The following is a 121,315-nucleotide window of genomic DNA, read 5'->3' as shown; positions in this document are numbered from 1 at the left end:
GAGGCTGTTCCACTTATGTACCATACCATTTATGAAAAAATGTATTAATATTTGAAGATGTGAAAGTGGTAGATAATTAAAAGGAATAAGGCAGGAAATTCTGTCGCTTATACTTTTTCTAAGCGAAGGAATAACCAGGAAAGATGGCACTGGCGTTATTCCAGATCCGCGGCTTTGGCCGTAACACACATTGCACAGTTTGTGTACATGGAAGAAACAGCCAGAAACCACAGTGATTAGTTCCTGGCACAGGTCTGAGCCGTTCCGATGAAGAAGCCATAACACATATGTAACCCATTTCTTCGGAGCTCACATTACTCACCGCCCTCCGGTTACCACCTGCAATTTGTGGGGAGATTCCGAACCTCTGCCGGGATCGGAAAGGACTATCAGGGCTGTGCTTGTTGGCTTTACCCACGAGGGGGTATCTTAGCTCATGCAAATACCTAAATCAAGTTTATTTCAGGGGGGAACTCCCGTTATTTTTTGTGTAAACAGTTCTAGTTTCTCATAATGTACTTTTTCACGCAGCTGCGTGGTAACCATTTGTCTTTGTTTTCTTAAAAACAAGACAAGAACCCAGACTTCTTCTCGTACTGCCTCGTACTTAAATATATATAACAGAATGACTCGGTCTTAATCACCCAGTAGGAAATGTAACGAACACAAACATGAACACCTTTAATGATTCTGCAAATTGCTAAAGTTCTTTTGGTGTTAGAAATACAATCAAACATTAAAGGGACTACGAGTGACATATATTTAACATCAATAGATTGCATTCTGCACGATCAGGATATCACGCACCGATGCGTGGCATTAAATATATATATAATATTTATTGCGCAATACATACAGACACTGGATTTTTGGTTAAAGCAAAATATCAAAGAAAGAAAGTTTTTAAAATATCGAGTTCCTTTAACTTAAAGCTACGAAGTCAAGAAGCATAGTGTGCTTGGCAAGGTTAAGTGGGTTATTATTACCCCCGTGGTGTCACATTTAACACACGGGTCTCAATCAGCTTGTAAAAGGTTTCTCAGAGCTTTACATTTCGACAACAAGGTGCAATTTTTTTATTTATTTTTTTAAAGAGTGGAAACACTTTATACGTCGCTCTTTTTCTTCTAGAGCAAGCGGCATGATAAATGTCATATTCTCCCAGATGGGAATTTTATTATTGAGAATTGCCCCAGGACCCATTACAAAAGAGAAAGGTATTGCGGACACTGATTTAGGGGTGAGTGCCGTAAAATATTCGTTTTTTTATGGGTCTTTCACGTGAATAGATTGAGCTGAAACGCAGCGGCCGCCGCGACACTCCTTGCCACCCAATTGCCAATTTACACACCTGGATTTGGACGTTCTGTTAGCGAATCATAAAAGCTGTAATTGCGTTGCCTTGATCTTTGCTGCTGTTTGATAGGTTAACACATTCTTGTGAGTTAATATTGTTCTATACCTTACGGGCCTAAACCGTGACCAACGTTAACCCATTGTTGGCGATGTCCATCTTCCCACCATTACACCTGGTCATCTTAAAGGCTAAAGGACTGTGTCCTTTCACTTAACAAGCCAGACATCAGCGTGAGAAATAAAACACTATTGGGTGAGCCTTTTGGCCACCATCGCCCTTGAAGACTTGAGTGGGTCTCCTCTATGGAACCGTAGAAGATCTGACCCCCTCTTGACTTTGGTCTAGGAAGGAAGGACGGGGCTGCATATACCCTTTGGGGCAACGCAGCCTCAGTAGACTCAGTAGACTGGGGACCTAAAACCACTTGGATCACCAGCACTTTTTTGTTCTTCATAGCAAAGAAATAATAAAGAAATTCCAAAAACATAAAAGCATAAAAGATACAAGCCACGCGGTGTGACAATCGGTTTATTTCTGACAGCGAGTAGTGCATTAATATCACATTCAAATCTCATTAAAATGATTGACATTTAAAAACTCCTTCGTGACAAAGCCCGTACATGTACGGGCTCACAATGCATTGTTTCTAATGGGTTTACGGACAACCCATTGTCCTTAATGGGTTCAACCAGACCTCGGCAATAAGTGGCTAGAAACTGAGTCAACTGGCAATTGTACCGACGGCGATGCATACGGACAATTGATTCACTATCTGAAGCCAAGTCAGCCAAAAGGTTTAGGATACTAGAACATTTACAAATAATCCCCAAAATTCATAACTATGCAGATAAAGAGACCCGACTCTATTACCCAAACTCCGATATAAAAACCCCTTGAATGCTTCAGGTGTGCGCAATCCATTCACACCAAAGGGTTAAAGCAGCTTTGTTTTTCCTGCCATTCCATCTGAAGAGCCCCCTGAGGTCCTGTAAGCTTATGTAACTTTATATCTTCTTCGGTTACTCCAATATAAGGCATCAAAATTGGACCGGACCCCAACTATGTTAAATTTGTCTTAATTTTATCCAAAACGAGATAATCTAGTACGTCACTGTAAACAGCAGCTGGTCTTTTTAAAAGCTCTGTGGGTCTTATGTGCCGAGGGATGCTCTGCATGGACACAGAAAAAAGTTTCACATTACCATACTTCATATTTCCATTGTATGCCCTAAAGATATGACGCGTGCAAAGGGTTAAAGGTCAGCTGACATGACTGTTGGATTACAGCCTTATACATTTCTTCACTAAAGAATTTGCGTTTCCTATGAATTCCTCCGTGACGGCGGCCATCTTTACAAACCAATCCTTCTATAATAAAACGTACGGCGCTGGCTGGATTCACTGCATTCTGAGGGATGTCATTATACACACATCACAAAATAAACTGTAGTAATCGCCCCCTCCTTCATTTACATGCAAACTTCATCTGGGCAAAATCTGCCAAATAGAAAACATGACTGCAAATAAGACTGTTGTATCAGGTGGATTTTAAGAGTGTGTGAATGTATGTGTGTGTGTAGATATATATCTATAGATATATATATACACTTAATTTAAAGCATGTTTCTTCCACACTTGTACAGTGATTGGTATATCTACCAGTCTCTTTCACATGGTTCTCTGAAAGGCAGGCCAAGATGCTCAAAGATCTCCCTCTCTGTTGGGGTAGGTAAGGGACAGCCTGTGCTGACCTTCAGATTACCGCTACGGACCACGTCCTTGTTGAGGGAGTGTTCCGATAGGCTCATTCCCTTTGTTTTGGCCAACGCACGCATTGATCGGTTGAAGTGTGCCGATCCAGTAAAGTACATCAGCGCGCAAGCAAACTCTCCATAGGGGACAACAATAATGTCCAGCCTCCTGTGTCTTTGTCCTGGAAGACGACAAACCCCCATATATTTCTTTTGGTTCCCATTCTCCTCTTGACTCACCAAATCATCTGTTAAAAAACCTAAAAAAAAAATAAATAAAAAAAAAAAAAAGGTGAAATGAAGATAATCAGGAGTTAAGACATCCATGGCCTGAAAACAATTAGATATTATCCCTCCCACTAACACCAATGTCTGGCTAGGGATAATAAGAGTATTACGTTCCATACATTGCTCGCTCATTCATGTAAAAAAATAAGACATTTGTTAACTGCATTATTTTAAGAGGAAATATAGAAAACAAGTATCTGTTAGTAACAATTATAAAGTACAGCTATGTACTAAATCCAAGGTGTTTGTAGATAACGGAGTCTTTGGGCCAATCGGACACATTTTTTTTTAGGCAAACATAGAAAAAACATGTAAAGTCACAAACTTTGGGAACCGCAGAGGTCTCTTCATCATTCCAACTGATGTAGAGCCCCTGAGGTCTTGAGAGCTTTCCTGACTCAGAACGAAAGATGTCACCTCACAACTATATTAATTTTCCTTATGCACAAAAGGTTAATCAGATTTACTTTATCATTAAAACTAAATTACAGATACCGGCGCTGCACAACATCTGGGTGAAAAATACTTTATCCAACCGCACGTTGTCGAGTGAGGACCACGTAACAAAGCCCTACCTTGGGACTTAAGCCCGTCAATGAGTTTGCTAAATATCCCCTTATGGGACTTCCCGTCAGGATGGGTGATTAAAACGTCCACGTCGCCACAACTTTCCTTCCCTCTCCGGTAAGAGCCACAGGCCATCGCCATCAGCCCGTGGTTTATATTCTGCGCCACTTTTCGAACCTGTAAGAAAGAAAGATCATTTTTGGTGAATGTTAATAAAAGCGACTATTCCTCTCACCGAGAAGCGCATAGAACGCTCATAGAACCCAACGTCAAAGAGTCTAATAAGCGCTACAGACTGTAAATTTCTAGAAAAGATACTTTATAATAAGATAGTCCAGATCATTTTTATTTTCTTTCTTCGGACACCCTGACTTTAAGGTAAAAGTTGAATATTTCAGCATAAATCTCGCATCTCAGTGAGATCCTGTACCCACCTAATGTATCGGTCTGCCTTAGGCTGTCAATTCTCGTCTTGTCAGACCCCTTGAATATATGTATTGTATTAAGCGCTGCGTAAATTTTTGGCGCTATATAAATAAAAGATAATAATACTAACCTCAAATTAAATATGAGAAAAGGAAGCACTGAGTTGGTAAGAAAATAAAATGGGATAGAATGGATTGTTTGAATCAAAAATAAGTGTAATGTTAAAGAAAATGTATATTCTACTCATTATTACTTACAATGTAGGCAATAAAAGTAACCATGAAAAGATTAAACCTCACTTCAAGCAGGTTATATGTTTGCCTAAAGACTAAAATGTTAATGATATTGTAACCTCCTAATATCGCCCTTTTTAGACTTTCTTTAGCTATTATAATTAAGGATCATCTTTTATTAGCAGAATAAACCCATTAATTCTGTCTTGTATGTCAGTGACATGCTTAAAGAAGGTCGTGACTCCTTTCTAATGCATATTTTGTCTCTTTTTTAATGAAGATTTTCGGAAGGCCTACAACGCTGCGATGGAGTGAAAAGCCCCTCAGATCTTGATGCGACATACGGCATGGACAGTGGCTAATCCCTTAATCCCCTTTCTTTCTCCTGCGCGGCTCCCAGAGGGGGCCTTGAGACCCCGGGACAAGTAATCCAATCAACAACAACAATAGGCTTTGGCTCCGCCCCCAACAGCAGCCACAACAACCTGGTTGACTTTTGAAAGGACGGGTTAGAAGAAGAGGGGGGGGGTCTTGAAATAGGAAAGTCATTCTCGAAAATCTTTTACGTGACAACCATGTTTAAACAAAAAAGAGAGGAGGTGGTGGAGTGGAGGGGGGGGGGAGAGAATGAGTCGACTTTAATCATACGCATGGGAACAAGTTTCTCAGTGGGGTCCGGCGTGGCGCGCATTCTTTGAGGTCAGACTCTGTGGCTGAGTGACAGCGTCGCAATGACCGATGCTTCCACGGTGATGGGGCATGCAGGTGTGACATAATGCAACTCTTTCCAACCCACCCCAAAGGGTTTCTGTCACTCAACACTCAACGTTCTAGCTCCTGGGCTTTTAAGCTCCTCAAACAGACTGTCTTTGAAATATTGTGTCCCGATGATCATCACAAAGAGCTGGGCTCTCATAGAAACTTGTGGGAGAGAAAAACTTTTTTTTTTTTTCTTTCTTAGCAGAATATATTAATGTTGCGACCGAATAATAGAAGAGAAAGAAATTCGAAAGCAAAAAAAAGGCACAAATACCCTGAAAACAAAAGCGATGGCTAAGCAGAGTTTATCTGCACAGCTTGACCATGTCTACCGGTTCAATTCCCAGCAGCAAAAGATCTCAGATGTAGCCCAACCTTACTTTAATCAACTTTGGGTACGGCAAAGGGGGGGGGGAAACCCCAAAGGAATTTGTTAATAAATAGCAGCCAATTTGTGAAGAACAAAGTAGACAAACTATTATGTTGCCGATGGAATTCAGAGCTTTCTATAAATAAGACTATAACAAATTGCCGTACCTTGGATGGATTGCGCTCCATTCATGGTCAAGTATGCATTGTGTCTACTGAACCCCGAGACTCGCATCTACCAGCGAAGTTAGTAGTTGTGACTTGCAGTAGCGTTAACGTCTTGAGACGCCTTGCTGGTAAAACACATTACAGAAGAAAGTACGCTGGACCAGGATGCAAACCAGCAGTGTCAAGAATATTAAACACAATTGTGTTTATACACCGACACTACGTAATGTGTGTTGTTCGCTGGCCTTCAATGGAAACGCAGATGTTTATATCCTTAGGTTAAATAACCTTCTTGTACTCCTTTTAGATAAACCCTGATCTAGGACACTGCTCTGCTGGATAGCTGTTGTGGTATTGAAGTCCTCTGTCTGGTTTAGTTGTGAAACTCACTAAAATCGGCATGATGTTAGGAAACATTTAAAACCCTAATGGAAAGTAATTAACGGTGCTGCAGACATGGGCTAAATGTCATTGAACTGAAAATGTCAAAAATTAATATATATGTTGCCTTTATAATAAGGGTAGCCTTACAGTTTCTTCAATTTGTCCTGCTTCTTCCCGGGGCATGCGGTCTAAGAAATCTTCATAATGCTTTAGTCCTATAGACTGTTGTGAGGTTAGGTGCGCCTTCGTGCGGACGTCGTCAAGAGTTCGGAAGCCCTGAAAGAGAATTCATAGTTAACTTTGGTGTCATACGGGGCAAGAGGGCTACTAATGGGTTCTGGAACACAGAACGACAGATTAGTTAAGAAAAACAGCACTTTTATCAGGTGGACTGGATCTACAAATATAACAGTTTACATAATTCTGATTTACAATAAAGAAATAAAATCTATAATTTGGAGTGCATTATAAAATCCATCCAAGTTTACAGCTCACAAAACCTGTATAATCATGTTTCATATATTGACGTTAAAAGAAGCCATTTTTACAATGAATTTCTTAACTCAAGAGGCTGAAGTACCCCAAATGTAATATGCAACGAGGGAGGCTAATGCTACCTGTTGATACCAGGACTGTGCAGTCTTCGCCCCGGCTCCCCAGATATTGGAAAACAGCTCCAATATGGCCACGCTGTCACTGATGTGGTCCAGTTTGCGCAAATGCCCGCTGTCTAATATTTCTTCAATTTTTGCAGCCATTTTCTTTCCGATCCCAGGAATGCTGCTGGCTTCCTATCATGTAAAAACATGTAGGTAACTAATCATTTTACACACGTAGTAACTTTTGTGGAACCTGTTCAGTTGTTCCCCCCAGCTTGAATTGTTGTCTTCCACAATAAATTCTGTAAAAGTTTGAGTTAACCTGTAAAGTTACCTGCCGCACCTGTCTCAAACTGAACTACTCCCAGATTTAAAAGGACAGCGAGATCCACCAAGAGCACGGCATTTAATATATAAATTAAATTATCCAGTTGCCGTCCCTTAAATCTGATACTACATGCCATATACCTTCACGTAACACAAGTTTTCAAATGTAACACATGTCGGCGGAAGTTACCTCCATAGACGTGACCGGCTTATGATAACTTTTAAGGGCATTGATGGCTTTGGAATAGCCCAGGGCTCTCCATCTGTCTCCTTGGACCGTGTAAGCTTTAGCCAGGACCTCCAGCTTCTCTGTAATGAACTGGTTGTAATTCTCCTTCTTGCTCTCGGATGAATGAGCACAAACCCACTTTCCAGAAACCGTAGCTGCTTTTTCAGTTGCTTCTGCTTGGCCTGTGCCGGTTTTAGGACGGCTTCCTGAGATTAAGGCATCCAGGTCTCCCTGTGTAACATTCGTGTCTTCTACATCACTCCCTTCTTCACTAGCCTTCAAAAATAAGATCAAGAGTTCATATTGACTTATGGGTAACAAAAGGCATCATTAGAACTATGCAGATAAATTGCTGAAAACGCCATTATTAACATAACTAACAGACGTTAGAAAAGAATTACCAATATATGGGCTACATTAATAACATTAATTATTAATACTAACCTGTTTTAACTTAATTGCTTAAAGGGGAAGCCCACCATTTTTTGTTACTAGAACCAGATAAAGTAAAATGCTTTTTTGCTTTTAAATCCCAAAGTACTCATTTTTCCTCTTTGCTGGTGTTTGGGAAGAGCTTGTGGTCATAAATAAGCCACTTTGTTGAGTTGTACATACCACAAGCTTCTGACAGGCGCTAAGCCTGAATCGCTTGCTGGATGTCCCAGCGCAGGGGATGTTTGCTTCAATGGGAAAGCAGTTTGGCGACTCACCGCACAGTCAGGGCCCGATCCAGCTGGCAGCCATGACTACTATTTAATGGTAAGGATGGCCAAGCCTCTGGGGGACTACGAACAAATCCACAATGTGAAAATTGTTGAGTAACGGTGTACAAATTACTGCCTCGGCTTTCCAAATATGTGAAGTTGGGCTGCTAGCACCGGGCACGCTGTCCAGTGGAACTTGGCCCCCCAAAGCTCTGCTGGGTTCAGAGGAAGGTTTATGGAGATCTGCTGAGCTCAAGAGAAGATTGTATGTTCTTGTATGTTTTCTGTTCCTAACAAACTCTCTAAAATCAACATACAGCAAACAAAATGCCAGATTTCTGATTTCATAACTCTTGGCTCTCCTTATTCCCTAACGAGCAAGAATTATAAGGTAAAAAAATATATATTAAATCAAACTGTATGACAAGTAGATCATTCTATGATACAAGAAGACATCAAAAGCCTTCTGGCCTCTCACTGGCACTTCCATATCCTTTAAGTTTAAGGTTATCCTTTAAGGTTACTTGTGTGCTTCTGCACTTAAATTCAAGAATAAGTACTGATGTATTTTAAGTAGCAGAATGAAACACCATAAGGAACTTTAATGTAGCTTTGTGAAGAAGGCACCAGCCTCAGCCACCAGAATTGCAGCGGGAGCACGGCGGCATGCTATAGCCACAAGGCATTTGTATAGAAACACAGAATTTGATGGCACAATCCTGCCTGATCATTATTCTCAGCGTGAAGACTCAAACCTTCAACCTTCAAGATTCAGGATAACCATATGCCTCTCCCAGTCATGTTTTTATTCCTTTACCGCATTAGCCACTTCTCAGTTTAAGTTGCCAACATGTGACTCTGCTTCGGGTAGTAATACCTACTTTGGTATCAAGTAGACATGTGCAAATGGGCCAAAATGTTTTCTGTCCCCTGCCCATTCACTTCAGCCAACAATTTGTAGGCATCTTTAATTCGTTGCCCAGTACCCACATTCACTTTCACTCGCTGTCTCACACACTGTCACTTTCTCACACTCTCGTTCCCTTCGATCTTCAATCTTCAACCGTTAATCTTCTGTCTTTGTCCGCATCTCCGCGGACATAACCGGCAACCTTCCGCCAAAATGGCGGCACTGCAATTGAGGGGAGAGAATGTCACTGCAAGAACCGCCATATTGCCCTCAGCTGAACTGATTGGAGGATCAGGAGAGGATGTCACCACAGCGGCGACATTTTGGCGGAAGTTGCCAGGTTATGCCCTCGGAGATGCGGACGAAGAAAGAAGATTAAGGACTGAAGATTGAAGACAGAAGAGGGAGAGGAGAAAGTAGAAGATAGAAGACACAGAAGAAAATGTAGAAGTGGTCAGCACAGAAGGTAGGGAAACATTTAGAGCGAAATCCGTACGCACAAGTCTAGTATCAGTTATCTTTGAGGAAAACCACTATTGCAAAATACCGGTACATTTTTACATGGTTGTTCCTTTAATAGTTGCCAACATTAACATCAGCTTGTGATGAATCAATGGTTTGCTGCATAGTACCGTTATTCTTACAATGTGCCGGATTTACTACATTTTATCCTATAACGGGCATCGCCATGTATTTCACTGGCTGCTCAGGACTAAACCCTGGTGCAAACTATCCATGCCACTAGCCTGCTCGATAGGCTGACATGAACCATGCAATGCAAGGGTTTTACCAGAAAAGACATCTTATCGGGTTTTCTTTGCCATTACAAAATCCTATTTTTGTTATATTAGGGAAACATTTACAATGCTGATATCCCAACAGCAACAGTTTTCTGTGCTGAAGTGAAAAAAAAAAAAGTGTAACGTCACCTGCATTTTAGAGACTTTGCCATCATTCACGTTTAAAAGATCAGAAGCAAGCCGTGTCTGAGAGTCGCAAGCTGCGGGCTGTCCACCGCTGGCTCCTGGTGCTTCATCATGTTGCTTCCTGTAATTCTCGTTAGCCATGCGTCTTTCTTCTTTCTTCTCTTGGTCCTTCACATCCAGGTACCTGTTGCACAATTACAGTCATTTTAGTATTTTATCTCCGTTTGCGATTCTCTTGAAGTTTGACTTTTATAACCCCAGGCAAAATACCTGAGAAAAAATGTTAAGCAAAAACAGTAAGAAACTAACTATTAGAAGATAATAGGGTGCGGGTTCCAGGGAATTTCAGTGGGTAAAAAACATTTAAAAGAAAGAAGAACTTGGCTTTCAGGAAATCAGTTTCAAACGCTTCGCACAATGTGACACTTACATCTAAATAGTTTAATAATTGAAGAGTACAACCGAATCAGATTTGACATTTATGGATTTTTAAAAAGCTATTTGCTAAACAAATAATAAAGGTGACCGGTAACAGAACTACAAAGGCTTCGTGCTAATGGAACATAAGGTAGACCCAGCGGGTGACATATGTGTGCCGTGCTTCCTGCAATACATAACCGAATCACGTCGATCGCTGTACAAATCATATCAGGGCTGTCAGGGGCCTTTGAGGGCGGTGATGTACCGTACATACGTAGGAGATGCAATTAAAGGACTTGGAAACCCTTGTGCACCTGTGCCATTACACTGCTGTCAGTCAATACACTGTATAAGGTAATAGCGAGAACATGGCTTATTCTTTTATCTGTACATATATATCATATTAAATGTTTCAAAAAGGAAGTTACTCTAAATTTTAAGAAGATAATTAGTTAGAGTCACGGGGGTACTAAATACAGAAGAGAGTGAAGAAGGTAGGGAGACATTTAGAGTGTGTGAGGAATGAACAAGAATGAGAGAGTGAGACAATGAGTGAGAGAATGTGGGCACCGGGCAACAAATTTTGTTCATCAATTAAAAATTCCTCTGAATTTCCGCCCAAGAGGCTCAATGGGCCAGTTACAAGGGAGATCTCCTGAACTGGCCCATTTACACTATGGAAGACCATGCTGAGAAGGAACAACCTCCATAGGATGCATTAAAAGGTGTAAAGCCTTTAAGACACAGAGGACCGCGATATGACGTCATATCCTAGCACTCTGCGAGAGGGACAGCTGCTGCGGTAAATTCACCGTTGCCGTGAAGCTTATTATAATTTTATCGTGCATATTAAAACATTTCCATTAATTATTATTTATACCTTTTCTAGACAGCCTCTGCATGTTCACACAGATAAGGCTATGACGAACTGCGAGCACAATACATAGACAAGCAGTCTGATTGCCAGCTCTGTTGTACGGAACAGTCACTCTACCTGTCCGGGATGAAGATGCTGTAGCCGGCAGTATTGACAATCTTCTTCTCTTTAATACATAGGCTCAGCCACGTGGATTTCACAAGCTGCATCCCGGAAGGACGTTTTTCCAGCTTTAGCAACCGAAAAGCCCGATCGCAGTCCATTGCTTCATCCACTACGACATGCGTCACCTCTCCGGAAAACCGGACGGCAACTTGACCTCCATTCTGGATAATCTGCTTTTGAAATATTTCTGAGCGGGCCTGGCCAATACCAGCCTGAAGAACGTACGCTCTGACTCCCTCAAAGCATGTTCCTGAAAAATAAAAATACAAAGCTTTGCAACTCAAACTAAATAATAAAGGTCTGTTCTCTAAAAAGAACAAAATACGTTATTTCAGTAAAACATCAAAATGCATCAATGAGGGAAACAAGTATTTAAGGTTATTTATACTAACCGGTTGCTTAAAAGTATACAAATGAGACACGCTGGGAGCATATGAAGCTAAGAAAGCTTTTTTTATTTTTTTAAACTTTACCTTGAATATCCACATGAGTCTTCGGCTTCTTCTTGTCTCCAACGGAATTACCGCCTTCTCTCAGTCTCTTTACTTTGGGGAAGGATTTGACGATGCCTCTCGGTTCCATACACAGAATATCTGAAGAAATAAATGGCAGAAGAGTCATTTAGTCTATTTAGCCAGTGTTCTGAGCTGCAGAATAAGATGGTTTGGGGAAAATCAATCAATAACACACAAATCTGTGTCTGTATCTATGCTACACAGCTCCTTCGCCAGACTACACATTATGAAGGCCCTGCATAATGCATAATTAAATCAGCAACATTTTTTTCAGTCTCCTTACACATTATATAGGGTCAGGTCTTGATGAAGAAACCTGCCCGTGTTAACCCTTCATAATTAATAGCGAAGCGAGAGTTAAAACTCCAACTGGCCCCTTGGTGAATAAACCCCAAAGCGATATCAGGGAGGTTATATGTTCAGCTCTCCAGCAAACAGAATAGAGCCCTGGATACCCTCAGGGGAGAATACTGAAATAATGCTGGCTGAGCATTATAGGGGTTATTTTTCCACAATATTAGCACATCTTCAGCATTTATGTATATTATATGAGGTCTTAAACCTTCAGACATCCCGACCAGATCTGCATATATCGCGAGACAGGTTAGGAAACTAGAATATGATCGAACACACAATGTTTACACTGAAAGGTGAATCGAATGTATGAAATAATGCACACAGCCAATGTCATTACTGGCGGCCATTCCACCTGCACCGATCACCTCCATCCCTTTTAAATCACTTACTTATCAGCTCTCTGCTTCGCAACTTAAAGTAACTCGTTGCTTTAACTAGGTCACTACCGCTTGTCCGCTTCCGGATGACCCGGAAGTTGTTACTGGTCCAGTCTATTTTTTTTCTCTTTTTCTTTTCTAGTAGGCGCCTAATACATACTTGTAATTAGGTAAGACATTGGGCGGTGTGAGGCACCTGTAGGCGGAAGTAGCCCAGGGTTCCCACGGCAACCAGCGTGCGCTGAGGCACTGCTCGGTGGTAGAGTCCGGCAGGTCGCTGGTTGCTATAGTAACAGGGCATCGCGTGCTTGACAGCAGGGAGACTGCAGCAAGATGGCGAAGCAGAACTGGCTGGAGAGTCTGAAGGCGGCGAAGAAAACGGCGTTAGTGCAGGATGGTAAATGCGCTTCTCGGATTAACGTGAAGGAGAGCTCGGTGATTTCAGTCGTTAAAAACGCGGTCGGTTAAATCCTGACCCTTATCAGTTTTAAACGCCTCAGGTCGGGCCGTGACAAGAGCAGCCCAACGTGATGCTGAATATAACATAATAATATAGCATAATGTAATAAACCATATGAAAACTGCCCTGCAGTATGTAGAAATCATTGTCTGACCTTAGCATACTTCCCAAGTGTCCCTTTTTATGAGCAGCAGTCCTTCTTTGGGACCCGTCTATTTGCACCTCTTTTTCTATGAGCCCAGAATGTTTGCTGGGTATGAGGGCATCGCAGGGTTCTACAGCGCTAAAAGCCCCGATAATAAAGGGTTAAAACTCTGTGGTCCCCCGGCGTTGTCTCTTACAAGGACGTGGCAGATCTGGCGGTTAAATGTGCATCGCCCGCCGCCACCGCCGCCGCTTTTCCTCCCCAGCCCTGCACTTTATTCTGCAGAAGGAACATGGAAACGGGACAAATGGGTGATCCGGTTTGGGAGATGAAATGTTCCACTCACAGGCATTTAAATGGTTATTAATTGTGTGAAAGGGGAGCATAACGCCATGTTCCACGGGGCCCACGGTGGCTCATTTACCAAGATCATTGGTTGCCATGGTGATTGCATGGCTTTTACCATTTTACACTCAAATTGCTCTTCGTGCGTGGCCCTTAACATCACCCGTTATGAGAAAAGAAGGTTTCCTTTTAGACTTATGTGGTTCGAGGATAATTTCATTCTGTCCGGGTGCTGCGCAAATGTAGGTTTTGCTAGAATATCTGGGCTTTTAATTTGCTTTACTCCTTTTTATTGTTCTTTACCTTTTATATTTAACTTTTTAAACTTTTTTTTAGGGAAGAGGAAAGTACATTACCTGTTTTCTGATGGCAAAGAAATGGCTGAAGAATATGATGCCAAAACACATGAACTACTAGGTGAGGAATTCAAGCACGTTACATACACGCTACTGTTCAAAAGTTTGGGGTCACTCAGCTGCTTTCATAGAAAACAAGGAAATTTGTAGCTGTAACATAATTTGCAAAAGGGTTTTCTAACCATCAATCAGCCTTTTAAACTTGGATCAGTGAACTCAATTTGCCATTGGAACACAGGAGTGATGGGAGTGTTAAGGGCCATTGGAACACAGGAGTGATGGGAGTGATAAAGGGTCATTGGAACACAGGAGTGATGAGAGTGATAAAGGGCCATTGGAACACAGGAGTGATGGGAGTGATAAAGGGCCATTGGAACACAGGAGTGATGGGCGTGATAAAGGGCCTTGTACGCCTATGAAGATATTTCATTAAAAATCAGCCGCTTCCAGCTGGTCGTTTACGACATTAACCCCATCTGCGCTGGATTTCTAATCCATTTCATGGACAAATGTTTGCATTTCTAATTAACCCCAAGCTTTTGAACAGTACGGTACATACATGCAGACATAGTTTGTACACAGTGAACAGTTTGCCTGTAGGAGAAAGCTGGACAGCCATGTTCCCTAGCCGAACTTTTTCACAGTTATCTTTAAATAATTTTTTTAAATAACACGAAGTGAATTGAAATAAAAGAACATTAAAGGTTGACATCTAACCTCCTACACTTTCACGCCGTGTATTGTTTAGAAATTGAAAGAAGCTGGCAAGAGGAGTTCAGGTGCATGATGGGAAATACGTTCTAATCACATAGGAACACCAAAAAAACTGTTGCGCCCTTAAATGCTGTGTATGTTGATGTCATGTTACAGGTACAGACTGGGTCCCCAAGAAGCATTCTTCGAACATTTAACTTGCTTTTTTTTTTTTGCTTTTTCCACCACTTACATGAAAGTGAAATAAAATTGAATAATATAATTTTTTGTCCGCGCCATTTAAATTATGGCGACTCGCAGTCTGGGTGTTGATTTGTAATAATAAATGTGTTTCTTTCTCTCTTGCAGTTAGGAAATGGAGACAGAAATCTTCCTTAGGAGCGTACGGCCAGTGGGAGTTTGAAGTCGGCGAAGCACCCCTGTCGGGTTCTGCTCTTCAGCAGGACTTCCTAAAAGAGAGCAGTGCTAATGTATGTATCACTAACACGCACGGCCAGATCAGGTGTTACACAGAGAAGACTATATCTTATTCCCTCCAGATGTTATAACATTTTGAGAAAAACCTGGCAGCCATCACTTTGGGATCCTACCAGTGTGAAGCTCTGCGGATTTGGCCTTGGAACAAGCAAGTGATTTCACACGGGGCTCGCCAGCAGAGCGAAGTCCCTGTTGATGTTTGATCTGAGTTGAACAGAATTTTAGCTGCCTCACTGGTAGCTTAACGATGGCTGAGAAACTAAATAAGGCCAGGTTAATAGGGGTCGCCAAATGCCCTGTGCCATGATGTGATCAACATTCTGATCATCTAAATCCGCCATGAGCACGGCCAATGACTCCTGACAGTCTTAGCTCGGGTCCAAAAACCATGTAGCCGTAGTGATGGTTCCTTAGACGTTTTTCACGCCATCAGTGGTCCGAAATGTTCACTAAACATATTACGTAAAATACGTCTGTCAAGAAGAAATAAATGACAAAGCGGCACTTCTAATAATATATATATATATATATATATATATATAAACTACCATTCAAAAGTTTGGGGTCGCTTAGCTGTTTACATGGAAAACAAGGACATTTCTGGCTGTTACATCATTGCAAAAGGGTTTTCTAACCATCAATTAGCCTTTTAAACGTAAACATTGATTCGAGAACGGAACGTGCCGTTGGAACAAAGGAGTGATGGGAGTGATATGAAGATATTCCATTAAAAATCAAGCATTAACCCCATCAGCGCTGTATTTCTGATTCATGTTATTTTAATGGACAAAATTTGCTTTTCTTTCAAAAACAAGGACTTTTTTAAGTGACCCCAAGCTTTTAAGCGGTAGTGTAGGCGTGTGCGCACCATCCAGTTTGCTGGGAAATGATCCATAAAATACATCAAAGTTTATCTCTTTTCTAGGAAATTCACTTATATAGTTAAGGTTTATGCTTTATGTAAAGTATTAATATTCTTGTGTATTACCAAAAGCACTTATCCATGGGTCTAACATTTCACGTGTTTTTTTAAGCCTGTTTTCATAAGGAAAGACACCAAAACAAGTTTCCAGTGGCGAATTCGTAACCTGCCTTACCCTAAAGAAGTATACAATGTTAGTATAGACAAGACAGACCGGTGCTGTGTTATACGGACAACCAACAAAAAGTAAGGAAACCTTATCCTGCGCTCCTATTCTCAGGGCAGCGTCTCTTTGCTTTCTTTTTTTTTCTCTCTCTCTAAACGTGCCTAGGCTATCCCCAAGATCCTCCATTGTAACCAGATTAGAAAATACTTGCATAGTTATGATGTCTTGATACCAGTGGAGTGAATGCGCTTCTAGAATTGCACTGGCTTTTTGCCTTTTTATTATAGAATTTGATTTCTCACTTGTCAGACGTGAATATAAATGTATCCCCTTAATACAAATTCTGTACCAGAAAAGCTGTGTACGACAAGGGAAACAAAATACATTTGTAACAAATCCGTAAAATTAATTATGCACCTTATTACCGCAAGAGTGAAAATCCCAGCACATGCCTCTAGTGTCGTACAATAACGGATGCCGGCCAACAGAGGGCGCTCCAGGAGAAGAGCCAGAGTCTAGAATGAGAACATGTGCTCCGTGTCCCCGTCCAGAAACATGACCCAGTACCCAACGCTCGCCTGTCTCTTTACAAACATGTTTAACAGCCTGGAGACTGGAGTTTTTAGTCAATTTAATTGTCCTTTTAATAGAAATATTCAACTCCCCCAGCAGTTTTTTTTTCCGTTTGTGAATTTGAGCATTTAGAAGTTGGAAGGGGGTTTGGAAAAAGCATGCCAGTACGTTGGGATTTTTGTTATGTGCCCAATAAACACTCTGTTTGTTGGTCCGAAACACTAACTTTTGAATAAACGCTTTGTTTTTTTGTTTCTTTTCAATGTGATCTCTGAACGCCCAAAATGTTAGTTTATTTTGTTGGGATTTTTTAATATATGTTTATTACGCATTTTTTCTTTTAATCATTTTTTTTTGGTACTAGCAGTCATAACAGATTGTAAACAATGATTTTTGCACATTTTTTTAAATTTTAAACGTATTTACTTTGTGGCTATTTGAGACTATAACCACCATGTATGGTATAGAATTTGATGTTTGATTCATCTGTTTCCAGAAATCATATGAGCAGAAATCTCTGTAGACTTTAGGATTTTTTTTTTTATTATTCAATAGTAACCGTGCTTCCATCAAACAGCAGTTTGCTTTTTACACCTTCTAATCAAGTGTCTTTGGAATATATATATTGTGCCTAAAGATCAATGTTGCCAAATAACCTCTGCTAGGATTATTTATTAATTTAGTACCATTTCATATAGGACTCACGATTTGCGAGAGGTACATTTTAGAAGCCTGGTCAGTAAATGGTTAATAGAGAACAAGGCTAACGCCAGATGATCGTATGTGATTCTGTAAACAAGTCCGGGCATTTCTTTGTATTAATGATCCGCACAAACAATGTGTGAAATAAATGATTTAATAAGAAGCACTTAGTCGTGGGGGGGGGGGGGATTACCGGTTCTGTCCCTCCCTGTCCTAACCAAACTCCTGTTCTTTGGATGCCCTTTTTATCTATCATTGAGGAGTTAACACTTCCCTAACATGTCTTTGTGTTCATCTAATCTCTGCTATTTAACCTTTGACATCTCCCTTATTATCCGTCTGCCACCTTTATGAAATACTAAAAGTAGCGACATCACAGGAGACTTTAATCTCTGTCAGTAAGACATTCCTCCAGTATCCCCGCTCCACACTCACCTTGTTTTATGAGCTACTAATACTATTCTTAGCAGCTAGATACATGTCTCTATTTGTAACGTTTCACGAGTCCCCTTTCAGCATTTTTACTACATGAATGGGGACCAGCTAACATTTTTTCTTCTCCCAAATTTAATAGATATGGAAAGCAACTTAAACAAGGAATTAGCCTGCTTCTCTTTAAGGTTAATTTATTCTAAATGTACATCAACCTGCGGACGTATGTAAAATGTACGAGAGATGTGCGCATATATATTTCTTTATTGTATACTAGTGGATAAGAGACTGGCTAGATCTCCTAAACCTAATAACTGTGTACCCCCAATTATTGTATATCACGGAAATATAACAAATATAACAGAACCACATCTGTTGGTTATTCAAGGCGGTAATGGCACCAGTTCCTTGTATGGCGCCTTCTGAATAAACTCATGAATACACAGGGTTTGATTGTTCCCCGTGCTGTCTTCACAGATATTATAAAAAGTTCTCCATTCCTGACTTGGACAGATGTCAGCTCGACCTGAATGACAGCGCGTTAAGCTTTGCACACGCAAATAACACATTAATTGTTACTGTAAGTACCCTGCGTGATTTACAGGGGTGAAAGACACTTATGATGTAATATCGCTTTTTTGGGACCTCAACTAGATTGATGCAGGCGTATAGCTGGTGAACAAAAAAAACCTTACTACTTATATATAGCTAGGGATAAGGCGTGTTGTTCGCTGGTTAAATAACTGGTAACTTCTGTCTTACCTGTAGTATCAAAAACCCAAGGAAATCCTGTCCATTGAAGAAGGACTCGCCAAGGAGCTCAAATCTATGAAGACAAACGCAGATGGAGATGTGGAGTGCAAAACCCAGTGATTCCAGGAGCCGTCGTTATTAATTATATTCCTAATTTTGTTACAAAATAAATACAATATTTGTTAGGTCAGTGTTTTGTGTTTTAATTTAAAAGCACCTGGAAAAACAAAATGAGGATTGATGTCTTTAAAACCGCCCTGGTTTAAATCCTGTCAGCGACTTACTAAGAGGTACTTAATCAATAACCGTTTCACTGAAACTCTGCATACATTATGTATATAATTTAGAATGATGTGATGCAAAAATTAGACTGTATAATGGCAGATATTTTAGTTTGTAGAGGTTGCATTGCAGTTTAAGTGTAGAACTGACTGTAGATCGTGTGAAAAATAAAAACATGATGGGACATTCAAAATGTTAACCCCTAAACCCATTGAAAACAATGCATTTTGAGCCCGTACATGTACTCTACTCCATTTCATGGGCAGAAATGTATCTTGGCTGGATGTTGCACAAGGCCATACCAGGTGGGGCAGATTAAACTCACAATGGAGGCTGTGCCGGTTAGGTACAGTGCTTCATAGCATATAAAAGCGGATTACAAGAGAGATGGAGATCTTCCCAACCAGCACATGGAGGGGAGCCCGATCTCTGCCCCCAGTTAAATGGCAGGAGAGGTCCCAGTCATGTGGCCAAAATACACCACTGGTTTAGGCTGAAGGAGTCATGTGCCACCTGCCCTGCCAAGCTGTGTGTTATAGTCACACTAACTTGCCTGGCCTTGGGCACATATAAAAATAAAATCTAAGTGATGCAAGCCTTCCTAACAGGAGAATGTAGCCAAGGCTGTCCATTCAAAATGCAGATACGGGAACTAAATCTTGCTTGCATCTCATACTTTAGTGGGGAAAAAAATCGAGTAACTCCTAACATGTTTGGGCAATCTATGAATACATAGGAAAGAATGCATTATATGGGACATACCAAGCTAGGTCATATAATAAGATACGGAGCATCCCAAAACATGCGTGGTACAAGTGTACGCTTACTATAAGCAGTACCTTTTTACCTATGCCTACCCTATACACACTTCTTTCTGTGTCAACGGCACATAATATATTTATTTGTTTTTTAGGCGTCCAATAAATAAACAGCAGCGGACTCCATATCTTAGTAATGCATCTACATCCACCCGTAATAAGATCTCAGTCTAGAAACAATCTTGACGGCAAATCCGTCTGATAGATGATATGGAAGGTGTCCAACGTAGGTAAACAGAAACAAAGTCAAGCTCACAAAGGGTTAGCGTAAATTGCTGTTTTGTTTCATACAATTGGAGTACACGCGCTTAAATGGAAAGCCATTTCCCCAAAAAAGAAAACTTTGGAATGAGTAATTTACGCTATTTGGATTTTTTTCCTTCTTTAAATGTTTATATTGCCCCAAAGCTGAAAAGCCAAGAAGCTAAACACTGACAATTCATTTCAAGGGTCACATTACGCTCTCGTATGAGATAAAGAAAGGCATAACACATCTTAAACCCAGGCGAACTGTCTTCGTTCAAAGGTGATCTGATTATCTTTTGTTTCAGGTGACGGCTTGTTCCTTTACTTCTGACAAAAGCATCCAAGTTGACGTGATAGATTGTGTGATTCGTGCCGTTTTTTGGCCCCGTCCCTGGTATCCTGCTTTTTAGATCTTTGGATCTTAATGTTTAAAATATGCCCACATTACGCAGCAGACTAAAATCCACTACAGAGGAAAAGAAATAACTTCTAGGATCGCAATATTATAAGCCGACCCATACTGCATGCTGGTGGGTTATTACTATTTAAAAAAAAAAGTTTCAATAACAAAATGTATTATGGCTGACGAAGTTTATCCAGTTTAGTGCAGAAATCCATTATTGCAAGTCCTATAAACGTGTCCGTTTCACTCACGGTTTGCATTAAAATGTGATTTAACCTCAATTAGAAAAGCAAATCTTGTCCGTTAAAATAAAGTAAATGACTATTGTAGCTGGAAACGGCTGATAATACCTGGAATCTCTTAATAGGCGTACAGAGGCCTTTATCACTCCCATCACTCCTGTGTTCCAATAGCCCTTTATCACTCCCATCACTCCTGTGTGCCAACGGCCCTTTATCACTCCCATCACTCCTGTGTGCCAACGGCCCTTTATCACTCCCATTGCTCCTGTGTGCCGATGGCCCTTTATCACTCCCATTGCTCCTGTGTGCCGATGGCCCTTTATCACTCCCATTGCTCCTGTGTGCCAATGGCGCTGATCCAAGTTTACATTTAAAAAGGCTTATTGATGGTTAGAAAACCCTTTTGCAATTATGTTACAGCTAGAAATTTCCTTGTTTCCCATGAAAACAGCTGAGTGACCCAAAACTTTTGAAAGGTAGTGTGTGTAATGAGGCAGTGCGTTTTTTTCCGTCAAATAAAATTTCGTTTTAATGTCTTGGAAAAATCATTTCTAATAGTGTTTAATGCCCAAACCCTTCCCAGCAATAATTTTTAGATTTTTTTTTAAGTTACTAAAATACTAAACAGTGATTTGACTCCAACGCATGCATCAATAGAAAATCGGAACTCTTCTTAAACGTTTCTGTGTCGTTTTTATGAGATTTAAAACTTCAGAGGAAAACTTTAAAAGTAAAGACCTGCTAAGGATTAATTGCTTAACTTAGCTAAAAATTGCATTTCATGTTTTTTTTTTTCCAAGAGAAAAGTCTCCTTTAAGTAGTTTTGATGGATAATAAAGATGCGAAATACAAGTTCCAACACCCGTTCTTTATTGAGCGATCATTAAAAAAAAGAGAAAAAAACAAAACAGGTGATCCAGAGACACAAAAAATATATAAAATTTCCAAAACATCTACAGCGTTCCTTATATATAACTTTAATCAGAGAATCACAGCAGGGATATCAACAATAAAACCTTAAATAATATAATTAAAATCCCATAGTAAAAGTTCAAAATGTAGACAAAACGATCACATGATACATAAATATATAAAAATAGTTTCTGTGAACAGCCTAGTATATAATTATGTGAGGGACCCACGTGACATTTTCTCTAGAACTTCTGGCGAACATGTACACGGAAGTAACCCATTACGTACTACGAGGTACGGATTGAGGATTGAGTGGGAATATGGAACATGTAATAAGATAAATCACAAGTAATCAATAAACTATTAAATACAATGTTATTTGTTGGCTGCTGCTTCTGTAAATATGCCAGCCAGTCCCATCAGACTAGGATGCATAGGCCTGTGATGTCATGTATTTAGTGAATGTGTGTGAATGAAGTCATCACCATGACTCAGTTCCACAGTGGCACAAGCAGACAGGAGCCCAGCAAACGATCTCTCCGGGAGATTAAAGCATATTAATCATATATTCATTATTTGAGCTGTAAAGACAGGAATATTAGAAAATAATCATCTATGAGGGATATGTTCCTTTAAAAAGCTTCACAAAGTATTATGAAGGACGAGGCCAACCCCACTGAGCTTCTCCTGTATGTTAGTTAGCGAATAAATCCAATTTATGTATGCTGCATGTATGTTTACACCTATATTTCATTCATAGCGGAAAGAAAATCTATGTACGCGAATGGCGTTAAGTGAGACCCTAATAATTCCTTTACTTATACTGGTGAAAAGTTTAAGCTGATGAACTATTTTTCAGAGGTGTAAGGAGATATGCATTATCTCTCTGATGGCTCCTTATCACTTGAGTGTAGAGAAGTGAGCACGCAGGTTCCTCTGTGATCAATCATTCCATGTTTTCTGCGTATGAATTTGAGGTAATGCAGTGTAGACGCGACTCACTTTACTTCCGCTCATTAAAATCCCAAACCGTCCAAACCGCTAAAGGGAAGAAAGCTTTTAAAGCAGCTGAGCTCTGATTTACACGTCTCTCCTTCAGCTGATCCCGGCCGTGGTGGGCACTGGGCCCGGGGCCATACTGGCTGTAAGGACGAGCGAGGCTTTTATTCTACTTAGGGAAACAGCGTGTGAAGTAAAGTGGAAATAAAGTCTCGAGCCCATTGCTAAAAGTGGAGGCTTACACGTCACAGGTCTGAGACGGAGTGAGCTCCAAACACTTGATACAGACTATAGTCCTTTCAATATAACTCCACAGACAGACTATGATGCTGTTTTTGGACAGGTTTGGACCTCGCAGGTACCCTGAAAATCAGAGACAGCTAAATACTTCCCAATGTAAGATCTATAAGCCTTGGAAGTGGACAGCGTGGCTTCAAACAAGGAGTAATCTACAGAGACTCAAGCATTAGCACATCATTAATAATTGTATAGTTAATTGAATTCCTTTATGTTAAAAGTGGGTGTTATTTTTTTCCCGAAATGTATTAAATATTAATACAACAGTAATTCAGGCTCTATTGGGTAATTTTAAAGTGTAACAGGTTCTGGGGTTGGCTGGTGGCGGGTATGCTATGGATCGGCAGGGGTATGCTATGGATCGGCAGGGGTATGCTATGGATCGGCAGGGGTAAGCAGAGAGAAAATAAACTTATTTTGCTTTCAATATTTTTACAAAAGGTCGATAAAAAATAGAAAAAAAATATGCCCAAAATCATTTACATACATGCCTAGAGAAGTGGAGAGAATTTTTAATAAAAATATTTCCCCCTCATGTATACAGGAAAAATAGTCTCATGATGTAAAGAGTGGCTGTGATCTCCAGTGATAAAACTTCTTTATGTTAAGAGATTTGAAACATATTTCAGAAAAATAAATCCATAGATTTCTGAGAAAAATAACACTGAGCTCTATAAGGACTTTTTTTTTTTTTTTTTTAGATTTTCAGGAAAATTATCAGAAATGTGTGAAGCATTAACAGTTTTTATTTATTCTTACAAAACCTCGGCAGGAATTTTGCAGAAGTACTTCATCGACAAAGAATGTCTTGCATTCAACATATTGGGTGTACGATGGATATTAGTTTAACTTTATGCTTCTGGGCCCATCAGTCTCAAAAAGGTGTAGGAAGCCTCAAGATGTTGTTGTCCTCCAGTTCCCATGATCCTTACGCCAAGGAAGGATCATAGGAACTGTAGTTTACTAAGAGCTGGAGAGACACAGAATCTCGGCGTGGAAATGAAGCCAAGTGGTTTCCAGCGTTTGTTGTTCACTAGAAGGTACAGAATTGACATTTTACAGAATTGACTCCAACGATGACTTATGTATCAAAGTTACAATAAAGAGATTTGTTGATAAAATGGCAGAATATGAGCGTTACAAACCAGCTGCATCAGTATGGTTCTATCACCCACCCCTCTGTGTATACGACAAGGTTTATGAGACAATTTCCAGGACCCTCATAAACTATCACCTGCTATGAGACGGCTGGCGGCTTTGCGGTTACAATAAAAAGTTTGAGAAGTTGTACAAAAGGTTGCCGTGGTAGACTTTGACCGAGATGCCTTCTACGCTGTAGTGAAGTCAAGAGCGTGCAGCGCTGAAGCCAGGGCGGCATACAGGTGAGTGGTGCTGAACCGGAGACAGTACACCGGGCTGCTTGTCGGGGAGGACAGCGAAAACGACTAAAACAAATGAAAAAAAATTATTCAATATATTTAAATCCATTCAAAGAAAAACAATTCTCCAGCCCCTTTGCTTCGATTGAGTTTGTTATATGGAATGCAATGGGAGGCTCAATAATTTGAATAAACTCTATTATTTACTTTACTATTTACTTACATAAATAAACACATACTGTATGTCCCTACAGAATTTAAAGGAATGGAATCGTTTTTGATTGGCTTCTTCGGGGGGAGTTGGTATCGGCTGTAGCTGTAGCAGAATGACGGTGTTTAAGGGAAGTTTTCTGGGCACGGGGTCCTAGAATTTCTCGCAGATTTTTTAATGTTTTAATGTTTACCCTATGGGATGTGTGAGTGTGTATACACGTGTGTTTATGTATGAAGAGATATCATTCCATGGCTGTAAGATAAGGTTAGAATTAATCAATGCCTCATTCTGAAGATCTAAGATATCTCCACATGGATCAAGGAGCATCAGTGAAAATGAGTGATAAGCAGATTCTCCTGTTCTCATGAGTGGATATCCTGAAATCATTACTAGTTCTGTTATAATAGCAAGCAATATGTTTTAAATGATGGTGCTCCATACATTCGAGGTGGAATCAGGAGGGTTAGCACCTCCTGGCCCCTTGTGTACACATTTACACACTCACTGTAACGTCAAAAATAAAGACAAGGCAAACCCTGCCCTTGGCACACACCTTGGTCTTATAGCCTTACCTTGTCCAGAATATACAGAAATGGCTAATCTGTTGAGGCCACAGGACAAATAGTTTGACCATAGATCAGTTAGTGCCTCAATCATTGATACAACCACATGTCTGATGGAGACGTTTGCAGAAAACAAGTGATGCTGTGTAGTCCTTGGAACCAAATAAAGCTTCACTAGTAACTACATTTAAGAGAAGACTCGTTATTTCTTTAATCAGACCAATCACTGGCATTTTCATAGGTTGCCGGAATGGAGCCCAACGGAGCAAAGTCATTCTTTAGCACAAACATTCAGAAACGTTTACCTACCTGTAAACACCGACTCATACGCTTATCCCATAATCTCACGACCCCGTAGTAGGAAGATCCACTGGCAATCATATGGTTTCCATCACTTTGGAGGCAGTACAGGGCACTGTCATGAGGCTCTTCCCATTCCTTCACGCAGCTTCTAGAAAACAACAATGTTGAGCTGACATTATTTAGTTTCTTAAAGAATATTCTTCCAACAACGCGAGACATTTGCCTTTCATGTACAGTACTGTGCAAGTTTTTCGGCAAGTTTGAAAAAATGCTGTAAAGTAAGAACGCTTTCAAAAACAGACAAAAGCCAGTGAACAAAAGAAAAATCGAAAGCAAATCGATATTCAGCGCGACCAACCTATGCCTTCAAAACAGCTCTTCTAGATATTAAAGAACTTGGCAGGTAGGTTGTTTTTAAACACCTTGGAGAAATAACCACAGTTCATATAAGGGTTACAGGGATCTCAGTTGCTTCTCTCTCTTCAGGTAATCCCAGGCAGACTCGATGATGTTGAGATTGGGGTTCTGTGGGGGTCGTACCATCACTGCGGGACACCTTGTTGCTCTTTCAGCTGAAGATAGTTCTTAATGATTTTGAATGTATGTTTGGGGTCATTGTCATGCTGCAGGATACATTTGGGGCCAATCAGATGCCTCCCTGATGGAGAAGTATCTGGCTGTACTTTCCAGTATTGAGGAGACCATTCATTCTGACCAAATCCTCTACTTGAAGAAATAGAGCCTCAAGCTTGTAAAGAACCTCCACCGTGCGTTACTGCTGCCTGCAAACACTCATCCTTGTACCGCTTTCCAGCCCTTCGCTGAATCAACTGCCTTCTATAACCAAATATTATGAATTTTGACTCATCAGTCCTAGGGAATTGGGGGCAGAAAATGGCAGCAGGGCCACTACCTGTCTACCTTGAGAAACCTGCTGACGCAGTATAACTACCTTGTGTCTTGTTGCTGTGATTGGTCATGGTGTAACTATTGACCTTGTTGGTGAGTTTGGCTGTTCCTCACCCAGTTTTATTCCTCCTACACAGCTGTTTCAGTTAATGATTGCATTTTAACCTATATATTAAATAGATGATCATTTGCACCTGTAGAATTGTTTAATCATACACTTATATATGCCTTTATTTGTACCTAGATGAATGGATGCTATTTTAAAGGTAAATATTGATTTGAATTAGACTTTTTCTATTCACTCACTTTGCATTTTGTAAAATGATAAAAAAATAAACTAATAACATACCTGTTTTTCAAAGCATTCTTACTTTACTGCATAAAGGCTAAAATTGGTTAATGTGGCTTTGGCTGGGGATGCAGTCCTCTAGAAGCAGAACGCTGGAAGGACAGGATGGCATGGACAGTTTCTTCTGGGAGAGCGACTCTTAAGATAGAGGTCAGAAATAACAGGAATAAAAAGGCCCTTGGAGATTCGGTTCTAGATAATGTCACGGTCAATAGCAGCTGGAAATATTTGCAACCCAACAAGTCTCAGGCTGATCCTGGAGGTATTATAGATTACAAGGGACTATTCTCCATTGTGTTGACCATCAGGGTTATAGCGTAGATCCCAGAGAGCTCAGTTTTACTTGTGTTACACATTCATATCCTCTATCCTTTAGGTCAAGAACATTAGAGTAACAGGAAATCCCTAAATACCCCCTTGTGTGCAGATCAATAATATTTTAAGCACTGCTCAATAAACAGTTCCATAGATGTGTCTCTGTTTTACCAGCAGCTAGACTGCTCCTTAATGGTAAGGTCATTAACCATTTGTCTACAGAAACAGCTGTATCATTACAAGCACTAATGGGAAAACAATTATGGCTTATAAGAAGGCACATGGTTGTTTCACAACAAGAAACACCCTTAGTAATTCTAGACTCTGTGGCTACTATCATGCAAATATAGACTAGACTTGTGCAAATGGACCAAAAATATTTCAGACTCATTTTTTGTTTGTTTGTTTTTTGTCTATTTGCTTTCGGACAATGAATTTAGTTACCTACCCTTTCGGTCTGGGCAAATTCAGAGGATTTTTTACATTCAGGAAAATTGTCTCTCACCCTTAACAAAAGCTCTCTCATTCACTTTCTTACACTCTCATTCACTTTCTATCACACTCTTCCACAGTTTCATTCACGTTCTCGCTCAATGTCCTCCTACCATCTCCACCAACTGCTTCAGTTTCACTATCTCCTTTTCCATGAAAGAGATTGAAAAAGCAACAAAATGCAAACAATAATTCAGAGCCCTCTGCTTTGTTTTTGTTCAGGGCCCCTCCTTGTTTTTGGTCAATGCCGACTAACATTACTGTATATAACCATACCTGGGAACTTCTGAGCTCCGGCTACCCGGAGCCTTCCGTTGCGGGACAGGGCCAGGACTGCCCACTGTCAGCGGGTGGTCCCGTGACGTAGGCTGGCGCTCCCACCGACGTCATTTGGGTCTTGAACCGGAGAAGCGGTGCATCACCCGGAGATATCCGGGCAAACCCGTTGAGTTCCCAGGTATGTATACAACAGTGTATTTTATACTCAATGAGAAATATTGTTCCACAGGACTTACCCATTACATTTAATAAATATCCAATATACTCTATTGAATGTGCAAAAATGATTTATTTTCTTAATAGTTCTATGCTTGAACTCAACGGAGATGACGCATAGCGGTTATAGGTCATAATGGGGATATACACGTTACTTAGGATCATCTGTAACAAATATAATTCCTTTGTGTCTCCAAACTACTTTAAGACAGTGACCTAAAAAGAGAAAGCAACCTACAAACTAGGTCTCACAGCCTCAGAGATATTTAGACTTAAGGAAACACTTAAAAGATTTTGTATCAGGCTCTATAGTCCAATTAATGCGCGATATACATTTGCTAGCAATTCAGTGTGCTTTCATAAAAAGTAGTACTCATATCTCTTGGGTCTTTAAAACATTATCTACAGAATTTTACATAAACGCTGTCCATGACAAAATATTGCTGCCAAATCCGCACTGCTGTTGAAAGTCAGCAAATCGCAAGACACCAATGATTTAACCATTTGTGACATTGGTGCAGACACATGAGAGAGCCACGTGTCACATCCATATAGCGTCTCCTAACTTTCCTTCTGGTGATAACGTGCCCATGAGTGAAAACATAGAATAAGAGCTGAAGAAGGTGGAACTCCAAGCAAACATCCAGCCATGTGAGATGGGGTACTCTACAAATGTGATTCATCGATCAGCTACCAGTCTGCCCTAGGTGGAGGCACCAATAAACTTAATCTGAGACGGGGAGAACCCATAGAACCAGTTAAAAGAATGAGAATACGTACAATAAGGCTGTCTATAGTAAAAAGTGCAAACAGAAACCATTATGCAGCCGCCTACAACGTAAGGCCATCTATGAACTCTAAAGCATAAGATGATTTTCCACCTTACTGAAGACCAGCTTGACAACTCATACTATGAGGGTTTTTTAAATTAAAGTAAAGAAGAAAGACAATTGGCCACACAAAGCACAGCTATTGGGTAAAATGCTCCATAATAAACTCAATATCTCTACCTGATTTAAGAACTGTAAAAAACACTAAGTGTTTTCAATATGTTGTTGTAGTAAGACAAACATTTCTAGTAGAACCCAAACAAAAGAAGGGGAATTGATACAGGGTTCAAGCATGTTGTGTTTTCTTGTAATAATCTTATTGTAGTAACCGTGTTTTACCTTCAAGCCTCTAGAGTTTACATCGTCTGCAAAAGTTTATTGTTAAGCTAAAGAAAGTTTTCTGCTCATAAAAGAAGAATTTGAGGTCTGTCAAACGGAGCTCTAACATACCTTGTTTCCCCCAGACACAACGATTTTTAGTATGTTTCAGGTATGGACCACCCAAACTACAAATGTGAATGAGGTGAGATTCAACCGTGAGCTGCTTATAAAGGGAGAACATACATAGAATCACCAGCAGAATGAGTAAGGGTCTAGTAATTCATGGGGCAAGTGGAAAATAGAGGAGACAGGAGACATTTATGCCTTCTCTACACGTTGAGATGATGCCATGTTATCTACGAAGAGCCTTATTTCAGTTTTTGGAGTTCACGTAGTTTGACAATGACAACGCAATGGCATCTATAACATAATTATCTCAGACTTTTACTTTTCTGGGATTAATATTAAATGCCTTGTCCTGATTTATCTAAAAACTGGGTGATTAGAACACCAAATGCATCTCCACTAAAGAAGGTTTTCATCATACCCTATAAATAATTTTTATTTATATAAGTTGTAACATTTGAGCAAATTTTGCTGCACCCACTGGAAGAGCTGTTACATCACATGCAAACGTGTACATTAATAAATTATAATAAGGCCTGACATCTTGTCATCTCAATAAGTGAAATGCAAGACGACTGTTTAGTATTTTAAAGAGAAGCCTCAAGACCAAGATCGATATCATGGAGGCCCCAACCTGTCCTTCCACCATTAATGTAGGACACTGTCAGTAAACGCCGTCTTCCCAGTGACCTTATCTGTAGTCACACTGACTGTATGCCAAATTGAAATGCATCTAAATCAATAAATCTGAGCGACAAGAAGAATGGTAATCCTCATGATGGGATGAGGGCAGCGCTCCAAAACCTGACTGCATTCGTATACGGTAAAGACACAGTATTCGGATTCTTGTTTAACCCCTTCCCGGCTGACGGCATACCAGCTACCTCACAAAAAGATTATCCTACAGGACCCAGGATGTACCTGATACGTTATCTGTTAAAATCGCTCCCATGTCACCACAACTGCTGACCACTCCATGGCAAGAGAGGTCAGTCTACAGGAGATTTCCTGCGATTCCATGCCTATGATCACTTCTGCAGCCAATCACATGCATGGATGAGAAAACAAAAACAATGCTTGTAAGCAACTGTTCTTTGCCTCCTTCCTTCTCAATGCAATTGTAAGCTGGAGAGAGACAGAGAACGGTTCCTACCACTGAATGGCTGCTTAAGCCGTCAATCAGTAATAGGAATACACCCATTCAATGGAAGTACTGTACTGCTACCGCCATGCGGATACACTCATTACTTGCTTTCCACGGGAAGTCGCCACTGCAGTCGTTCAAATAGATCGGTAACAATTCTTAGTGAAAGAAGAAAACATTTGCTGCATTTCATACAAGGAAACGTTATATATGAATATTACAATAATACATAATGTTTGACGCATACCTTTATTTTGATCTAACCATTATAGGAAGGTGCAGCATCCACAATAGCTCAGTGGTACACTTTTACAGATTCCCAGGACTATCGTTTGGGTTGATGCCTATAAAGCATTTGATATTAGAAACGTGGTTCTCAGGAGCCAGGAAGGGGCATGAAGATGGGGTCTACGTGCAGAATGGTCAAGACGTGGTCTGAGATCACAGCGGTTTAACCGAAAGCAGCACTGTTGGACACGGTTGAATAACACACAACGTTTGCGAGAAAGATTTTTTTTTTCCATGCTCAATTAAACTTCAAAGTTATAGAGTTCTCAGCTGAACTGAAACAGTCACGTTATTATCAGTCTATACATATACTGAAACAAGCTGGCTAAATTCTGTAGATTCTAAAACTTCAAACGGAACACAAAGACAGGCTTAAAAAAGGAACCAATGTTTCCAGTCAATCATATCTTCTCCAGCTATAAGTGTCAAGTAGGCTTAGGCACCAACAAAGCAGATCCAATGTGGAGCACTGCCAGTCCCCATAATTAAAAGGTATTTTAAAATAATTTTGTAATTGCATCTTGGGAGTGATTCCTCATTCCTCTAATGCTTTCCATTCCCATTACTGGTAATTTCTCGCCCCCTTTATAACAGAACTGTAGAGCATATGCTTTTTTCCCCTTAGTTTAATGGCGGGTCTCTACTTTCAGAAATTCCTATGAATCAGAGCAACCTGATGAGTGAAGACATGGGTATTTTTATTTATTTATTTATTTTTAGACTTTTCCAAAAGACACAATGTTATAATTGCCAATTAATAAAAAAAAAAAAAAAAAAAAAAAAAAGAATAATTGAGATATAATGCAAATATTACATGTAAATATCCATCTGGTTGCTCTGATAATTGTTTCACATTTAGAAGTTTGCTGGTACCAGAGGTTAAAACACTTGTCAAAGATATAGTAAATGTATTGTGCGTGTCTATATACAGATATATATATATATATATACAGATATATATATATACAGATATATATATATATATATATATATCATACATACATACATACACACACGCGCACACACACACATATATATATATATATATAATCATAACACACATTTGATCGATCCATATTTGCAGGATTTATTTTCCCGTTGGATTTCTATGGGGTTTCTAACTTAAATGTCACTAAAGTAGAATAGCTGGTACCTTGTACTTGTTCTGATGTCCCAATATCTTATGTAAGTATCGTATCCACAGGATAGCAAGGTATAAGGGGTTTCATAGCAGACATCAAGGACCCCTGCACCCCGTCGGAAATCTGTCCCAAGGCAGGTCATCAGCTGTCCGCTAAAACAAAGGGGCACAAAAGATGAATTAGCACAAACATTCATTCACTGAACTATAGACATAACAAATTTCTAAAGCCAATATGTCCAAAATTGAAAAACATGTCAAAGTACAGAAAGCCACATATTATGGCATTTCCACAAATAAAACACGCGACTGGAAAAAAACCCTGGGTGGGCGATCCCTCTGCAGGCGAACTCTATATGTATATGACTTCAGTCATACCCGTCAAGCTGCCTTGGTAAGAATGAATGTAAAATTTAAAAAAAACGTGACCTTTAAAGGAAACAATTTTTTTACTAAAATGTATGCTGTTTTAGCGCATATATAAAAACCATATATATGCGCAGGCTAATTCTAACACCTGTTTTCTGATTAATACACATTTCAGGAATTTTTGATTTTGAGTCAGATTAATTATAAAAATTGCTGGTTTTGAATTGTGTTTTTGTTAATTGTGCAGAAAAAAAAAGAATTAAAACTAAATGATTACTCATAACATATCTTTTAAACGATTGTATTATTAAAACGCTATGCATTATAACTAATAACATTTCCCGAACTCCTTCCTAATACTCCATTGCGTATGCCTGTAAATTGTACATGAAAGCCATAAGTAAGAATGTCTTCACTGCATTCTTTAATTTGACACGGATGATGTTTTACATGCATTTGCCATGCCTTCCATAATTACATCATCTGGCACGACATTGTTTCAAATTAGTTCCCTCACTTGTCATATTTTGAAAATTAATGCACAGGTTGACAGATTTCTAGACACAAAAAAAAACTATTTGAGCCAAAGCGGTTTTCATATGGCTGGAATTCTGTACTGTGGTCTGGGGGTAGACAGGTTTACAAATTACAAATCTAATCCAGCCAGAATGCAAAACCGCATAGCACTGGTGAAAATGGTCAGTACCAGTTAATTGCATTCATTTATTTATTGTTGGTACAGACCGGTGGAAACATTTACTCCAAAACGTATGTGCTTAAGTGATCAAGCTATATGTAGTAATACAAAATGAAGCCAAGAGTTTAGCCCCCGTTGAAATGAAAGGGCATATAGGTCAGGACGGCTGGTTTAGAGGCGCTGGGAAAAAAAACGTGCTTTTACCAGAACTCATTCTCTGGCGCCTGTAAATTGGCACAGGTTACCCACTTGGGGGATAGTGAAGAGAACCCTTTGCAAGTATGTGAACTAAACTGAGGAACAATCATTAGCATTGAGCTGAGACACTACTCTGTCTTCTTCTTGTAGGACAGTTGAAATTGTAGCTCAAAAGAATGTATTTTTTTTTTATTTAATATTCTTTATTATTACTAAACGACAATGACAATGAGTGTGACCATCAAAACATTCCACGCATTTTTTTTTACATAACCCACAATGTCATGTTGGCACGTTAAATGTTAAAGCTCATGACAGTACAATTAGAAAAAACAGAACAGGAATGGTGTGTTTGGAAGGGTTGCCACTTTTCTCTAAAAAGAACACGGCAGCACCAGTAAGGATTGCAAAGTTGCATCTGAACAAACCACAAGACTTTGGAACAATGTCTTCTGGACAGTGAAGACCAAATTGGAGAGGTTTGGCCATAATACACAGGTTTGGGGAAAACCAAACAGAGCCTATCAGCACAAACACCTCATACCAACTGTCAAGCAAGGCAGCGGAGGGGTGATGATTTGGGGTTGTTTTGCAGCCACAGGACCTGGGACCCTGAACTCCTCTGTATACAAAAGTATTCTAGAGTCAAACGTGAGGCTGTCCGACAGCTAAAGCTTGGTCGAAATTGGGTTATGTAACAGGACAATAATCCCAAGCACACAAAGCAAATCTACAGCAGAATGGCTGAAAAAGAAAAGGATCAATGTGTTCCAATTTATGTGAGAGATGGAAAGTCATACAGAAAACAATTACTTCCAAGTTATTGCTGCTAAAGGTGGTTCTACAAGCTATTTACTTGTAAGGTATACTTAGTTTTGCATACCTGGCTTCTCCATTTTGGTATTTTTACCAAATTTTACCAAATTTTTACTAAATAACATGGTGTAATGTGTCATGTGATGTAGTTCATCTGAGGTTGTGTTTACTCAATTTGTAGATGTGCTAAGGAACAGATGATTGTTATTATGTCCTTATATGTAAAACCATTGAATTCACAGAGGCTGTACTTCCTTTTTTCACACGACTGTGTGTGTGTATGTATGCGTGTGTATATATATATATATATATATATATATATATATATATACACGCATATATATATATATACACATACACACACACATACATACACACACACACACACACACACACAGAAGCATACAGATCAAATATGACTAGGTGTGACTAGGCTAAGATAGTGGGTTGCAGAAATAGGTTCACAGACACATTTAGACCCAACCTTGAGTTATACTTTTTTGGTTTCAATAAGAGTTACTTCATTGGATTCACATAAAAATCCGCCAATAAATAAATAAAAAAATCCTAGAGTTTAGTTAACGAGCCTTTGATATCCATATCAATTACAGCTTAACAAAGACCAAGGCTGTCTTCTTAAAATGTAATATTACTTAAAGAAAATCAAAGGCGTAATAACAAAAGCATAGTTTCTACAAAGTGTAGCTGAATGCTTTTTTACAATATGAATTGTAAGTAGAATTATTTATGTGTGAGTTCCTAACAATGTGCTGGAATGTATCTCACGACTAAATCACATCTTTCCATTAACGTTACCTTATCGTATCCAAAGAAAACCAAAGTATAATCCCTGGGAACAGCATCTAAGTGACCTCTATTACTCCAAAGCACAGCTACTTAATGGGAAACGAAACTAAATAACTAATATAGCAATCTTCTCTATAATTTAACGGCTCCCCTTGTATGCAACACAATGGAGTGAAAGCACCTGCTCTTTAAATAAGTTACAACCAGTATACTTAAAACTCAAAGAATGGAATCTGACATCACATTGGTTTATAGAACTCCATTATTTTGTTACTTTCTGCTCCCTGATCCAATGTCACAGATCTGAGACACTATTGCAAAATGCCTTAACTCCATCTGTAATCTGGGCTAAAACCTTGTTGGGGATAAAGACCACACAAAAGAAGAAATAGAGTCCTGGGAGATGTTAAAATAAGTAAACACCTTTGTGTCAGAGAAATAGCTGATAAAGCAGATTAGTGTCTGGAGCGCTGGTGTTCCCAGATCAGAAGGCGAATGCCTGTACGATCTTTGTAGCCAGCACGCTTCTGTGATCACAGAAGCTGGCTGCATGCTGGGGTCGGCCCGTTTCCCCCAGTAGCTCACCAAAGAGCAGATTATGTAGAATAACAATTTCATTGTCGCTGTGTAATTCCCTCCGTGACCATGACTGTGGGCTGCTACATCAACCTTTAATGCCAAGGCCGTAGCAACCATTTACACAGGCTAGACGGCCCTAGCGACAGGCCCCCATCGGAGCATCATGGACAAGCTTTATCATCAAGTGCATGAACTAATCCTCCAAAACCCGGCCCGGGGTGCTGGTTATTGGAAACCGCAAATGCAGGGCTCTAAGAGTCCAAGACATACGATCACTGGCCTTCCTGGAGAGCGCAATTAAAAAGTGGAACAGCACCTTTAATACATATTCTGCTTTAATGACCTGTCCGATGCAGCACTGATTCTCCAGTCATGTACAGAGGTTTCGTGATCACAATGTTTGACTATTATATGCTATAATTTACAGGGAACATGCACACGCGGTCAGGTTTAGAACGTTTTCTTGAAATTGCTGCACATATTAATATTTTCGGAAAATGAAGAAGGAAAAAAAAACGAACAGTTGACGAACAGTTGACAGTATTAGGGTCCTCATGAGATTCATCTGCAAGCAATCGGAGAAGTTCTTTAGAACGCTGATTTGATGTTCACATAGATAGGAAAGGTGTAGCAGTAAGAACAAAGCCTACCCCCTTATCTCTCATTCTTCCTGCCTCTCATACAGCCGCAGATGAAACGGGATAGCAGATTAAAAGCCAAATTTGTCATGTGTTTAAACTTCAAAGGAAAGCCCTTACCATCATCCCATGCTTCAGACATCTCCCAAAAGGTAACCAACTACCACAAAGAGAACAATTACCAAACCCAGCCTCCAGTTACACTACAATAACATAGCTGTCATTCCTCGCAGCGACAGAACACGCAAAAAAAGTTTGTTTTTTTTTTTTGTTTTTTTTTTTTTAACCCTCACAAATTGCATCTATAATTTTGTAGACTTGCTCTACAACAGACATGGGCACACCATGCATCTGCATCTCCGTTTTATTATTATTTTATTATAATATATATGTTTGGACATGCTGGAATTTTGGGGTCCTCCTTGAAATAGCTAAGATACAATCACGGCAAAATCTATGGGACACTTACTAAAAGCCGATTGCGTCTCTAATAACTAGAAGAGATAATTGTATATTCATTTTGATCTGTGATAAATCAGATCCTAAAACATACAAGGCGTCCAGAACTGTTTACATAGCAATGGACCAAAATAAAAAGAATCTGCTTACAAATTACATCCAAGAAATGGGCCTCTAAAGTCTTCAAAGCTTAAGCGGCAATATACCTTTTTTGTGCCAAATCTCAGATGTCGGTGTTAATTGGCACAGAGCCTTCTGGTGGTATCTGGTTGTGCTACCCAAAAAGTATCCCAATTTTAGGTTTTTTTTTGCTTCTTTTGCAGATTTCATGATTTATATGGAGCTTCACACTTGTAAAGTCTAACAACCTTTTACACGTCACATATTGTCACAAAAATTGAAAGTATCTTTATTTGCGACAATACTCGGTTACCTTTCTGAGCAAGTCTTTAGAAACCAAACGACTGGTCGCTGGATGTACCCGATATAAATCACACCTGGAAAATGGAAACTAACACAAAACCCTGACACTGCAAGCCCCATTTAAAGGTTTGGGGTCACTTAGCTGTTTTCATGAAAAAGAAGCAAAGAGTGGAAGCTGTTATAGCTGCAAAGGAGGGAACAACTACATATTAATGCCCATGATTTTGGAACAAGATGTCCACACTACTGTTCGCTTTTAAATGGAAAACAATGACATTTCTAGCGGTAACATAATTGCAAAGGTGATTTCTAACGATCAATTCGTCTTTTAAACTTAAACTTGGATCAGCGAACACAACGTGCCATTGGAACACAGGAGTGATGGCAGTGATAAAGGGCCATTGGAACACAGGAATGATGGGAGTGAGAAAGGGCCATTGGAAAACAGGAGTGATGGGAGTGATAATGAGCCTCTGTACGCCTATGAAAATATTCCATTAAAAGCCATCCTTTTCCAGATTCAGTAGTTTTTTGAAACATTAACAATATGATTTTCTTTTAAAAAAATAAAAAATGGACATTTTGTGACCACATTATATATATATATATATATATATATATATATGTATATATGTATAGATAATATATAAAATATACATACAGATAGACTTTCTACTACTATAGCACTTAAAACATAAATAGAAATACTTCTATACTTTCAAATGATGGGTTTAGAACTCTATGACCCCCATGGATTTTCTTGAAATAAAGGATAAAATCAGAAAAAGGCTATTTTGTAGCCATAGAAGTCTCAGCTTTTTTTTCCCCCTCTAAAATTTCAATCCTCGACGGAATGTTTCTACTGAGCGGCTTTGAAAGGGTCACGTCACATTGTTCTTCTTGTAGCGAAGGAGGCAGAAGCCCACTGTACACCCGTTCCCACAAAAAGGGGTCTTCCTAATCTGATCAGCTAATAGTTCATTTACCCCTCCTGAATGGCGCCCTCTTTCACACAACAAATGGTCATCTTAAGAAGAGGGCATGTCTTGAGAGGCTCTCGGCTTCTAATAACACTCTAGCCACTTTCAAGTGGTATATTCATTACCCGAATAATGGAACAATCTTCTTGCTCCCGTTTTGTTATTCTACCACTGTATTCATTGGGTGAACATCTGCTTGGTTTTTCTAGATTACCAAATCTGCTTTTTTTGGGATCTGAGCGTCTCTGAACATTTTTTCCCACTTTCATTTTTCCACTCCGAGTATCCACTAATGAGCTTTTAATAAGCGGTTGCCAAGAACGCTAAAAAGCTCTTGTCTGTTTTAATCTGGAGACGTTTTGTTTGTTTGTTTGTTTTATATTATGGCAGATGAAAGGGACACGGGGGGGGGGTGAGGGGGGTGAGTAGTGCTTGGCACTTGCCGGCGGCAGCCTTGCCAGCCGGCAGTCTGAAGGTGGTATGCATACACAGTGCCAGCATTATCCATTCAAAAGGGCCTCCCGGCTTCAAAGTATCCTGCCGGCTTGACATTTCAGAGATGCGATCGTTATACGTATTAACAGCAAACAATAAACAAAAATGGATTCCCTGCTAAAACACGCTAAGATAATATTACAGGTTTTTCCTGGAGAGTCATTAAATACGGATTACTTGGAGTAGTTTGCCTTAGACCTGACATGAAAAAATCGTGCAGATTCCACTTAAAATATCACAAAGAAGTGTAAAAATCCAATTTCATTCAAAATGCAACCAGTTATCTCCAGGTTCCGTTTTGTCAGAAGGAAAAAGAGCACTTGTGTTCCTAATAAATATACATATATATATAATGTCCATATATATTGCTCTAAAAGCCATCAACTACCGGTATATATATATATATATATATATATATACATATATATATACATATATATACACACATATACACACACACACACACAACATGATGAGAAAGGAGTGCAATTATATATATATATATTTTTTTTGGTCTGCCATTTCACTTATTGGTGTAAAAATACCTATTATACTTTCTATTACACATAGGAACTTATACACAGGTCACATGTCAAGGGATTCCATTTGAGATCATGAATAAAAAGGCGATTCCTGCAGTCTTATCACCATAGTAACCAATGGAATACTCTAATCAGCAGGAACTTTCCACAAGTTGCTATAGTGATAAGATCACGTTCTCAAACTTTTCAAACTTTATAAACAAAAAATATGCCATCAGATACGAGTTATTTGCACAGTTTAGTCTGTTATATCAGCTCCTGTTCATCCTGAACCCCCTACTTGGCCATTGCTCTTATCTCACGTTAAGAACGGCCTTCAAAGCATATCCAATGCATGCGTGAATCCCCTCTCTCTGTTAGCGTCTACCACTTCTGCTCGAAAGCCATTCTCTGTAAGCAGTATCCCTCATTACATGCCAATGAACCGCTGCCCCGGTCTTTATTGGAATCACCAGATAAACGCGCCATACCCTCACCTGCTTCTGTAACTCAAATTGTTTTGTTATATACTACTTGTTAAGTCCTGTTAAGCCACTGTACAGCGCTACGGAATATGATGGCGCTATATAATAGTGCCTCCTTCGCCCGGTACGCTATTTGATTCTGTGACAGTGAGAGCTTTGGTTAACCCTTGTAAATTCATAATAACTGGCCCTGATTTCAATACACTTTAAATATTTTATCTTAATTTTTTAGGCTTTTTTTTTTTACGCTTATAATCTCCTGTGTAATACTCTCGCCGTATTAATCACCACCTCCTCGCTGGGAGGCTCTTCCACTTATCTACTCCGAGTTATAGGATAGACATGGAAATTAGCTGAACTAGTGTTTTTTTACATAAGAATGTTTGCTTGTGTGCCTAGACTTTATTACGCTCCCTATACGTCTGTAGCCCTGACAAGAATAGATACTTTAGTTATGGAGAAACCGAACGATTTTTAAGATAAATGTGAGACTCTTTGGGTTTTTGTTTTATTGGCTATGGCATTGTCCACTTCAAAGCGAGTCGGGGGCTCGCCTTTTACAGAGGGTGGGATTCCTCTTCTTTATGGTCTGCCCACCCACCTCACACAGCTTGGGGACACATGCTTGAGGAAATCTGTACTTAAAAGAAAGCTTGGGGTGTCTATGTACGGAGACGGAAAAGGGGGGGGGGCTCTGTCAAAATGGGAACGTCACTGGCTTCCCAAGAAATAGAACTGCCTCATTTTATCCGTTCTATTACAACCCCGAGGACTAAATTGATGAAGAAACAAAAATAACTACTAATACAGTCAGCCACCAATTTCCTTTTTAGGGAGTTTTTTTTTTTTAACCATTCACATGCTGAAGTGCTATAGACACTGCGTTTACGGACATTATGGATCAAATATGTCTAATAATTAAAATTCACGGTTTAAGGCTGTTTAAGGGGTTAGAGGTGCTTCTGCTAACAGGTCCCATGAGAGGCTGAAGACACAGCGATGGCATGATCTGTATGTTGCTTTAATGCAGAGGAATCCGCCGACCAGTTCTTTAGATGGTTCCCAAACAAAAGGAAGGGTATTTATTTAATGAGAGGGGAAGGGGACATCTTTTTAGGATTAATAACCTCTATAGAGAGGGTGGATGAATCAGGAATTATTTTTATTTAAAAAAAAAAAAGTATCACCTATAATATCGCAGGTGCTTTTATTTTAAAGATTCCACCGTAAATTTAGGTGCATTTTTTTTCCCCCCAAAAGCAAAATAAATTTATTACGTGTATTTTGCTGTAATTAAAGCGATAATCTGAGCCGGTGAAAATTCAGTTTGTTCAAAGAACAGAAGAATTAAAAATCTGACTGTTCCAAATGCCTACATCTAAGACTGCGGCGAGATGCCAATACTGGCAATGGCAACAGGCTTCAGACGCAAGAAGCTTGTAGCAGAATTTTGTAATTTTCTTTTTTTAATTTTGTTAAAAGAAAAAAGAAAGAAAAAAAAAAAGACATCCAACAAGCATGCCAAGGGTATGAGAGGGCATCCAGGAAAAATAAAACAGTTTAACAGTAAAACATACTAAAACAATTATCTCTACAATTCAAGTCTACAAAAGAAGCATTAACTATCAGAATGTGTCAGAACATTAACTTTTTATATAATACCACACTTTGTATATATTTTATTTGTGTTAATTCTCTAATAAACCAACGCTCAGTTTATTGGGGGACTTATATTGCCTATATGATGGCACTTGTATATATATAGAAATTAAAAACAGTCATATTTAACAAAAATAATAATAATATATATATATATATATATATATATTATTATTATTATTTTTGTTAAATATAACTGTTTTTAATTTCTAAGCCTCATAGAGCCCGACAGGCCTCACCATACCCCAACCAAATAATTATCATTGATCTTCGATTGATAAGTAGCATCAATGCAATAAAGCGCTACTTATATTCTATACAGTTCTGTTTAACATGATTTAATTAAAGTACTTTTTAAAATATATAAATATATATATATAATGTATAAAAGTATAGTCATGTAAAAAATGACCGAAAAACAAATGAAACCTTTATTATTCAAGCCTAAACATAATCAGTTTCAAAAACATATGTTTTTCGTCACCATTGAAAATGACTCACTCAGTTTTTTCCTTTCTAATATATTTCATTAGATTTTGTTCTGTATATCCAGCGCCGGCAGATCCCGTAGCGCTATTACAATGCTGGTACAGAAGGATAAGAGGGCCCTGTTAATGTATTGGTTTGTATGGTGAATACAGGGATAAACGTGATACATCTTCTACTGTGTCGTAAGCATTTGAGGAACAGAATACTGTTATATACGGTAGTTTATTCGGGAGCCTTCTCATTTTCGTTCGCGGATCTAATGTTTGATGGGACTACAGCACATATCTGTGAACCCGCCCCCTGTTGCATTGTAAGGTTTGATAGAGTTATGGAAGTTTCAGCCATGTGAACGTATAGGGCGTATGATTAAGTCTTGAAACACAAAACCCAAGAAGATATTATTTGCAGGTTTCAGACGTTCACAAAACATACACATTAATTCCAAGCCAATAAAAAAAAACAAAGCCATGGCGCACCAAGAAGAAGGCTAGCCTTCGTTGGAGAGCCATATCGTAAAGTTCTTGTGTTATACCTGAGCCATCAATTTTGGATAAAGGCAGCTTGTGCAAGGAGATTAAGGAGATGACTGATACATTCACAGACAGTACAGACACACAAACAATAAGCATAGGTGCCGAATGAAGACATTGTCTTATGTAGGTACCTATGCAGTAAAAGATGGCCCCCAAAATTGGTCACAAAGAACGAGTGTCCCCTTAAGGACCGAGTAATGAAATGATGTAATGAGGTTCTGCACACACCAAGCGCGATCCCTTTTCGCGGTTACGTAAGGTTTTCTGAGGCATGCATAGCTCTTCATTGTCTCTGCCAAGGAAAGATAATCCTGAGGTCGATAAAATCAGATCCTTTACAGTAGGTCAGCAGCATCTCCCAACCCCCTGTCTTACAAAACACATCAGCAGACCCATCAAAAAGCTTCACTACAGAACCCTGTCTTAGCATCTCTCCTTAATTAGCCAGCAGGGGACCACTATTGTGCTGGATTAAGACTGTCAGAGCGTTCCCCCGAGCTGTATGTTTTTCTTCTTTTACCTCTTCAGCATTAACCTTTAGTCTCCGTAGACACAAAACAATTAAACATTTTAGAACTGGAAAGTGAATATGCAGGGTTTAACAACTAGAGAAGATGCTATTATTCTTGGCCATATGATAATGAACAGCAGGAGTCCCTATAGGGTTAGGTGCAGCAGCTCAGAAGCACAATATCCGTATGTTTTGTTTCTCCGAGCCAGGCCATTCTTGGGCTAAAATAATCAAAAACTAGATTTCAGCATCCAAAATGCTTCTGTAAGCAGCAGCGGGGCTCAAAAAGGACCATACCCAGATCTAATCGTTGTGGCATCGCAAGGTGCATCCCCAATTTGTCTAGAACAGGTGGAACCGACATTAACAATAATGCATAATTGTGCAGAGCGTTACAAAAACACCCTTTATGTGACGCTCGTACATTTTGAGTAACGAGGCTGAGCACAACTTAAGCCTGAACTGTTTTTCCAGGGATTTTTAAACTAGAAATAGATAAAAAAAAAAAAAAAAAGATAGAAATGTATTTTTCCAAGCCTAATCGAGAGGCTAATTACAGGTTCAAACGCTTGCATGTGTCCAAGTAATTGAACAAACACAAACATGGTTTTTATGGGACTTGCTGGCTCTCATAATGAGACGTTCCTTTCTTTCTCTGAATTGGCCCACACACATTTAAATGGGCCAATAAAAAAGATACAATTTCTTTACCATCCCCGCTAAGAGACCCTGCCACGTTTTGTTACCCAGGTTCCCGTAAGGTTAAGTTCAGTGTATAAACGGACACGCTGGGCTATGGGAAACAGCCAGTTTTCTCAAATAAAGCCAGGATGGTGCAAAAGGGACCCCACTGGGCCTTTTATTTAGGAAAACAAACAGAGATGGCAGTGAGCCCCACTGCTCATGGACCAATTTAATGACAAACCAATGCTCTCTCTCGCCCTCGGGGGGGGGGGCGTAACAATTGCTTCAAATTTTGGGAAAGAAGACAAAAAAAAAAACAAACGGTCAATCTGCTTTTCTTGTGTCCCTACTCCTATTCTTAGCACACGTGTGTTCTTGTACAAACGTTTAGATTGCAGTTTGTATAACATGCTGACCCCCAAATTCAGACATTTAACCCCCCCATTTATGCATTAAGAATGCAAAGAATTTGCCTCTCTTTGTATTTAAGCGATTCCCTCAAACTGTGAAAGAGTGGAGGTGGCTGTCGGTGTGGAGCCCCGACTTTGGTACTCTTGGGTGGGAATGGACTTTGAGTTATAAAAGGGGGGAAAAAAGCATCTGCTAAGGCCTCCTGAGTCGGCAAACACAACATTTAATTTAACAAAAAAATCAAAAGAAACCATCTTTTTGTTCCCTTTTTTTGTCATACAAGAAAAGTACTCGAGACTTATCTTGATTCCTTATGAACGAGACACTTCTGCACATTCTGAGAATGTTATTAAAATGACTCTCAATGCCCCGTAACGTTCCGACTGCCTCTGCTTAGGGATGCTCTGCCAAAGGTTTCCATGGTTTTCGATGAATGATTAGAAGCAGGAGGCACATTCTGAACCAGAAGGTCCATTCCGGCTTTCCTTCCAACATGTCAGATTCTACCTCGCTTTGTCCAGAAGTCAATGTTGTCATTTAATAGAGAAACAGGAATGAGCTTCATCTTTAGGACTGTGGGTATGCAGCATAAGGCTGAATTCTATAAATTATAAATTCTATAAATAGTGTGATCTTTCGAGACCACGTCTCTTCTTAAAGCATGATAGCATGCCTGAAAAAGTGACCCGGATAGACTCAAAAGCTTACAATCCATTATAACTTCAGCTACCTAAAAAACGTATCATCTTTACCCAATTTATTAGCGCTAAGTGGTTATTTTATTTCTACAGGAAAACAATGTGATTAATATTATAACATTTTAGGGGGGGGCACATAAATCGTTCCTTTAAAGGGACAGTTTAACATTTAATACAGACTAAGTAAAGGAACTTTATTAGGAATAAAATACACTTTTAGAAGTGCTGTGCCTCCTCCGTGCTCTGCTACTTATGCCACTTTTAAATAAAATATAATAAAATAAATAAAAAATGTAGGCGCCGTAGCTGGCTGCCTCGCATGACTTTGTTTCTGAAACCTGGGCATCCACAGCGCTTTCGTATCACAGATTTAATTCTGGAGAGATTTTTCAGCTCGGATAGGCTTTTATGAAACCTAATCTCTTTTTTGTTTGTTTTTTAAGATAACCAGGAAACCCAACAAACAAAATAAAAAAAAAACGTTCAGACTTACAGAAACAGACAATATTTCAGACAGACTTCTAAGGAGAAGCATTTTTCTTGTCTCTGTTTACTTAGCGGATGAACAGAAGTGCAACAGATATTGAACGATAAACCCTGAATGGTTCGGTACGGTGTTAGCCGCTGACCCCTGCCAGCTAAAACCATTCTCTTAAAGCGCCTCTCAGATCTGCAACGACGGCTAAAATCTTAAGTATAGAATTACGCTGTTGTGCGTAACTTTAAAGGGAACGCTCCTTAGGAAAACTCCACTTATATGGATAAATCCTTCGGTAAATACCAAGAGTAAGTTTGGGGAGGGAAAAAAAAAAGCCTGTCATGATCCGGCGGTCTGGTGAAGAGGCACTTCAACTAACTATACAAAGACGATGAGCCGATCATTTCAGTCGCAGCCATTCCTTGAAGTCAATGCCCCAGAAGCGGGACTTATTCTCTGTGCAAACAGACGGCTAGGAGCTACTGAAGTGTCATAATCTTCTGCCGTACAAATAGATGAATATGTAATAAGACTTCGCAAATAAATCTGGAAATATGTCCAGACTTTTTGATCTGAATTTTAAAATATATAATTATATAAGAAACCTGGATAGCTTTAAAATATGACGCAGAAATGAATCTAATCGTTAGAGTTGTTTCCAACTTAAATAAAATCTATAACAAGAAAACAGAATGTTTGGTACAAACAATAGAAAAGCAAAAATGTATGAAATATCTCTACCGGGGTCAAATAACCCAGACATATCAGACTCGCATGACCCCAGTTACCCTCTAGGGGGCAGTATGGTGCTCGGTCTTGCTCAGCATATAGCTAGATGGACAGCTGGGACGTATAAATGTGGGGACACGCGTGCGACCTCATAACTTCCAAAGTTTTGGAAAGCATCTCTCCATCAGGTAAGAAAAGAGATGAATGGATGAATGGATGGATGAAGAATGAGGAATTAATAAGGAGAAAAAAAATATCCAATTAAAAATATCCACATTTAGGTTGAAGAAAATATACAAGTCCATTCAACCTGCTGTTGATCCAGAAGTTGGCAAAAACCCCACATTGAAGAAATTTCTGATTTTTCACGGGATCATCAAGCTATAACTAATCTTTGCCAAAAGATAAATATAAAATAGGGCCCATATTTAAAAAGGCATCAATTAACATTTGAAAAATGTTCAATTTTGGTACAACCAGCTCGCGTGCTCCTGACTTTTTTGTAATCATATTATGTAAATGTTTAACGCGCTGTCCGTTGGTATGGCAGCTGATGTGTATAGATTTCTGTATACGGGCAACGATAGTTTCTTTTTATTTTATTTGCTTTTGCCTTTATCTTGAAATTTGCCCCGGTGGTATTTATATTAACAAAATGTGAACATTGATTCACCAAATCATATAACCACGTGGGAAGATCACCTATATAAACAACCAAAATTCCACAAGAAGACACAAAAAGCTCTTAGTTCTACATTTCTGGGATTTTTAATCATCCAATAGTAAAACAAATCTGTACGGTGTCTGAATGTAGACACCAATTAAGTTAATATTGGTTTTAAAAAGATAATTTCATATAAACAAATAGTGACACTAATTTTAGGCCATCTAGGCATATAGCAAATATCTTACTTTTCTTAACAAAGAGAGAGGATAATGTATTCAGTCTAATTAGAGGATTTATGTAATTGTTAAACAAGCGGGCTACTGGCCTACGGTGAAAGGTTTAGTCGGTTGCGTGCCAATTATCAGCGTGATTTTTATGCTTCCACAAATGCAAAAAATAAAGATAGAAAAATCTACAAAATACATTCAAATAACACGATACGCCTAACTATGTTGGAATTTGTCATTTCTAATAATAAAAAAAAATAATGGAAATGATCTTTTTAAACGCAGATATGGATACTTCTTACATCATCTTTTACTATTGTGATTTTTTTTTCCGCTTCTTTCCTTTGTTAGAGCCATTAAGGGATTATTGCACTGTCGCACCCTTAAAGGATCATTAAAAGATTAAAAAAAAAAAAAAAGGTAGGTGCGAGCATCGCATGTGAGAAACGGAGCAAAAACGAACAGCTATCTCAAAATCCCCCAAAAATGTAAGGCTAAGCGCTCTATTAACCCTTTGGTGGCCAAAGGCTAGACCTCGTCAGGCATGTAAGGTAGCTGGGTAAAAAAGGAATTTTCGGAAAGAAGGAAAAAAAATAAAAATAAAAAAAAACACATTTTGCTTTCTGAAAAAGAATGATAGGAGTACGTTAATAATTCCAAACAAACTTTAGCCTGAAATACCAATTTGTCATCCAATATTTAAATCTTGTGGTTGTCAAGATTGTCAAGGTCAGTGTGAAGAGCAAATCCAATCAAATTATGGTGTATAACTAATAAATATTGAACCACAATAATATCACAAACCACAGGGCGGGTGCTGGAGCTGAATGTAGGTAAGGAAATCAGGTGCAATAAGATGAGTCCGAACACATCTCCAGCGCGCAAAATAGTTGGGGGGGCAAATGCATTTGGGGGGGATTCTGCTGAATACCCCCATGTATTTCCAAGGGGGACACCAGGGAATTTTAAATGGCTCTCTCGGCTACCATATGCATTAAAGTGCACGTGACGGCACAGGCGGATGGAAAGCCGCCATAGGCAGAGATTGGATCGGCCAAATGGCTTCGGCTTTTTGATTTGCCCTTCAATCAGGCTCTGGCATTATTGAAAGATCAGACTAAATCCTGCCTGTTCAATACCTTAATCCTATTTTCTACAGCTTTATTAAGTACTTCAGCCTCTCTGGGAAAAGCAGTTAAGGATGGCAAGTTCAGGTAGTCAGCATTCATTCATTACCGCCGCCTGAACAATGCGGATCGCTTCCGACAGCCTTCTCTTCTCTAAGCCAAAGAACACGTTTTATGTTTACAGACAAATAGTTTGCTTCATATATGCCTAATAACAACATATATTCTAACAAAGCGCTCGGTGCTTCAATCGGTTTTTGCTGCACTTTAACCCTGTGGTTATGTCTTGTGAAAATCTCCTGTATCGAAGGGGCTGTTCCACTTGGACAGAATGTAACTCGATTACAGAAGGGTTCAATTCAGCAGCATAACTAAACTACGATGACTTATTTTTGTTAGCTTTTCAGCCCTCGGTGAATGTTCACCTATGCTTTAATCAGCGCTTGACAGATCTCAAGATCTCCTTAATACGTTAATAAATTCACTGTTTTATATTTAAATCTTTAGGTGAAAACCTTCCGTAATTCTTTTAAAAGGTCTCTTTCTGGCGTGGTAAGCACCTGTTATTTTTTTCTCTGAATGTTTAATCACACAGAAACGTATACTTTTATGGAGCCATTGCAGTTTTTATGGCAACAATCAGTAATTTTCCATCTCATGACAATTTAGCCTTCGCTGATAAATTAGGAATGTGGCAACAATTTGCACGGTTAAAAAACATTACCGGAAAGGGTTTGGGCGCTAACAATTATGTAACGTAATGAGGTATTTAAAGCTAGTCACGGTGGAACGGAAAACTTTCGAAATAACTTTGTACTTTCATTGAGGAGGTAAAACAAGCTTTTTCTTTGCATCTGTAATAAGAAGAGATCTTGTTAAGATGCCCTGCATCGATCTAGCTACAGGAGCAATCACCCACAGGATCATTGTCTGTAGAAGACAATTCCGGCCACCAAGAGAAAGTATTTGGAAACTTCTAATGCAGAAGCTGCTTTCGTTAAAAAATTAATTTGGAATCTAAAAAAAAGCCAAAGAAATGTTAAATAGTTATTAGTGATTTATCTAATTTTGCTAAAAAAAAAAAAAAAAGAAAAAACTGCAGACCTGAAGGCCACCACTGTTGTCAGTCATGTGATATTTTGGGTATCTTTCCCCTGCTCAAACACCGCACTGAGCTGATGCTTTATGTCAATGCTAATGAAGTCCCTTCCTCCATGGAATATTATGAGATAAAGGGTCAGACTGGGGATTAAGACTGAGTCATTCTACTGGTCACCACAGGAAGTCTGACAACAAGCCAATATGTTTGTCTAATAGATTGTGCTATCTATGCAATAACATAACTAACACACATATAAATGCGAAAACTAGAACGGTTAAAAAAAAATAGTGCAATACTGTGAAATTTATTTTTAACGCTGTAATAACATTTGGAGTTCCTCTTTAAGTATTAGATATAAAAATGTAATATGCAGCACAAGAATAAATGTATTTCTCTAATGTAAAACAGGATGAATGCTGGGGCTTGAATCTTTAAAGTATGAACTCCAATACATTGTAGATATAAAATGTTCCATCGTCAAATTCAAGTCCACATAAAATATTATATTGCATGTCTGGTTCCCCCATACATTGGTTTCAATTCTTATCAGAAGGAAAACCATGCATGTACTAGCAGACTATACGGCAGCGCAATAAATTCCTGCTAACGGTTGCTGAGTACGTCCAGCGCTATGCTAATTTAGTATGATCTATGTGAGCTGTGTGGCGCTAATGCAAGAAATAAGGAAGCCATCGTTTGTTACTGTTTTTGGTTAAGAGCTCCCTGTGATCTCGCAGAACACCCACTCACCTCGAAACATACAGTACATTGTGATTCACATGCGCAGCGCGGTGCATTGAAATGCAGTTAGTCATAGGTCAGGGGGTAGGATTACCTAAGGGAAGCTACTACTGGCATACGATGTAGATTAGGTTGCAGTCAATAGTATTACCATATGGTACTTCTAGGGAGATTAAAAAGGGAAACGCTGAAATATACCTTTTCAGTTAGTATCTCCTTGATGCACATGAAAAACAACTTGTGAATTCGAGTGGAATGTTTAAAAAGCTCATTTTTTTAGAGTTCCAAAACATTAAAAGTTATTTAGCTACCGATGTAATTACAAATTTAAAACGAATATACGAGCCTTTGGACAAACCATCGATTACACTAAAAAAATTGCAGGAATATTGAGAAACGTATTTCATGTTCTTAATGTTTTATGCAGACACAAGGAATTTTATATTTCTCACGCATGTTACACTCATTCCGAACGCAACCGAAACACTCAAAAGTTCAAATCTCTGATCGGGTCTCTGTATGAAATAAAACGGCTAGACGACTTTAATGTCTGGAATTACCACTCAATTTATCTAGAAACCATATACTCGTTATGGAAAAACAAGCACCCGTGACCCACCTGCTTGACATTGTCAAGAGCTGATCTATACTCGATCTTTGTGCAAATGTCTGTAGAAATCCATAGTAAAAACACCTGGCCGCCTTTACTTTCTAGAAGTCGTATTGTTATGCGATGCGCTACTTGTTATACCCCGTTTACCCACTGTACAGCGCTATATAAATCAATATATCATATCATCACAGACTTATACCTTCATTTATTATAGGAGCCGGTGATCTCGGCTTTCTATTGGACCGTTAAAGATAAGCCCAGCTGGAAGAACTCCTTAAGGAGTCAGTTGCTTAGTATTTTTTTTAGTATGTTAATTTTATCTTAAATGTTATTTAAAAAAAAAATAAAATTATATTTAAAAAAAAAGTTCAGCATTTTTAATATTTTACATACCCATATATAAAACAGATGTTCAATGAGACAAGAAAATATTACCTCTGAAGGTCCCAGATCCTGAGTGGTGACGTATGGCCACAGCAAGCTGTCCCAGTAACAAAAGAGCTGCAAAAAAATAAAGAAACAGGGAAATAATGATTCATTCGTCTGCTACAGATGCTGAGAGACATCAGTTCAGCAAAGCGATGTAAGGAATATTCTCCGTTTCCACCGTCTCTTATCCCCCCAGCACCGAGCAAGTCAACTATCCAGCGCTGCAAAGCTAAGTTTCAGCACAGCAACCTTTCAAGAGACCACGATGACCTTTGTTCCTTTACTGTATCTTCTCAAAAATATTATTTATTAGACGATATCCAACCATCTATTTCCACCATTTGTAAATGAAATGTTACATAATAAATAATAAATAATAATAATAAATATTAATAAAAATAATAAAAAAAAGTATTATTTGGCAGTAGATAACTATTCGGTCTGTCTCGTTTGACTTCTTTTCCCACATTTTTAGGAAAGACTCAGCCCTTAATATCGCCTTAGATAATAATGTGATAAGTTTTGTTTTTTTGTTGTTTTTTTACCTGTCAAATAGGTAGACTGGTATTGTTCTCGTAACCTGATTTGGAACATGTTATTATTGTGATCTGGGCAGGCGAGGCGGGGTAATTAGAGCCACTTGGAAATTGAAATTAAGAAAAAAAAATGCAAAAAATTTGAGAATATTGCTTTATGGGAAACGCCACATAGTTTTCTGTTCATATTTTTTGTCCGCACATCACTCTGCTTCTAACAAAAAATACACATTTTCAACATCATGTGAAACAGATCAGAACAGTTCAAGTTAGATTTGCCTTATTTATTTTCACAAGCTGGGAAAACCAGCAGTCATATTAAAAAAAAAACAAAAAAAAACTAATTTGTCAATGAGTGCTGAAACGACAGTGTAATACATTATTTTTTTGTCTTTAAGATAATCCATTGATAACTTCCAGAGCCAATTACTGCGCCGAGTAACCTAGCGGCCTCTCTGAAATTATTCTAGCAGTCAATTTGCTTCTTAAAGCATCAAAAAAAAAGTGTAAACAAAAGAAGAGAGGAGCATATTTTCGGGAAGGTATGCGGTAACACTCTTAGATTCTTACCACGGGTCTAAATTAGCTTCAAGGTAAGTCAATAGCGAAGAGAGAGGGGAGGAAACCGGCTTTAATCCCTGCCACTGTGGCATATCTGACCTCCCTGTAGGCCTGCGGTAGGGATTAATAACGCTACCCCACTGGTCCTTCACCCCTACGCTACCCTCCCCAAATCGTCTTACTTGATCCAGTGTGTTCTCTGCGAGAAGACTAAACCAAAATGAGTTTCCCTCCCTATATTGTCTAAACATTTTTCTCCAGGTGCATACAGAGCCGAGTGGTTTAGTGAAGGCGTTCTGTCCCACCAAGATACCTGTGGTTTTCCCACCACCTTGATCTTTACGCTCCGCTGCTCCTCTTCTTCTGAACAAGAGAGCTGCTTCTTTATTCTTTTTGTAAGATTGGCCTTACATCAGTTTGTGTGACAGAAAGAAAAGAACCTAGCACTCGATTTCACATGGTTTATTCAGACATTCGGAGGGTAAAATAAAATACTGTTTTTCTTATTGAATGCTTTCAGTTGCCAGTTATAAACACCGCTGTGAAAGTATCTGGGATACGTTGGTTTTCAAGTTATCCGACGCATCCGGAATAAAACGCGGAACGTAAAATTTAAAATCCTGAAAGCAGAACACCAAGGATAATGCCGCAATGTTCAAGATATATACCTGCTGTAAAGTAACACCGATGGTGATTTTGAAAAGGTTTGGTAAAATTATTACCTCGATGATAAAACGATTCTTCACGTTTTACATCGGAAACCCTTTCTATACATAACCACCATGATCGCTTAATGGGTTAACTCACTTTTCACCAAATTAAAAGTAATGTGTTTTCATTTGTATGAACCAAGGCCTTCTTAACTCTTTAAACTCTTCCTTGGAAGAAATAATGTATATGTGCTCGACCGCTGCTTTAAAATGAGTTGTCGCGTATGATATAAAACCATAATTCACCTCCAACATCCCGTTTGCCTCTATGAAAGGCATAGATGGGGCATTAAGTGCAAATGTTCCATCATCCCGCTCAATCTTAAAAAAAGGGCCTCCTGGACAAAGCCAACGTACTTTGGTGAAAACTTTAGTCTGGGGCAAGACACATTGATATGGTACCCAACAACAGAACATACGGAACACACACTACATCTACTCGGTCAAGACACATCAGCCATCGTCTTCAAACATACATATCCACCAATCTCATAACTGCATAGAGTTTGAGTGCCAGATTATACAACTACCTGGAACCACACACAACCTTGAAAGCAGCTTCCAGCGTGATATAACCGATATAAAGTCATGCTGGTGTACTACTTGTATTGGTTTATTACACAGCTAGTTGATATATCACTTCTAGAGATGGACTAATGCGGCATTGAGAAGACTGGCCAATAGACACAAAGACATGGCGTGGATGGCCATTAAGGGATGCCTCCTCTTAAGGACTTTCCTGCATGCTGAGAGGTTGTGCAGATTCAGAAGACATTGACCATCATGGCGGAGGAGACTTCGTTACATCTGTTCTGGGAGCGTCCCTTTGCATAGACTTTGGTGAGATCACTGGTCAATTAATTAATGGACAGAAAGTTTTTGTCCTTCAACTCAGCTTTGTATTGGCTCTTCGGACGGTGCTATAGAAGACGTTTGGTGCCTAATGTGTTATAAAAGTCCGAGACTGTTGTAAGCTGATCCTCAGCATGCTAAGAGACTTCTCCATTTCGAAAGTTTCAAAGAGGATTAATACCCAGTCCTCACTCTCATGATCCCCCAGCCCTTGGACTTCTGTCATATTCCCTTCCCACCCACACCCCCGATCCTCCGGTGTTCTTCTTGCCGCAAGGTCACTATACGCGCGCCCCCTGGAACCGTTGTGTTTTTTTGTGTTGTTATTGTTGCTTCTTAGTACTTTGCATCCCTGTCTTTTTTCAGGTGTACTGTTTTTCATTACTTGAATAAAATAAAATTACACTTCCAGAGCTGGGTGAAAAGGAAGAAATTTTCTTGCATGAATTGCTATGAAAATCTCACAACTTGGCTCCCTTCTACCATAACTCTTCGTGTAGACTAAGATGCCTTCAAAAGGGGAGATGTCACATGACTAGCATCCAGACATAAGGGCTGCAAATACTGAAATATTGTTTCATATGATGGAGGAAAAGTGATCTGGCCTATACACCAACTAGCCATGATGTAAACACAGAAGCCCTTAGGCCTGTTCTTCCTGGTGTCGTCTTAGACTCAGGAGCCTTATGCCTATTCCATTAATGTTTAAGTGGCCTTACTGTATTAACTTCAACTGCTTTTGCTGGTAGGCTGTTCCACTTATTTACTAACTTAAAATCTCCTTACATTACATGTTTTAAAGTACCTGTAAGTGTTCATCACCTACACTAATAATAACGCAGGGCCTAGGACACACTGTACAGGAAGGAAGGAAGGAGAAGACACCCGAGGACTAACAAGGTTAAAACATTCCATTCCTTCATTTCGACGTTTTGTTTCATTTATGTTTCAAGGAAAGGTTTTATATGTGCAATTGGTGAAAGAGGATGAAAAGAAGGGGAAAAAAAACGACAGTGTGCAACATATGCCACAAGACAAAAGAAAATAGCGGGTGTGGGGTGAAAATGTTAGCCAAGACGGGAGAATGACATGACCCCAATGCTGCTAAAACACATATAGGTTTGTGTGTCCATCGATTCAGCAGTGACACGCTTTGGCAAGGAAGGCCACTAGAGCTGTCAACTCCTTCATCTCTGTGCCCATCAAGTGCTTTCAGCTCTTCCCGACCCGCACTGGCATTTTAATTACTGTTGGGTAAACTAATTTGTCCAAATGAAGGCAACTAATAGAATATGCAAGCTCTCTGACCTCTGACAGTGACACAAGATACAAAGGAGGCTAAGGAAAGCTTTTTATCTGAGCCTTATTACTCTCTATTACTACAATTAGTCATACTCCAATGCTCCTAATAGGGGGGGATTGCAATTAAATCAATTTTTGATGGGCTGAAAGTGGGTTAGAGAACCAACTAGCCTGTGAATCAGTGATATTATAGCAGCAAAGGTCATGGCCCTTGTCAGCACCTGGATTCCTCCATTTTTTTCTTTACCCTACAATCCGTTATGTCAAGTCATTAGAATGTGGTACATTCCAAAAGCAAGTGCTACGGTTTTGTTGGCCCAATCAGACGTTACTAACAAGATACAGCGTAGCATGCGTACAATGCCAAGATTCCAACAGTCCAACCACATACACGACCGCCCCTAAGAGTCCTTACCAGAGAGGTGAACACTTCAGACAAAAGGGTAAAAACGGTCACATCTCACATAAAAATTAAATAAAATAATAAAGCAATCATAAACATAAAAAATAAAAGGCAAAACGGAGTCAAATGGCTGGGTAGATACTAAATTCTTATTATCCACCAATATTTATAAACAAAATATAATCTTTATAATGGACTAGTCATAAATTATTAGAAAAAATATAAATCTGTAATTTATGCACAAAAAATAAACATTTGAACTTATTAGCCGCTAATATTATTGGGCTGGGGGGGCTTTTGGTGGAGAGGAGCATCCTGGGAAATACTTGGCACAAGAGTAAAGCATGTGGAAGTAAAGCATGTGGAATTGTCAGATAAATGAGAAAAAAAAAATCCAAGTCTGAACTTTCATATAACTGCGCATTTTTATTTTTTTTGTAATCACGGCATCATTTTTCTGGGATAAAGCAATATCTCCCGGCAGCTCCATGCAGGGGCAAATAACCTGGTTGGCTCCGAGCGTGTGCAGTAGTCTTATTTATAGGTAAAAACAAGGAGTCTAAAGCCCAAGTAGCACAAGGGAAAGCCTCATCAACCCAATTACTGTTGTGAGCTACAAGTGGAGTATATTAGCTGCTACTATTGTATCAATCACTGTGATGAATTCTTTTTTACCATCGTTTTATTGAGAACAACTGTTTGTTAAGACATTCATGAACACTTGTGGTTTAGAGATAAAGGTAAAAAAGTAATTGCACTCTCTATGTTACACAAATATGTGCCTGTGTGTATATGAATAAGTTTTACATGAGCGATCCCAAACTGGGATTGGTTCGGACGAACTAGGAACAAAGTTTCTAATCCTGCATTTAGTTATAAAAGTGTTATATCCAGCGGAGTAGGTAAAAAAGCCCGTATTAGAGCATAGTACGCAAGAATATGACTTAAGATCTTAGAGAATCCTAACTATTTATACAATTTCTCATAGACGTATTCCTAAAGTATTTATGCAAGCTTAAAAGTTGAGATACATTTAAATATAATATATATATAAATCAGGACAAGTGGTAAACAGGACATAACCCGGAGCGCGTAATGGGCGTTTATGACAATTATTCTCAATTTCCCCAACAGGAAGCGGTTTAATATGATAACACGCATATAATAGGGTTTTCCTGAAAAGATACCGTGAGATTAGCTATCTAGTGAATGCGGAATGCCGGTCCACAGGCTGCCATGACTGGATGCTGCCTTATCTCACTGGCTCGGAAATCTTAAGAGCCAGCGCGTGTCAGTGATATCCATTTATAAGATGTGACAGTTGGTAATGCATAAGAGAAATCAATGAGATCACCGCTCATTTTCTATACTTAGTGTGTTCCGAAGCTGGAATCTGAAGGCCTTCCAAAGTGCCGAGTGCTGGAAAGAGGTGAGGAGCGCCGCTGGCAATTGAGATCTACAAGACGTCTATATTCTATTATATCTGCAATGCAGTTATATGAAATCTAAAGACGTCTTAAGATGTTAGGGGATCCGCGGATGGACAGCTTCAACAGAGATGAGGATGCGTATGCTAAGAGAGGTAGCACAGTAACTGTTACCAGAGTATTTAAAAGTACAAACAAAAGGACATTTCAAATTAAAAAAAGTCAATATTAGTAGCACGCTGCGTCACAGTTTTTGGAAAACTTTTTTTTTCCAGTAAGCATACACGAGAAAGAAGCTTTGCCTAAAGCCTCGAATGTCTTTTTACCATAATAAGGCAGTCGATGTGTGATAGTCACACAGACAGCGAGATGCTGGCACTCCCCAATCTTCTGAACACTACGCAGACTATGGGCTGATTATACGCCAAGGGACCGTAGGGTGGGGTTTCTATTCATAAGGGGATAATTTAACACTGTTAATTACGAGGCTGTAACTAGGAGGAGACTCGTTATATTAGTGATAGGTTTCAGGCCCGCTAGTCGTATTGTTTGGGAATATAGTTGGCGTGCTATAGTTTTAATGCCTTGAGCCATACAACACACTGTAGATGTATCAGATGTAGAGGCAGAATGGACACTAGGGACTAAAGCTGTACTGGAGGGGCACCTAATGGACGTAGGCAGCAGAAGATGTGTTGGGCTTCCCCCAGAATCTTGGCTTGAAGCGGGTAAAGAGGCCAATGCACGAGGAGGGATTCTGTAGAAGGGGGACCACCTGAAATTTTGAATGGGACCACTCAGCATCATATGCATTACAATGTCTTCAAATCTATGTCTCCAGTGACTTTTTAGATTTTTATATATCTTTGTTATCTTAAATACAATGGATAATCTCATTGAGAACCAGGAATTAACACCAAATGAAACTAAGCATAACACCCACTGCTTATTTTCTTAAATACTATGAAAAATAAGTTATCCCATTTGATGATCTAAAAGCTATATTTTCCTTTTCCGTATCATCTTCTACAATAATAGATCTATTTGAAAAATTTAAATAAGGGCAACAGGAAAATAAATGGCACTGATCTGTAATTTACCAAGTCCGGTGACTTAAGCTAAGAAGATATTTGGATGAAGCACCAAGTCTGGGAAAGACGAGCTGGATGAACATCGAGGGCGGCAAACAAGCCTGAAATTCTGTGCGTCTTTGATTAAAAACAAGTAATTAAATACGTTTTTATTTGAGATGAGGTGTTCAAGTTGGGATATTCAAAAACTGTGCCCTATATGCGACCTTCAATGATTGCGGCTCTGATAAAGACCCCGACTTGAACAGAACCCCCTAATCGCTGGGACATGAACTGTCGGCAAGGATTCAAAAAAAGATTAAAGCTTCGTAAAACAAAATTAAAAGCGGCTTCGTAATCTAGAATCTCCCAAAATTGAAAATAAGAGAGGAGGAACAAAATTCCTTGTTCTATGAATCTTTAAAAAAAGAACAATCCATTAGCTGGTAGTGAACAATATTTTAATTGAAATTTAACTTTTTCTTTAATTTCACCTTATTTAACATGCCTATAGTTGCTGGCTACATTGTGTGCCTATTTTCGGAGCGCAAATTCTGTTTACATGCTACATTACCCACACTGCCATCTATTCAGAACCCCGTCTAATTAGTTTATAGGAGTTTAGCACGGCTTTCACCTGGAGACGTACGTAATTATCCTCTTTATTCTAAGCTTGTACCTGTAGATTTGCATGAGGGGGTTTCTACCTACGGGTGGGCTTTGTTTTTCTCAATACAATACCAAACACAAAATGTTTCCCCAGCAGGTGAAAAGAAGAAAAATAGAAGAAGATTTGATGGAAAGTGGTAATTTTGAGACAATGCAGTTAATGGAGGTTCTTTCATAGGCAAGTCGTGAATACCAAAAAAAAAACCTTGTAAGAAGGATTGAAACTTGTAAGCACTTGGTGAAGTGGACCATTGCTCAGCATGAAAAAACAAATGAGTTAGTGAGTTTGTCAAAAGGTTAGAATGAGATGAAAGTAAGGGAGGACTGAACAAAGTGTGTGCTGAACAACATGTCATTATACACACCAGGTGAGCGTCTCCTTAATAACCGACGGGCAATCTCTTTCGTCCGAGAGACAGCGCTGACAAAACCTCTTGATGAGGACATCGCTTTCTTAACGTTCAGCCACATAATACAGACGAGTCCTCTCGCAAAAGTAAGGGGTTTTTTTTTCTGCCCTGTTTGGATAAGGTTTCCCAAACTACAAAGGATGCCTATAAAACTTTAATTAAAGAGGGAAAAAAAAATGCAAAACTATACATCTGCCTATCACAGTATTATATGCTCCATTCCTTTTCAATACAAAGAAAATACCTTTTTTTTTGTGAATTTTTCTGTGTGAAATATAATATGCCATTTATTTAATGCTACTCACACAGAAGAAACAGATTTGACCGATTCTTTTCATTCCAAAGTCATTAATACTGTTGAAGATCACAGATGCTTTCAGAGCTACATGAGTAAAAGCCAGGAACCAGAGCGTATCATTAACCCTTTCATTCAAAAGATGTCTATAGGGTTTAGATGGTAAAGTTTATGTATAAATCACAGATACATTGAGTATACTCGGCACTAACTTGGCTCATCTGCGAATACATTATTTGCGGAGCCGCTTCGATTTTCCTCGCATTGAGCGTCCGCTGACGTTTATGGTGGCTCATAAGCTCCGCTTAGGATACTCTCTGCTACCAAGTTTGAGGTGAAATCCTAAATACGGAACACCCGTCAAAAGTATCTTCCTTTGACCCCACCGCTGTCTCAGGTGCTAAGGGACGTTGTCCAGTAAAGTTGGTGGGTTAATGTAACATTTAAACTTAATATACCATCTAACATGAATTTGAAATGAGGACCTGAGAATCATCATACTTGGAACCAGTTAAAGCCAATCCAGTTGGATGGGTCTGCTGTCCTTATCGTAAGAAGATCTGTCTTTTTTTATGATTTTTATTTACATTCCAATCCAATCTGATTTCTCTAATGTGCCCGTAAAACACATTCACCAATACACATAGTACATAGTAGTAGTTGTACACCGAGCTCCAGTACCGGTAGGGGATGATGTATTAATAAACATCCCATATCTTATATCGTCAGTTTCATAATTTCACTAGAAATCAATGCTGAACTTAAATTACTTTTCCCAGCTCAGCAAATGAAATAAACCTTTGTAGTGTTGTTTAAGGCTTAAAACCCAATATATACGTGTTAGAGTTTCACTATATATGTATATAAGTCCAGCCATCTTTACTTTCTGTTCTAAGGATCTGCATGATTACCACCCTTCTCCAAATCCATTGATAAGTTGGAACATCTTTTTGATGAGTCTCTACATTTTAAATTTCCAAGCACTAAAACAGTTCCTAAAAAAGTGTTATATATATATAAACACATTCATACACAGTATACACATACATATAAACACACACAATTCCCTATACCTACCATATGATTGAGACTATTTCACTTGAATCTTATAACAGGACTACAGCCACAGATCAGCTAAATTCTAAGCCACTAATAAACTATCCTTAGCAAACCATCTGCCGCACTTTCTCCGCTCTGGTATCCTTAGGCGGATAACCAAGACAGGTTGCTGCAAGCACTTCTCCAAACTGCCCCATTTATCAACTCCTCCTCAACCTCTTAACCTCTCAGCCGTTTGCTGGACACCCTGGAGAACATTTTTGATCCTGGCTATCACCTATATGTCAGCCACACTTAAGCTTAACAGACCCTGGTAAAATATAGATCACTGAGCACCAAATTTCTGTCCTAACAAATGGTAACCTTTTTTTTTTTTAAGCACCTATTATCTCCTCCTGCCAATATAGATCAGTTTTGTTACTGATCTCTCTCTCTCCATTCTATAAACATATATCACAAATCCTATCATTTCATTTTGACCTTCTTTAACCCCCATATTAGACGGGTTACATGCTTCTGGATTACTTTGTTTGCCCCTTAACTAGTAAAACATGCTAAAATCTATCCAAAATACCATGGAAAGAAAGGTTATGCATTCAGTTCTCAACTGGAGACAGCTGTGTTCTATAAACCCTCCACTGGTTTCAGACTCGGTAGTAAATGGCCTATAAGGGCCGGCTCTTCTATAAAGTGCATGGCTGCCTTACTTCCCCACGATCTATTTTGATCTCTCATTAGACCTTTGATCTTTCAGTGCACCTCATGACCTCCCCTACACTCAACTCAAGGGTGCCTCATCTTCTCACCTTTCACCACTGTAGACCTCGCTCATCTCGCCATACCTTGGGGCGCTCTCCCTCCTCTGCTTACAGCCAGCACACAAAGAGAAGTTTATTCTTAAAATTCTCACTTCATACGCACTCGACCCCAGTGACCTCCACTTTTCTATAACTGCGCATCCACTAGCTTAATGCTTGTAAACTGGACATGGCTGGGCATGCACTATTTCAAGATTAAGAAAAATGGGCATATTAGCCCAAAAGGAAGCAGAGTCTTAAATTGAGGTTGTTGGGCCAACATAGAAAAGATGTAACATTACATAAACTTTCAGGACCTCAATGTAGACTAAAGACTCTTGATATGGTTTAGGCATTCAGAAGTAATACAAGTGATGCCATTACCATCCCCTATTAACACCAACATCCCCTATTTGGGGAAAAAGGGTATCAATGATGGTTATAATACTGATTATTGTGCATACAGGTCTGTGCTGTTAACGGTCAGGGCAACTTCAGCAGGTAAAGAAAACCTCTGCGGGAATAATCAATCGACTTCAGAAGATATATACGTTTTTATTTTCTATCACAGGTAGTGAGTGTTAACATGCCCTGGCCGGGGTCAAACTGGATAAAACACGTGTAATAAAACTCTTTTCAATGCGTACACTGAATGGTTGGCTGATTTCGCAAATCTCTGGCTTTGCTTATGTAAATCGTTACCAATAACAATCACCCTCTGGGACATAAGCTTCTTTCAAAACTAAAACTCACATTTTATACGGCCGCAGAAACATCTGCAAACAGAAGGATAAAGCGCAGGCTGACAGAGGGGAATACTCTAGGGCTACACAACCTTCCCAAAAATAAGAAAAAGATTATTTCAATAATTTGATCAGATCTGTCCAACTGGAGGTCCATGATCCAGATGTGGCCTACAGGAGCTATTCTATGGCCCAATGCCAACGCATAGCTTCATTATATTACATCACTGTTTTAATAGGGTCTGTCCCCCTGCACATGCATACAAAGGAAGATGTCTAGTTCTGCCCCTGCACAGTTGTGTGCTTACAACATAATACTTACCATCAAAAACACGATAGCCTCCTTGTGGCTGGTTGATCATCTTGTATCTGATTGTTTATTTTTAACGAGCCTGGCAATGGGAATAGCTACATGTGTGCCCAGAATGTCACTAGCACAATGATATTCTCAATAGGTGTGCTATGGGATCTTAAAGTCAATCAATTACTTTTTCTGTCCCAAGAGGCAGGTAAAGCCAAGTGGCCCCTTGCCCCCCCCAGGCAATTAACATACACACTAGCAGATATATTCACATACACACTCATGCTAAAACACATACTTACATATACACAATCATGGTAACACATACTCCATCTAACACAAACCCTGTAACACACATAGCCTTTAATACACATGCATACAGTCATGGTAACACATAGATTGTAAGCTCATTTGAGCAGGACCCTCCTCACCTGATGTTTCTGTATGTGGCCTTGTTATGCTGTATACTACTTTATACAGCTGCGGAATCTGATGGTGCTGTATAAAACAATACAACGCATACACAAACACACACTCTAATATACATGCACACTCTCTCCCTCAGACCAGCCCTATATAAGAAATTTGGATTCCTAAATCTTTTCATATAGGACCTTCTTAACTACATGCTCTACGCATTTTTCTCATCGCTCCCCTATGGTTAGTCACTGACTGTTGTTGGTTGGTCGATGCAGCCATTATAAGGATGAGGTGAGAAGGACAGGACATTTATTAGATACGCCATGTTTTGATACCATTTGCCACAGATCTCAGCTTCACTGGAGCATAATAGTACTGAACTTAATATATCCAAAATCTTTACAATGAGAAAAAATATACAGTTTTAATAAATTCAGTTATGTGAAAAACCCGTGAAGTCAACAGTTTTTCCTAACATCTAGCCTCTCTCTTCCTTCTTTATTCTGCAGTAGCTATATAAATGTTAAAAATAATTTTAAGCTTAACCCACTTATATGATCGTTTCAGGCGTCAAGTCACCTTTACAGACTGGTTTCTTCCATGACGTCAGAGCGAAAATTGTATTAATTTTATCTAATGTATTTTTAGATCTTACTATGTGAAATACCATATCAATTTTCATGGCTAAAAACAAATCACAACGCCCAGACTTAAACATGTGTTACAAAATATGTTACGAGATAAAGACAAGACATTTGTTTAGAAAAAGATACAAATATAGCATTCTTGGCTATGTATTTCCATTAAACAGCGTGCCAAGCATTATTTTTAGCATCTAGTCCGCTTGCATACTTTTAAGCAGCTCGTACAATCTATATTAATGAATATTAAAAAGCTAGTTCACAAACCATTAAAAAAAAGCATTAAAAAGCAGCGGCCTTCATCTAATCTTCAGGTGGTGGTGGCTGGGGGTAAGTGTTCAGTTTGTATTTTGCATTTGGCGAGGGGTGCCGAGGATTTACCCATCATTTTTTTTTTTTTTAGCTCCAAATACGTGGTCGTCTCACTACTCTCTGTATTCAAACCCCTTCAAACATTGTAAAAGGCACTACTGCGGAATATTTAATTATTAATATAGTTTCTTACGTAATTTTGCTGTTATTTATTCAAATGAATCTGCCACGTTTCCTATGGTTACTGATGGTTTTTTCTATGTTTGTTATGTTACATACTACTTGTTATGTCCTGTCTACCCATTGTACAGCGCTACGGAATTTGATGGCGCTATATAAAACAATAAATAATAATAATAATGTATTACACAGGAAATTAAAAAAATATTACTAATAAAAAAAACAGTTTATATGTTTTTAAATTTAAATATTTGCCCTGTCCCTAGCGTTTCTGCTTACAGCGTAAGGTGTTATTAGCATGTATGTAACCTCCCTTGCCTAATATGTAATGTATCTTTACCGTACGCTTTTTCATATTGCATGTTTTATGTTTTGTTTGTAGGATTGACGACGTTTAGATGGGGGTAGTATACTGCCGTGGCATGCTTTGCTAAACTTGTCATGTAAACTGACCATGATAATAACCCCTTTTGGCAATTACCACGTGATATTTGTTTACTACCCCCTGCTATCAAACTCTACAGAGGCAGACCTGCTAGGTGAGCCGTTAGCAAGTCCTTGCTAGGTCTTCTTCATTTTCAGTAGCCAAATGGCCTTCTGTGGGGACATGGTGTTAAACCAAATGTATGCTACTGTGCATTTTTAACGGACCAGACTAACATAACAAAATGTTTCTATGAAAATCTGCCTTGTTTGGGAGAAAGTCATACGGGGTCTGTGCATCAGACACCAAGCAGAGTCAGCTTTGCTCTCTGGGGGCAGCAAATGCAAAGTCTACCTATATCAGTGTCTACCTTCAAGACTTGTGATAATGAATGACCTCCTCGTTCTCCAGTGATGAAAACGGAGAACGAAAAACTGTTAAAACAACTTCTTGGGCAAGATTGCTCGGAAACACTTATACGTGCAATGGCATTGCATACGAAGAAATGTGAACTTTAGATACACGGTGACTTGGTGGGCGAGTAATATTTAAAATTATTGCATGACATCCAGTCTCTATGGTCACCATTTGATCAACATGAGTTTTAGAGTCCACCTAGGAACAAGACCACTCTTTAACTTGGGCGAGTAAAAGCCCAACCGCTCTGCTAGGTTTTAATATGCTACTAATTGCTTCCTCTGATCATCAAACATCCCACTTTTTTTATTTGATGGTGGCAAGCAGCTGTTTTTACCCCCCTAATAAATCTCTAGGTTCATCAGTCACTGGGATAGACCACTTTATTGAAAGGAAATAAGTTTCTTCTTCATTAGTAACCTGGTTCTACCAACCGTGGCAGCATTTAAATCTTACTGTAAAGTCCTAAAAGATCTACATCAGAACAGAAGGACAAGGCTTTTTTTCCCCCGAGGTCACCAACTTTTCCCAACCACAAATGGTAAAAAAAAATTTAAATAAAAAAAATATATTGCTACCAGGATGTTTTATTTACACAGCTGTGAGATTCAGGTTTTTAACGTCAAAATGTTAAAAACTATCGCGCGATCAGTGCTAGGATCATAGAAAAAAATGCTATTGTAAGATCCAGACAATTTTATTGATACAACTGTTTTAAGCCAACTTTCATGACAATGCATTATTGAAAAATGACAGTTCACTCAAGTGGATTTTCCTTGAAGAGCTAGTAAACGCCAAAAAGCCAAAGTGATTTATTATTTTCCATTGTTTTTCTTAGAAAAAAAGATATACCTACTGAAATCCACCTAATTTCTGTGGCTACCCAAACCTGCTGGGACGGACGTGGAAGGAGCAGTGTTCTCTCGCTGTTCCTGCGGTAAGGAACACTTGCTTTGGTTCATGACCATGTAACATTTATGAACACCTTAATATTCCTTCCAGCCTGACCTATGTTAGGTCCATAAAGCACATTAAGGTTTGTGAAGGAGGAGGAAACGGTTCCTTATTCCTGAATATCTTGACTTTGCAAACTCACATTCAAGGCAACTATTTAAAGTGGTGACCAATAGAAAACAAATTAGTTTCACATCCTTTACACTTCAAGGTCCTAAAAAGTCTAGCAATCCACTAACTACGGCTTTAAAAATATTTCAATTTTCTCCGATTAATTCCTCTTGATGTGATGATAGGGTAAATAAAAAAAAATCATTATTTTTATTAAATTATAGAGAAGTGAATCCTGTGCGTTTAGTATATTTACCATTATTATTATTTTAATTTTCTTGTAAGTAAATTTTCATAAATTCTTGTATATTAGTCCATTCAGAAACTGATACAGACGATCATCATCATAGTGTTGACTATTTGTTTTTGTATCATATGCCACAATAGTGAAGTGAGTTAATTTTAAGAATTTTAATTTGGAGACTACATTTCTGCAACAGATTACTATATTGCAGTAGAAGTTTTTTTTTTTTTTGAGAAAGTTGCTTTTAGAATATTAAACTTGCAATTCTGCCTCTTTTTTGTGTGTTCGTGGATAAATCTGATTTACATTTGCATGCAGAAACAAAAAAAGTGCCTAATAAAACATTAGCTAATTTTTAAATATTAGCTTCGGTTTATATAATAAAAAAATTAAAAACCAGTAAAAATCATGTCTGATTAAAATAGTGTGTAATAGTTTAATTTATATAAATTTGCTTATTATTACATCCTGTGCAACGTGAACTCAACCAAACGCAACAGTGCCTCATTATAAAGAAATTTCAAAAAGCATTTGTGCTCTAATTAGTAAGAAATGCTAATTTGAGACAGTTGAGCACCCCCCATAGATGTATCTAATTTGTTTCAAAGCTTTTATCTCTCCTCGTCACATTATCATCTAGAGGTTATGATCTTTGTGTCCAATACGTTGTGCCTTGACACGACACCCCTATGAGAAAGCTACATGCCCTTCCAACCTTCCTAACCCTGTCCTTAATCAAAAAAGAAAACAGAAAGAAAAATCTTTTTTGTGGCCTAACAAATATAGGTCAAATGGGCAAACAAATCCCAAATGATCCAGCCGTGTGCCCCGTTTCGGAATTGTTCTGCTAATTCTCCCAAAGCAGTAACTCTAAATTGAAGAGTCCACTGCGACAGATCAACGATGCGTTCCCTTTGCCCTTTTTTATGAGAAATATAAAACATTTACAAAATTAAATACAAGTAAATTGGTCTTAAGGGCGGGATTCCTTTATTTGAAATTGTTTAAATCGGGGGTTATAAACTATTCACACTATTTAGGTGCATTTTGCATAAATAAACAAATCATTAACAATTACCTTTATTTTTGTTCCTCCCCATTTTTTTTTTTTTTAAAGTTTATATTTTTGCCTGGGAAAAAAAATGTTGGTGATCTGCTGCTATGATTTATTAATTTTTAACATTTCAATCACAATTCATGTAGTAAAAAATACATTTAAAAAAATTAATACAATTGTACTGTATTTTTCCAGTTTTTTTTGCTAGGCTAAAACCAGATTCTAGAATAACACGTGTTAAAAAAAAAAAAAAAAAAAAAAAAAAAAAAGGAATTGCATGAACCCAGTAGTAGGTAAAATCGACTCCCTTACATTAAAGCAACATTAATAACTATTTGGAACAGGTACTCTTATTTCGGAGCGTTATATGCATTCATGTAAAAAAAAAAGTGTTCCCAAAGATTTATGATGATGGATCCTCCCAAGTATGATTCTATTTAGTTTTGGATTCCAGACACTCTTGAAACACATGCATGCAGCTACCACACACATGGAATTAATCTACTTACGTACTCAGAAGCAATAGGAACATCTTTTTACAGTGAAATATTTTACATTTCCAAAAAAAAAAAAAAAAAAAAAAAGGGTTATTTCAAGACAGCGAATAATAAAAATAAAAAAAGTCCTGTCTTCAAGATGTCATTGTAGTAGTAATCGGGAAAAAATAAACATGCGTGTTTTAGAGCAGAACATTTTATATAAATGTTGACACTAAAAAAGGAAAGCTAACTACAATAAAATTGACAAATTAAGTGAATGTAGAGGAATGTAGTGCATGAATATTTTTTATATTATTTTTAATGTTCTATATTCCTAGTGGCATGAAACCCCTGAAGACGCTGTGGATTTGGGTAAAGAACAATCAAAGTACATTATATTAAGAAACATATAATCTACTGAATATTTGGGAGCGTGAAACAAACTTTGTTAAAAAAAACTATTTGATAGGATCTCCGCCTGCCCAGTCAATACAAATAATAGCTTATGGAAGCAAGCATACGACTATTATTTTGTGGAAGAAAAGGGGCACCCCTGATGTTTGCTGGACATATATAAACAGAAGAAACCAGAAAGTGTCCCTCTATAATGCAGTCTAGTGCTGGTTCCTGGAGCTGACCCGGTCTAATTGCATGGGCGATGCCAATTTTTTTTATTATTATTCTATTTTTCGTAAGATGCGTGCCGCAGGTACTCCAGATGTTCCTATGTACAATCATGGTGACCCTATGAGAAAGCCCCAAGCGACATATCAGATTTATATTTTCCTTAAATGAAAATCTATATGTATTGTATGTAAAGCACGGATCATGACTGATCCAAACAATTATAGCAACTACACGGCTGTTAAAAGCCACCTGTTTCTCCAACGCTGCCTGGCGTCTGATTTGTGGGAATAAGAGGACTCTGAGCTGCATTTTTTTTTCTTTTAATAATTTGCCTCAAAAACAAAACTGGAGTAAAAAAAAAATAAGTAAAATGCATAAATAGAAAATGAGATGGGGAGAGAGAGAATATGGAGAGAGCAAGAGATGCATTTCAAAGTCTCTACAGCAATTTGAAGAGTAAAAGAAAAGCCGGCCTGATGTGAAATCATACGAAGGTCAAAGGTGAGCCTCTCGCTCTTGTGAGAAAGTGGTGAATCAGGACGTTTTATCAAACGATCATTTTCTTTTGAAACTGGGAGGCAGCAACTGGGACAATTCTGCAGATGTGCTTGATGGGTTTTAGACAAAAATGGTTCTCTCTTTAAGGCTCTCATCGGGGGTGGGGGGGGCATTGCTTCTCCCTCCACTGCCTCCCAGACCCTCCCCTCCCTTCTTCAGTGGTCAGCCGAGACCCCCACCCACTGATAGCTTTTGTATTCCTGGCCTTTGGACATACTGACAGAGCCCTTTATGAGACCCTAATCAAGACCCCCGTGTTACAGGTACCTAGTAGAGATACCAGACCTTTTCAAATTAAAAACAACAAGCGAAAGCTGTTTTCCATTGTCCTTGTGCAGCACTAAGTGAGATGAAAGAGAGAGGCCGCACTCTCCCAAACGACAGCCTGCCAATCACGCCAACTTAGCCGAGGTCGCAATGTGTAAATTCTTTTGACCTACACCTAATCAAAGATGCACTATTCTTCACAGAACACATTAATAGGTATTTGTTCCCAAATACACAAGGGCGCTCAGCCTGGGAATAGGAACTTCTCATCTCCCCTGATTTACAGTAAAGATGCAGTTACTTTGAGTTCGGCTTAACCGTTTTCTCACTAATGGGACAAGAAAATAAGCAATCTCGATACCTGCCAAGCGCATGGTAGGAAGTTAGACAAACTTGGGCAAGTTTTTTTGTTTTGTTCTATAAATAAATGTGCATGGAGGGGAAAACAAAAACCTTACAATCCTATACAGATGAACATACGCCAAGTTACCTAAAACTGAGCGTCAGCATCATGACTGGTCAATAATAGATATTATCATTATTATTATATCATAGAACAGACAAATATCAAACAAATAATTCCTTCTGCTTTCTGGGACCTTTCTGCGACAAACTCTTTAAAGTACAAAGAATGCCACATTATATATAAATTATCATTTTTATAGGTCATAAATAACCTTTAGACAATAAAACATTAAAATGCAAAATTTAAATGTTTAAAATTTAAATATTTCAAATATATCTATTTGGTGGAAGAAATTATACTTTATACAGTAATATTCTCTAAGCAATATATAAAACAACTGGAATCTCAATTTGTTTTTTGGGATAAATTGTTCAAATCATTTAAAAAAAAATATGTATAATAAAAGTAAAAATTGCGTTGATTGCTCATGGAAAAGGTACAGATATGGCCCCTTCCAAATTTCTCTACAACATTAAAAAAACAAATACGTGACCTAGGATGCATTTGATTTAAGATAATAATTTAGCATGGAAAGCACCAGTAAGCTTTAAAAAGCAGGTCTGGGTATTGTCAAGATGTTAACACCCCATAACATCTCCTCTGACGAACATTCCCCAAAATTTCATCTCCAATGGATCCTCCTTCCATTAGAAGACAACGCAATCAAACGTCCATTTGTACTTATTAAACGCCCCATATATTATACTTTGGATGCCATTAACCACAGCAGAACGTTCATCCACTACGGCCAATTTTACCCCATAGATTAAGCGCTTTTCAGCATTCAAAAAAAAACAAACTAAAATAAAGACAAAACAAAATAGTGATCTGACACTTTTTTTTTTTCTAATAAACTGGTTTTCTTCTTGCATCCCCATGTTCAACGATAAGATCATTACAATGACTTCCAACAGATTATATTAACCCATTAACCCATGTGCTGGAAGGTTGTAACAGGCACCGCAGCTCTGAAAGGGTTACGTTGCTCTAAACAATTAGCACCTGATGGTATGGAAGAGACTTCTGTGATGGATTCTCCCACCCGGCTCTTATCCTGTTTCTATTCACATTACACCTAAAAGCTTGCGCTACCCAAATAAATCAGCTCCCAGGGCTAACATAAAGCAGCACTCCGTTTCCGCACCCACTTGTTCCTCGGCAGATAACGCTGTATTAATTGCACTCTGCAATGCGTCTTACAAAGTAACCCGCGCAAGGCAAGAAGGCAGACCGAACCCTTAAAGCGTGTATCGTGTGTATACATCCCGGACGTTAGAATGTAGCTACGGGGTCAAATGTGTCTTTTCTATAAGCAGATACGTGAAATATCATACAAAAAAAAAAAAAACATACCTTATGGTATAAACCCTTATTGGGTACATTTTCTTGGATGCACTAGAAAAATTACAATATTTATTCCCAATAACGATGTATTTGCTGCAGGGTCTGCAGATCAACCAACTGGATATTATCTTCAATTTGTTTTTCCCATTATAGTTCATTCCAGTAACACAGCCTCAGTATTTAGTACAATATATAAGTATTGGAAACCTATCAACTCATCCCCATCCAAGCCGTCCTCTCCTACAGCTTCATTTCCCCCTCAACCACCGACTAGATTGTAAGCTCACCGGATCAGGGCTTTCTTCTCCTTTTGTACCTGTTTGTTATTGTGTGTGATTTTAAATTATTCCACTGATGGTGACAGCGCTACGGAATCTGCTGCCGCTATATAAATAAATGTAACGTAGCCTGATGTTTATTAAAAGACATATATATTTGCGGAACGATTTATGGCCCCTCTTGGACTTTTTCTTTGCTCTGCTTCATCGCCCCCCGTGGAAAGGAAAAGATAGCTAGAAAGACATTTTCACATTAACTACACACTTCCACCCCGGGATGCAATTGCTAAATTATCTGTTGGCAGGGCACTGATCAAAGCTGGAATAACAGAGGCATAATGCACAGCGCAGCCAAAGTAAACACACACAATTCATCAACGTTTGTTTAAAGGTACGAAAAACCTACTCATCTCGAACATGGAAGATAGCACAGACCGTGCTGGGTGGGGGGGCGGAAAGGCAGGAGAAGAAAAAAAAAAAAAAGAAAAAAAAAAAAGGGTATTTTGTTGAAAGGGTCCGCTTGAATCCACCTTGTCTGATACCCAGCATACCATAAGGAATCGTTTGCTCGTGACCAGACACTGCCTCGTTATGAAATGCAATAGGATGTGTAGTTACCAACAGTCCCAATACGGGACTGGGCTGGAGTTGCATGGGCCCCGACATGTTGTAGACAAGACGTGCTATGACATCAGCATGACGCTTACAACCTTTGGATGAGTAATTATTTTAAAACAATGAGAAAGTGATCCCAACCCACAAAGTGTAACATTACCCTTTAAATGCAGTCTCGTTTACACCTGTACGGTATTCTCTACCTTTTATTTATTTTTTTAAATACTAAGTTGACTGAAAACATGTGTTTTTAGGCTTTTTTAAAGCAGCAATGATCGGTGTTAATAGTTACAAAGAAAAAACCTTTGAGACCTAGTCCCTGGGATGACAATATCGTACGTTCTGCTGTATCCAGCAATCTAGACAAGCGACATTGTTCGCAACCCATACATCCAGATTGCGTTATTAAACCACCGTTGTCTGGGAATCTTCCCGAGATCCGATGCTATGGATCGTGGCGTTTTTCAGCCTTCTTAACTACGCAAACGATGCGCTGAGAATTATATGTATGTTTTCCGTGCTGAATAAATGTTGCTGCTGCTTTGACAAATTTATACCAAATGTTTGTATTGTTGGAATGTTATAATCTTACATGAAACATCTCAATTTGCTTCCCGTATGAAAGAAGACAGATGGGATTAGCTGCACGATACCCTTCGTTGAACTAAAATACGTTCTACATCAGCAAAATGTTTAAGCCAAGGACCGTTAAGAAGTTTACTTAATCAATACGTAAATTATTGCCCTTGCAGGCATATTTCTAAAGAGCAACATATGTTCTGCTCTATTACCAATACGGAGCATGAAGAAACAACATTATCCGTGAAGCTTCTTGAGCCAAATGGAACACATATGGGTTTCGTCAAGAACGTTACGTCTGCGTTAGAATACTGAAGCGTCCGCCATCAGCATCTTGTACATAAGAAGGGACTGCAAGGTTTCCAAAGCCTTTCATCCATGCCAAAGGAGACGAGAATATTGTTTTAGGAAGCGTATCTTCTTCTGATCTGCCTCTACCCTCCTCGGCATACAGGTCTCTCCCCCCATTTGCTTTCTTGTTCTATAAGACTGTGATTTGTTGTGAAGTGACAGGTTTATAGGTTAGCTGACACCTTTACTCCCAGGAATTTTAATTAACTTCTCTCATCATTAATATGTTAAAAAGCAGTTTCCATTATCCGAGGTCACTAGTGTGTTGAGGGGAGCTGCTATATCAGCCATCAAATTGAAGAATTAATGACGTGGATAATCGTCTGTAATTCAAAAAAAAATAAAAAAATGCGATGCATGGGGCAGAGGCTGGATAGGTAATTGGGGGTGATGGGAGGTCTCTGATGGTCTCACGTAAAATGGGTGACTGACTCGAACCCGGCCTTTATGGGCTAGCTGCTCGCTCAGATCATGTCCATCATTCAGGGCAAAAAGAAAACACTCTGAGTAAATATTGTGACAGTCAGAGTGTGCGAGTCTGCTGTGTGCCGGCTTTAAAAATGGAGCCGAGGGAAAGCAGACACTGTCCTGACAAGAGACGAGCTCAAAAGGTCATCACTTAAGCATGCCCAGCTTTTCAGCAACAGTTAAAGCTCCGGACTCCCACCTGTTGAAAACGGAGGTCTGAGGATACGGTGATAGAGAAAGAAAAAATGTCTTATCACCGACATGAGCTTTAACAGAGACGTCCAGCGTAAGGAACGATGTCCCGATACGTACCGCTCAACAGATCCAACAGAATACATACTTCATACCTTTTCTACACGGCAGGTTACAGTTCCAAACACGCTACCTTCCGCCTAATTCCGTAACAATTTGTAACATCAAAAAGAACCCTAATTTCCTTAAATTCTTCTCATGGATTTAAACCCAACGGAAAATGCGATTTAAGGGAACGCGCGGCATGTTTTGAATTGGAAGAGTAATTGTCAAAATTGGTTTTAAGTGTAAGGTGGGGGGTGGACAAGCATTATTTCTCCAGAAATATTGGTTTTACTTCTTAAAATGTTTAAAAAATTAAAGACTTATTTTAGATTTATTTTTTTTTACAACGCTCCATATTGGTCATGAAAGAAGCCATCATTTGCAAGTTTGTTTTGACAGCATCGCATTTACAATGGGGCACACCAATGATCAAAGGGAATCCTATAGTATTATAGCTTGTACCAGTCATTGCATGATTCCTCTGTCTGCTAAACCTGAGCTTTCAAAGAACGTTCCCCGTCCACAAAATATATTACTTCATTGCTACAGAGTTGCTGTGCAGGGAATAAGAATCAAAAGGTTTCAGAGAAGGATGGTGAGTAAGGTCTAAGCAAAATGTTTTGGGTTTTTTTTTTGTTTCTTCCGCCACAAACTCATCAATTTCATTAGCCTGCGGGAGAAATAAATTCTACGTAAATGTTAATAGAGCTCCATGCAGTTAAATAATAGATTATGCCCCCTTTGATCAGGATGAGACATGTAACATAGGATTTCAGGGACTACGAGGATCCAATGTCTAACGTCTGAATCACAGCTGTCAGCTAACCTTGCCCTGTCAAACAAAGAAAAAAATAATTGCTAGCTTAGGCATTGGCCTAAATCAACCTATTTAGACCTAGAACGGCAAATACATATTTGCAAACCATAGTTATAGGACAAATTATTGATTCCGCATGCCTGTGGAAATATAAATGTGATTGATAATTGATTTAGTAAGCTAAATTCATTCTGTAAATCCAAAAGAAGACAGAGGTGTCTCGGTGTTTTAAGGATGTTACGCATGCGTTTTTAGTAGCCTGACCACGGCGTTATAGGTCACCGCAACGAGACTAAGAACTTGAAGTTGTGCTTTTATTTGTCCGCATCTATCACGCTACGATTTAGGCATGTTTGAACACAGAGTTGAAAGCAATACCAACTGCTTCTGGTTTTAAAAAGCATTCTTTAACATCTCCAACGCTGAGCAATTTGGCCTCCGTCACATATTCCTCTTACCTTAAGAGGGGGCTTATGGCAATTGACCAAACTCTGTCATCTGTCTGAATGGTATGTAGGCACTGACCAACTCTGCTGGATGAAAGGGACCACACCTGAACAGAACGAGAAAAGACAGACGTATTTAAATGTCAATTGCAATTACAATACACTTATCCTGAGATGGTTCGACCAAACGTATTCACATTCTTTTTTTGAACAGAGGTGTTCTAGACTTTCTGTATGACCTCCAGACTTTCTGAAAATTAAATTCTGCTTGTATTTTATCTCAATACGTTCTAGGCTTCTATATGATATTAGGTCCTCCTCATTAAAACGACTGGCAACACTACCTGAGTCTGTACTCCATGACAAGCAGAGCCATTCTCACCTTTAATTCCAGTATGTGTAACTTGTATATGATGTCATCAGATGACTTAACCCCCCAACTGGCCCATTAACAGCCATAGTGAATTGGGGAGCCTGAACCCAATAGGGTAATTTGCAGTAGTGAAACAGCCCAGGCTTCCAACTTCCCTGACCTGCAACCCTAGGCAAGCATACACCACTGGCTGTCGGATAATTATACCGTATAGCCAAACAAATGCCAATACTACACTTTTTAGAATTTAAAGGAATAAGGGTCCATTTATTGATTTTACTATTTATAAAATAAAACATTAACTACACTGGAAACACACTGAATGAAGGAATTACAAACATCCATTATAGTGTAAAGACCCACCGGTGTTTTTATCACTAAGCTTGGTCTTTACCCAAATCTGCAGAGTTTGTTATTTTACACGTATTCGCTTAGCACAAAGGGAATTGTGTGCTATTCATGTCAACAGGAATTTAGCATCGCACCAAAAGTAACCGAATGAAGACAAGCTTAACCCTCCTAAGCTTTCATATCTCCCACAGGTTAAAAATATTGCTGGGAGAAGCCTATCTCATGCCTATCAGCGAGGAATGTACATTAACAGCTTCTCCGGGCTTAACTGTAATCGACACTCTACAGCCCTCAATGGTATCCACACTTCCCGCATTTAGCGTTGCCATTAGCGTGTGCCTCCCCTACGCCAACGAAGAATCACTTGAAATACATAATAGCATGTCGGGAACACAAAGACAGGTTTGGGTTTATCCAAAGACAATGATTTACTGTAAAGCTAAATGCATTGGGCGAAAAAATGAAAACGCAAAATGTACTAATTCGACACATTGTTAATTGAAGATGGCAGCACATTGCCGTACTTCCAAAATGTGCCATTAGTATGAGGAAACTGCTCATCGCTTACTGCATTGGGTTTACATAGTCCTAGTTATGTATCGTTCTCCTAAAAATCAATTAAATGAGACTACATGAGACCTTCAAGTTCTCGTTGGATTATAACTCACACCAACTTCAGGCTGTCTGTGGCAAAGAACTATTAGCCAGAAGAAAGTCCATTTGCACCGGAGAGTCCAACGTGTACTCACTTAAAAACTGCTCATGCGAGTGGTTTTATAACTGAGCTCAAATTGTTTTAAGAGCAAGCTGGTGTCTATCTATGTGAATGCGGTGTATGCTAATGCTTTAGAAATAGATCAATCAGAATCACACCATGAGTAATAAACGCAAGGTAGAAACTGAAACCATAAAACGTACAATGAAACCGATGGCTGGACAAATAGGTTTCACTGTTTGATCTTTTCTTTGGGCTAAGAAACAACAAATATCCCTAAAGTGCTCTAAAGTGCTGTATCAGCAATCTTTCAAGAGACGTGATACAAGGTAGATGCTCGTATACAGGGTATAGAATAGTGTCAGGAGCCGGGTTTACAACAAGGACTTAAACCAAACTTTGATGATTTTATAAGTCACTGTGAAGACACAAAAACCCAGAATTAGCTTTTTCTTTCACAATATTGTTGTTTTTTTGTTATATATGTTTTTTGCCTATCGTGTGGGTTTGGTAAGTGGCAGATAGACCGTTGGTAGAGGTGGGCCAGAGTTGGACTATACATCTATCTTACATGTCCCAGGACATTTGGGAAGTATGGCATGTTGTGACCAAATAATGTATAAAAATATAATATATATAACTGTATGGGAAGAAACCGAAAACACATTTAACAAAAATATTCCAAAACCACCTAATACAAACATTTTCCTCATCAACTACCCAGGTTTCCCACTCGATCCACATTCCAGATAGAAATCTTTGTGACGGAAAACTATTATGTTACTTTAGTTGAGACTATCTATAGTGTTTGAAAATGACATTCCATAAAAAAATTCATTTTCATCTCTCGGAAAGTATATCTCTTAATTGTTTTGTGATAAAACATAACAACTTTTACAAGAGTCTCGGTGACAGGAAACATGGAGAAACGGGAAAGAACATTTCCCCGTGGCATGTGTCCAAGCGTTCTGCTCACCACACGTACCTGATTAGCTAATCAACCAACAACGTGAGAAACATACTTAGTCGCATAACTTAATGTCATTCGTGGCATATTTGGAGAGAAACACTCATCAGAGTGGCGGGTAGAAGGTTTCTTTTCCGTTCTGAGTGCTACGCTTACCCGAGCAGTGCGGTCCCTGGAGCCGCTGACTATAATGCCTCCATGGCAATCCACGCAGTTCACGTCCTGCTCATGAGCTGTGAATTGGATACTGAAAGAACTGTGGACCTTATGGAGGGAAATTTTTCCATCCCTGCAAATAAATAAGCATTACAGTTAATACACTTACTGCTAACATACTGTAAAAAGTTTTTTTTAAGCTCAGTTAGCCTTTTAAACCTTAATCAGAGAACACAGGAGTGATGGGATGGGATTGATAAAGGGCCACTGGAACACAAAAGTGATGGGATGGAAGGGATAAAGGGCCATTGGAACCCAGGAGTGATGGGAGTGATAAAGGGCCATTGGAACCCAGGAGTGATAAAGGGCCATTGGAACCCAGGAGTGATGGGAGTGATAAAGGGCCATTGGCCATCAAAAAAAAAACCAGTCCTTTCCAGCTATAACATTAACACCGTCTGCGTTGGATTTTTGATCCATTTCATGTTATTTTAATGGATTTGCTTTTCTTTCAAAAACAAGGACATTTCTTAGTGACCCCAAACAGTTGAACGGTATAAATACTGAGTCCCCCAGACCTTTTTAAGGTTACCAAGTATTCTATAGGTTGAGAATAAAAATGCTCATGTTGGACCATACCTGCCCCGGCAAGCATGAGTTTTCAAGTCACCTTAAAGCAGTGCAACCGAGCTTGCCCACGGAATGAGACAAAGCATTTATCTCCTTTATGAAGGGGATTATCTACTAACTCTCCTGTGCTCATTCTGACATTTTAGTGTGAATCTTCAAAAAGGCATGACCTCAGCCCAGGTTTAGGCTTTGGATACATTGTACCTTTGAAGAACTACATTGTCTTAAGTCTACGTGTCGGGGCAGAAGCTCTAACCTTCCATGACGAATGAAATCTCCATGAAATAGATCAAAAACACCTGAAATGGTATGACAGAGGAATGACAAACAATAGCATCTTACTAACTAAATGTTTACAAGGGGAATTTCACCAGTAAGTGCAACGCCATTGGCCTTTCAACAACTAACATGGATGAGTCAAGCTTTTCTCTTTTAAGACATTTTACTGTCTGCAGGTTAATAAAAAAAAAAGGTAATTTAAAAGATTTTTAAGATTTTTTTTTGTGTTTCTCTGCCTGGAAAGAAAGTTTCTACAATATAGTTCACCAAGAGGGATCCAACTCACTATTCATCATAAGCCACTGAGTATCTTTTTAAAGAATAACTTAAAAAAGCTGGTGAGGGTCAGTGGATATAGAAGGTCATTTAACAGGAGATCGGAACGATCAGTTGGCATTGATAACAGATATTTTTAAAACTACAAAAGGCTTTCTTATATATGATTCCTCTTCCCAGAGACAAGACAATTACATTAATTTGGAGCCTACAAATAAAAACATGTTATCTAATCATTTCAATCAATATTTTGTACAGGACTGGTCAACTTACTGAGAGTCTGCAAGAGTATAGACTTTGTATCCTTTTCATAAAGTAAGCGAGTCGAGCCACTGAACAGTTGGCCAACTGAATATGGGTCTTCATGTAACCAACATTGACAAAATGGCATCCAAACAGAAAAAATAGCGAGTAACTACCACGATGGACAAGTTCTATCGTTCTGATGTATATGTTTGTTCATGAGAACATCAACTGTACAGGTCTGGGGTCCAGATTCATACTTTTGACAGCATGCAGGAGTCCATTACCAGATGTTCTGGACCCAAGTCCATGGATGCCACCAGCGCTATAAACCACCATCTCTCACATGCACTCAGAAATATAATCTGGAACTTAGGATAGCCAACAGATGGGTAAATAATTGCACTGATGAAAGATAAGCGTGTGTTTGCTAAAAGTGTTCAAAAGTGTCTATACATACATACACCCCAGTAAGGTATAACACCCAGCCTATTTCGGCTTTTAGCACCGTAAACCACTGAAAAAGAGGCTTTCATGTACACCTGAGTTTTATAAACAAAACCATAACTTTGGGGATTCGGCTAAGAGCAGAACAATAGGGAGATATATGCTTTCTTAAAACTATATATACAGACAAAGCGACATTTGGAATGCGATCCAGAAATAAAAATAGCGGGTAATGTATAAAAATAAAAAAGTGACCCCTTGAAAGTGATCTCTTCATCATAGCATCCAATGAAATCTCTCTGTTCGTTTGACATCCCGTTGGCTGAGATGGTAATAGGACCACTTTTTAAACTTTTCACCAAATTTCACTTTTTATAAGTAACTCCTTTAGATTTGGTGGCAGGTAGTCGCCATTAGTTTTATCTTATATTCAGCATAGCCTTACATTAAATGATATGCATTTAATACATACAATACCCGAGTGTCACTTTTAAATAAACCTGATTTAGAATCCACTCTATACATTGGGACAATCCACCCAGCTCCTTGGCTTTCACGAGATGCCTTCAGCTTTTAAGTGCATTATGTGTTGTGCTCGCCAGTGCTGGTTCACATTTATGGGGGAAAACGTTCTGATTAATTTCAACAGGGGCCAACTTTCAACTTTAATGCCAGTGATAGTCTGCTGCAAGCATCAAAATCTGGAGGAGAACGCAGGCAGCAGAGGGGGCTGTAACATTTTAACAAGGTCCAAATGACGTATATAACATATGCATCCTCCTTTGGAGGGACTGCATGGTACAGTAAACTGTTTACAGACGTCGGGCTTACCCTCCTCCGCTAATGATGTGAGAATTGTTAATTACAAATCGGCATACATCCTCCTGGTGGCCCAAAAACACGGCAAAAGGTCTTCGGTGCAAACCGTTATTATGGGGGCGCAGTTGATAAGCTCGGATTTCTTCCGCCTGAGAGAGGTACAACAAATCACCCGTGACTTGTATCCATGGCATTAAACTGTAGGATTTAAAAGAGACAGCCAATAAGAGGAATGACAAAAAATAAACAACAACAACAAAAATTACATTAAAGTCGTAACGGAAACATAGCAGGAAAATACAGGTTCCAATAAAAGCCGGAATTAGATGAGCGTGCTTGGGAGATTTGAATGGCATGGAGCGTTTGATCCATATAAAAGGTGCGTCCCTTTTTTCTATAAATTTCACATTTAGTACTTGGAATTGGTTAATTATGTCAGTGTGTAAGATTTTTATTATTTCTTTCTATTTAATACGTTGGAAAATGTGACTATTACAAAGCTATACAGTCAGCTATGACATCATCAAAGTCTTCTGCGATTGTTCAGAAACAGCAAACATTTAACATACTCAATACTCTACCGCATCATATAAAAAGGGTGTCTTTTATTCACTAACAGTTAATGTGGAACATTTTATGAAACTACAATGATTAAACAAACTATACACTCCGCATATGAAGCCATGACATCAGCAAGATCCCATAAAAGCTTGCAGACTTTTTCACACACCCTTATCTATGACAACACATCTAATCCAACCAAAGGCTACTTAATCCAACCAAGGGCTAGTTTGCCACGCAACGCTGATGTGTGTGTATGTGTTTGCATACAACTGTAAGTGGACATGTCCATGATAATAGGAAGAGTATGCATGATAGCGTTACCGTGAGATTACACGTGCATATAAACGTCTTATAAAAACAATACTAAGTAGTCACGGTGCTACATGGTTTTGTGGTATAAATGCTACACTTTAGTGTTTGAAACAGATGTTTCAATGAATAAATGTAAAACGTTTCTATTCAATTAAATAACCCCAACCCCACCTCGATGTCCAACCACTGATGATAAATTGCAGAAGAAGTGATGGAAGGACCTTCCCAGGTAAGTATAACCGTGAAACAACAAAGACCTAGAAGCTGTTCGCTCCACTTTATCCCACACTAAATAACCCTGTGCCGATGCAACAGGAGACATTAGACTTCTCTTAGTAATTTTCACTTCATAGTCTTGGTTGTCCCCCCGGGTATTTGTACTGTCTTCTGATATTAAGTGACAGCAAATCCATTTACTGGCAAACTCTGTCATCACAAACGGATGATTACGATCTATCAGCGGCAGAAGATGTTTTATGGGACAGGAGTTCCTGCTCACGCATCTATCTTGGAGAGCTTGTTCATAGAGCTGCAGGTACAAAGAGAACAGAGTCTCTTAACTTTTCCTCGCTCTTATTAATTGCATCACAAAGCTAAAGTCACTGCATGGTTGAATTAAATGGCACCTGGAGATATTTCTTTCCCTAGGCGACATCATTCTCAAATGAACAAGATTATAATAAATCAAAATATCAGAATATCATTAATATCATAATGAATTATAATGAACAAGTTAGATCCTTCCCACAAGAAACGATTTGGACCGCAGGTTAAATATCTCCAAAAGCAACACCTATATGTCTTCAGACTTACAGCCATCAGTGCATGTGGGTGACAAAAGGCCTTATACCCCACTGCTAATCGGCACTGACAAAGGAGCGGAGATAAATATATGTGATATAGCTTTTCCACTAGACATTAAGCCATACATCTACCATTAATTGGTCTCCCTTCATTGGGTTAAGAACGTCTGAAGAAAGTCCCACTATGACTGTCGCGACACATATATATATACAGCCCTTGCAGTGAATTCAGTCTTAGATGAGTTCCTCAGGCACAAAATTAGTGGCTGTAAATCCCCACAGATAAACCGATAAATAAGGCACTTGCTTGCGTTTCCATTTGAGAAGTATATCTTGCCGGCAGCGTCCATTTTTCCAGTTTTGGGAAACTCGCACTCTTTCCTTTACTGAAATTCCAGGAACCCTGCAATTATAATAATAATAATGAAGTTATTTCGCATACATGGAGGAACATATAATAAATTGCAAGTGCAGACTATATAACCTGGTTCAACATATCACATATAATACTGAAGCGCTCATCATTTTCAAGAAAAAGGTTATGTCATAATATGTAAAATAGGTTATAGAACGACGCTTCCTAATGCTTCTTCACCGACTGCATGTTGAGTAAATCTACAAAAGGTTCAAAGGTTTGGGGTCACTTAGCTGTTTTTATGGAAACCAAGGACATTTTTAGTTGTAACATAATTTTCAAAAGGGTTTTCTAACGATCAATTAGCCTTTTAAACTTAAACTTGGATCAGCAAACAGAACGTGCCATTGGAACACAGGAGTGATGGGAGTGATAAAGGGCCATTGGAACACAGGAGTGATGGGAGTGATAAAGGGCCATTGGAACACAGGAGTGATGGGAGTGATAAAGGGCCATTGGAACACAGGAGTGATGGGAGTGATAAAGGGCCATTGGAACACAGGAGTGATGGGAGTGATAAAAGGCCATTGGAACACAGGAGTGATGGGAGTGGTAAAGCCTAACAAAAAAAAGACGGGAGAAAACATTGAAGCTGCGCAGGTTGTGGTGACTACACATAAGAGACGGTAACATGGTCTGCTGCATAAGTATTCAACATTGTGGACCAACACAAAAGGGCCAAGCGCCGCAAGATAATTCCGGAATTGTGTAATTTTAGGCCCCCTGCACGGCCCTGAGGACAGCCTTGCACATAACTTTATACTTTAACTGGAAAGCACATCTAAAAATCAAAGGATTAATAGTTCTTCATTATCAGAAGCACAAAAGCCAACCAACCATCTAAAAAAAAAACGTGTTTATGTTTGTTTCCAAAAGTTCTAAAAGGGAACGCAAAATATTGTCATTGAGCCCGAGATAAGATCCCAATGGGTAACAAAGGCTGCCAAAAAGGTGGAAACGCGGGGCTAGCAATCCGGCGGTTATTGTTATAAATGGCCATGTAACAAAACGATGGGCCCGTGTACGGATACAGCACACCTAGCTATTAATACATGGAGGAATTTCTAACCTGGCCCCGGGGCCTGCCCAAATCTCCATTTTCCCAGCCCTTTTTTCAATGCCTAAGGCTCATTTTTCTCCCCATTCTCTCTTCTCCATCTTCCGGCACTTAGAGACCATTATAATTTGACTGCATTCCTGGGCATCTGACCTGTTTTAAACAAAACAAAAAAGCGAGCCTTTCGATCATTTAAATCTTTGCCGGCAGTTGGCCTATGATCAGCAAAGCTAGACCGGAGAATAATTTAGAGGTCTTACAACTCCTCTGCTGAAAAGGGATTCCAGAAATAAAAGAGAAGGAAGGGGGGGAGAAAAAAAAACTAATAACTGTGCTAGTTCCCAGCAGCAAACAAAACAAAAATAATTAAAAAACAACAAACGGCTAAAAGAAAACCTAGAAGGTTTATTCAAAACGTATACATTTGGTAAAAACTCATCATCACCGCCTATATGCATGGAGTGGCGGGACTCGAAAATGATTTCCAGAAACAAAATGAGTCAGACGCTGTCTTATGGGACCGTATATATATGTGTAACTACATCAAAAAGCAACAACCACAGGCTGAGAAACAACGGGGAGGACCTACGGGAGTTTTCCAGCAGGAGAAGTGGAAAGCTACATGAAGAATTACGCCATACAACCGGCGCAGGCCACCAAAGCTTTTCTCCGTGGTAAAATGCAGACATGGTGGAGTGTGCTGACCTGAAACGGTTACAAGAGGCTTAGATGTAGTGTAAGGACATTTTATTTTACTGAGATGGTAGTAGATAAAAGGAACAGCCTCCTAGCAGAAGTGGCCCAAGCCGATAGGGAAGAGTTTAACTAAGCCTAAATTCAACACCGAGTCTCCACAGCAGGAACAAATAAGGCAGACTGGACGGGCCAAATGGTTCTTATCCGTCTTCAAATGCTATGTTTCTATAAAATAGGTTTTTATTGTTCTATAGTTAACGCTCGGTCAGTACGTCTCGGCTTTGGCAGGTAAGCACTGAAGTTTGCTGAACTTTACGCTGTACGTGGGACTCGTGTAAGCTCATCACACCCTGTATTTTAGACATCACGCTCATAGAGAGCACTTGAGCTTAACTCAACAAATGCATCTCAACGATTCTTGAGTAGCTCGACATCCCCTGTGGTTTCTACTGGGCTCTTCAACTAGGCTTGTAAGATCTTAATAAAGTGTCTATTCCCTAATCTTTAATTTCGTACATACTAAGCTCAGAGTAACTTATAAAATACTCGCTGGTGGGTTTCCTCGCCATCTACTGACCAGCTCCCAGCTTCCAAGACTTCCCTCAAATTGGGTATCTCTCAATTAGAATAGGCAATAAGCATAGGATCTCAGCATGGAAAACACATTTAAGCTTTTAAGGACAAAATAGCCAACTATTTGCCACATGGGCTGAGATACCATTTTGAACTTAGTAGAGAATACGTGAACTACCATCCCAAGGCTATTCTTAGTTCAGCTCGACCCTTAGTGAATAGACCCCCAACTTTACTTTCATACAGCAAGTCTCTGCAGCCTTTCCATGGCACACAGCGGGGTCCCAGGTGCAGGCAGTCCCACCGAATTCCACCCAGGTCACTGGTGAATACCCAGTGTGATAATTATCAGGTTACAACCCAGTAATTATCACATCTGGGGTGACCTCTGACAATTAAGACTTAGTGCATAATCCCTAATGTGATCCAAATCTCCCACAGAGTACGGTGGGTGTTTTAACTGCCGATGGAATGTGCTTCTATGTGTCGTTCAAAAACTTGGCTATACTATTATCTTAAATTGCAGAAACTGTTATACTTTAGAAATGGCAACATTAGAATCTGCTGGCGCTATACAAATATTACACAAGCGGATGAATTTTACATGACAAATGTTTTAATATTTCTTTCTCGTGATGAATAAAAAAAAAGTCAATACACATATGACTTTAAACACTAAAAATTAGGACCGCGGTAAGCTATGTAGATTTGATTTATTTCAAAGTTGAATTTGAATCCGGTGGCTTTTTTTTTTTTTTTGAGATTCTCCGGATGTGGTGTGTGAGTGTATGACAATGCTCCTCATCACTGAAGATTCAGAAATACAATGCTCTGTATGCAAGTTATTATATAAAAAATGCTACATGTTAACACACAACGTGCCATTGGAACACAGGAGTGATGGGAGTGATAAAGGGCCATTGGAACACAGGAGTGATGGGAGTGATAAAGGGCCATTGGAACACAGGAGTGATGGGAGTGATAAAGGGCCATTGGAACACAGGAGTGATGGGAGTGATAAAGGGCCATTGGAACACAGGAGTGATGGGAATGTTAAAGGGCCATTGGAACACAGGAGTGATGGGAGTGATAAAGGGCCGTTGGAACACAGGAGTGATGGGAGTGATAAAGGGCCGTTGGAACACAGGAGTGATGGGAGTGATAAAGGCCTCTGTACGTCTATGAAGATATTCCATTAAAAAAAAAAAAAAAAAAAAAAAAAAAAAAAATCAGCCGTTTCCAGCTATAACAGTCATTTATAACATTAACAAAACTGTGAACCGTAGGGTATATTTCTATAATTTAAAGAAATTCTATCTTGGAAATAAATCTATTACAATCATATTGCAAATACAGAATACACCAGGTATTGGGGGTATCAGTTTCTCTAAGTTTTTTCTATGTTTAGCAAGTTATAGTCTTTTGACACATCAGTCATAGCATAAAGGACCACATCACTTATATAAACGGCTATCGATGGCTTATGAGGTAACCTAAATAGCCTCAATCATGAAAAACCGACCCTCTTGAAACTTTTGAAATGTTGGTGAATATACATGAAATATACAATTATCTAGATTAGAATGCTTGATACGGATGAGATCATTTTTTGAGATCATGCTAGAATTTTAATGTATCACCAAAGTAATTAGAGAGTACCGTGCCAGGTATTATTCGCAAAAGTGACACTTTCTGTGGACCTTCCACTCGTCATTACCTACTCATTAAAGTCTTGGTAGACGGTTGCTATTAATTCTCAGACGACCTTGGGCTGTACAACAACCGGTACGTGAAAATATAGCTTGTGAATATGATATGAAATGCCCTTTCCATTTGCCAGCTTGTCCCTGCTCTTGTCCAAGGTTCTGAAAGCGAAGGCACCGATTCCATGTGCCCTGTCAAGTAACTTCTCAACTGGGAGATGGATAGCAAACCACACATTATAATCACGGACTATTGTAGCAACCCCATACTGTTTAAGGCACTTAACACCTTCCATATATAAGGAACTAAACCTATACAAGTTCAGGCTGGATGAGAACTTTTTCACCCCCCCACACACTTTAGGGATGTTAGGTTAGGGCGATTAATTACTCCCCTGGGGAGAGCGATGGCCCCAAACCGTGATCTCAATGTTTAGGCTAGTTTTCCTAACACTCTCGTATTTGAAGAATTGTTGGTTAGTGCACCCATTGCAGAGCTTATGGTGTCCGCTCATAGAAATTGCAGAAACTATACAACAGGGGTTGACAAATTTGGTTTACCTCTAGGAGCCATCTACAAGAAATTAAGAGTCAACTGACTTGGCACTATACATTTAAACACATACACACACGCTGACTCTAGCACTATACATATACACATGGTCTCTGACATAACAGTATAAACACACACTCGCAGACTGATCGCCACATATACACACTGACTGACACTACAGTATACATTCATACACTATCCACCCACACCTTGTAGAGACATGCCAAGCCACTGCCTATCGTACGGGGGCACGATGAAGAGGGTGTAATGAGGCACCCAGCAGGGTCGTATAACGTACATTACGTGACCCCGCGGCCTCATGGCACCTCCTTCACCGCACCACCACAGGAAAGCGGGTTCTCAATGGTAGGCCTGGTCAGTTTTTACTCCAAAACCCTGGGCACCAGGTTTGTCGAGCCCTGGTATACAAATCACAACAAAAGACTCTCATATTCACACAATAACCAAACGCATCTGATATACAAAGTATCACAAGTCACTAATGATATTCTTTAAGTCCGCACCAGTTCTCCCAGATTGCTTTCCTTATATTAATGCTGTAAAAAAACAGTTCAGTGGGGGGGACACAGAGAAACATTTTCTTCAAATGAAGGATTTCCTCTCTAACTTGGCCACTATACCAGAAGAAATGCAATATCCCTCGCGAGCTCGGTTTACAGCTGCATGAAAGAGGTATACCGAAGGCGGCTGCTCCACAACCGTCATCACAGTTACTGTGTCTATCCCACGCAAAACTGCTTTAGCGCTTTATATTATATATATATATATTCTAGATTGTAAGCTCTGTCGAGCAGGGCCCTCATAACCTATGTTTCCGTAAGCCTAAATTGTTATGCCCTGTTTACCCGCTAGAGTATACTGCACTGGGTATGACAGATAGATAATACACCAGCTGTCACAACGGCAAATTTGCATTGACGGCCCATTTTGGCTGACATTACATTTTACATTTTACCTTTTTGTAAGTGCTATAAAAGTACAATTTTCACAACAATATCTGGCACAATAATCTATTAGCGATATTAATGATCTTATTACATGACAATAAGAGAAATTCTAAATCCCGTGCGGAATGAAGTACCTTGATTCGTGGAATGCGACGCCGATTGTCTAGAGACTTTTGTCAACACGTGAGAACGATACAAAAATAAAATTTAAGCACTCAGTGGGAAGGAGAACAGACACAGCAAGTTCCAAGCCGGTGACGTGCTGGCAAAATTTCATTAGTGATCCCATTGGAGAAAGGGGGTGTTAAGAGTAAACGGCGAGGTTTGCTCCAAATACACACGTGATAAGTAGATTAGCTAGGATATTCAAATTAGCACGGAGTGCGTTTACTTGCGTATACACAGCATTAGGAACAGGGAAAGGAATTTTCTAAGAAGCAATTGGGAGTAGGGTGTGTGTTCCAACCATGGGGCCAAAATCTTAATTAAAGCGTTATGCACACTCGCTTCTTTAGAACTATATAGTTAAGGTGCCATTACCACGTGATTACCTATGTCGCGTCCTCTGAAAGGATTAAAGGAAAGGAATAGGACGTCACATTAAGCAGTCAAGGAAAAAGAAAGTCTAAAAAATTATATATGTTAACACTTTTCTTTTGTTTTGTTTTTTTAAACGGTCAGTCATCTTAAATGACAGGTTACCAATTCCAACTGGAAAACTGGCTGAAACAGTAAAATAGCCATCAAAGTATTAGGGATGATTTAACGATTCTTCAAGAAATGGCAAATTACTGAGCGCTATAATTATCTCCATTTTGGGGTCACCAGACCTGAAAAGCAGTCTAGTTGTATTATCATTGTGTGGAGAATAAGCAACGTGTGTCTAATCAGTAAGGGGCTGTGCGGTCAACTCTTTGGAATTTAAAAGAATTAGAAACATCATTCTTAGTACCGGCGAATGTCCAAACCTTTCTCCCGATATTATTATTAATCATGTACAGTTTTGCCTAATTAATGTTTTTTTTTTTCTTGGGAACACTTAACCGTCATGTGACACACAAGTAGCTAATGATTGGCTACTTTAACAGGCATCTGAATAATAAAAGTTAGGGTTCCTTATTTATTTTAACATGGGAATCCTTAAATCCTTGTAAGGCGGAGGGGTTGATGAGCATGGTTAAGGTTTTTTTTTTGTGTGTTAAAAATAAAAAATATGGACATGTCTTTGCAGAGCTTTTGCAAGAGCCTCTCGTGAGAGTGATAGCTTTTCAATTAACCTTTGCACTGTCCACAAGTGCATTACAAATACAATGAAGTGCGCTACACTAAACTATTAATCTGGGCTTCAGCAAATTAGTCTCTGGGGGAGAGGATTATCAAACAAGGTTCATAGCAGGTAACACATGCCCAGGGGGTCAATGACGCTGCGCCTTTTGGAAGAAGCCAAACCTACGTGGTTACAATCTAATTTTAAGACGACTCGTCCATTAGCACTGTTGAGATGATTATATAATTACTTAATTGATTTTACGCTAGAACAAATGTATGTCACTAATGTCCATCAAGATATACACGGCGTAACTTTAAAAACCGTCCGTGTATCGGTTTCAATCTACAAAAAAAGTATATTGTGCACATGGCTTCACATCCAGCATAGGTTCCCATTCGTGATAGCCCTATAAACGTGATCAACCATCCGTGTATTTCATTTACTTTCCCAACGACAATGCCCGCTTCTTCCATAATCTGCAAGCTTCCGTAAAATGCAAATAGACCCAGACCGGCAGAGGCAAATAGGGATAAGTTATATGGCTGCCCACCATCCGCTGCCTTGACTATGAATGAGTCAAATAGTAAAAGTGTTAAGAGTTACTTTGGCAAGGAACTCAACATTTTGTGAAAATGAAGCATGAGTCAGATTTGGCACTTACTAAACCTTTACTACGGCTTATCCCATACCTTATGATAATATAGTCATCATTATGGTCTATTTATAAAACTTGGAAGAGTCAGCAAACCCAACCTCGTTTGAGTAAATATTATTCCGTAAGTTATCTTTTTTTTTTTTTCTACATTTTGTGGATTTCAAGCTAAAACTTTGCGATTGCATCAACATCCGTGTCTTAACTGTCACATGTATGTAGGTATAGAACAACCATATGTAGGTAGAATGTTCAGGCTCGTGCAGATTCAAACCTGTGTGATGGTCAAAGCTGTGCCTCAAGCGTCAAGTGTATGAGGGAGTCACATGGGCTGGGAAACAAAAAAATCGTGTTCATGGGTATCTTAGACATGTCCAAATTTTTCCCCTTAACCCCCCCCCCTTACTGCATTTGCCCCTTCCCATATTCTGCCCCAGCTATTTTTTGGACAGGGCATAAGGTCGGCCGAACACATCTCATATCTCCATGCATACTTACCACCAGCTCTGGTACTGGCAAAGGCATGTGCAGATACTGCGTACATTGATTTCACGTCTCTGATTGGCTGATTTTTTTTAAATTTTATTTATTACGCATTTTCCCCCTCCCATTTTTGAAGAGCGCATATTAAAATACTCACAGAGCACTTTAATATGCTTTCTTTTTCAGTGAGGCTTCCAGGGACAGTTAATTGTCCCTAAAAAGACCAGACGCATTACAAATTGTTTCACGAGTAATTGACTTCAGGGGGCAAGCAAAAGTGCCACTTACAGGGCAATTATTCTTCCTCTGTTTAAACATGTTTAATTATATTCATTATATCAGAAGAAACATTAAATCAGTAAAAGTTTTTTTGTTTTTAATTCAGTGCTTGACAAACCCAGAGAACCAGGAAGCCGCAGCTCCTAAAAACTGTATTTCCAGCACATTTCACTTTATTGGATATTATTCTTTCCTGTCAATTTTGCTGAACCAACACAACCACATTAGGAGGCGTGTGATGCGCTGTACCAAAATCTGATAAATTTTTTCCAACAAATGTTATACATTTTTGCCATTAAAAGATCCCCTTTGGTAGACAAGATTTCAATGACTATTGCATAATCGTTATGTTTTCCTATTAAACTGCCTGCTTACTGGCTAATGTCTGGAAACACTTGCCAAGGAGTCTTGGCACAAACATGCAAGAGACCTCTTCATCATGAATTGTCTTCCAACAAGAAATATGAAGAAGAAGAAAAAAAAAAAAAGATGTCAGTGCTTTACTAAGCAGACTTCGTCATTAATCATAAAAATTGGCAAGTAACGTTACTTGTGAAGTGCAGCTGTGAGAATACAGCAGATCAGAAATAAATAAAAACTAGAACACGAAACAGGGGCAAATTAAAAACACTGGCGATATTAACAGCTCCCACCAAGCAAATGCGTGTCCCTAAATCACAACTTTTACATTACATTAATCATTCTCTGCGTGTACAGACAGAAGAGAACATTTATTTATGATCTGCAGCCACTGGCTGAAGACAAAAGTGCTTTTTGCCAATGGGCTGCTTAATCCTTGTATCTAATTCTGCAGCAAAATCAAAGTATTGATCGGGTTTCCCGTAAGCAGACGGCAGAAAGTCCTGCAAGTTAATACATTATTCCATCATCCCGGGCAATGCGGTACAGGAGGGGTAAGTCCCTTTAAAGGGACCCTACAGCCATCGTGTGCACTTTCATGAATGGGATAGCTGCATGGTCCCATTACATTTTTGTGGTGTACCCTCTGCAAATGCATTAGCCCCCTCCCTGGATGCCCAGGTATTTTCTGTGCAAGAGACATATCCCTCCAAGAGATATATTTACAGTCAGTTATCGCCAATGCTGGCTCTGCAAATTCTGGGGGTGAAAGTGCTCTCATTGATTTAAACAAAAGCGCTTTCCTGCCACTGATTAGGTGTTTCAAACAGGCAATCTGTGGCAAGAATGGTCAGAGGAGGGGCAACTGCAGGGTTTCAACTTCTAACTTTAAAGAAAGACAAAGATATTAAGTCTTGAATGTTTGTGACCGCATCTTACCCCAAGAATATACTGTATCACTAAAAGGTATCGTTTAAGGGAGAAGTACAGCATTCTCCTTTTTTCTTGAAGAAGAGGCCTCAGTACTCTTAAAAGCGTACAATGTAGTGCAATTCAGCCAGCCAATAAGGGTATAATTTTAACCAAATTTGCTTATTTGAAACACGAAGCCGACAGCTCTTGGAAGGTAGCTGGTAATACGGCCGCCTATTCATCTTTCACCATTTCCAATGAATGTTTAAATGTGATTTCCCTGCGTTTCATTAGTTAAAATCTCATGCATTGCCAAAGCCCGGACGTACTGCGGTTATCGAGGCTCAAAGCTTGAGTTCTTCAAATGTCTTTTTCCCAATAAGATTAATGACATGCTAAGTTTCCAAAGGCAGTATTTAGGGCTCTTCGAAAAAATATGACATTATCAGTCAATTCATTATACTAAATAGGTGTCTATATTACGTTTCGGATAAGCACCTGTTATGGGGGGACTAGGTTGTGGATACATATCAGGTTATAGTATTTCCAGCATAAATCCACGTGTGTGTATAGCAATCACAACCTGTCATATTTGCCCTTTATTCCAGAATAAACAAACCCAATTTGGATAGTCTGCCCTCATAGCTAAAATCTTCCATTCCTTAAGTTTTGTTGCACTTCTCTGAAGTCTTTCCAGTTCCATAATGTATTTATTATGAACGTCTGCCCAAAATTTTTACTCCATTCCAAGGTGAAATCGGACCAAACTGTAGACGCTAAATCATAACTCGGACTCTTGTGCTCCGCCACCCGTTCGCAGGCGATACATTATGCCTAGTCCTTGCAGCTAGCATGTTGGCGCACGGTTGCCAATTCTACGGTGTAGAAGTACTTACAAACCCTCGTCTGCAGAGATTTCATCCCTCAACACATTACTGTTTGAGTTACCATTTACAATCCACCGTTTAAAGTTCCGGTCACTAACGTTGTCATTCTGCAAAGCAGGGTATTATCTGAACGCATGATCACATGTAACTTAACGGCGACACACAGCTGGTCATTGTTTATGAGCGGCATTTCTAGGAGCGAAGATCCAAATGTGCAACAGCCTCAAAGGAGGATGATGAGTGTTCTTGATCATTGCTCACTAAAAACTCACCTATTTAGAGAAGCCTAACCTCCTAATTCCCTTAACCTGCATCCAGAAGCCACCTATCTCCTCCGTCATCATCTCCATGCCAGACTTCTCAACATCGACCTCCCTATAATCAAACCAACCTCACCGAAAGCCTTACCGCTTAAAAAGAGTGATGTCATCAAAAAGGACAAAGTCAGAAATGATTTGTTACCTTGTCACTTTGGTTTAATCCACCCAGATGTAACAACTTCTGCAATAAATCTAATTTTCCGCTAATCACTTAATAAAAAACAATGCCGTGGAATATAATGTAGTTTAAACCACTACAAATAACCAGTTTTGCACCAAAACACAAAATTCAATGATTTTCCCTAACAGCTTTATGGAAGTTACGACACTATGCAGGGAAAGTAACACCTTAACAGCACAAATGGATAACTAATGTCAAAAGTAATATAAAAACGTGGCACTAAATCCAAATATGTCACATTTAAAATGAGAAAAATAACTATTATCATCCAGTAAAATTTAACTTTTATTGGTAACGTCTTAAAATGAGGAACTATCCAATTTGTTGCGATGGCTGCAGTAACGTATCCTAAAGTAGCAGCGTACAGAGCAGGATTCACTTGCTGATATTCTAGCTTTTCGTCTGCGTGTCAGCTGTCTGTGTGTTTGGGATGGGAAACGGGATTTAACGAAGCGTTTTGTGTGACAAATCTCACCCTACAGCAGGATAGATTCCACAGACGTTTGTGCAGAAAAAGCTATCTATTCCGGTTCATAGTCGTACAGAGGCCTTTCTCACTCCCATCACTCCTGTGTTCCAATGGCCCTTTATCACTCCCATCACTCCTGTGTTCCAATGGCCCTTTATCACTCCCATCACTCCTGTGTTCCGACAGCACACTGTGTTCGCCAAGTTTAAAAGGCGAGTTGATCATTAGAAACCCCTTTTGCAATTATGCTACAGCTAGAAATTCCTTGTTTGCTATAAAAACAGCTAAGTGACCCCAAACTTTTTAAAGGTTTTGTGTATACGTACAAATTTATATGAAAGCTGCAGAAAAGGTTAATGGAGTAAATACATGTGGGAGATACTGTAGCGGTGTGCAATGCTGATATGGGGGAAATTTGCAGGGGGGAGGGCAAAAACATTTAAAAGCACCACACAGCTATGATATACATGATGGCTGGAATGTTCCCTTTAGAGGAAAAGGGGTGATAGTAAATTCTATTCAAACATAAGTAATTTTCTTCCAGAAAATAAAAGGTGACCACAACTTGGGATGTATTTACTAAAACATACTGTCCCTAATTATTCCTCCCCGCATGAGCGATTTTTTGGGAAGGGTCCCTGTCAAATGGGACTATAGGGCAACCCACAGAAATACATGTCCCTGTTTTTTTGTTTTTTACTTAAAATATAAGTCGCCATAACACATTTCTGATATTTCCCGTCAAATAGACAGAAGCCAGTGCGTCACATACTGTGTAGCTCCTTAGCAGTGTGGCTGGAGTTGGGCCTGCGCTAGTTACGTTAGAGAATAGGGGTGTTACATTACTTTCGTGACGTCAACAAGCCAGCGAACAGCAACCATGCGTCTTAGCAACAACGCAATTTACGTGGGGCTAGCGGTAGTACTAGGCCGCAGCACTGTGTCTAGCCCCCAGCGAGCGGGGAGGGGAGACGGAGAAGGACTTACGCGTCTGCACCCTGCTGCAAGAAGCCGGAGTTAAGGCACTTTTTGGCTATCCTCCTCCACACGGCATCCCTGTTGGTGAAACAGTAGAGCTTCCTGCACACCTGCCCGAGCCGCCCCAGAGCCTGGCCGTCCAGGTAGGAGAAGATGAGCAGGAGGATTTCCTCGGGCAGGTACAGCAAGTGGGGCCACATGTCCGGGCCCTGCAGGCCTCGCCCTGGTCGGGCCGGTCGCTCGGGGTCTGGGGGTTGTTTGGCCTCTGCCTGCTCTCCTCTCCCATGTTGGTAGCCGGATCAGAAGTAGTTAGGAAGGGAAGCCATGGCAGTGAGGGGGGGGTGTGCGTGTGAGGAAGTCACGTGGGGCTGGCAGGAAACCAGCTGTCAATACACTTCCGAGCCATGCCGTGTATGGAGGCCACAGCAGGCTGTCATACCTCCCAAGTGTCCACTTTTACAGAAGGGACAGTCCCTCTTTTTGCCATTTAATGCCATTGCCCATCTTTCCTCCAATGAAGTCCCTCTTTTCTGTTATCTGAAAATGTTGGTTTGTCATAAGCCCTGGTGTGTGTGGAAACAGCAAAAATTGTGTTTACATTTAATTCTGTTAATAAAATACATTATTCTTCTCGTTAGTGAATACATAAATAGCCGCCGATGTGCTCAGTACGTGATGGTGCCTTGTGTGGGGGCCCCTCGGGTCCATCAGCGCACCTTATTTTTATCCCTCGCTTAGCCTGTGGCTGGTGGGAGGAAGCAGCGCTGTGTACGGCACTGAAGTGATCTGGTCTCGGCTGTGGCCCTAACGCTTTTAGAGCACCGGTTTTCCTTTTTCTACACAGAGTACTTCTGGCTTTAAAATATATATATATATAGCGATCATAAAGTCTGTCAGTAACACATCTAATTGCACCCGCTAAAATTGGGGTCCCACTTTGGCCATTGAACATTTTGGGAGGTATGGGCTCTTCGATTAACTCAAAAGCTGACAATAGGCAGCGATGACCGTACCTGGGAACTTACAGGCTCCGGCTACCCTGGGCCCTCCGTTTGTGGGATGTGTGTAGGCTGCTCAGGGGAAGAGGAGTAGGCTGTGCCGCGACGCAGTTACCGCAGCTCAGAGTTACCTCTTGGAGACCCAGAGAAGCGGTGCTTAACCCAGAATCTCTGGACAAATGCTGGAGAATTCCCAGGTATGGTAATGAGTAGTATAAAATACATACGTTAGGGACCGATCAAGCCTTTGGGAGCTCTGATCAACCAGATTTAGGGAATGCATCTCTAACCAGCAGTGTACTTAAAGGTACAGACAGCCACAAAAGTAAACCATTTGTTTTAGTTTTAAAGCAGTAGAAGCTACCCGGCCCTTTAGAGTTCTGAGAATCGATATTTACACTGGAGTCCTCTTAATGGGCTTACGTGCCCCTTGCGTTTATGGGCTTTTGCCGAGTTGAGGACTGAGCCCAGCCACAAGTGGAAGTCAACTGAAGAATGAGTACCGCAGACGTGTGAGCTGACAGATGCCAAAGCTCGCTCCTGCCTTTATAAGTTCGTTCATCCATTCCTAGAAGAAGTTTCAAGGCAGCCGCTAGGTTTGATAGCTGTTGGGGTCTCGCAGAGACTCTTATTAAGCAAAGTTATGGCTGCCCCCTTAAATAAACTTGTGACTTCAGCAGATATGTGTGTTTGTTTTAATAAATCTACACAATGGGCGATTTACATTGATATGATCCTTATCCGTTTATTTTGCAAGTATTATTTATTATATCATTAATATAACCCTTCTGCCTCATGTTTCAGGGTTTTTTCATACTTTCAGCAGAGGGGATGCTCAACATCAACTGTTATTGGGTTTTAACTAATCTTAAGAGAACTGTATATTTTTTTGGAGGTCCTTCCAATATTTTATATTAAAGGGCAGACATTTAAATCATTTACTACCGCGGTGTACATTCTTCAATTTATTTCCGTTATATCGGTTACCCACCGCCCTCCGTAAGATTGTGAACATGTATGGTGAACATGTATGGACAAGGTGTAAAGTTTTAGCAGCTCTCCTTGGAATAAAGTCATTTATATGGAGGCTAAGAATCATTATGATGTAATCATGTGGAATGATGTCTATAAGTTATTCTCCATTAGAGGTTTTTATATGATGCCTGAAGCAGAAGACATTGTGAATAAAGGCAGCACCTATATTCTTTTGAGCTATACATTTACTTAAATCTCTGTATAGATCGCCTCTTTCTCTACTCTCGCTTCAAGTACTGTTAGTCTGTGACTGGCCTCACATGTTTTGTCTTATTTCATGTTTCATTTATGTTACATATTAAGTGTTACATTATGGGTGCAAGGATTTTTGGTACCCCTTCAACCATTAGGATATCTTTAATGTAAAAAAGTTATACGGTATAAACTTTTTTGCATCAAGTTTTGATACATAATGAATGCTTTACTATATTTCAAGTCATACAAGGACCCGGAATCTGTCTGACGTTTTAACCAGCCTACTGCCCTTCAGCAGGGACTCATGGGAGAGCCACATGATACTTATAATTAGATGTCACAATGTTCAAGTTGTGATGACCCAGGGATTCCCAAAATACTATGCAGCAGCTACTAGAAAGTGACCGTTTCCGTTTCCATCCGTTCCAAGAATGTAGAACAAATTAATGAATATTTGCAACCAGAGGTATTTATTCACTAAAGAGTTTGCAGGAGAATTGTGGTTTTAACTCTCTCACTTCACTATACGTTATAAAGGAAGCTCACTGGGGTTGGCCCTTCATAATGAACAGTGAAGTCAATGAGTTGAAACACAACTCTCCATTTAGTGAATAAACCTAACCTTATAGTCTTCCAACAACTTCCTATAGAACCACAAGTTACCATCCTCATTGTGAGACATCTCCATAAACAGTTAATCTGTAACATCCACATATAATCCTCTAGCAATAACAGTAGAGAATCTAATTAGACTCTACACATGTTTAATCCTACGGTAATTATAGGTTAAATTATTTTCGGTACTTTTTAGTTTTTGTAAGGCGTCAGTCGACGGACTGCGATCAGCCTGGAGACCTCATCCTACTGTACGTTGGGTTGAGAGTATCATGTCATGTAAACTGATATTATCTAATCCTACAGCTGGAGCCGAATCGAAAATAAAACCTGAAGTTACTTAAATAACTTATGAAGTAATACGCCGTATCAGTGTTACTGCACAGATTCCTCCATCCAGCACAGGAACTAGCATTGCGTTACTATTAATGTGAGAGAAGTCTGCATCACATAGACTACACAATACTTATGCCTATAAGGGCATGTACAAAAACAATTCAATTTTAAGGAATCCAAAATGTGCAACGTTTCCAATGAACTTTAAGAATTCTAGGCTGAGAGATGCACATAAGGATGCAAGATATGCCGCCGTTACATGGACTCCCTGATTATTATACACCTGCTCTTTAATAGAAAGCCTTTAGCGTAGGACAGGGTAGGAACCAAAAGGTGGCATACCCTGTGTCCTCACCTGCATACCTCTAGCTAGAAGTCTTGAAGTGTGCTGGAAACCAGTGGTGCGCTAAGGTAAGTGCTACATGTGCCCAGCGAGGTCACCTAATGCACGTTACATGACCTCATGGATGTAGGGTGTCATCGACACGTAAACTCTCATAGGAAGTACAAGCAACAGGGAAGACAGGGCTCTGTCCAAGGTAAGAGGGATGGGGAGGTGAGCTGTGTGAGCTGCACAAGTTATTGGAGGAGAGTAAGCGTGAGCGTACGTTTATAGTGTTACATTACATGTTATAGTGTGTAAGCATTACTTTGCGTTACTCTATGGAGTGTGCATTTATTTGTGTATGGTGTTAGCGTATATGTAAGTATAGGGTGTTAGAGTGTGTGAGTGTTAGAGTATGTGTGTTAGTGTGTGGGATAGTATTGGGTTTCAGCATGTGTGTGTCATTGAACTACCTAGCATTGTCTCTATTTGAGATTTATGTTATGCCCTGTAAAAAGAGAAGGGAAATACTTTATGACAAACATGAAACATATTCCTTGTGTGCTAATCATACAAAAATACCAATAAAATAAAATGATCATTGTTCTGTTGTATTGACTTGAACAAGCCAGGGCTACCCTGTTGCGTTTCACAGAATCATTTGAGGATATCTCTTGTAATTTAGCACTCTATAATATGGCAGGGATATCACACAAGGACATGTATTTCATGACAAAGGAATGCAGACAATAAAACATGCATATTCCAGTGTTTAGAATATTCCTTACGGGATCTTATACTAGTCTTAAATTTTTGTTTGTGTTCAGGGACTGTCTCATCAAAAATTTAGGCTGCAAAATATACGGATTGTTTCTGGACCCTGAACAATTCACGTGTAAATCTAACCCGATGTCACCATACCGTACGGTTAGACACCATCTTAGAACAATCTTGGCACCTTTTAAAGGTCATGAAAGTCATATATAGGTTTATTTGTGTTTTTTTTATACATATAGCTGTAATTAATATAAAACTTAAGGGATCTCCATGATTAGGTCCACTCATCATTTTTATTATTATATCCATACCAAGGCCTTCTTAGGTGCCATTTTAAATCACCATCAGCCAACATATAGATTACATAGATGTGTGACTCTTAATTTTTTTTTTTTATTGCCTCATGAATTGCTACAGTGTCCGAAATGATGAAATTCTTAGTGCTGAAGGGATCAGAAAATATATATGTATATTTTTTAATTGCCTCATCTTCCTTTTTTTTCTGCTTCCAGACCGAGACCTGGTCAGGTGTACTTGACTGGATAAACTTTTTATGTGATGGTCCCAAATGAAGCATTTTCCCCATCTTGTAACTTGTCATATCTTTGCTGTCGAAGTTCCTCTGGTGGCTGTAATTGTCGAGTGCCTTCACTTGCCGTTTCTCTAGCCCCAATGTTTGTGCGTGTCATACAATCCAGTTAAGAAGTTCATCAGATAAATCAAGTTCAATGAATGGACAAATGCCCCTAGTTGTCCAACTGGAGTTTTGTAAGTCAGTGTGCCATGATGGAAAAGCACCATTGGACCATCCAACACATCTACTTAATTACTCTATCAGATAAACACACGAGGTATAGCCTCTCGACGGGATTCTCAATAACAACGGCCACCCACCACAATATACACCACAAACACACAGTTTTATGAAGCGTCCATAAAAAATGATATTCAGCAAGCATGAGCGCAAAACCTTGTTCTTAATTATAATTTTATGTGCTTTTAGTGCACACTTTATGCAGCCCCTGTAAATCACAGTATTGTGTTTACAAGATCTAAATAAGAAGGGGGCAAACAGTCGCTTGGCTCCACTTTCTTTACTTGGATAAGCGCCTTGCTCTCTCCAGTTTAAATTAGTCTTCAAAAAAACCTGTAATACTCTCCATATTTTTATTGCAAGTCTTCATAGCACATAATTAAAGATAATGCCAAGAATTTAACTACTAGAACGGTATAGCGGCTTTGCTGCCCCCACAAGTTTATCTTAAAGAACCTTCATACCACCGCGAGACAGATTGCATGTTGCATGCTTCACATTCCGTTTTGTATACTTTTACATCTGGGGGGCTTTCAAATGAAGTAATGTGTCTATCCTTGTAGATTATTTTCAGGTGTCTGTTTAAAAGATCATTTTGAAGAAGTAAGTGTTCTCACAGCTGTCGCCATGGGTTGGCTGTGAAACTACGAACGCTTTTCTTTGAAAATGCTTAGAATCGGCAAAATTGTAGTTATGCCCCCAAAGTTTTTTTTTTTTCGTAAAACACAATCCCACGTGAAGAAAGAAACACAAAAGGTTAATCAACCACCTTTTCTGCAGCTCCTAGAGCGCTGCTTGTAAATTATTATTTAATAGTGAAAGGGCTGCGATGAATAAGGGTTTTTAATAGGTTGTTTTTATTAATCTTACAATTGCAGGAATGCACAGCCAGCACTAATACTACACATTCTTGGACACTTGAGAACTTTTAGTTTTGATCTTCGTTCCAGTTCATTTTTTTTTTTTTTTCCCTTTCAGTCTCTGAAATTTTATAGAATCTGTTCCATGTTGACATTATTTAGACAGTTGCAACATGTGGAACGTTCACATTTTAGTCTGAAAGTAGACCCAGAAATAAATTAAAAAGTGTTTGCCCAGTCTTTCCCATTCTGCGCTACCGGGCTGCGTTTTATTTTTAAGTTCATGCGTAGTTCATTAAACATCTCGTTTATATTCAGCGTACACGAAATGCAAGCCAGCACTGCGCAGGCTGGCATGGAAACAGTTAAAAAAAAGTTATAAAGAATTCATAGTTCAGGGCAGGATTGAGCCGCTGGTGTCGTATGGTGAACCACCATTTATTTAGTAAAGATTTGTGGTTTCAACTCCCTCATTCATTAATTGTCGTCATAAAGGACCAATAGTGGCAAGTTTTTAAAGTTTTTCTTATATAATGCTTAAGCTAAAGGGTAAATACATTTCACTGATTTAACTATACATTATAAAGGGCCTGCAGCAGAAGCTCACCAGGGTGGCCCTTCGTAATGAACAGTGAGATCGTTAAGCTGCAATACAATTCTGCTGCATACTCTCCTTTTTAGCGAATGAACGCCTATGTGATTTATTTTTCTGCAAAGTAACTTAAATCTGTTTTGTGCGTATGATTTAGAATTCCAATAAATCACTCCAAAGATTTTAATCAGAATCACCAAGAGGGACATTTTGTACAAACATTTGTATATTGTTATTATTACAGTGGTTGCCACTCGACTAACAAGTCATAGGAAATGCACACTGGGGATGCCAAACATCACTTAGCATCAGTAAAACGCACTGGATGGCATGCAGAATGGATCTCACTTTACAGTTCACTTTTTTAATTGTGTTTTTTTTTTTTCTTTTAAACCTAAAATTTTTTAAGGTTGTTTTATTGCTTTGTAAATATTTGTGCCTGTGTTTAACTTCTAAAAGAACACTTCCTTGGTGTGGCAATGTGCATTATTTGTCTGTATCCAGATTATTATTATTATTATTGTTTTATATAGCGCCATCATATTCCATAGCGTTGTACAGAGGGTAGACAGGACATTACAAGTAGTACACAGCATAACAATTTGACTTACAGAGACAACAGGCGGGGAGGGCCCGGCTCAAGCGAGCTTACAGTCTAGAGGATAAAAAGTGATCTCCAATGATGATAATGATCATATCCATATTTTCATAGTTCAGTTATATATTTATCACAGTTGGTGAAAAGGAAACGCATTTCTGAGATGCCATCATTGTGAATTACACAATAAAACTAAACCTAACTCTCATAATGTTGCAGTTTATTGAATTAATACATCTTCAGTGAGTTTATGGGGTCCTATATAACAGCTGAACCTTCTATAGGGAGAGGACTCATTACAACCCCAGTGGGTGACCTGTTATACTCAAACTGAGAAGCTTGCATTACATGTCTTTACACTCGGTGACTGCATCCACTTTCATTGGCCTTTCCATCAAACTTTGAAGCCTTCTTGGAATTTTATTGTGGACTAGAAATACGTTCTCTTACCTGTCCCTGATCATTGCACAACATCTGTAGACCATGTAAACATTGCTCTATTACTTATAACTCATTGTATTGTATATAATGTATTTGGAAGTGTGAGCTCTTTACCCAGTTGGGTTTTAGCCTGGCACATGCAGCTTCAATGTCCAATCCTCAATACAACCAACACTTACACGTCGTGAACTGTAGCTTGACTTGGCCCAAAATATCGATAAAAGTGGCATTTTGTGTACGTACGACACACAAACTATTTACATCTCTTAACATTTACATAAAGTGATTTTAAATTTAAATCTTTGTTTAGCGTTTCATAATGTAAAAGGAAAAGCGATTATTTCAGCACCATGGTCAGCATCCTTGGGTCATGGTCAGATGGCAGCTGAAGGTCAGTATTTAGCTTTGATCGTTGAATTTTTTTTATATACTATAGGCTATACCTTATTCATCTGTTGTAGCTCAGTATTGTTTGTGTGCGGATTATATTTTTAAACGGATAAATCCTAAGTATCCTAAGCATTATGAAAAACTAAACATATTTTGCATTAATTGTTATATAAAAGAATATATATATTTTTTTATTTTTTTTTGCGAAGTGTGAAAGAAGGAAGCCACTGACTGTAGAAGTCCGTGACCCACATCATCAAGCTGGGCTTGACTGCTGAACACTGGCATTGTGCACATCTTCTAGGTCCCATATACTAAAGCGGAGAAGACATTTTTGCCAGCTCAATCTCCTCTACTTCTGATGAGCGAGAAGAATAGGGCTATTTGATTTGAGTCAATGCCAGCTCTGCTAGAGTGTATCTGTACCTTTGCAAATATTGTATAGTTGTAGCTATTAAAATCCCCGCAAGTCTTGTGTAAATGAAGACTACATGTCTTAAGTCAATAAATGCACATGTAAAAGAAACTCTAAGAGTAGTAGTAGTAATGTGTCTACAAGAAAACTACTACAAGTACGGATTTGACCTTTTCGGAGCACATATTTGTGATGTAGAGCAGCGTTAAAAATAACTTTCCTTTCTGTAATGTTATAAATCAGGTGTAGAATCGAGCACGGTATGCTGTTAGTGTATCCCTTTCATATGGCGGTCCCAGGACACCAACTACCTAGCGTTATTCAGACCACCCGTGTTCTAAAGGCTGACATGTTTTTGGTCATAGGAAATCATATATGGACCTACAAGAGTTGGTCAGTGTTGGTTAATAATATTTACATTTATCCTAAGTTACATGAACACGATTATCAGACTCATAAATCAGTTTAGTAATATCTGTGCTGGTATTTTGAAAACCCAAGGTTCTCAGGAATGCGCATGGAATTCACCGCCGCGTTTAGCCTCGGTAGCTATTTTCTGGCTATTTATTTTGTATTTGGCATATATCACATACGGTAAAGATTATTAATAAGTAGGTCCTGAGATGTTAAATATTAACTCTTAACCAGTCACTCAAATAGATTTCATGTGTGTGTGAAGTCACAGCGGAGCTATGAATTATGTAGGACCAACCCTCATGAGCTCCTTCTACAAATATCTCCAATATAATTACAGGGACTGTAGCTGAAAAGCCTTAGGCTATAGGTATATAATATATATTCAAATATATATTTAAATATATGAAGGTTGCAAAAAGTCTTTTTTAAGTAGACTGTATAGGAAAACAAAGCTTCGATCCCCAGCACCTAAATGATCTATATGATCCAAAGGAAGATAAAATCCCCACTTATGCCGGTGAATTTAGTACTCAAAACATGTACCATTAGTGCAGCCATGTTTGCACTCATTTCTAAAAATATAGCTTTTTTATTTGTTCACCTCTACCACTTCTGCTGTGAGGTTGTTCCACTTATCCGCCTCTCCCTCTCAGTAAAGTAAAACGTCCTTACGTTACATCACTAGCAGCTTTATTCTGTAACATATATCACTGTGCATGCGCTTTGACTATGCACAGAGTGACTGGTAAGACTCGTATCATCTGACTTGATTGCACTCTTACCACCGCCCAGGAATTAATATTGCATGCAGAGTGTTGCAAAAAGAAAATATTTGCTAAATAAATCCATTGATTAGTCATACCTGAAATTCCATGGCAGAAATATGCTTACGAGGAAGTGAAAGCCAAACATAACTGTATTTATTTTGTCTTGTGCCCTAAATTCCTCCATAAAATATGTCTTGTTTACATAAATACTGTCTAAGGTGGTAATCTGCAAATCTCCTTTCTTTCTTTCCATCGACAACACCCTAAAAATAATGTATATCAGTGCAGCGTATAAATAATTTGCGGATATACCCGGCTGCGTGTGCACCCACGGCTTCCGGCAGGATCATTGAAGTGTTAAGCCTACTCGGTTAAGGAGCAGAACATGGGAATACTTTTCAAGAATTGTTAGCATCCCGTCAGAAGAAGATATTTCAAAATATCTGCCATGAAAAAGTCATAGTTTGTTGAATGAGACTTTTACCTGATACCACAAGGTCGATAACATAGGTGCTCCTTACCTCACCATCCAATCACCCCTACAGACTATTATTCAGGGCATGAAGGTTTTGAAACATTATGTCTTTGGTCACCTTAAATGTTCCTGTGTCCCATAAGCCATGGACCCAAAACCTCATGAGTATAGCCAACACATGCCAACAAATGAATCGGCAGATCAATAGCATGAGCTACGTCCACCATTCCTTTTAAATCATAGAGCGTAATGATGGAGCTCGAATGATTGTGTGACTTCTAATCTAATGTACTGGCTTGGTGGAGACATTTAGAAGTTTAAAAAGAAATACATATTGACTTGTAATCTAGAATTTGAAGTTGGGTGCATGTTGTCTATTGTACACCCAAGGCGAATGCCTAGGGGCTTCAAAGTTATGGTGGCTCTCAATGGGATAATCTGCCTGGGAGGGTGTGAGCCTTCAGTTTTAGAAGCCCAGCTCTTGCTAGGAGAAAAGCCACACAACTGAGAGGTAAGATTTGTTTTGTGTGTGTTAGTATGTGTGTGTGTGTGTGTGTGTGTGGCGGGCCTTAGAGGGTCTTAGTCCGGCGCTGTGGTAAGCATTCTGGGATGGGAAGCATGTTGACAGGCTGAGGGACATTTTAGAAACATTGACAGCTTTCTTCTAGTGCAGGTGAAAGTTGTTGTTTTTAGGAATTATGGAGTCTGTATATAGCCGATACGCTGGAATATAGTATTAAAATACCTTAAATGCTCATAAAGCATTCAAATTCCTTTAAGCCCAAAATGCAGATTATTTTTATTATGTTTATAACGATAAATGATGGGCCCATTCTACAGTACAAATAATATGCAAAGTTATTCTAGATATGCTACATGAAGAACTTTAAAACTCACGTGTAGGATGGGCTGAGATTAGGCTTTATAATCCGTGCCATGTTTATGGGGGTTAATGGTCTAGGACTGACCCAAGGCAGCACCCAGAACCTACCACACAGCGTAGAATCCCCTCCGTTCGGTCTTCTTCATCTAAGTTGCGGGGATAAGACATGCTTCCGGTGAAGCGGCCTGGGCTAGCACCAGCCTGATGGTAGTTTTCCATCAATCTCACTAATAATTAACCCTTTATGTTTAATGTAAAAATATTGAACGTAAACTCCAAGGTACCCCAAACCACTTATTTTGTGGACGTGTAAATCACGCCCTTTGCAGGTGCCTACCGTAGAGTGACGATTATTAACTTGCTTTTACGGCATTTGCAGAAGTAGCGAAAAGGAACATATTTTTACAAGAATAACAGCTAATGTTAAAAGTCAACGCAGGTCAGTTAAGCTACTGAATGGCACTTTAAATGGAAAGGCACATACAGCGTCCCTGCTTGCACATAGCTTTGCCGTCCTCAAATAAAGCTGCACAGTAAACGCATTAATACGTAGCGAGCAGAAACCAATGATGTTTGTAACATCTGCCATGTAATACGCGGATTACCGACACATTCTGCTGTTTTCACATCTCCTCTGATGGAAATGTATTATTAGAATGGATATGCTTAGCTCCGACTATTAATGATTATAATAATCTGTCTTTTTTCCTAAATAAACTTTTACCTACCCTAAGCCCTTGAAATGGTTTATTTTTTTTAAAAAAAGGAGAAAATGATTATTGTTTGAAACACTAAATTAAAGGAATACGTCTGAAATGAAAGACTCTGAGATGATAAAGTCCTTCCTTCTCTTTTCTCAAGATTTACGCTCTTGTCAATTGACTTCTTTAAGTCCTCTTTTCTTCGTAAATCTTCATAGGCAATGTCATTCCTCTCGGGATCCCTTTTATGTCTACAAATGGTGCATGGATTCTGAACCGAACAGTCTGTCTTGATCTTTGGCCTTTGGTGAATCGTTTAATAAGCCCTTGGTGTTTACCCAGTGTCCAGTTTTGGATGGTATACAGAGCGAAAGCCCCTTTGCCATGTGTCAGTACCTGTCTGAGAACACATTTCCGTAATGTGAAAACAAGGTCTCAAACTATTTTAAGAAGCTGGAAAACTTTACTTCGAGTCTATTCCATGATCACAGCCATTTCATTGTTAACAAAAAAAAAAACGTCTACGAATCCATCATAAAATCCCGTTGACGTGAGCAAACAAAAAAACGGGGTCCAAAAAATATGATCTATAGCGAAAACTTAAAAAAAAAAAAAATTATAGAAAAATATTTTTTTTTTCTGTTAAAAATGGCTTAATTTATTTAACATCTGTTCATACGTTTAGAGAAATGTTAGCTTTAACTTTCAAGTGTATGATCCAACGGGAATTATTCTTACAAACGCAAAATGTGACGTGAAAAAAAAATTCACTTTTAAAAAAATTTAAAACATTTATACCGTTAGGCAGAACATGGAGTGGAACATCAAAGTTATCGCTCACGACAAAATGAAACTGTTTGCTTTTTTTCTAAGGAAAGCCTTCAACTTGCATTGATTTGCTCTTTTTTTTTTCACCCCAGTCCCTTCCTTTTTAGGCCCTGGGAAAAACTTAAGAAAAAGACTTTGCCTTCCAAAGAACTGTTTCAACGTATTGTATTTTACAGCTAGACCTGAACGGACTCGAAGCAATTCAACTTGTCTCTCTCTTTTACCTAATGTTATTTTCTTTGACTCTGCTAAGTCTTGTCTTTTTAGAAGAAACCCTGAGATCTGTTATTTGTATTCATGTAAATCTAGACATACTACCGACAATGTATTAATTACCGCAAGTAACGCAATCTACACTTTTTTTCTTTTTTTTTTAAAGTTATATAAAACCCCCCGTCCCTACCACCGGCTCGTACAAAGAATTTTGCCCGTTGAAATAAAAATCGTGCAAAATATATTAGAAAAAAAAAAAAAGACGGATTTTGATATGCACTAAAAATCCAAAAAATAACTTACTATAGACGCAACTTTTCATTGAGATCCGGTTTGGTGGCGCATTAAGTAGAACATTCTATTTGAACTCAAAATATCCTGTGGGGAGATGCATCATGAGTACAAGAAAGAGATAATTAAAGGCTTAGCTGTTTAAATGTCTCTATTCAAACAGAAGTCAGAATTTTGAGCTACATTACACCTGTTTTTAATTTGTACTCATTTCGAAGCTTTGACTAAAGGGAAAAAAATCTGACAGCGTCGGATGTCGAACAGCAAGACAGCGAGAGATATCAATCTTTTTTAACTACAGTTTAGTCTGACGGCAGGTGCGTAAAGATGCGAAACATGAAGTCATAATTGATGTTTGCTGTGGAGTGGGAGGCGAAAAGGAAGAATCTAAAAAAAAAATATGCTTTTAATGTCTTCTGAACTTGTGGCCAAGGTTAAATTCAGGCAAAGACACCTGATTGTATTGCGTTAAACCGCTTGCCCACGTGTGCTATGTGTTACAGCAACAGAACGCTGTATATGTTATAAAGCAGCGTTGCCCATGCAGGCAGACATGGTGTTACAATGGAAGAAGGACCATGATTAATACTAGAACATAATCCACATAGACCTTATTTGTCACAAAGTTCTACTCCCACTAGAAGGTGAAAATTTCTTTTGGAGACCATAAGTATATCTTACATACAGAGATAATCTGAAAGCTCAAAAGCAAGTTACTTCAATGATTTTTAATAATAAGCCAACATGGTTTCCACATGGTTGTCATTCAATACAGAGGAGCAGTGAGGCCATCAGTAAGTGAGAAACTATGGGTTCATCTGGGTCTTGGGTTTTTGGGGAGTCTTCTACAAGAGATGGTGTTTATAAGAATCTAGAATCAATCAAAAGTTCCGCGCAGGCAACAAAGGATCACAAGCTATGGCACAATGCACCAGCGAAACATTTATGACAACGCATAGGACAGAACAATACGCTGTAGGTGCAGAGAAAGAGAAAATGAATAAGGTTCCAGTAAGAAACATGGTCGAGGTTGGCCTCCAACAAGGCAGATCTCGATACTATGACAGAAAGTAATACAACAGCCCATCTGGATCTATGTAATGCTGAGTACTCAAGGACAAGCCAAGGTCATGGTAATAAAAAGTTTTAAAAGTGATACCTTTTGTTTGTTGCAAAGTAAAATCGTAATATCAGCATTATTTTATACTTTGTATTGAAGCCAAAATCAATCCTGATTGCACGGTTTCTAGAGGAAAATCGTGTGGTATTTAATATAAATAGGTTGAAGGCAACAGTTCATAGTCAGATGTTAACCCTTTGAGGCACACTCCCCCTTTTGGCACTGAAATGGCCAAATTCTTTCCTTTATTTGTATATATTCTAGACATTCCATTTGAATATGTCCAGTACATTTCGGAATCCTAGTGGCATTCACAGACTAATAAATGCGAACAGATACAATATTTTCCCAGGTCAGGCTGAACATAAAATAATTCACAATCACCCATGTAGATAAAAATCTGTTTTTATTCATTGCAGATTAATCTAATTTCGTGCGTTTTACATTTATTTGGAACGAGGTTATCAGAGACTCGTACAGTACAAAAAAATAAAATAAGAAGAGGAACATATGTACTGACTTCTATATCCCACAGGAAGAACGGTGCTATCTAAGATGAATTACCAGATGTTCTGTGCAGTAGTACCAAAAACTTGGCCTATTAAGCAGGTTTTTCTTTCTCGAACACTTGTTTGTTCCCAGCTGCCCTCTGATGTTTTTGTGTATAACAGACCTCCTCTGATCTCTTTGGGAAGCATATCCATGTTATTCTTCCAAATCATCATTGTATGACATGTTTTATATCACTTTGACAAAAGAGCTATTTGATCAGGGGGTATGGTGTGTGATTGTAAGAATTTCAGCAAGTCTGAGGCTACTATTGTCCCCAAAAGCGACTCTCTGACCCCAGCTTATTCACAGGGAGAAATCCTTGGAGTGCTCTCCATTCATGAAGGAACAGTTGCCCACATGCTCACTCCAGGGACCTTTTCCATTCAGATGTATGTCACAGATATTGGTGATAGATTATCCTTTAATGCTCTCTCTACTTTCTTTGTGACAGCTGCTTTTTTTTTTTAATTAATTCAATAATAAGCATTCTTTGTTTTGTTTTTGTACAATATGAATATATTTTTTTATATATTTTTTTTTTTTACTTCTGGTTCATAAATAGCCTTTTTGTTGTTCACACCAGAAAGTTATGTTATATGACTATTAAAAATAATTAAACTCATTGTGAAAGTATTTCTAATACATACCTGAGTTGGCTGCTGATAGCACTCAACCCAAAATAGAATAGTTTTATCTCATGTTAAATACAAATATGCCAAGAAAAGCATTCTAGATAAAATGTCTTGATTGCCTAATCTCTGAGCACTTAAAGAACGTGATTTTCGAAATACCTGAAGACAAAAATATGTATGGCTCTCCCGCCGCGAATGCTATTATGTCTAATACAAATATATGATTTTATAATGAATTAGTATAACAATACATTGCTCACAAGTGCAAATTCTGCATTATTTACGGTTCTCCTTTTGGCGAAATCTACACTGCCTATGGAATCCCCTAAAGACACGCGGTTTAAGAGAGAATGAGCAAAAAGGGTACTACACGAATTGCCCATTTCTTGGAAAAATGAAGACTTTTTTTTTTATTACCGGTATATTTTTATCAGAACAAACAAACGGCTGTAACATTTTAAATAGAAGTGAAAATAGAACCCAGATAGTGCTGGGAGCTAATACTTTAGCTATTCATTAGTTGTATTTTTTTTTATGTCTTCATCTGATATTTCCAACCTCAACTATGCGCCCAAGCGGTATTTGGTCAAGAAGGCGTAAAAGTTGGAACGTGAACGACTACTGTTGGGGAACGTATTCACTCGCGTAGGAAAATACTGCAGGTGCACAAAATTATTAGTTCGGGTTGTAGATCACAAAAACATGTTATTAATTTTCCTTTTTTTTCCTTCCTCTTTGATGTTTTCATTTGTACCTATGTTTTTTTTTTCTTGCTATTTCCTCTTATATTTATTTGTGTGATTACGCAAAAGCCCGAGGAATCCTGAGCACTTATTTCAGCACAGGTGGAATTTAAGACTGTGTATAGCAAGTTCGATAAATTCTTTTTCTTACAAGGAAGCAACCGTTAAAAATCAAAATTGGCACGGTTATCTTTAAAGACAAGGATGTGGTGTTCTTGGTTGTCGAAATCATTTTTGTTCTCGGTGTGAGGCTGTAGAACGTGGAACTTATTGAAAAGTTTGGGAGTTGTAAATTGTTATTGTGGATCCAATGCTTTATGCAAACTCCCAGCAGCTTGAATACTTGAGAAGCAATGCAGTTGGTCCCTGTACTTGGATGTCCTCCAGCGTTACCTGCCAAGGAAACCAAAGGAAAAGAGCAGTTCCTGTCTACATGACTTGTGACTCCTGTGTGCTCCCAAGTCTTGGTTGGCCAACTTAAAGTGGGCCTGTCGCCTAAAAATAACTTTACATTAATCAACAGAATGTTAACATAAAAATATAAAACCTTCAAGCATATTTTTTGTTGCACGTGAAATAACTGGATACTTCTTTTCTTCAAGGATATTTTGGAGTCTGTGTGCCTTGGAGCTTACTATTCTACTGGCAGAGGTACTGCATTTTCTAATTAATCTCTCTTCTGCTTTTTCCACCTAAATCGTGCCTTTATTATTAACAGAGGAAGATTTAAAGATACATACACATCAGGAGAGTAAGAGGTGGGGGGGGAGTCCTGAGCACAGACTTAGGAAGAATTCAGAAATAAGGAAATATCTAGATCCCCCCCCTACATACCTTGGTCATTATGAACTAGATTCATGGCTTCAAGGTTCATAGGCCATGATCAGTGATAATGGGGACTGGGCTAAGCCTCGTTTACTGGCCCCAGCCCCCCTCCCAACCAGGGGTAATTTCTGCAATGTGATGTAACCCTACTTTACGATGAGCCTTCTTTCTTTATTCACTTTTTCACAGTATCAGCTCAGTTAACCAGGCCTCCCGGAGCACTTCTGTAAAAGGGAGAAACCTCCAGGTACACCCTCTCCCCTGATTGGAGGAATGGGGCAGAGGCTGACCCCGTGGCTCAAAGAAGTACATTGAGAGGCCACTATGATTTGTGGAGAAAGAGAGGAGTAGAAACACTTCTCTTTCCCTGCAGATCCGTCGGCATTATTCTGGCCTCTTGGAGTACTTCTGCAAAGGGGTGGAGCCACGGCATGGAATTGGTTGGTGGAGAAGGTAGGGAGACATGGAGGGAGTGTGAGAGAACGAGTGAGGGCGAGTGACAACGGATTTCATTTCCGAAAGGAAGAGCCCCCAATATTTTAATGGTCCAAAAACTAATGGACCAAAAAAAACGGTCTGTTTGCACGAGTCTAGTCAACACCCTAATACTTAAATTGTGAATCGCTGCTGAATATGTTGCCGCTAAATAATAATTTTACTAAATTATCTCATGTTAGACCCTATTGACCTAATTTGTCTAATTCATTTACCAGTAACATCACAAATCACTTCCCATTTAATCATACAAACTTTCTTTTACAATAAAATCTCAAAATAATCTTTCAAGTTAAAATTATTTTTTTGTTTCATTCAATGCTAAATGACCCAATCTTTTTTTTTTTTTTTTCCTTTCTAGGAGTATATTTTCCCCCTAGGATGGAAAACAAAAGAATATATGCATTAAATAAAAAGATACGTTACAACCTACATTATTTCATACATTCCAAAGCAATATAAACATTGCTTTATAAATTAACAACCTTTTTTGGCAAATTCCCACATGTCTAGCCTCAACAATAAAATTCTTTTCTTTGTGCCCGCATATGGCTTTACCCAGAATCCTTTGGGTGTGCAATTTTATAGCGTAGTAACCTTTTATTTGTAATTACCTCTGTTCTGAGTTGGTTAGTAGTTCTTTTTTTTTATTTTTTTAATAAATACCGTGTTGTCATATACTTTTTTATTTTTTTATTTTTTTTTTTATTTTTTTTTTAAAGATTTCATGGCCTGTGGATAAGTTTAAAGGTCTAGAACTTTCAACTATTTGAGAAATGCAGAAAACCGCCGAACTGTATTGCTACATGGCAGAGCCGGGACATGCGGTGCCCACAGTGAATTCTCTAACCATTTCTTTGCTTTCCTGCCTTGACTCTTATCCAAGAGTTTCGTTCAGATCTTGTTCCATTTGAAATTAACACCTCAAACAAGTGCAGCCGTAGGAGTAATTCAAGGAGTCCTGAAATGTCTCGGTGCACTTTTTGAAAAAAGAGAAGAGTCTCTTAAGAAAACTCGTAGGCACTTAAACACGCTGTAAGTCGATAGTTTGTTTCAGAGTTATTATTTTATGTAGTCATAAAAAACAATGGCTGCTAGGTAAGCTATGGCAGTCTGTAAAATGTGGGGAGGGTTTTTATTTTTTTATTTTTTTTTGTCCTTTTAAGTGGTTTATGTCTAGTGTCAACCCATTCATCTATTCGCCAATAACCGTCGTTTCGGGAAGTTTATTTATCTTGGCAAGGCTTGGCAAATTTTCTCACTCACGTGAATATATCATAAACTAAGTGATTATGTAATTAGAAGAGATGTTTCTTTTGAATTAGCCGAGCTGGAAAAAATTGCTATCCTTTTTTTTTTTTTTTTAATGGTTCTTAGATGTTAAAGGGAAAATGATTACTATTACAACAATATTTGTTGAATTCTAAACTATACAAGGCGTCAAAGGTGCCATGACATAGCAGGTAAGCATTATTATATTTTGGATAAGATATTTTAGTGAACCCTCACATTGCTATTAAGCGCAAAGGGGGGGGGGGTGCAACCTCTAGGTCCCATGCTCTAGGTCTAGGTCCGTTTCTTCCTGATGATTTTCCTGATGAGTCCTTGCCAGTACTTAAAATACAGAATACCAGAGCCGTCTTACTCCCAAATAAAGTAACAATTAAATTTAGAATTGACAATGCTACCTGCCTACATCTGATTATTTGTGATCCTTTTGTGATTTCAAGAAAGATTTCTGTAAGAATTCCTGCCATTTCTATGGAATTTAAAGGCGAACTTAACAGATTTCTTTTTTTTTTTTTTTTAAACTACCTATAGCATATGGAAAACAATGTGTACCTTTTTCATTTGTATTGGAAAAGGTTGCTCAGTGTTGAATGCAGTTAAGTTATTTTGATTTATTATTATTATTATTATTATTATTATTCCATTATAGTATTATTATTATATAGATTCACTCATGATATAGCTTCCCCATAAAGTTTCTCTACTTGGCTTCTGTGGAGTTAATCTTTGCTTCTCTGGGTATGACTGAATTCCCATCAAAACATCTCGGGCTGAAGCCAAAATGTTATGAAGACGCAGGAAAAGGAAGGGAGGTGCTGACTCAGACGACTTTATCCTCCCTGTACTTTTTACTAGAGCCAATGTGTGGTTTATCAGCCACTGGTAGGAAACCTCCTGTTAGTGTCAGAAGAGAACAGCGTTCTGCCATCATCCAGACAGAAACACGGAATCTTGATAATTCTATGCTTTCGCTAAGGTAAGTACGGGAGGGATGGACAGTGCAGTCTGATAACCTGGCCGTCTGTAGAAGAGTGCCTACAGCTGGTTCTCATTACATATGGATCCATCTGTTGAGATTTGAAAAAGGCTCTTTTCATCTAATGGACATAGTGCCTGATAGTATGTTTTTTTCTGCAGAGCTCTCATCTTTAGGCCCATCCAGAGAGGACTCAGCCTCATGATTATCATCTTTCTCCTGACCCATGAAGAGAGCCACAAGAGTTTACTCTACAAACGTTCTCATATAGTTACTCTAATGAGGCCATCAACGTAGCACCCACTCCTATGAAAGATGATGCTCCGGTTGATGAGAAGGTATTTTGTCTTTCCAGTATTTCCCAGTGGAATGGATTTGTACCAAAGGAGGTATTATTATAAGCAATCTTCCATCTTTCCAAAGTTGAGATCCATTGGTGGAGATAAAACTATAACGCTTGAGTGCACCCTGCCCTGAAAAAGAGATTATATGTGTGAGTTATATCTTCACTAGCATTTGAAGCCATGTATCTATTGTACATATTGTAATGTTTCAATCATATCTTCTTTCTTCCCTCAGTGCTATATATGTTGAGATTCTTTAATCTATCCTCAACTCCTGACGTATCTTACTACTTTAGTTATGTCCCGGTAGAGAATGCATTTTGCTTTATGGTTGCCACTTTTTCTCACAATGTTCTAGGCACTCTTTAAGAGGTTGTGCCATGGGAGGCATGTTCAGGGTGTAACTATGGTTTTAACGCCAATAGGTATAATATTTGGTGTAATAGAGAGAAAGGAGATGACAAAAAAGAGAGAATGGAGAGGAACGAATTGTTACAAGAGAAAAAATAGAGAAAACAGAATCAGGTGACCAGAGAAGAAATAGGGGAAAGAGAAAGCAATGTCCTTTTGTCTTCAATAAAACATTTTTGTTGTAAAACACTGCTTAAGTAATTCTTTTCTCTTGGGTCCATCCTAAGATCTCCAGGGCATTGTAAGCTCACCTAAATATGCTCCCTTTTTGAAAATCCAAAACCATAATATTTTTTATGTATATAGCAACTCAGCCTTTGTTCGTAATTTAAAGCATACTGATTGTCTGCCACTGGAGCTCAAATACTGCTTTCTTGATGGGTCCTCTGCCAATATCTTCAGAGACGATTCTTTTGAGGAGTTTAGGATCTCTTCCTGATGGAACTTTTGATTTTTCTGACCATATCAGGCAGATTAAAGTTTCCTATAATGATAACCTCTGTCATGATCTTCTTAGATACTTCCTCAACTAGCAGATGCTCCGACTCCTTGGTGCATCTGGAGGGTACATAGTGTATACGAGCAATAATTTACATCTAAATTCTAAAGTTACCAAACTGTAGGAGTACATAAGTACTCCTGTGTGCAACCCCTTTACAGTTACACCCTTTACTAAAAATGTCCATTAACAGACAAGCCTCATTGCAAGATAAATCCTCTTGTAAGCAATAGTTCTAAGAAGACCTGACTTGATCCCAACCCTCATGACCTTCTTCCAAAATAAAGGTCAAATGCTTGTTTTTACAGGAGCTTCATGAAGAGAGACTTACTAGAGTTTTTGAAAATGTTTGATATTTAGATTAGCAGTTGGCATGCTTCACATCCAACCAGTTGCAATGTACATATAAACCCTTCTCCTGGTCTCTGGCTCACTACGGGGAAACTCCAGTTCTTGGGAGCCCCACTCCCTGCCCACTTCCCCATTAAAAATAATGTGTGTCCTGTGACATCAGCGGTACCCACATCCCCCAAGGGGGGCTCTGGGAAGCTGGAGCCAGAAAGTTCCAGGGTATGGTTATGTACATTGGTGTGTTGATGATGGGCTTGAAATGTACTTAACGTTTATCATTACATGTTGGATTATCTCTCAACCCGGTGAGTTTTTCCTTCAACGGAACTGAGCTTAGCCTTAGAAAAAAGGCCACTCAAACTGCTTGAACAATTGATGCCAACAAGTATAAAAAGTCAAAGAGCACAGAAATAAAACAAATACAAAGTTTGTTGAGCAATCTTTTGGTGTCATAGTTATGGGGGCAATATTTCTTTAACAGCTGACACCTACTGGTGGGAGGTGAGTATTGCTCCAAATCTGTACAGCGCCATCTTGTTTTGAGGTCTTTTCCTTTTCCCTGAGGTGCGTAATGCAAGACAATGTTACTTCATACCAGCTCATCCATTTTGGGGTTGATATCTTCTTTAAAGTACATCTCCTTGCTTCCCTCTTTCTACTGCAATGTCATTAATCCAAACAAAAGGTTAGCCTATAATTATATTGTTGATGAGAAACATTTTAAATTGGCTAATTTTAGTGTAAGAGGCATTTAACTTGTAAGCAATGACTAAATCGTCTTGGGGCAACCTACTATATTGCTTCACAACTAACTTCCATCTTTGAAGCAGAGGGTCCATATGGAAAAAGTATTTAGTGTCTGATCTGTTACTACAACTGAAGATATCTGTATCCCATGTCTGCTAACAATATATTTTTTCACCTCACAAGAAATAAAGTTCACCTCATGGAACCTAGGATCAGGGGCAGCCTGTGGCAGAGCCAGCATCATCTAATCAAGTTCATGTCCCATTCTCACACCCAACCCATGCCTTATCCAATTCCAACCTACACTTGACCTAAAAACATAATTTTTTTGCTTTTTTTATTATTTTGGGGGGTTTTGTGGTTGCCAGTAATTGTCCTGCTCACATCTGCCATTTCTTTCACAGGGGGGGGGGTTACCGAAGAAGCAGGCAGAAGAGCTGGATCGATTACTCCTGCGGAAGCATTTATCTATATGTTGCTCCATTCTACTTATCGCCTGCCGTGAAATCGCAGTCGTATGTAGATTGGCCACCGTTTTTTCAGTTGTCGGAGGAGCGAAGAATGCCACCACCTACTTGCGTTCTCCCTTCATATCTCCCTTTATATCTCCCTTTATTAGCCTTACAAGAATAAAGGTTACTAGAAAATCCTTCATGTTTATTTTAATTCTTTACATTTATTTTTCAGATTCTGTTCTTTGTTTTATTATTACTTTTGTTTTCTCTAGGAAAATTAACTAGTTATTGTATTTTAGTATGATTTAATCATACTGATTTGGTCTTTTTAATATTTATTTACTCTGTATTTTCAATACGCTTATTTTTTTATACAGATAACATGCCGCAGTTTCCCCCCCACTATGGTTATACTTTTATAATTATCCCAGCTGTGACCCAGTCTAACATTAGCACTTCTATCATTAATTTTGCTAAATTTATTGTGACCCATTTTAAAAATAGTCATTTTTTTTTTTTGCCGGGTTTTCTAAATGTGACCTAATTTAACAATACAAGTTTGCATATAATTGTCAAATTTATCAGCACTGGAATTGCTGGAAATATGGATGAAATCCCAAAATAAATTGCCCAGTTTGCTCAATACAGTCTGTTCTCTTTGTTTTCTCATACAGTAAATTATCTACTCAGTCTGACTCAAGGGACCGATATGGACCCCCCAAAAAAGCATCTATATATCCCAAGGTATTACCTGTATAATAATGTGCTTATTTCCTATTTCCTTTTTTTTTTTTTTTTACACGATTCTGGACATAATTATATTTTCCCTACTGCTAGGATCAAGATGCACCGTAGAAAACAGGACCTGGAATTGTTATTTAACAAAACGAGATGTGAGCCATAATGATATAAATTAAAAACACATTGGGTCATTTAAAGTTCCATTCAACCTGAAAACAAAATAATGCAGGGGAGAAACACACACAAAAAAAACAGATCTACAAAATATATAAAAAAAAACGTTTATTCACATATGTTTATCATATAGAGTCATATGGGACAATGATATTGCCTACAGGAAAGCATAAGTGCCTAGAGTATAATCATAGAATGTCCTGCTTTTTCTATTACAAACTCCTGCCATGTCACTCTTCCAATATACAATACCCATGATAATCTGCGGTGTAGCCAATTCTTTTCTCCTTTTTTCCGATTGTTTGTATCTGCAGTAAAAAAAAAAATGCTTAAAATAATGTTTCCAACAGGATGAATGGTGTCTATGTATTTCCAGGACATTATCATGAAACTATATCAATGCAACTTTTTGCACAGCAATACAACATCCTAAAAACTACCATTTTGAGTATAAAAATAAAATATGGGAACACATTGGATTTAACTGTAAACGAACATTTTGTGTTCTGTTATATTTATGTGTAGAGAAGCCTAGAAGTGTAATAGGAAATATAGGTAAAGAGATTATATCTATTTTGTTCATGTTTTTATTGTTTATTATTGTATGATATGTGTTTGTACATGTTTTCATTTTGTTAAGTTGTTCTATCAAGTCCTTTATAGGGGATTTATAGGGGATAAATGTTCAATAATATTGTACTGTTTTCTTTTTATAGTGTATGCATAATATAATGTTTTCAGAGAACTTCATATTAGCCGTTTGTATGTGTTCTACCACCGTTATCGTATCACAATCTAGTAGACAAACAATGCAAAGGTTCTTCATCCAAATTCTATGGAGGAAGCGACTTCATTAGCATTGCCATAAAGAGTCAGCTCAGTGTGGTGAGTGGTGAGCAAGGAAAGTCACATATATCACATGACTGACAAAAATGGTGGCCCCCAGGCCTGCAGAACCACATATTTGTTAATGCCGACTGACAATACTGTATACAGCGCTGGATTTTATGCCCAAGGAGGAAAAATATTCTTGTTCTTCCATGTGACTTCCACTTTAAGAATAATCTTACCCTGGAATAAAATTTTGAATCAACACAAAATCTGGCAGGTCCACGCCATCGCCATCTAAAGAGTTAGTAATGTATCTCCTTAATGTGCAGCTGGTTGCTACAAAACGCAAGGGTTTACCTGCTGTGTACCTAAACATGTATCTTATAGCTCGGCATTGCTGGACTCCTCTTCTTCTGTGTTGGCCAAAACCGCGAAGGTTTTAAAAGGGATAATAACATTTCTGAAGTTAATCTCGGGCAACCATGTTGCCAAACATCTCAGACAGAGTAACCATAACTTTAAAAGTATGTGTGCTTCACATATTGAGAGGCAGATTGTTTTTATCACTAAGAAATCTAAAAACGTAGCTTACAGGCATATGCCAACTAAATTTCATCCAAACTTTGCGATCACTCTGTGCCTTTCTGCGGTGCCCACCTTACAACCACCTTAGCCGGCTCTGGGGGACATTGATTGACTCTCACGGTTTTCAGTGATCATCATTATATATGACAACAGTGACAAAGCGATTGCCTCTGTAGTTCTACGGTACAACCTGAGGCCACAATCTAATAAAAGCGCAACATGATTTGGCAACAGTACACAACAAGTCCTTTTTTTTTTTAGTTATTTTGTCATCTGGCCGCAAACAAACCCCGTAGTTCCACCATCTGTACCGACGTAGACTTCTGGCAGTGACATCGATCAGTTTGCAGTCTGTAGTTACCAGTCTGGCATGAAAAGGGACAACGAACGGGATTCTGCATATTAGGACAGACAATGAAAAATGGACAGCAGTTATTTGTACAATTTATGTCCTAGTGATGTATGGGAATGCTAAGGTAATATGCATTATTGGATTGCACTTTGATGTCAGCTAATGCTCCCCCCCCAAAAAAAATGGAAATGAGTTTAAGCATGCAGTTTCATGATAGATTGTTGCAAGCAACTTATGTCTTTGGTACAATGTTTAAGAATAAGACATACACATAAAAGCACAAGGCCACTTTTTGGTCACTTTTGCCCGCACTGGACATCTGGCACATCAGGCAAATGCCTGGTGGGTTGCTGGCCTACAGAACTCCATATTCACCCAATCTGAGCAAAAATATCCGACTTGTGGCATAATCAGCCGCCAACCGGCCTGCCAGGTCCATCTGGTCATGCCAAATACAGCCCTGGTTACATGGGTTTCCTCACTGTTTTAGACACAGGAATGGAAGTGCATGATCTAACCATTTTACCTGCAGACTATTTCAATCACCTTAGATCTCCTCAGCACCAGAGAGGACCACCTCTAGCTCATGCAGTGAGCTTTCCATCTTCTGGGTAAGTGGCTTTATGAAGGATCTGGACTAGTTCTGTGTATGGGTGGCACTAGTCATAGCCAGCCTTTAGTTGGTGGGTAAAAGGCATGGCCAAATATCACTACACTGCCCGGGAAAAGAAGAAACTGACCTGGAGACCCAGGGAGGTAGTTCTTCACACAGAGACTCCAGATCAAACCCAGAGAATTGTCAGACAGGCGAATATCCAACAATTCTTGCTTATGGTGGGTCATTGAAATAGCTGGGGGGGCTACATGCTGAATTCCTGCCTGGCCTCAAAATGAGCGAGGCCTTTTACTTTTGGCAAAGTTGTACTTGGCTTAAAATTATTCTAAACAAGATAAAAGGAGATTTTCTAGCGAAACAGGACGTGTAGACAATAAATAACTTGGTTAATGCAAATGCTTTTTCCTGATGACCCTGGATCATCCACCATCCCTAAAATCAATATTTTTAATGGACCACTTAATTCCAGAATGCAGATTACTGGAAAATGTGTGGCATGGAAACATAATCAAGTTATCAAGCAACAACCTTTGAATAGTATTCTTCACTGCATTCTACCTGAGGGATATTTTATCCCATAAAACACATTTTACTTTAATGATACATTGTATCGCTCAATTAACTCACTTTTTAGCTTTAATACCTTCATCAGGCCATTCGTTGACACCTCTGGCTCTGTTGTTTCCAGTATACATGGGGCATATTACCTTCTTGCTTATAGATTTATCTTTGATGCTGTCCTACTCACAGAATCACTATTTTCAAGACCCATGTTAGAGGTCAAAATAGTCAGTGTGCGTGTGTATAGTGTATTTGGTATTTGTGCTTGGTGGATGCACGGTTGAAGCTACTAAGGGCTCTATATGGCTACGTATTCCAGCTTGCAAATGGACCCCAAGTGAGCAAGGTCTGGGGCTATATAAAACAATAAATAATAATTAAATTAAAATATGTACTGCAATTTATTACTCAAAGACATATTTTTCCTTCCTCAGATAGCTGTGATGGTGAACGAGGGTGATAAGGTATGCCATACCCTGATGCCCCCATTCACTACCACACAGAGCCCCCGAGCACAAAAAAGTGAGACCACCCACGATTGCTGCCTTTAACCCTCACCTAAGCTCCGATTATCATACAATTGCCATCATGCATATCGCCATGAGTGGGCATATACTGGGAATTTGGTGTAAATAGTAGACATGGATTAACCCTTTCCTGCCAGGGAAGGAAGCGTTACCTTTTGATGTGTTGCCCCTCTTCAGGGGCGAAGCCGGCTGAATAAGTTCCTTAAGCGTGCCTCCTTACTCGTAGAGGAGCATCAAGCGTCTAAATATGTTTTTTTTCATAGACAAATTAGATGCAGATTTGTCAGGAGAGCTGTACAGATGCTTGTCCACTTCCTATATTTTATGATTTTATTCTCATCTTGAGACCCTCGAAGCAGATACCATAAATTGCTCGGGATCAGAGTCCCCGGACCTTTCATAAAAAAAAGGTTAACATCCGCGAATTTCCATACAAAGCATTTAAATACAATAGAAGGGTTTTACATTAAATAAGCCAGATATTTTTTTTATTTATTGCTCGGATAATAAATTTACCGATTTTTGCTACATAAGGAAGCTTTCGCTCACATAAATGTGGCATATTTCATATGAATCAGTCAGTCCATACAATTATTCACAATCCATCAACGATGATGGCCATCATATTTGGTAAAGTCTAGAACCTTTTAACTTTAACACATGTATAGTTTCCCATGGTACTTATCCTGCCTTGAGTATAAAGAATCATTATTAGTCATGTTGGAGTTCTACAACAGCTGGAGAGCTGCTTCTCGGCTTCTCTGGTCTAGAAAGACTATTGGTATATGTCCTCTACCTGACTACACACCATTGCCTACTTAATAATACTTCTGCTCTATTGGGGTCAAAATGTCTTCTCTACCATACGGCTACATTTGGAGGTTGTCCACCAAGAATTGCACTGATGTCCTACACAATGTTCTGGTTCCTTTACGTGTTACCTGTTGGAAGCATAAAA

General features: G+C 38.9%; 3 protein-coding genes across 3 annotated transcripts; 1 reads left to right on the top strand and 2 right to left on the bottom strand.

Moving 5' to 3' along the window:
• Window positions 1–2,956: 2,956 nt before the first annotated feature.
• On the bottom strand, window positions 2,957–12,071 carry POLL (DNA polymerase lambda). Its single transcript, XM_053450294.1, has 8 exons — window positions 11,933–12,071; window positions 11,412–11,709; window positions 10,001–10,181; window positions 7,419–7,733; window positions 6,920–7,093; window positions 6,450–6,578; window positions 3,972–4,140; window positions 2,957–3,368 (listed from the first exon to the last, which is right to left on the bottom strand). Exons 1-8 carry the CDS (start codon window positions 12,039–12,041, stop codon window positions 3,013–3,015), a joined length of 1,731 nt encoding a protein of 576 aa, XP_053306269.1. The 5' UTR covers window positions 12,042–12,071; the 3' UTR covers window positions 2,957–3,012.
• Window positions 12,072–12,900: 829 nt separating this feature from the next.
• On the top strand, window positions 12,901–18,938 carry DPCD (deleted in primary ciliary dyskinesia homolog (mouse)). The gene is made up of 6 exons (XM_053450295.1): window positions 12,901–13,105; window positions 13,995–14,075; window positions 15,077–15,198; window positions 16,240–16,373; window positions 18,478–18,580; window positions 18,769–18,938. Exons 1-6 carry the CDS (start codon window positions 13,042–13,044, stop codon window positions 18,871–18,873), a joined length of 609 nt encoding a protein of 202 aa, XP_053306270.1. The 5' UTR covers window positions 12,901–13,041; the 3' UTR covers window positions 18,874–18,938.
• Window positions 18,939–24,274: 5,336 nt separating this feature from the next.
• FBXW4 (F-box and WD repeat domain containing 4) lies at window positions 24,275–93,899 on the bottom strand. The gene is made up of 9 exons (XM_053450186.1): window positions 93,574–93,899; window positions 81,116–81,211; window positions 79,142–79,327; window positions 76,436–76,568; window positions 73,886–73,980; window positions 50,393–50,458; window positions 31,834–31,974; window positions 25,418–25,559; window positions 24,275–24,397 (listed from the first exon to the last, which is right to left on the bottom strand). The coding sequence occupies exons 1-9, from the start codon at window positions 93,762–93,764 to the stop codon at window positions 24,281–24,283; spliced, it is 1,167 nt and encodes a 388-aa protein (XP_053306161.1). The 5' UTR covers window positions 93,765–93,899; the 3' UTR covers window positions 24,275–24,280.
• Between the last annotated feature and the right edge of the window lie 27,416 nt (window positions 93,900–121,315).

This window comes from Spea bombifrons, chromosome 11 (genome assembly GCF_027358695.1).
Source record: "Spea bombifrons isolate aSpeBom1 chromosome 11, aSpeBom1.2.pri, whole genome shotgun sequence".
Lineage (NCBI taxonomy): Eukaryota > Metazoa > Chordata > Amphibia > Anura > Pelobatidae > Spea > Spea bombifrons.
This window is presented reverse-complemented; position numbering and strand designations above follow the sequence as displayed.

Coding starts and splice junctions, on each gene's coding strand:
- FBXW4 (XM_053450186.1), bottom strand. CDS start 93,764: ATGTGGCCCCACTTGCTGTACCTGCCCGAGGAAATCCTCCTGCTCATC. Junction 50,459..73,885: donor GCCATAAGCCCCCTCTTAAG/GTAAGAGGAATA, acceptor ATTTTTTTGCAG/CTCTTTTGTTACTGGGACAG. Junction 25,560..31,833: donor GACATCAGAACAAGTACAAG/GTACCAGCTATT, acceptor GTTGTTTTCTAG/AAGCTGCGTGAAGGAATGGG.
- DPCD (XM_053450295.1), top strand. CDS start 13,042: ATGGCGAAGCAGAACTGGCTGGAGAGTCTGAAGGCGGCGAAGAAAACG. Junction 14,076..15,076: donor CAAAACACATGAACTACTAG/GTGAGGAATTCA, acceptor TCTCTCTTGCAG/TTAGGAAATGGAGACAGAAA. Junction 16,374..18,477: donor ATACGGACAACCAACAAAAA/GTAAGGAAACCT, acceptor CTGTCTTCACAG/ATATTATAAAAAGTTCTCCA.
- POLL (XM_053450294.1), bottom strand. CDS start 12,041: ATGGAACCGAGAGGCATCGTCAAATCCTTCCCCAAAGTAAAGAGACTG. Junction 11,710..11,932: donor GACTCATGTGGATATTCAAG/GTAAAGTTTAAA, acceptor TTTATTTTTCAG/GAACATGCTTTGAGGGAGTC. Junction 10,182..11,411: donor AGCATCTTCATCCCGGACAG/GTAGAGTGACTG, acceptor ATTGTGCAACAG/GTACCTGGATGTGAAGGACC.